The sequence below is a fragment of the Gouania willdenowi genome, chromosome 10, assembly GCF_900634775.1.
Source record: "Gouania willdenowi chromosome 10, fGouWil2.1, whole genome shotgun sequence".
Lineage (NCBI taxonomy): Eukaryota > Metazoa > Chordata > Actinopteri > Blenniiformes > Gobiesocidae > Gouania > Gouania willdenowi.
The window spans coordinates 17,784,382-17,928,560 of record NC_041053.1 but is presented as its reverse complement, the minus strand read 5'-3'; the positions used below and the strand labels follow the sequence as shown (position 1 = coordinate 17,928,560).

General features: G+C 38.8%; 8 protein-coding genes across 26 annotated transcripts in view; 5 read left to right on the top strand and 3 right to left on the bottom strand.

Annotated features, from left to right (window-relative positions):
- Positions 1-46,137, bottom strand: part of LOC114470848 (uncharacterized) — a 90,401-nt gene extending 44,264 nt beyond the window's left edge. For 4 of the 13 annotated variants that reach the window (XM_028459187.1, XM_028459188.1, XM_028459189.1 and 1 more), the window contains exons 1-5: positions 8,158-8,346; positions 7,819-8,073; positions 6,234-6,548; positions 5,895-6,149; positions 5,714-5,818 (exon numbers count right to left, since the gene is read on the bottom strand). In XM_028459187.1, the coding sequence (XP_028314988.1) occupies positions 5,714-5,818; positions 5,895-6,149; positions 6,234-6,548; positions 7,819-8,073; positions 8,158-8,311 (1,084 nt within the window). In that variant the 5' untranslated portion in view covers positions 8,312-8,346. The other 9 variants (XM_028459199.1, XM_028459200.1, XM_028459191.1 and 6 more) reach the window with 9 other exon arrangements.
- Positions 46,138-62,793: 16,656 nt separating this feature from the next.
- Positions 62,794-65,649, bottom strand: arsia (arylsulfatase family, member Ia). The gene is made up of 2 exons (XM_028460120.1): positions 65,336-65,649; positions 62,794-64,189 (listed from the first exon to the last, which is right to left on the bottom strand). The coding sequence occupies exons 1-2, from the start codon at positions 65,647-65,649 to the stop codon at positions 62,794-62,796; spliced, it is 1,710 nt and encodes a 569-aa protein (XP_028315921.1).
- A 7,784-nt stretch (positions 65,650-73,433) lies between these two features.
- LOC114471274 (uncharacterized protein DDB_G0284459-like) lies at positions 73,434-81,541 on the top strand. 2 transcript variants are annotated; one of them, XM_028459975.1, is made up of 8 exons: positions 73,434-73,677; positions 76,038-76,087; positions 76,169-76,215; positions 76,835-76,887; positions 76,970-77,138; positions 79,579-80,892; positions 80,981-81,078; positions 81,191-81,541. In XM_028459975.1, the coding sequence occupies exons 1-8, from the start codon at positions 73,570-73,572 to the stop codon at positions 81,221-81,223; spliced, it is 1,872 nt and encodes a 623-aa protein (XP_028315776.1). In that variant the 5' UTR covers positions 73,434-73,569; the 3' UTR covers positions 81,224-81,541. The 2 variants fall into 2 exon arrangements, with proteins under 2 accessions (XP_028315776.1, XP_028315775.1); XM_028459974.1 differs by having other exon boundaries at positions 76,035-76,087.
- Positions 81,542-84,423: 2,882 nt separating this feature from the next.
- Positions 84,424-95,435, top strand: tmco6 (transmembrane and coiled-coil domains 6). 2 transcript variants are annotated; one of them, XM_028459775.1, is made up of 12 exons: positions 84,424-84,667; positions 87,579-87,685; positions 87,757-87,869; positions 87,949-88,132; positions 89,838-89,942; positions 90,730-90,821; positions 92,336-92,452; positions 92,548-92,662; positions 94,030-94,210; positions 94,285-94,379; positions 94,461-94,628; positions 94,730-95,435. In XM_028459775.1, the coding sequence occupies exons 1-12, from the start codon at positions 84,577-84,579 to the stop codon at positions 94,856-94,858; spliced, it is 1,497 nt and encodes a 498-aa protein (XP_028315576.1). In that variant the 5' UTR covers positions 84,424-84,576; the 3' UTR covers positions 94,859-95,435. The 2 variants fall into 2 exon arrangements, with proteins under 2 accessions (XP_028315576.1, XP_028315577.1); XM_028459776.1 differs by lacking the exon at positions 87,579-87,685 and having other exon boundaries at positions 87,724-87,869.
- A 1,074-nt stretch (positions 95,436-96,509) lies between these two features.
- On the top strand, positions 96,510-100,752 carry LOC114471171 (membrane-spanning 4-domains subfamily A member 4D-like). Of its 2 annotated transcripts, none has more exons than XM_028459790.1 (7): positions 96,510-96,636; positions 96,716-96,846; positions 96,923-97,027; positions 98,536-98,592; positions 98,693-98,830; positions 98,927-99,040; positions 99,195-100,752. In XM_028459790.1, exons 2-7 carry the CDS (start codon positions 96,730-96,732, stop codon positions 99,240-99,242), a joined length of 579 nt encoding a protein of 192 aa, XP_028315591.1. In that variant the 5' UTR covers positions 96,510-96,636; positions 96,716-96,729; the 3' UTR covers positions 99,243-100,752. The 2 variants fall into 2 exon arrangements, with proteins under 2 accessions (XP_028315591.1, XP_028315592.1); XM_028459791.1 differs by having other exon boundaries at positions 96,572-96,590.
- Positions 100,753-100,912: 160 nt separating this feature from the next.
- On the bottom strand, positions 100,913-106,866 carry aldob (aldolase b, fructose-bisphosphate). The gene is made up of 9 exons (XM_028459865.1): positions 106,739-106,866; positions 105,489-105,601; positions 105,209-105,420; positions 102,992-103,046; positions 102,745-102,905; positions 102,575-102,658; positions 101,691-101,865; positions 101,406-101,605; positions 100,913-101,179 (listed from the first exon to the last, which is right to left on the bottom strand). The coding sequence occupies exons 2-9, from the start codon at positions 105,598-105,600 to the stop codon at positions 101,084-101,086; spliced, it is 1,095 nt and encodes a 364-aa protein (XP_028315666.1). The 5' UTR covers position 105,601; positions 106,739-106,866; the 3' UTR covers positions 100,913-101,083.
- A 6,049-nt stretch (positions 106,867-112,915) lies between these two features.
- Positions 112,916-135,053, top strand: rnf20 (ring finger protein 20, E3 ubiquitin protein ligase). The gene is made up of 22 exons (XM_028459413.1): positions 112,916-113,052; positions 113,366-113,540; positions 115,567-115,635; positions 115,715-115,813; positions 115,914-116,061; positions 116,148-116,333; positions 117,135-117,250; positions 117,417-117,563; positions 117,664-117,738; positions 117,842-117,961; positions 119,244-119,423; positions 119,520-119,655; positions 119,727-119,848; positions 119,933-120,089; positions 120,168-120,486; positions 122,866-122,983; positions 123,118-123,267; positions 123,352-123,564; positions 124,771-124,896; positions 124,998-125,138; positions 133,902-134,006; positions 134,393-135,053. Exons 2-22 carry the CDS (start codon positions 113,376-113,378, stop codon positions 134,567-134,569), a joined length of 3,069 nt encoding a protein of 1,022 aa, XP_028315214.1. The 5' UTR covers positions 112,916-113,052; positions 113,366-113,375; the 3' UTR covers positions 134,570-135,053.
- A 1,018-nt stretch (positions 135,054-136,071) lies between these two features.
- LOC114470504 (transmembrane protein 109) lies at positions 136,072-142,523 on the top strand. Of its 4 annotated transcripts, none has more exons than XM_028458704.1 (5): positions 136,072-136,226; positions 136,518-136,842; positions 137,072-137,131; positions 140,312-140,414; positions 142,080-142,523. In XM_028458704.1, the coding sequence occupies exons 2-5, from the start codon at positions 136,648-136,650 to the stop codon at positions 142,433-142,435; spliced, it is 714 nt and encodes a 237-aa protein (XP_028314505.1). In that variant the 5' UTR covers positions 136,072-136,226; positions 136,518-136,647; the 3' UTR covers positions 142,436-142,523. The 4 variants fall into 4 exon arrangements, with proteins under 4 accessions (XP_028314505.1, XP_028314503.1, XP_028314502.1 ...); XM_028458702.1 differs by having other exon boundaries at positions 136,102-136,334; XM_028458701.1 differs by having other exon boundaries at positions 136,102-136,842.
- The last annotated feature ends 1,656 nt before the right edge of the window (positions 142,524-144,179 follow it).

The following is a 144,179-nucleotide window of genomic DNA, read 5'->3' as shown; positions in this document are numbered from 1 at the left end:
AAAAAAAATATCTGCTTATGTGCGACTTCTCAAAAGACAAGACATTTCTCAGCAAATCACTCTGTGGGTCATTGAGTCACAAATAGAAATTTTCCGTGAACACAATGAAACTCTGAGTCAAAGTTTACTGAACACATCCAGCAAATATCTGGTAATAAATGCAGTTTAATGAGGGAAAGAAAAACTTTAATGCTTAAAATTCTAAATGGAAGAAACGTTATCGGTTGTACAGATTAAGTAGTGAAATTAAATAATAAATGGAAAACAATTATAAACTACATTCTTATATACATTAAATTATAAATAACTACTAAATATTTCAGCCTAATAGTTCAGGAAACCTTACAGGGATTTCCAGGAGAAGATACATTGATATATTTGGTATTTGGAGGGGCCAATGGCACACTATGGCAGCCTTGCTTCAGTCAGTCTGCCCCTGGGCAGCTGTGGCTACATTAGTAGCTTACCACCCGTTTGTGTGGAGTGAATGAATAATGCAATGTAAAGCCCTTTGAGTGTCTATGAAAGACACTATATACAGTTAATATACAAATCCAATACATTATTATCATTATATATTATAATTATTTTATCTTTAAAAAGGCTTCTTTCTAGCACTTAGGGTCACTATACATGGAATATTTACAATAAGATTATTCAACAACATTTAATTTTTAAAACATATCGAGATTAGACACAGCAGTTGTGATCACAGAGAGAAAGGCCGTCCTGAACAGATGAGTTTTGAGCTTGATTCTGAATAATATTAGTGAGCTGATGGTGTGGATCAGTCTGGACCTATATGGAGGGGTGACATTGTGGATGACCTTAAATGTCAGTCGGAGGATTTTGTAGTTGATGCAGATTTTTAAAGATGCTGTATAAATAGGAATGATGTAGGGGAATCAAGGTGTTTTGGTAACAATGCAGGTAACTCTAATTCTGGACATTTGAGTTTCAGGAGTTTCAGTGATCGAAGAGTATGTACAAGAATGGCAGTGGTAGAGGGGGTAAACAAATATATATTATTGATGTGGGTTTGGAGTCCTCTCAACGGTGACACCCAGATTTTTCATCATTAAACGGGGAAGCCCATCAAGCAACCTGAGATCATGTCGTGCCCCCTGTCTGTGATAAAAAAAGAGCCACACCATGTTTTCATTTACAGACTCTGGCATACACACAGTCATCTGGCTGTACTTGAATCTGTCGAGGTTGCTGTGAAAACTTGACTTGGCCGTACTCCACCTCCGCCTCTGACCTGTGCACCTCTTGCGTCCCCGGCCTCTGAACCACTTAAGACAACCTCGTAGGTTAATTCATGGTCATCCTGTTGTTCTGTTGGGGAGAGAGACAGTAAAAACAGTAATGATGATAAGATTAAAACTGAGCATAATCATGTGAAATGCTTGATAAGTGATTTCATGGTGTGTGTGTGTGTGTGTGTGTGTGTGTGCGTGTGCGTGTGCGTGTGCGTGTGCGTGTGCGTGTGCGTGTGTGTGTGTGTGCGTGTGTGTGTGTGTGTGTGTGTGTCTGTGAGAAGATGATCAAATATGTATATATAACATCCATTTGTGCTATGCTGCATTGTTGTGCAGTGTACCAGTTTTATTGTTAATATTATTTATTTATTGATAGTGATTATCAGCTTTTAGTCCACTGTTCTTTTGTAGAAGGGGCTAAAAAAAATGACTTTAAAAGGTGCCGACCCCTGCACTAAACCTACAGTACATCTTATTTATCAATTGCATGGCATATGAGGGAAGCGTGAAAAGACAACACAGGGGTTGTAGGGGTTAGCAGTGGTTCACTACAATAGACTCAAGCAGACCCTTGTGATACTATAAGTGTAATTAGCTAGCATTAGAAATAGCTAGCATTAGCTAGCACTAAAATTATCCTAGCATTAGCCTAGCAATAGCATTAGTCTAGCATTATCATTACCCTATCATTAGCACTAACCGAGCATTATCTTAGCATTAACCTAGCATTAGCATTAACCTAACAATAGCATTGTCAAAGCATTAGCTCTAACTTAGCATTAGCACTAACCAAGCATTAGCATTAGCCTAACAATAACATCAACATTGCATGCATTAACCTTGCATTAGCACTAACCTAACATTAGCATTAGCACTAACCTAGCATTAGCAAAAACATTAACTTAATATTAGCATTAACTTAGCATAGCATGTACCTAGCAATAGCATTAGCACTAACTTAGCATTAGCCAAGCAATAGCATTAACCTAACAATAGCATTAGCACTTAACCTAGCATTAGCACACATTTAGCTTTAACCAAGCAATAGCATTAACATAGCAATAGCTAAGCATTAACCTAGCATTAGCTAAGCATTAAGCTTGCAATAGCTTAACATTAGCAAAAAGGTTGAAAATGTTGAATTGGACTGAACGTATTTGCTGAACATGTTAAAGGTTGAATGGTTTGTAATTTGTTTGCAAAGATTTGAAGGTAAAAACTGGAGCAGCTCCACTCTAGCTTAACAAGCTGTTCACTCTGAAAATGGGATCTGACCCAAAAAGTCAACGCAGTTTCAAAAACATTTGAATAACTCAAAAAGTTCAAGAGTTACAAATTATAAACTGAATATCTGAACGTTTTGATAGCTGATTTGTCAAAATCAGGCAAACGTTTAGGAGGAGTTAACGACAAACTGTTTCATACATTTTTCAATGAGAATTCATGAGTTTTCTCTAAGCGTCCATCACCATGTGTACAGTCACAGTTTTTATCCTGAGTGTGTGTATGCCTGTGAGTGCTTAAGCATCACATTTTCATACCTTTTGGTTTGTTTGGCTTTTTCTTCTGAACACTGATCACGACTAAAGCCAAAAGGAAGATACAGACCAGAGCAGAGAGTGAAATCCTAACCAGAGGCACAGTTCCTGGTTAGAAAAAGACAGTCTCATAAAAACAGGTATAGGATGAGTCCTCAATGGTCAGCAGCAGCAGCAAGTGTAGACTTACTAAAATCCAGTGCCCATATTCACAAAGCTTTTCAGAGTTCCATCAGAGAACTCCTAACTTGGCCTAAAAAACCCTAGCAAGGATTCTTAGCTTAAACTTGATTCAGGAAGTTTCTGAGAGCAACTCTGAGCAAGAAGTTGACAGCAACTTTTATCTTAGTGAGGAGGTGTGGTTGACCCTGTTGCTGGTATGATGCAGTCTGCTAAAATCTGTGATTGGTTGTTAGAGAGAGAAAAAAAAGACAAGGAAAAAAGCTCTCTGTGCTCCTATTGGATGGAGAATAAAATCAACTGATCATACTTGACTGCATTAAGAAATGTGTAATCATGAAATGAATGTAATTAATTTGTACACAGGCTAAAATGTTTGAACCTCATTCACATGCCGATTATTACATTGATTTATTTATTGTAGGTAATTTTACCACTTTATGTATTTGATACTATGGTATTCAATGGTGGGGCAGACACAGCTGTCAGTGATTACTGTGATTGCTGGCCCTGCTAATCGATGCATCGTTCCCTCTCCTGTGTGGCACAAGATACGAGTGTGAATCACTGTTACCTGCTGCCATCAAAGCGAGGGCGAGATTACAGCACACAAAGAATGGAGCGAACCAGAGCCGTATAGAGAGAGAGTTACGACAACTGGTGGTTTTTTTTTTTTTTTTTTTTACAGCAATTGCGGCTCATGGAGCCTCAATCGTTCCACGGAAACGAGCAGATGACTATTGCAGCCAATGAAGCTAGAGCGGATTAGACAGTTTGTGATGCACTTTTGAACGGTAAGATGTTTAAATAATCATTTTGGATGTTATTATTATTAATCAGAGTATCTCAAGCCATTAACATGTGCATTATAGCATGTTAGTGGATGACCCCTGTATATTATAGATTAAGGGATCATTAGCAGATAACAGATGAGGCTAGGATATGCTAACGTTACTGGATAAAGTTAGCAACACACAGCCTTAACCACAAGGTTCAATTTATTTTATTAATGCAATGTGGAATTAGAGAAAATACTTTTAAACGTGATTTATTTTGCCGTAGTAAATGAAATGAATGAATGACTTAATAATAATAATTAATTAATGCCTGAAAATGTGCCTACAGAATAATTTGAGTTTACTTCACACACACAACTCAGTTTTATCTCCCCACCTAGGCTACATATCTTCATTTTTTTTAATTAAACAGTAAGCTTTTCAATTGTGTTATTTGTGAAAAAAAAGTGCAAAAGAAGTGTTTGAATATTTGATTACCTCACAGATTTTTATAGTTATATTCCTGCTGACTTTGGCTTCCCATTTCTTTCTCCTCTCTGGTTCGTTTGAGAAGCCATACATTTTCACTCCTTTTTCAGAGCAATTAGAGATTGGATATTTATTTAATGAATTCATCTTGGTACATAAGTGCATAGTAAAAATCTAACTTCTATTTTTATATAAGTATAAACATAATATGTTTTCAATGTGTCCTGTCTGGATGTGGTGTGTTTTTTAATGAACCCATTTTTCAGATTTCTGCACATGCAAGCTAAAGATATATTTCTGCCTTTTGCAAAACAAAAAAGTAGACATTTATTTTGAATTTGTAAATGTTATGTATTCATGTATATATAGTGTTTATATGTATATATATATAATGGTATTTGAAAATATAGATATCTGGAAAGACAAAAATTACATTAAATTATTAAGATTACATATGCCCTTAATTACCATGGGATTACTGAAATGGAAGAAAATAAACTAGTACGGCTAGTATTTCAATAAACATTGGGATGTGAATGCGCTTAATGCCATACATTAAAGAAAATTCAAAGCAATACATCCTGTATACAATACATATCAACACGATTTTTAACCAAATTAATGTTGGCCTTAACTATGTCAAAAAAGCAGGTAAGCTAGTTGTTTACACTAATCTTTAAAACTAATTTACGTTAGGAAAAAAAAAATATTCATGGAACTGTATAAATATTGTAAATCAGTGCAGTTCTTGATGACAAATGACCGAAAATCCCAGTTATGTCACTCGGAATCAGTGGATTTGAATGACCCGCCAATAACTTCCGGGGAACAAATTTGTCTACATGAATCACGTGACGGTCAAGCATTTTGGACTTCCGTTGTCACAACTCTCTCTATATACGGCTCTGCAGCAAACAAATCACGCAGCAATACAAGGCTGCTATTACGTTACGCTGTGTGAGAACTGCCAGAATCTGAATAATTTAATTGCCAGTTAAAGTATAAACAATACAACTTGGTGGATAGTGTGAAAAAACTAAAACAAACCAGAAACACAATAATAATAATAATAATAATAATAATAATAATAATAATAATAATAATAATAAATACAAGCTGGTAGCATGTTATTAAATCACTGTCATGAAACATACAGAGAATATCGCTCCGTCCACTCTCTGTTTCTGTCTGTTTAAGACACTTTTAGGCTTCCTAAAAGTCCTCCTAACTACTATTAACAGTTTTACTCCTTAGGAGCTCTCTTAGGGCCTCGGAAGCTTTGTGAATTACTTTTATCTTAACCAGGAAAAATCTTAAAATTTGAGGAATTCTAAGATTTTTCTAAGAGTGACATCACTAAGAGCTACTTTTAGCCTTAGGATGCTTTGTGAATATGAGCACAGGTCATGGCTGCTGCTTGTCACATTGGTAGAAGTGACAGTAACTGAATCAATGGGAGGCTCCTTACCCATAGGGGCTGTTGTTGGGTCAACACACAACGTGTTAGTGGCCTCAAGCACCCACTGCAATATGTCTGTCCCATTGGACAAAGTGCAGTTTATGAAGATGTAACCTGGGAACAAAGACGTGCACTTTATCAGGCATGCTTTGATTAATCCTGTTCTACGTTCATCTTTTTTTTAACTCACCACAAGTGGTTAACGTCACTTCACCAGAGCTTTTGCTGACTTTGTTTTGGACATGACAGACCAGTTTTCCTACAGTTTGTAGTTTCAGGTGGACTTTTTTGGTGTTGTTGCCCTTTGGGACGAGGTCAGAGTCTGTCAGAGGGCGTCCATCCAGAGTCCAGCTGTAGAGAAGACTGTCCCCTTTAGAGGAGCAGGACACTTTCTTCTCCCCCATAGAAAGACATGTAGGGACGAGCTGGACAGAAGATACTGGAGCTGTGTAAGAGATTGTTTACAGATTATAAATAATCTGAGTGTACACTTTACTCTATATGGACAAACCAAAAAGAAACAACTGACCTTGAACAGACAAATTTAGTTTCCGTTCTTCTTCTTTTACCCCATCTACAAAAACATCAAGTCGATACTGGCCACTGTCACTCGACTTTAGTTGATTTATTCTATAAATACCATTTTGTGTAGTAAAATCTGCTCTCTTCTCTAAAGTATTTATAACGTGTTTATCATTCACTCTCAATAATCTACTTGTATCTTTAGACCACATGTATGAATGATTTTCTACAGCGCTGTCCATCAGCCTGATGAATATAGATCCATCCAAAGCTGCATAACACTGAGCGTTATTCTGTCTGCCATCACAGTGATTTTCCACACCTGCAACACAAAAGAATTACAGTCTGATCTGTTACTTTGCATGTCTTTCTGAAACTCCACCTTACAAATATGTTTTTCTTAAAAAGGTTCTCATTGTGAATTGTTTCAAACAAGTGTTCTCTATGATTTGAAAGTTAGTTTTAGATTCATTTTCATTGAAATCATTTCAACATCAAACAAGCAAAACACTGAGGATCATTTCTATAATAATATTAACATGTTTGTATATTTAATTTATCTAGAATTTGAGCCCATCTGAGCAGATTCCTAAGATATAACTTTATCATATAAAATATATTTTCCATTTAAGTTGTTTACAAATGGTTCTCAACAAATTGTCAATATTAAACCTCCTGGCAGTACAGGCCAGGGTTGCCCATTGTGTTAGTATACATTTGTTTTTTTTAATTTCATTACAGCATTATATGATCTTTAATCTATTGTTTATAACCTTGAAATTGTGTTTAACATAGAATTTTTGCAACTAACCCATCATCTCTTGATCATAACTCACTTGGAAAATTAATTTTCAATTTGACAAAACAATGCAATTCACAGGTTTGGTGTTTTTTGTATAATGACTGATATAACAGTGCAACAATAAACAAAACTGACATCAAGTTATGTTTGCCTGTCCAATTTTAACGGTGGCCCAAGTATAAGTTAATCAACAATTTGATATAATCTTTTATTTTGTAGGTATTTTTCTTAATGAGTATGAGCTCCAGTCAGCTGACTGTTATTGTTCTTCTATTTATCATTGGGTTGGTAGCGGTGTTACAGTCCAATCAGTATCCAGATAATCTGGTGACTGACTATAGACTGTGAGGCTGGTGTGAGGAACAATAGATGTTTGAACTTCGACCATTTGACACTTTTGCAAAAGCACTTACAACTTTTTTTAGGCCAGTAAAGTGTTTATTTTGCATGTTATAAAATCCTTTTAATGAAACGTCATCAACAAACAAATTACGTCTCTGCTATTGGTGTGAGGTGGAAAACATGATACAAGATCATTTTTTTTTATCAAACGTAGCAGAATAAAAGTCTGTCTGTTGGTCATTTTATGTGGTGTTTTTCATATATATATATATATATATATATATATATATATACACAATGTGTTAGTGGCCTCAAGCACCCACTGCAATATGTCTGTCCCATTGGACAAAGTGCAGTGTATGAAGATGTAACCTGGGAACAAAGACGTGCACTTTATCAGGCATGCTTTGATTAATCCTGTTCTACGTTCATCTTTTTTTTAACTCACCACAAGTGGTTAACGTCACTTCACCAGAGCTTTTGCTGACTTTGTTTTGGACATGACAGACCAGTTTTCCTACAGTTTGTAGTTTCAGGTGAATAATGTTGGTGTTGCTGCCCTTTGGGACGAGGTCAGAGTCTGTCAGAGGGCGTCCATCCAGAGTCCAGCTGTAGAGAAGACTGTCCCCTTTAGAGGAGCAGGAAACTTTCTTCTCCCCCATAGAAAGACATGTAGGGACGAGCTGGACAGAAGATACTGGAGCTGTGTAAGAGATTGTTTACAGATTATTTATAATCTGAGTGTAAACTTTACTCTATATGGACAAACCAAAAAGAAAAAACTGACCTTGAACAGACAAATTTAGTTTCCGTTCTTCTTTTTTTCCCCCATCTACAAAATATTCAAGTCGATACTGGCCACTGTCACTCGACTTTAGTTGATTTATTCTATAAATACCATTTTGTGTAGTAAAATCTGCTCTCTTCTCTAAAGTATTCATTATAACACGTTTATTATTCACTACCAATAATTTACTTGTATATTTAAACCACATGTATATATGATTTTCTACAGCGCTGTCCATCAGCCTGATGAATATAGATCCATCCAAAGCTGCATAACACTGAGCGTTATTCTGTCTGCCATCACAGTGATTTTCCACACCTGCAACACAAAAGAATTACAGTCTGATCTGTTACTTTGCATGTCTTTCTGAAACTCCACCTTACAAATATGTTTTTCTTAAAAAGGTTCTCATTGTGAATTGTTTCAAACAAGTGTTCTCTATGATTTGAAAGTTAGTTTTAGATTCATTTTCATTGAAATCATTTCAACATCAAACAAGCAAAACACTGAGATTTTTCTTCACGGTATAATATAAATCAAATTTAGACTGTGGTTTTAAAAGAGTGTAAATTAACAGTCAATGTGTCATTTTACAATAATATTAACATGTGTGTATATTTAATTTATCTAGAGTTTGAGCAGATACAACTATAAGATATAACTTTATTACATCAAATATCTTTTCCATTTAAGTTGTTTACAAATGGTTCTCAACAAATTGTCAATATTAAACCTCCTGGCAGTACAGGCCAGGGTTGCCCATTGTGTTAGTTTACATTTGTTTTTTTTTAATTTCATTACAGCATTATATGATCTTTAATCTATTGTTTATAACCTTGAAATTGTGTTTAACATAGAATTTTTGCAACTAACCATCATCTCTTGATCATAACTCACTTGGTAAATTAATTTTCAATTTGACAAAACAATGTAATTCACAGGTTTGGTGTTTTTTGTATAATGACTGATATAACAGTGCAACAATAAACAAAACTGACCAAGTTTTGTTTGCCTGTCCAATTTTTATATGATTTTTGTTCAGAAACTCTGATGTTACATCAATACATGACCCACTCAATAATTAGAGTCAGGTGGACATCATATGGTCTATGGCCCCTTAGTTTTAATCCTCGAATTATTTAACATAAATGGTGGCCCAAGTATAAGTTAATCAACATTTTGATGCAATCTTTTATTTTGTAGGTATTGTTCTTCATAGAAATAATGTTGGATTCTGCTTAAAGACTATCATTTATTATAAATACATCACCTTCACCTACGTCTGTAACAATTTGAGTGTACAAGTATTGTGTAGGGTTTGCAGACCCAGGGTCATGAGTTGGAACTCCAGTCGGCTGTTATTGTTTTTCTGTTTATTATTGGGTCGGTAGTCAGTGTTGGTGTTGTCCCTCTGTGAGTTCTGGCCTCATGAACGTCCATTATAATATCTTACTCAATAATAACACTCCTGCAAAACTTGTCATGGATCACAAATTACATTTTTTTTAAAAACTCACCAAATGAAACTTGGAGCAACACAAGCAGAAGTCCTATCACAGCTTCCATATGTGTGAGTGGACACAGTCAGCACCTCTCAGGATTGTTTTTTGTTTTTAATCCAAGCGAACTTGTGCACGTTGCAGTGTGAGCTGTTATCATCCAACCTCTGAGAGGAGTGTGTCAAGCCTGTCAGCAGAACTAGTTTAAATGTGAACATATTTAGTGTGAGGAGGAGAAGAGGAAGGGATATCTGTCACACTTCCTCTTTCAACACTAGCTCTGTGTGTGTGTGTGTGTGTGTGTGTGTGTGTGTGTGTGTGTGTGTGTGTGTGTGTGTGTGTGTGTGTGTGTGTGTGTGTGTGTGTGTGTGTGTGTGTGTGTGTGTGTGTGTGTGTGTGTGACAATTAATAGAAACAGTCACAATTAGAAACTGATGTATACCACACAAAGGTGTGGCCAGTTTAAGGGTTGACGATGTTAACCCAGAGCCCAGAGCCTGCCACTAGGAGGGCTCAGAGCCATATAGAGAGAGAGTTGCAACAACGGAAGTTCAAAATGCCTTGGTCGTCACGTGCATAGACATCATATACGTAGACGCCGCATCAACTGTGGAGGGACACGTCAACAGCACCGCCATCATGGACCGGTGGTGGTGGAGGCAGCAGTACATGGACATAACGACAGAAAGAGCTGTTTCTCAATCTCTAAGTAGAATTATTCGTTGCATTTTGAACCGATTTCCAAACTGTTTAATTTTTTAAAAACATCACTCATGTAGCTGTGACACAAGGTGCTTGGATATATTTCAAATGCTGGTTTTACCACTCAACACTTAAAGCTCGGGTAGGCGGTTTCCTCCAGATACCCTTTTTAAGTTTTTGATTGAAATTGTCTTCATGTCCTGACAGAAATTAAGAACTTATGTGCTCTGAAAAAGGAATGAAGAAAATCCATCATCTGTAGCAGCTGTAAATCTGTAATAACTTCAACCAATGGAAAAAAACTTTTTAACCAATCACGTCTCCCTGTCTCCCTGCTCGTTCTCGATCCCTCACATGCACGAGCTCTCACTGAAAGCGCGTCACATCTGCTAGAGTTAAAACAGAGTTTTTTGGTCACGTTTTTTAACATATATGATGGTAAAGTTTATTGTTTACTCACTTCTGAATGAGACATGAGACAACAAAGTTTCTACACAATACAAGTGATGAGCTGAGGTCTGCTTCAGCAGCAGCTGTGTGCGTGCATGTGAGTGAGACAGAGCACAGAGGGGAGGGGCGAGGGGGGTAAAGGCGGAGCCATCAGGGAGGCTATATTCAAAATCATGCTAGCTTTTGAAAATCGCCTACCCTACCTTTAAACTTCACACCCACATCCTTGAATATTTCAGTTCTTTGGCTAAAATAAATAATGATCATGATATAATAGTAATAGGGATAGTAATAATAGTAATGGTTATAATAATAATAATAATAATAATAATAGCAATAGCAATAGCAATAGCAATAGCAATAACAATAACAATAATTCTATCTATCTATCTATCTATCTATCTCTCTATCTATCTACAGTATCTATCATGTCTGACGTTTGTCAGACAAACCTCGTGAAAATTGCTTGAGAATAGAGCGATTTATGACAACTTTAATAATGTAAGCACATCATTCCTCTATAGATGTAATACACTGTAGGAGTGATTGCCACCAGTCCAAGATGGCCGTCCTGTTGACGCACAGCTCTAGTGGGCGGCAGCAGTCGATGCGGCTACGTATTCTTCTATGTAATCTTAATGATTTAATGTAATCTTTGACTCTCCGATATCATTAAAAAACACTCCACATCAAGACAGGACACATTGAAAACATAGTTATTATGTTATACATATATAAAATAACACATTATATTTTGACTATGCTCTTATGTACCAAGATGACTTCATTAAATAAATGTCTAACAAAGTCAGAGACATTAATAACTTGTCTTTCAGTTTGTCTGTGCCTTTCATACGTGGTGTCCTTGCATGTAGTCGCCACCATGGTATGCTGTGCTGCATGGGGATGCTCCAATTGCTCAGAAAAATGAGTGAAAATGTATGGCTTCCCAACCGAACCAGAGAGGAGAAAGAAATGGTTAGCCAAAGGCAGCAGGAGTGATCTCAAAATAAATGTAGAACTATAAAAAAAATCTGTGAAGTAATCATATTCAAACACTTCATTTGCATTTTTCACAAATAACACAATTAAAAAGCTTACTGTTTGATAAAAATAAATTTTTAAAAAATGAAGACACTGTATGTAGCCTATGTGGGTAGATAAAACTGAGTTTTGTGTGTGAAGTAAACTCTGCAGGCACATTTTCAGGCATTAATTAATTAATTATTTTTATGATGATTAATTCATTCATTCATCCACTCATGTATTTAATTTACTACAGCAAAAATAAATCACGTTTAAAAGTATTTTCTCTAATTTTCATTGTTGGATGAAATGGCTGCAGCATTAATAAAATTGAACCTTGTAGTTAAGGCTGTGTGTTGCTAACTTTATCCAGTAACGTTAGCATATCCTAGCCTCATCTGTTATCTGCTAATGATCCCTTAATCTACTAGTTTAGGGGAGGAAAATCCACTAACATGCTTTAATGCACACGTTAATGGGTTTAGATACTCTGATAATGATAATAATAATATCCAATGGAATTATTTCAACGTCTCTTACCGTTCAAAACTCATCACAAATTGTGCTGTAATAGTCAACTTTTGTTGCAACTTTCTCTCTATACGGCTCTGTGTTAACCGTGAGCTGAAGATCATTAGGTTACAGCCCCATCTGTCTTCTCAATGACATTTTAGAGCAGGGGTGTCAAACTGCACTCCACATCAGGGGCCATTTACATCCCAGTTTGATATCAGGTGGGACGAACAAGAAAAATGGCCATGTGTACATGGGAGCTTCAATTCCCCTTTAATTTAGAATTCCTCTTAAACTGACCTCCTAAACTTAATTCCGAATACAAATTTAATTCAGAATTAAACTTAAATCTGAATCGGTGGCTGGTTTATTATTGCATACAATAATTCTCAGATCTTGTAAACACGTGATTCCACTTTAAGTTAATTATGGTTGTTCTGTCGCTGTCACTCCTTCAAAACAGGAGAACCTGGAGAAAACCTAAACAAAGCAATGAGAACCTGCAAACTCTACACATAAAGACCCCAAATAACCTGAAATCAAACCAAGGCACTTTTGCTTTGAGGCAGAAATTTTAACCACTACAGAATTGTCTCTATTAATTAGTAACTAAGCAAGTACAGAAGGAAACCTAAAATTTCAGATTTCTGACATAATTAGTTGCAGAAATATTATTGGTTGGTTTCATTGTTAAATATTCCATTGTGTAAGAGTTGATATTAGTGATGTCTCTGTTTAATAGTGTCATATTAATTAGTGATATTTAGTCTGTGATAAGAATGTGATCTTTAATGCAGTCCCAGCACGTTTTTACTGATTTTGTTTGGAATTTTTTATTTAAACTTTTAATTTTAATTTCATTTTTTAAATTTTTTGATACAGTTTAGCTATGTCGTAACTTCCCCGACAAAAGGCTTTCAGTGAACTTTGCATGTTCTCCAAGATCTTTTGTTGGTTTTTGCTCCAAACATTACTCACTTTTTAGTCATGAAAATAAATGTAGGGCCTCTCTGGGCCACCAGGGGGCGACAGCAAATCTACAAACTAAAACAAAGGTGTTCATCAAGTAAAACATTGAACACTGAAATTTAAACCATTGAAGAATGGTGTATTTTACAATTTAACAGCCAGTGATCACTGGTATTACAGCATACATGCAGACAACCAGAGGTGGCAAAAGTACTAGTTTTCAATACTCAAGTTGTCAGGATGGGGTTTTATTTTGTAGGGAAGGCAGGAACTCTTGGCCTCCCTCCCAGCAGTTTTCTCCTGCAAGGCACCAGCTGCTGGTGATTGTTCACCAGCTGCAATTAACTGCTCTGTGTTTAAATGGAGAGGCTTTGCCTCAGTTCAGTACTGGGTCATTTACTATGTTATCACTTGTGACCTGAGGGGTATTCCATAAAGGAGGGTTAACAAACTCTGAGTCTATCCATAAACTCTGGGTCAACATGCCCCGCGATGGGAAACTCTGGGTATTGGATTCCATTACAGCTGGTATGAAGTGGGTCAATCAACCCTGAGTATGTAAACCTTGGGTTACTTATGTGCACGCTCGTGATAAAAAGCCATCATCAATGGATCAGAGATTTACTCAAACTGCCATGACAACCAAACGGAAGAGAGTGATTTATTCACCCTTATGGGTGAAATAAGCCGGTGTTTGAGGAATATGAGCCTGTTCTAAAGGTGCGTTCAGTCTTCAGTGACTATAGTGGCTTAAAGGAGACAAATCATGCTTTTAAATCCTTCCTTTTTACATATAAATCATACAGTTGTGGTCTATATAAAGCGGAACTGCAATGCTTGGGTCTGAATTCTTCATTATTATAGCTCCACAGGCCCCTTTTCTACCCCTTTTCTGATGTGCTTCTGAGAGCAACTCGTTTTGATGCGGTCTCTTTAAATGCAAATGAGACACTCCATACCCCGCCCCCTCTCCAGGTTGTAGAGGTGACACTCGGTTCAACTCCACCCTGATCGGCCATTTTTGTAGTTTGATAGAAGTGATACGAATATGTAGTGGCGCAGAAACTTTTTATTCACGTTATTTACAAAATGTCAACAACGGAATACTTGTCCATCCAGCCTTACATGTTCGAGCCAGAGTCAGACCCGGCGGAGCGAGATGAAAATGAAGATGATGAACCTGCAGAACAACGTCTTCATATGGATGTTAACAAGTGAGCTAACACAAGCGCCGAGCTAACGCTAGCACTGAGCTAACGCTAGCGCCAAGCTAACGTCACAAAATGCATTTTAATACAGTCTTTTCGGAGACAAAAACGGCAAAATGAAATGACTAATGAAAACTTTAGACTTAAATTAAATCACGTAGGCCATATCATCAAGGATCTAAAACGAGCACACAGTGCTAACATATGAAGACCGTGCAACTGCTTATGCTAACAAAACATTGACAGGGACGTCTTATCATCACACTTTTTAGCGTTATTTACAGCTTACCGAAGTGCTCTGTTCGTCGTCTCCAAAAATAGAAGGAATTGAACCCTCAATCAGACAAAGTCTTTCGGCAAATCCTTCTTTATACTGGCGGAGGTTGATGAAGCAGTCATCCTTGAAGTGCTTCACGCACACAAAAATGACCTTACCCACAGATATGGGTACATTTCCTTGAAAAATAAAACTCAACCAGGCACTTCGAAAAGGTTCTGATTCTGATGGTGGGAGATGGTGTAATGAAGCGTGTGAGTTACTACATCCAACAACCGAACATTTTGATTTCTCCTCTCGTAACTTCGGCATCCTGGAGCTTGGACTACAAAATAAAAGCGAAAAATAAAAATGGCGGATTGCTCAAAGTGTTGGGCCTGGAGTCGATGTCCTAATTTGGCAGTTCCGCTGCAAATACTGTGACTGTTATTGTTCAAAAAACGTGATAGAGAATAGAAAAATCGAAACAGATTGAAAAATATGACCAAAACAGAATATAAAGATATCAACGGAGCACCTGAAGAGACTAATTTCAACTTTTGTGTACTTCTAAACACTCTAAATATACAACAAAATGCATTTAAGGGCTAAAAAAGTGGATTTAGCATGATATGTCCCCTTTAAATCACCCGTAATTAGTCACACTTTTTGGTCGCTTCATCACTTTATCTCTTCAGTGACGTGAAGAGCGGGGAACAATATGAATAAAATGTGTCTGAGACGTGGCAGCAGCATAGGATGTCTGCATAGAGAGCCCTCCTGTTACACTGGATATAAAGACAGTGACTGCCGCTTGATATTGCATCATTTATATTGATTTTTAATGTAATGTCATTAAAAAAATGTCACAAAAAACACTGAAGCGGGACGCGAACCCGTGACCCATCGCTTCCAAGCACAGCATCACAATTCACTGCGCCATCATAACTTCAAAGATGCATGATCTACAGATTTAACTGTATAACAATATAAAACAACAATCGAGCCTTAAAAGTGGATTCATTCAAATTATCTCCTCCTTTACATTATCCACAGGTATCCCAGGGAACTTTACTACAGACATCAGTAGATGTTTTAATGCAGATCAACCTCTCAGTGTGTTTCACTTAATGCTCTGTATCCACAATGTTAGAAAGAAAACTACCATTAGCACAAAAAAAAAAAAACATAAAGCAACACATTAGTAATGATGTGAACACGTCTGTGGTGTGTGATGTTACTAATGTGTTTCAGAGAAGAGTGTTAAGGTTCATTAAAGTGTTCAGAAACGGTGTTCAGGTGGGCGGAGCCAGGTAGAAACCCAGGGTTTCTTTGATAAAACCTGCCAGCGACCAGGTTTAGTTCACGGACAATGTTGCCAGGGTAACCTGCTCAAAGAAGAACATACCTCGCGTTTAGGAATGGGATACTCAGAGTTTCCCTCATTTGAGCCCGAACATACTCAGAGTTTGAACATAACCTGCTTTATGGTTCCATGCTAGGATCAACAACAAGTGTTTTTGCTTTTGAGCATTCTTCTTGTTTACCCTCGCTCCATTGTTCTTGGTTGTGCCCTTTTGTGTTTTTGGATACCTCTGCCTCCCTGGAATGACCACCTGTGTGCCGAATCCCTGCTAGCCTGACCATGCCTAAGCGAACAATAATTATTGGTTTAATGCACCTGAGCTCTGCCTCCATCCCTGCATTTGGGTCTGTACCTACACCTGCACGAGACAGAATGTCCCAGCCACCAGCAGACCCAGCGGGATTTTTCATCTTGCAGCAAGATGAAGGAGCTTCTTGCTGAGCTGGACCCCATGCTCTCCAAACTGATGGAGACCATCTATCCCTAGGAGAGAGTGGACACTGATGGGAGTTTGTGTGGTCATTCATCTCTGGCCTGCTCTAGAAAGAGTCCCTGCCGTAGCGGAGACATTGGAGAAAGCAAAGAAGCAGATCAGGAGGTTGCTAGGTTCTCCCTGTACTCCACTTCCGGAGACGTCTTCAGCCCCCAGGTCCTCCTCGTCACCAGAATCTAAGCACCATCAAAAGTTAAGTCCCTCCTCAGCACACAACACTCAGTTGGAGTCCAGTATCCAGCCTTTATCCAGTCCTTAGTTACAGTCCAGTTCCCAGTCAGTGTTTCCTAGCTTCCAGGCTAGATTTTCTGAGCCTCCTAACTGTCAGCCTAGAGTTCTTGTGTCTGCTAGTTTCCAGACTAGCGTCCCTGAGTCTACTAAGCCAAAGCAGCTTTAAGTATAAAATTGTTAAGAACTTGTAGAAAACTGATACATGGAAATAAATAAAATCTGTTACAGTTTATGAACACCTGGAGAATTTAGCACTCATTATAGATACACTTTGTAAATAAAATGTTTCAAGAAAAGAAAAATGCAAATGCTCAATTAAACCCAGAGCAGCTTTGAGTTTACCATTTTAAAAAATGTGAAAATGTTATAAAACTAACAGAAAAAACTCAAACTACCAACATTTTACATTTTAGCCTCAAGAGAATCATGTTCTCCAGGTTTCTGGAATGGAGACGTGCCCTTTTTGGTCTGAAAATTAGTCCCAGCTTCTTGGTTGTTTGTTTGCGTCTTTTTACGTCCTGATGTCATCTTCAAAGGTCTTAAAAGTAATGAGCTCATTTAAAATGTAAGGAGTAGAAAGTACAGTTGTATTTCACAATAATTAGTGAAATGTCTCACTATGGGATGCACACTCCCTGCAGCCCTCAGAAGCACTTTTTTCAATCCGCCAAGCCCTGATTTGGCTGGAAGAACTGTCTATCTTCCAGGGACACTACTACCCACTATAAGAGAGAGGGCAGAGGTGCAGTTCCTCATTCAAGCACGTCTACTCTCTCATGCACATCTCGTGTTTTTACCAGCTTAACTTTCTACAGGCGGATCTTTAGTTTCCAGTCGACGGACGCTGGTAATTATAGATGCATTGCGTGGACCACAACAGGTTGAGAAGCAGCCAGTGCTTACTTTGCTCTGCTCGGTTAAGGGCTGCTCCATTCACTTTAAGTGAATCTCAGAGCTCCGGCTGTCGGCTCTCCTTCAACGCTGTTGCTTCGGCGCACATTGGTCCTCGACCGGCTCTCTCACTCCGGTGACCACCCCGCTCTGAGTTCTGCATCGAGTCATGTCCAGAGCTCCAGACATCAGCACAACATGTCTCTGCATCAACTCATGTCCAGAGTTCCCAGACATCAGCGCAACAGCTGTAGTCAACAGCATTGGCCCAGCCTTGCCTTCGACGCCTCCGGGCTCCTGGGCACATTGGCCTTCCTCACGGTGCTTTCACTACGGTGACCGCCCCGCTTCGAACTCTGCACAGGTCCAGAACCCCAAGGCCTCAGCACACTACCTGTCGCCCCAGGCTGCTCTGCCTTTGACGCCTCCGGGCTCCTCGGCATGTTGGCCATCCTCCCGAGCACTCACGACAGTGAACGGCCTGGCCAAAAGCTCCATACCACCGGTATCTGAGCCTCCAGACACCAGCAAGCCAGCTGCTGTTTCGGACCAATGCGCTGTCCTCCAGCATGCGTAGGCCTCCATCCCTGCTAGCACCTGCTAGCCGCCATGTGGTAGCCAAGGCTAATTCCACCTGCCGTCCTGCCTGTGTCAAGCATGGCCATGGAGGCAGAGGCTCCTCCCAAGGAGGGAACGGGATGCTCTCAGGCTCGCTTTTGTCAGACACACGGTCTGCTCCAACTGTCTCGGTCTGGAACACGCCTGACTGGCAGTCGAATCCCCCAGCTCGTGTCAAAGACTTTGCCCATTTTTTAATATTAACCCCAAATAAAAAAGTCCAACACCGACACAATATTGATTGTTTCTCACCAAGAATTAAAGGTGTACTAAGGACAAATTATGGTCTAATCTGGAGCTTGATGGGTGTTCCTAGAAATTAGTGAATTTGAGTTGTTTCCTTTAACAAGGGTTGATATTTTTCTGACATTTATTTTAAATATTATTCACATTATTATAAATAGCAGATTTGGTCATTTTCATGTCTAGAGCTTTTTTGTCAGCCCATGTTTGTATCTTAAAATGGGCTGTTTTGAACATAACACCTTGATCCTGATAGAATGACTGCAAAACTCTGCTCAAGAGCACAACAGACAAACTAACCTCAACACATTTGACTGTCATGCTGTCATTAACTTTGAGGATGACTCAAAGCTTGAGGTGTTAAAGTTGCTGCTGTCAGGGAAAAAATTGTTAGTTATGTTTATTAACATATTTACTCATATATTTACTCATAGACCTTATTCTTTTTAAGGCTTTAAGTTGAGACTTTTCATTTCTGCTGTCTCATGTTTTCTGCTCTCTTCTCGAGGTCAGCTTCCCAAAACACATCTTATCCCTCAGACACAGAGGCATCACACACTCACACATACACACCCAATACACATCCATTCATACACACAAACACCATACACGCACACACCTCCAACACTCACGACAATCAGGAGATACCAGAGAACTGGTTGTTTTGACCTAAAGAAGAAACTGTCTCTTTTCACTCTCTTCCCTCACCTCCTCCTCTCTGTCCTCTTTATCTCCTGGGGGGAGGAGGGAGGGGGACTGAGGGGGAATATACGTGATGAGTTAGAACTGTGCCACTCATTCATCGGACGTCCGCCTGGGCGGTCACTAATTTTTGTCCATCTTTGTACTCTTTTTTATTTAGTTTTATAATAAACCTTTTTTATAAAATCATCAATGCCTCGCCTGGACTCCATCATTCAACCAGAGCAATTAATCATGTCTCCAAATGAGATCAACCGCAAATTTGCTGTGACACTGCTAAAGACTGATAACACATTTCTGTTTATTCTGGCCTATGTTAAAGAGGAACGACTCATTGATATCTGTCAATCGAGAGACGAAATGTGATGGTGTCAAAAGATAAAAACATCACATTTTGAGGAACAGAAAACTGAGAACATTGTTGGGTAAGTCAACATCCATCTTGGGCAGCATGTCTCTTAGCCCTGCATCACATTGTGGGAGCTCTAAGCAGCTGCTTCAGTGACTGACAGTCACATTTAGGATGAAGGAAAGAGTGATTTGGCTGGTCCTTCATACATACAGACATAGAGACTGTTCAACACCTAAACAGGACAATGATCAAGCACACACTAGCTGTGTTTCTATTAACCATTAGGAAATGTGCAAACACGTTCAAAGTGCAATAATATGAAATTTTAGCATCACTTTTATTTTGCAAAAAACTGTAGACACTAAAATGTGAGCTGGAGATATAAGGCACCAGCAGACCTGTGTAGCTCTGATTGCAGGCAGAAGCAGGGAAAGAAAAGATGTATTGATGATATGATGGAAGCCAGTGCAGTGATGTAGTGGTGATGTCCTTCATTGTCACGTTTGCTTTTTAATCGACTTACCTTTTGCACTCCAGTCTGCAGTCTACACAAACCTTTTTTAAACAGTGAATCTAAGATGGATGGCAGTTTAATGTTAAGAAAAAGAATAAAAAGAAAAGAAAAAAGTACTTCTACAAAAAGCATCTCCAGCTGGATCTTTACAGGAAAGCCACAGTAGTAGTGCCTATTGCTATATTTATTTGAAGTAGTTTTGTAAGAATAAAAAACTCCAGCAAGGAAAGCAGAAGTCCTTACATCACAGAAAAAAAAAAATATCTGCTTATGTGCGACTTCTCAAAAGACAAGACATTTCTCAGCAAATCACTCTGTGGGTCATTGAGTCACAAACAGAAATTTTCCGTGAACACAATGAAACTCTGAGTCAAAGTTTACTGAACACATCCAGCAAATATCTGGTAATAAATGCAGTTTAATGAGGGAAAGAAAAACTTTAATGCTTAAAATTCTAAATGGAAGAAACGTTATAGGTTGTACAGATTAAGTAGTGAAATTAAATAGTAAATGGATAACAATTATAAACTACATTCTTATATACATTAAATTATAAATAACTACTAAATATTTCAGCCTAATAGTTCAGGAAACCTTACAGTGAAATTTCAGCAGGGATTTTCAGGAGAAGATACATTGATGGTGGATGAAGGGGCCAATGGCACACTATGGCAGCCTTGCTTCAGTCAGTCTGCCCCTGGGCAGCTGTGGCTACAATAGTAGCTTACCCCCCATTTGTGTGGAGTGAATGAATAATGCAATGTAAAGCCCTTTGAGTGTCTATGAAAGACACTATATACAGTAAATATACAAATTCAATACATTATTATTGTCATTATTTTCATAAAAGGCTTTTTTCTAGCACTTAGGGTCACTATACATGGAATGTTTACAATAAAATTATTGTGAAAAGGCAGTGCAAGAACATTACATTCAACATATCAAGATTAGATACAGCAGTTGTGATCTGTGGCGGGGTTCGATTTTCGTTCAAAAAGAAGAACCACGACCATCCATATGGGAAGTCGACTTCCATTTATTTTTCCAAAAATGGTGCCGGTGCTCAATATTTACAGTGGAACACAAATATTTACATCAAGAGAAAAAAAAAAAAAAACACAACCTGGTCCCAGCTCTACTTCCAGCTGAGAGGCTTTCAGAAATGTTCAGGTACATTGCTCCCACATGCACCTCCAGAGAAAGACTGCCCTCTATGCAGTTTCCTACACTGCTTTAAACAGGTTAGCCCCGCCCATGGGTGTGGTTTAAATTAAACCAAAAACAATTATTAAGGAATACAAACAAAGACAATATTCACATCCTTTTCATTACATTATTATTGTCATTATTTTTCATAAAAGGCTTTTTTCTAGCACTTAGGGTCACTATACATGGAATGTTTACAATAAAAATTATTGTGAAAAGGCAGTGCAAGAACATTACATTCAACATATCAAGATTAGATACAGCAGTTGTGATCCCAGAGAGAAAGGCCGTCCTGAACAGATGGGTTTTTAGCTTAATTTTGAATAACATTAGTGAGCTGACTGTGTGGGTCAGTCTGGACTGATATAGAGGGGTGACATTGAAGATGACCTTTAATGTCAGAAGGAGGATTTTGTAGTTGATGCAAATTTTTAAAGAACATCAGTGGAGCAGGTAACTCTAATTCTGGACATTGGAGTTTCAGGAGTTTCAGTGATTGACAAGAGTATGTACAAGAATGGCAGTGGTAGAGGGGGTAAAAAAATATATATTACTGATGTGGGTTTGGAGTCTTCTCACGCCCTGTTTTCATTTACAGACTCTGGCATACACACAGTCATCTGGCGGTACTTGAATCTGTCGAGGTTGCTGTGAAAACTTGACTTCGCCGTACTCCACCTCCGCCTCTGACCTGTGCACCTCTAGCGTCCCCGGCCTCTGAACCACTTTGACAGCCGCGTAGGTTAATTCCTGGTCATCCTGTGGTTCTGTTGGGGAGAGAGACAGGTTTGCTTACAGTAAAAACAGCAATGATGATAAGATTAAAACTGAGAATAATCATAGAAAATGCTTGATAAGTGTTTTCATGAAATGTGTCACATTGGCGGGGAAGATTTGGCAAATATTTAATGGGCGCAACCCTCATACTCAGCTCTGCAACGACATGTGTGTGTAGAAAGCTGTAGGAAATTTCAGAGGCCAACATGTAAACAACATGTGAATAAAAAAAGAAAGGTTACTAAATTGGAGTGACGAAGGGGGTTCTCCTAATCTGAACAAATGGAACACTGTTTGTTCCGTACTTGCATAAATGACCAAAACACTAGACATGTCCGTCAGATTGTCACACACAAAATAAAATGCAGAAAATGCCAAGGCCAGCAACATCATTGTGGCGGGATCTACGTAGGACCCCTGCTCTCTGTGGTGGGTCCTGTGTACCTGGATGTGTGTGTGGTGCTTTCACAGACTGTTGGAGAGAGACGACACACACCGGCACTGCACAAACCCTAAACATGTCCAACTTAGAGAGTTTTCAGTGTCACATGGTTGACTGTCTGACATTAAACAGCCTCAGGAGAACAACACTTTAGATATGAACAATCTGAGAAGTTCTTCATACATCCATCATCTCCTGAGGCTGATACAGTGAGGCACATCATGGTTGGAATGTAAGCTTTTAAGATTAGATTGATTTAATAGACTACTAGGATTTGATTTAATGTTTAGTATGTGAAGGTTTTAAAATCAAATGAAAAATATTTTACTTATTATTACAGTAGTATTAGACAATATAAATATGCATTATATGTATGGCCTTTTAACAAACAAATCATACTTATAGGTTAACATTAAATCAATAAATACATTAATATTTTATTTTATATTGTATATGCTCCCTAGGTGTTTGTAGTGATTTCTGTATATTCTAGTGGTTCCCAAACTGGGGTACATGTACCCCAGGGGTACTTGAACACCTTTCAGGAGGTACATAGAAACATTCAAGCTTATTTTTTAACATTATAGATTTTTTTTAAATGTGCACAGGCTTTTTCTTTCATCCATCAAACATAATTTTTGGCACAACTTTTGAAAATACACCAAAAGGTGAAAATCAAATTCTAAAACGAGCAAAAGATTAGAAATAAATGAATAAAAAGGCCTAAATTCAAGGTAATGTTGGACGAGACACAGGAAAGAGTTTAGACGAGCCTGCAGACACAAATAAATAATGTATAACATGAGCTAAGGGGTACATGGGGCAATAATGTTTGGGAGAAATCTGCACTACATCACATTTTCATACCTTTTGGTTTGTTTGGCTTTTTCTTCTGAACACAGATCACGACTAAAGCCAAAAGGAGGATAAAGACCAGAGCAGAGAGTGAAATCCCAATCAGAGGCACAGTCCCTGGTTGGAAAAAAAACAGTCCCATAAAAACAGGCATAGAATGAGTCCTCAATGGTCAGCAGCAGCAGCAAGTGTAGACTTACAAAAGTCCAGTTCATGACTGCTGCTTGTCACATTGGAAGAAGTGACAGTAACTGAATCAATGGGAGGCTCCTTACCCATAGGGGCTGTTGTTGGGTCAACACACAACGTGTTAGTGGCCTCAAGCACCCACTGCAATATGTCTGTCCCATTGGACAAAGTGCAGTTTATGAAGATGTAACCTGGGAACAAAGACGTGCACTTTATCAGGCATGCTTTGATTATTCCTGTTCTACGTTCATCTTTTTTTTAACTCACCACAAGTGGTTAACGTCACTTCACCAGAGCTTTTGCTGACATTGTTTTGGACATGACAGACCAGTTTTCCTACAGTTTGTAGTTTCAGGTGAATAATGTTGGTGTTGCTGCCCTTTGGGACGAGGTCAGAGTCTGTCAGAGGACGTCCATCCAGAGTCCAGCTGTAGAGAAGACTGTCCCCTTTAGAGGAGCAGGAAACTTTCTTCTCCCCCATAGAAAGACATGTAGGGACGAGCTGGACAGAAGATACTGGAGCTGTGTAAGAGATTGTTTACAGATTATATATAATCTGAGTGTACACTTTACTCTATATGGACAAACCAAAAAGAAACAACTGACCTTGAACAGACAAATTTAGTATCCGTTCTTCTTCTTTTTTTCCCCCATCTACAAAAACTTCGAGTCGATACTGGCCACTGTCACTCGACTTTAGTTGATTTATTCTATAAATACCATTTTGTGTAGTAAAATCTGCTCTCTTCTCTAAAGTATTTGTTATAACACGTTTATTATTCACTACCAATAATCTACTTTTATCTTTATTCCAGTTGTATGTATGATTTTCTACAGCGCTGTCCATCAGCCTGATGAATATAGATCCATCCAAAGCTGCATAACACTGAGCGTTATTCTGTCTGCCATCACAGTGATTTTCCACACCTGCAACACAAAAGAATTACAGTCTGATCTGTTACTTTGCATGTCTTTCTGAAACTCCACCTTACAAATGTGTTTTTCTTAAAAAGGTTCTCATTGTGAATTGTTTCAAACAAGTGTTCTCTATGATTTCAAAGTTAGTTTTAGATTAATTTTCATTGAAATCATTTCAACATCAAACAAGCAAAACACTGAGGATACTTTTTCTTCACGGTATAATATAAATCAAATTTAGACTGTGGTTTTAAAAGAGTGTAAATTAACAGTCAATGTGTCATTTTACAATAATATTAACATGTTTGTATATTTAATTTATCTGGAGTTTGAGCCCATTTGAGCACATATAACTATAAGATATAACTTTATTACATCAAATATATTTGCCATTTAAGTTGTTTACAAATGGTTCACAACAAATTGTCAATATTAAACCTCCTGGCAGTACAGGCCAGGGTTGCCCATTGTGTTAGTATACATTTGTTTTTTTTAATTTCATTACAGCATTATATGATCTTTAATCTATTGTTTATAACCTTGAAATTGTGTTTAACATAGAATTTTTGCAACTAACCATCATCTCTTGATCATAACTCACTTGGTAAAATAATTTTCAATTTGACAAAACAATGCAATTCACAGGTTTGGTGTTTTTTGTATAATGACTGATATAACAGTGCAACAATAAACAAAACTGACCAAGTTTTGTTTGCCTGTCCAATTTTTATATGATTTTTGTTCAGAAACTCTGATGTTACATCAATACATGACCCACTCAGTAATTAGAGTCAGGTGGACATCATAGGGTCTATGGCCCCTTAGTTTTACTCCTCGAATTATTTAACATAAATGGTGGCCCAAGTATAAGTTAATCAACAATTTGATGCAATCTTTTATTTTGTAGGTATTGTTCGTCATAGAAATAATGTTGGATTCTGCTTAAAGACTATCATTTATTATAAATACATCACCTTCACCTACGTCTGTAACAATTTGAGTGTACAAGTATTGTGTAGGGTTTGCAGACCCAGGGTCATGAGGTGGAACTCCAGTCGGCTGTTATTGTTTTTCTGTTTATTATTGGGTCGGTAGTCAGTGTTGGTGTTGTCCCTCTGTGAGTTCTGGCCTCATGAACGTCCATTATAATATCTTACTCAATAATAACACTCCTGCAAAACTTGTCATGGATCACAAATTACATTTTTTTTAAAAACTCACCAAATGAAACTTGGAGCAACACAAGCAGAAGTCCTATCACAGCTTCCATATGTGTGAGTGGACACGGTCAGCACCTCTCAGGATTGTTTTTTGTTTTTAATCCAAGCAAAACTTGTGCACGTTGCAGTGTGAGCTGTTATCATCCAACCTCTGAGAGGAGTGTGTGAAGCCTGTCAGCAGAACGAGTTTAAATGTGAACATATTTAGTGTGAGGAGGAGAAGAGGAAGGGATATCTGTCACACTTCCTCTTTCAACACTAGCTCTGTGTGTGTGTGTGTGTGTGTGTGTGTGTGTGTGTGTGTGTGTGTGTGTGTGTGTGTGTGTGTGTGTGTGTGACAATTAATAGAACAGTCACAATTAGAAACTGATGTATACCACACAAAGGTGTGGCCAGTTTAAGGGTTGACGATGTTAACCCAGAGCCCAGAGCCTGCCACTAGGAGGGCTCAGAGCCGTATAGAGAGAGAGTTGCAACAACGGAAGTTCAAAATGCCTTGGTCGTCACGTGCATATAAACGACATCATATACGTAGACGCCGCATCAACTGTGGAGGGACATGTCAACAGCACCGCCATCATGGACCGGTGGTGGTGGAGGCAGCAGTACATGGACATAACGACAGAAAGAGCTGTTTCTCAATCTCTAAGTAGAATTATTCGTTGCATTTTGAACCGATTTCCAAACTGTTTATTTTTTAAAAACATCACACATGTAGCTGTGACACAAGGTGCTTGGATATATTTCAAATGCTGGTTTTACCACTCAACACTTAAAGCTCGGGTAGGCGGTTTCCTCCAGATACCCTTTTTAAGTTTTTGATTGAAATTGTCTTTATGTCCTGACAGAAATATGTGCTTATGTGCTCTGAAAAAGGAATGAAGAAAATCCATCATCTGTAGCAGCTGTAAATCTGTAATAACTTCAACCAATGGAAAAAAACTTTTTAACCAATCACGTCTCCCTGTCTCCCTGCTCGTTCTCGATCCCTCACATGCACGAGCTCTCACTGAAAGCGCGTCACATCTGCTAGAGTTAAAACAAAGTTTTTTGGTCACGTTTTTTAACATATATGATGGTAAAGTTTATTGTTTACTCACTTCTGAATGAGACATGAGACAACAAAGTTTCTACACAATACAAGTGATGAGCTGAGGTCTGCTTCAGCAGCAGCTGTGTGCGTGCATGTGAGTGAGACAGAGCACAGAGGGGAGGGGCGAGGGGGGTAAAGGCGGAGCCATCAGGGAGGCTATATTCAAAATCATGCTAGCTTTTGAAAATTGCCTCCCCTACCTCTAAAAACTTCACACCCACATCCTTCAATATTTCAGTTCTTTGGCTAAAATAAATAATGATCATGATATAATAGTAATAGTGATAGTAATAATAGTAATGGTTATAATAATAATAATAATAATAATAATAATAATAATAGCAATAGCAATAGCAATAGCAATAACAATAACAATAACAATAATTCTATCTATCTATCCATCTACAGTATCTATCATGTCTGACGTTTGTCAGACAAACCTCGTGAAAATTGCTTGAGAATAGAGTGATTTATGACAACTTTAATAGTGTAAGCACATCATTCCTCTATAGATGTAATACACTGTAGGAGTGATTGCCACCAGTCCAAGATGGCCGTCCTGTTGACGCACAGCTCTAGTGGGCGGCAGCAGTCGATGCGGCTACGTATTCTTCTATGTAATCTTAATGATTTAATGTAATCTTTGACTCTCAGATATCATTAAAAAACACTCCACATCAAGACAGGACACATTGAACACATAGTTATTATGTTATACATATATAAAATAAGACATTATATTTTGACTATGCTCTTATGTACCAAGATGACTTCATTAAATAAATGTCTAACAAAGTCAGAGACATTAATAACTTGTCTTTCAGTTTGTCTGTGCCTTTCATACGTGGTGTCCTTGCATGTAGTCGCCACCATGGTATGCTGTGCTGCATGTGGATGCTCCAATTGCTCAGAAAAAGTAGTGAAAATGTATGGCTTCCCAACCGAACCAGAGAGGAGAAAGAAATGGTTAGCCAAAGGCAGCAGGAGTGATCTCAAAATAAATGTAGAACTACAAAAAAATCTGTGAAGTAATCATATTCAAACACTTCATTTGCATTTTTCACAAATAACACAATTAAAAAGCTTACTGTTTGATAGAAATAAATTTTTTAAAAAATGAAGATACTGTATGTTGCCTATGTGGGTAGATAAAACTGAGTTTTGTGTGTGAAGTAAACTCTGCAGGCACATTTTCAGGCATTAATTAATTAATTATTTTTATGATGATTAATTCATTCATTCATCCACTCATGTATTTAATTTACTACAGCAAAAATAAATCACGTTTAAAAGTATTTTCTCTAATTTTCATTGTTGGATGAAATGGCTGCAGCATTAATAAAATTGAACTTTGTCGTTAAGGCTGTGTGTTGCTAACTTTATCCAGTAACGTTAGCATTTCCTAGCCTCATCTGTTATCTGCTAATGATCCCTTAATCTACTAGTTTAGGGGAGGAAAATCCACTAACATGCTTTAATGCACACGTTAATGGGTTTAGATACTCTGATAATGATAATAATAATATCCAATGGAATTATTTCAACGTCTCTTACCGTTCAAAACTCATCACAAATTGTGCTGTAATAGTCAACTTTTGTTGCAACTTTCTCTCTATACGGCTCTGTGTTAACCGTGAGCTGAAGATCATTAGGTTACAGCCCCATCTGTCTTCTCAATGATATTTTAGAGCAGGGGTGTCAAACTGCACTCCACATCAGGGGCCATTTACATCCCAGTTTGATATCAGGTGGGACGAGCAAGAAAAATGGCCATGTGTACATGGGAGCTTCAATTCCCCTTTAATTTAGAATTCCTCTTAAACTGACCTCCTAAACTTAATTCCGAATACAAATTTAATTCAGAATTAAACTTAAATCTGAATCGGTGGCTGGTTTATTCCAATTTTAATTTTGCATACAATAATTCTCAGATCTTGTAAACACTTGATTCCACTTTAAGTTAATTATGGTTGTTCTGTCGCTGTCACTCCTTCAAAACAGGAGAACCTGGAGAAAACCTAAACAAAGCAATGAGAACCTGCAAACTCTACACATAAAGACCCCAAATAACCTGAAATCAAACCAAGGCACTTTTGCTTTGAGGCAGAAATTTTAACCACTACAGAAATGTCTCTATTAATTAGTAACTAAGCAAGTACAGAAGGAAACCTAAAATTTCAGATTTCTGACATAATTAGTTGCAGAAATATCATTGGTTGGTTTCATTGTTAAATATTCCATTGTGAAAGAGTTGATATTAGTGATGTCTCTGTTTAATAGTGTCATATTAATTAGTGATATTTAGTCTGTGTTAAGAATGTGATCTTTAATGCAGTCGCAGCACGTTTTTACTGATTTTGTTTGGAATTTTTTATTTAAACTTTTAATTTTAATTTTATTTTAAAAAAAATTTGATACAGTTTAGCTATGTCGTAACTTCCCCGACAAAAGGCTTTCAGTGAACTTTGCATGTTCTCCAAGATCTTTTGTTGGTTTTTGCTCCAAACATTACTCACTTTTTAGTCATGAAAACAATTGTAGCGCCTCTCTGGGCCACCAGGGGGCGACAGCAAATCTACAAACTAAAACAAAGGTGTTCATCAAGTAAAACATTGAACACTGAAATTTAAACCATTGAAGAATGGTGTATTTTACAATTTAACAGCCAGTGATCACTGGTATTACAGCATACATGCAGACAACCAGAGGTGGCAAAAGTACTAGTTTTCAATACTCAAGTTGTCAGGATTTGGGTTTTATTTTGTAGGGAAGGCAGGAACTCTTGGCCTCCCTCCCAGCAGCTTTCTCCTGCAAGGCACCAGCTGCTGGTGATTGTTCACCAGCTGCAATTAACTGCTCTGTGTTTAAATGGAGAGGCTTTGCCTCAGTTCAGTGCTGGGTCATTTACTACGTTATCACTTGTGACCTGAGGGGTATTCCATAAAGGAGGGTTAACAAACTCTGAGTCTATCCATAAACTCTGGGTATCAGATTCCATTACAGCTGGTATGAAGTGGGTCAATCAACCCTGAGTATGTAAACCTTGGGTTACTTACGTGCACGCGCATGATAAAAAGCCATCATCAATGGATCAGAGATTTACTCAAACTGCCATGACAACCAAATGGAAGAGAGTGATTTATTCACGTGAAATAAGCCGGTGTTTGAGGAATATGAGTCTGTTCTAAAGGTGCGTTCAGTCTTCAGTGACTATAGTGACTTAAAGGAGACAAATCATGCTTTTAAATCCTTCCTTTTTACATATAAATCATACAGTTGTGGTCTATATAAAGTGGAATTGCAATGCTTGGGTCTGAATTCCTCATTATTATAGCTCCACAGGCCCCTTTTCTACCCTTTTCTGATGTGCTTCTGAGAGCAACTCGTTTTGGTGCGGTCTCTTTAAATGCAAATGAGACACTCCATACCCCGCCCCCTCTCCAGGTTGTAGAGGTGACACTCGGTTCAACTCCACCCTGTTCGGCCATTTTTGTAGTTTGATAGAAGAAATACGATTATGTAGTGGCGCAGAAACTTTTTATTCACGTTATTTACAAATTGTCAACAACGGAAAACTTGTCCATCCAGCCTTACATGTTCGAGCCAGAGTCAGACCCGGCGGAGCGAGATGAAAATGAAGATGATGAACCTGCAGAACAACGTCTTCATATGGATGTTAACAACTGAGCTAACACAAGCGCCGAGCTAACGCTAGCACTGAGCTAACGCTAGCGCCAAGCTAACGTCACAAAATGCATTTTAATACAGTCTTTTCGGAGACAAAAACGGCAAAATGAAATGACTAATGAAAACTTTAGACTTAAATTAAATCACGTACGCCATATCATCAAGGATCTAAAACGAGCACACAGTGCTAACATATGAAGACCGTGCAACTGCTTATGCTAACAAAACATTGACAGGGACGTCTTATCATCACACTTTTTAGCGTTATTTACAGCTTACCGAAGTGCTCTGTTCGTCGTCTCCAAAATTAGAAGGAATTGAACCCTCAATCAGACAAAGTCTTTCGGCAAATCCTTCTGTATACTGGTGGAGGTTGCTTAAGCAGTCATCCTTGAAGTGCTTCACGCACACAAAAATGACCTTACCCACAGATATGGGTACATTTCCTTGAAAAATAAAACTCAACCAGGCACTTCGAAAAGGTTCTGATTCTGATGGTGGGAGATGGTGAAATGAAGCGTGTGAGTTACTACATCCAACAACCGAACATTTTGATTTCTTCTCTCGTATCTTCGGCATCCTGGAGCTTGGACTACAAAATAAAAGCGAGAAATAAAAATGGCGGATTGCTCAAAGTGTTGGGCCTGGAGTTGATGTCCTAATTTGGCAGTTCCGCTGCAAATACTGTGACTGTTATTGTTCAAAAAACGTAATAGAGAATAGAAAAATCAAAACAGATTGAAAAATATGACCAAAACAGAATATAAAGATATCAACGGAGCACCTGAAGAGACTAATTTCAACTTTTGTGTACTTCTGAACACTCTAAATATACAACAAAATGCATTTAAGGGCTAAAAAAGTGGATTTAGCATAATATGTCCCCTTTAAATCACCCGTATTTAGTCACACTTTTTGGTCACTTCATCACTTTATCTCTTCAGTGACGTGACGAGCGGGGAACAATATGAATAAAATGTGTCTGAGACGTGGCAGCAGCATAGGATGTCTGCATAGAGAGCCCTCTTGTTACACTGGATATAAAGACAGTGACTGCCGCTTGATATTGCATCATTTATATTGATTTTTAATGTAATGTCGCCAGAGTCATCTCAACGTCCTAAAAAATGTCATAAAAAACACTGAAGCGGGACGCGAACCCACGACCCATCGCTTCCAAGCAGAGCATCACAATTCACTGCTCCATCATAACTTCAAAGATGCATGATCTACAGATTTAACTGTATAACAATATAAAACAACAATCGAGCCTTAAAAGTGGATTCATTCAAATTATCTCCTCCTTTACATTATCCACAGGTATCCCAGGGAACTTTACTACAGACATCAGTAGATGTTTTAATGCAGATCAACCTCTCAGTGTGTTTCACTTAATGCTCTGTATCCACAATGTTAGAAAGAAAACTACCGTTAGCACAAAAAAAAAAAAAAAACATAAAGCAACACATTAGTAATGATGTGAACACATCTGTGGTGTGTGATGTTACTAATGTGTTTCAGAGAAGAGTGTTAAGGTTCATTAAAGTGTTCAGAAACAGTGTTCAGGTGGGCGGAGCCAGGTAGAAACCCAGGGTTTCTTTGATAAAACCTGCCAGCGACCAGGTTTAGTTCACGGACAATGTTGCCAGGGTAACCTACTCAAAGAAGAACATACCTCGCATTTAGGAATGGGATACTCAGAGTTTCCCTCATTTGAGCCTGAACATACTCAGAGTTTGAACATAACCTGCTTTATGGAATACCCCTCTGGGCTTGGTTCCATGCTAGGATCAACAACAAGTGTTTTTGCTTTTGAGCATTCTTCTTGTTTACCCTCGCTCCGTTGTTCTTGGTTGTGCCCTTTTGTGTTTTTGGATACCTCTGCCTCCCTGGAATGACCACCTGTGTGCCGAATCCCTGCTAGCCTGACCATGCCTAAGCGAACAATAATTATTGGTTTAATGCACCTGAGCTCTGCCTCCATCCCTGCATTTGGGTCTGCACCTACACCTGCACGAGACAGAATGTACCAGCCACCAGCAGACCCAGCGGGATTTTTCATCTTGCAGCAAGATGAAGGAGCTTCTTGCTGAGCTGGACCCCATGCTCTCCAAAGTGATGGAGACCATCTATCCCTAGGAGAGAGTGGACACTGATGGGAGTTTGTGTGGTCATTCATCTCTGGCCTGCTCTAGAAAGAGTCCCTGCCGTAGCGGAGACATTGGAGAAAGCAAAGAAGCAGATCCGGAGGTTGCTAGGTTCTCCCTGTACTCCACTTCCAGATACGTCTTCAGCCCCCAGGTCCTCCTCCTCACCAGAATCTAAGCACCATCAAAAGTTAAGTCCCTCCTCAGCACACAACACTCAGTTGGAGTCCAGTATCCAGCCTTTATCCAGTCCTTAGTTACAGTCCAGTTCCCAGTCAGTGTTTCCTAGCTTCCAGGCTAGATTTTCTGAGCCTCCTAACTGTCAGCCTAGAGTTCTTGTGTCTGCTAGTTTCCAGACTAGCGTCCCTGAGTCTACTAGCTTCCAGGCTAGCGTCCCTGAGTCTACTAAGCCAAAGCAGCTTTAAGTATAAAATTGTTAAGAGCTTGTCGAAAACTGATACATGGAAATAAATAAAATCTGTTACAGTTTATGAACACCTGGAGAATTTAGCACTCATTATAGATACACTTTGTAAATAAAATGTTTCAAGAAAAGAAAAATGCAAATGCTCAATTAAACCCAGAGCAGCTTTGAGTTCACCATTTTAAAAAATGTGAAAATGTTATAAAACTAACAGAAAAAACTCAAACTACCAACATTTTACATTTTAGCCTCAAGAGAATCATGTTCTCCAGGTTTCTGGAATGGAGACGTGCCCTTTTTGGTCTGAAAATTAGTCCCAGCTTCTTGGTTGTTTGTTTGCGTCTTTTTACATCCTGATGTCATCTTCAAAGGTCTTAAAAGTAATGAGCTCATTTAAAATGTAAGGAGTAGAAAGTACAGTTGTATTTCACAATAATTAGTGAGATGTCTTACTATGGGACGCACACTCCCTGCAGCCCTCAGAAGCACTTTTTTCAATCCGCCAAGCCCTGATTTGGCTAGAAGAACTGTCTATCTTCCAGGGACACTACTACCCACTATAAGAGAGAGGGCAGAGGTGCAGTTCCTCATTCAAGCACGTCTACTCTCTCATGCACATCTCGTGTTTTTACCAGCTTAACTTTCTACAGGCGGATCTTTAGTTTCCAGTCGACGGACGCTGGTAATTATAGATGCATTGCATGGACCACAACAGATTGAGAAGCAGCCAGTGCTTACTTTGCTCTGCTCGGTTAAGTGCTGCTCCATTCACTTTAAGTGAATCTCAGAGCTCCGGCTGTCGGCTCTCCTTCAACGCTGTTGCTTCGACGCACATTGGTCCTCGAGCGGCTCTCTCACTCCGGTGACCACCCCGCTCTGAGTTCTGCATCGAGTCATGTCCAGAGCTCCTGACATCAGCACAACATGTCTCTGCATCGACCCATGTCCACAGTTCCCAGACATCAGCACAACAGCTGTAGTCAACAGCATTGGCCCAGCCTTGCCTTCGCCGCCTCCGGGCTCCTGGGCACATTGGCCTTCCTCAAGGTGCTTTCACTACGGTGACCGCCCCGCTTCGAACTCTGCACAGGTCCAGATCCCCAAGGCCTCAGCACACTAGCTGTCGCCCCAGGCTGCTCTGCCTTTGACGCCTCCGGGCTCCTCGGCATGTTGGCCATCCTCCCGAGCACTCACGACAGTGAACGGCCCGGCCAAAAGCTCCATACCACCGGTATCTGAGCCTCCAGACACCAGCAAGCCAGCTGCTGTTTCGGACCAATGCGCTGTCCTCCTGCATGCGTAGGCCTCCATCCCTGCTAGCACCTGCTAGCCGCCATGTGGTAGCCAAGGCTAATTCCACCTGCCGTCCTGCCTGTGTCAAGCGTGGCCATGGAGGCAGAGGCTCCTCCCAAGGAGGGAACGGGATGCTCGCTGTTGTCAGTGCAGAAACTAAATCTCAGCCAAAGACAAACACACGGTCTGCTCCAACTGTCTCGGTCTGGAACACGCCTGACTGGCGGTCGAATCCCCCAGCTCGTGTGAAAGACTTTGTCCATTTTTTAATATTAACCCCAAATAAAAAAGTCCAACACCGACACAATATTAATTGTTTCTCACCAAGAATTAAAGGTGTACTAAGGACAAATTATGGTCTAATCTGGAGCTTGATGGATGTTCCTAGAAATTAGTGAATTTGAGTTGTTTCCTTTAACAAGGGTTGATATTTTTCTGACATTTATTTTAAATATTATTCACATTATTATAAATAGCAGATTTGGTCATTTTCATGTCTAGAGCTTTTTTGTCAGCCCATGTTTGTATCTTAAAATGGGCTGTTTTGAACATAACACCTTGATCCTGATAGAATGACTGCAAAACTCTGCTCAAGAGCACAACAGACAAACTAACCTCAACACATTTGACTGTCATGCTGTCATTAACTTTGAGGATGACTCAAAGCTTGAGGTGTGAAAGTTGCTGCTGTCAGGGCAAAAATTGTTAGTTATGTTTATTAACATATTTACTTATAGACCTTATTCTCTTTAAGGCTTTAAGTTGAGACTTTTCATTTCTGCTGTCTTTTATAAAATCATCAATGCCTCGCATGGACTCCATCATTCAACCAGAGCAATTAATCATGTCTCCAAATGAGATCAACCGCAAATTTGCTGTGACACTGCTAAAGACTGATAACACATTTCTGTTTATTCTGGCCTATGTTAAAGAGGAACGACTCATTGATATCTGTCAATCGAGAGACGAAATGTGATGGTGTCAAAAGATAAAAACATCACATTTTGAGGAACAGAAAACTGAGAACATTGTTGGGTAAGTCAACATCCATCTTGGGCAGCATGTCTCTTAGCCCTGCATCACATTGTGGGAGCTCTAAGCAGCTGCTTCAGTGACTGACAGTCACATTTAGGATGAAGGAAAGAGTGATTTGGATGGTCCTTCATACATAGAGACTGACTCCTAAACAGGACAATGATCAAGCACACACTAGCTGTGTTTCTATTAACCATTAGGAAATGAGCAATAATATGAAATTTTAGTATCACTTTTATTTTGCAAAAAACTGTAGACACTAAAATGTAAGCTGGAGATATAAGGCACCAGCAGACCTGTGTAGCTCTGATTGCAGGCAGAAGCAGGGAAAGAAAAGATGTATTGATGATATGATGGAAGCCAGTGCAGTGATGTAGTGGTGATGTCCTTCATTGTCACTGTTACGTCCTCTTTTGTCTAGGAGCGAAGAAGTAACATAACACCGATGTAAAAGGGTAAACCAAGACAATTTATTATACAGTTTTAACAAAGGGAGCAAAGACAAACTTAAAGCGTCACCTACAAAGAGAGAGTTTAACAAAGGGAGCAAGGACAAATTTAAACAGCTAACAAACAAAACAGAACCTAATTGAATCCTACAATGCAACAACCTAGTACTTCTAAAACACAACAGAACTAAATCCAACACAGTCTTCTAATCTAATCTAATCTAATCTAATGGCTAGCGAAAAAGGCAAATCACAGTAAGCGTTGAAGTGGGGTAACCTGCTAGTCAAATTCCCCCTGAGCCAATGTTCCAGCGATCCTTTTAGCTGTGGAGACTGATGAGGAGTGATTGCTGATTAGCTCCCTGTGCAGGTGGAGGAAGAAGAAGACCAATCCTGTTGAAGGAGCAGCACAGGAGGATTTGCATACGAGAAGAGGAAGCCACCAATCGCAGACGAGTGCTGTCACAGTCTTTTTGCATTTTCCTCCCACACAGGAGCTGGGCCAACAGCAGGGTCGTAACAGTCACGTTTGCTTTTTAATGAACTTACCTTTTGCACTCCAGTCTGCAGTCTACACAAACCTTTTTTACACAGTGAAACTAAGATGGATGGCAGTTTACTGTTAAGAAAAAGAATAAAAAGAAAAGAAAAAAGTACTTCTACAAAAAGCATCTCCAGCTGGATCTTTACAGGAAAGCCACAGTAGTAGTGCCTATTGCTATATTTATTTGAAGTAGTTTTGTAAGAATAAAAACTCCAGCAAGGAAAGCAGAAGTCCTTACATCACAGAAGAAAAAAAAATATCTGCTTATGTGCGACTTCTCAAAAGACAAGACATTTCTCAGCAAATCACTCTGTGGGTCATTGAGTCACAAACAGAAATTTTCCGTGAACACAATGAAACTCTGAGTCAAAGTTTACTGAACACATCCAGCAAATATCTGGTAATAAATGCAGTTTAATGAGGGAAAGAAAAACTTTAATGCTTAAAATTCTAAATGGAAGAAACGTTATAGGTTGTACAGATTAAGTAGTGAAATTAAATAGTAAATGGAAAACAATTATAAACTACATTCTTATATACATTAAATTATAAATAACTACTAATTATTTCAGCCTAATAGTTCAGGAAACCTTATAGGGATTTCCAGGAGAAGATACATTGATGTATTTGGTATTTGGAGGGGCCAATGGCACACTATGGCAGCCTTGCTTCAGTCAGTCTGCCCCTGGGCAGCTGTGGCTACAATAGTAGCTTACCACCCGTTTGTGTGGAGTGAATGAATAATGCAATGTAAAGCCCTTTGACTGTCTATGAAAGACACTATATACAGTTAATAAACAAATACAATACATTATTATCATTATATATTATAATTATTTTATCTTTAAAAAGGCTTCTTTCTAGCACTTAGGGTCACTATACATGGAATATTTACAGTAAGATTATTCAACAACATTTAATTTTTAAAACATATCGAGATTAGACACAGCAGTTGTGATCACAGAGAGAAAGGCCGTCCTGAACAGATGAGTTTTGAGCTTGATTCTGAATAATATTAGTGAGCTGATGGTGTGGATCAGTCTGGACCTATATGGAGGGGTGACATTGTGGATGACCTTAAATGTCAGTCGGAGGATTTTGTAGTTGATGCAGATTTTTAAAGATGCTGTATAAATAGGAATGATGTAGGGGAATAAAGGTGTTTTGGTAACAATGCAGGTAACTCTAATTCTGGACATCGGAGTTTCAGGAGTTTCAGTGATCGAAGAGTATGTACAAGAATGGCAGTGGTAGAGGGGGTAAAAAAATATATATTATTGATGTGGGTTTGGAGTCCTCTCAACGGTGACACCCAGATTTTTCAATATTAAACGGGGAAGCCCATCAAGCAACCTGAGATCATGTCGTGCCCTCTGTCTGTGATAAAAAAAAGAGCCACGCCCTGTTTTCATTTACAGACTCTGGCATACACACAGTCATCTGGTGGTACTTGAATCTGTTGAGGTTGCTGTGAAAACTTGACTTGGCCGTACTCCACCTCCGCCTCTGACCTGTGCACCTCTTGCGTCCCCGGCCTCTGAACTACTTAAGACAACCTCGTAGGTTAATTCCTGGTCATCCTGTTGTTCTGTTGGGGAGAGAGACAGTAAAAACAGTAATGATGATAAGATTAAAACTGAGCATAATCATGTGAAATGCTTGATAAGTGATTTCATGAAGTGTGTGTGTGCGTGTGTGTGCGTGTGTGTGTCTATGAGAAGATGATCAAATATGTATATATAACATCCATTTGTGCTATGCTGCATTGTTGTGCAGTGTACCAGTTTTATTGTTAATATTATTTATTTATTGATAGTGATTATCAGCTTTTAGTCCACTGTTCTTTTGTAGAAGGGGCTAAAAAAAATGACTTTAAAAGGTGCCGACCCCTGCACTATACCTACAGTACATCTTATTTATCAGTTGCATGGCATATGAGGGAAGCGTGAAAAGACAACACAGGGGTTGTAGGGGTTAGCAGTGGTTCACTACAATAGACTCAAGCAGACCCTTGTGATACTATAAGTGTAATTAGCTAGCATTAGAAATACCTAGCATTAGCTAGCTTTAGCATTAGCCTAGCATTAACATTAGCCTAACATTAGCATTAACCTAGCATCAACATTAGCCTAGCAATAGCATTAGTCTAGCATTATCATTAGCCTATCATTAGCATTAACCTACCAATGGCATTACCCTATCATTAGCACTAACCGAGCATTATCTTAGCATTAACCTAGCATTAGCATTAACCTAACAATAGCATTGTCAAAGCATTAGCTCTAACTTAGCATTAGCACTAACCAAGCATTAGCATTAGCCTAACAATAACATCAACATTGCATGCATTAACCTTGCATTAGCACTAACCTAACATTAGCATTAGCACTAACCTAGCATTAGCAATAACATTAACTTAATATTAGCATTAACTTAGCATAGCATGTATCTAGCAATAGCATTAGCACTAACCTAGCATTAGCCAAGCAGTAGCATTAACCTAACAATAGCATTAGCACTTAACCTAGCATTAGCACACATTTAGCATTAACCAAGCAATAGCATTAACCTAGCAATAGCTAAGCATTAACCTAGCATTAGCTAAGCATTAAGCTTGCAATAGCTTAACATTAGCAAAAAGGTTGAAAATGTTGAATTGGACTGAACGTATTTGCTGAACATGTTAAAGGTTGAATGGTTTGTAATTTGTTTGCAAAGATTTGAAGGTAAAAACTGGAGCAGCTCCACTCTAGCTTAACAAGCTGTTCACTCTGAAAATGGGATCTGAGCCAAAAAGTCAACGCAGTTTCAAAAACATTTGAATAACTCAAAAAGTTCAAGAGTTACAAATTATGAACTGAATATCTGAACGTTTTGATAGCTGATTTGTCAAAATCAGGCAAACGTTTAGGAGGAGTTAACGACAGACTGTTTCATACATTTTTCAATGAGAATTCATGAGTTTTCTCTAAGCGTCCATCACCATGTGTACAGTCACAGTTTTTATCCTGAGTGTGTGTATGCCTGTGAGTGCTTAAGCATCACATGTTCATACCTTTTGGTTTGTTTGGCTTTTTCTTCTGAACACTGATCACGACTAAAGCCAAAAGGAAGATACAGACCAGAGCAGAGAGTGAAATCCTAACCAGAGGCACAGTTCCTGGTTAGAAAAAGACAGTCTCATAAAAACAGGTATAGGATGAGTCCTCAATGGTCAGCAGCAGCAGCAAGTGTAGACTTACTAAAATCCAGTGCCCATATTCACAAAGCTTTTCAGAGTTCCATCAGAGAACTCCTAACTTGGCCTAAAAAACCCTAGCAAGGATTCTTAGCTTCAACTTGATTCAGGAAGTTTCTGAGAGCAACTCTGAGCAAGAAGTTGACAGCAACTTTTATCTTAGTAAGGAGGTGTGGTCGACCCTGTTGCTGGTATGATGCAGTCTGCTAAAATCTGTGATTGGTTGTTAGAGAGAGAATAAAAAGACAAGGAAAAAAGCGCTCTGTGCTCCTAATGGATGGAGAATAAAATCAACTGATCATACTTGACTGCATTAAGAAATGTGTAATCATGAAATGAATGTAATTAATTTGTACACAGCCTAAAATGTTTGAACCTTATTCACATGCCGATTATTACATTGATTTATTTATTGTAGGTAATTTTACCACTTTATGTATTTGATACTATGGTATTCAATGGTGGGGCAGACACAGCTGTCAGTGATTACTGTGATTGCTGGCCCTGCTAATCGATGCATCGTTCCCTCTCCTGTGTGGCACAAGATACGAGTGTGAATCACTGTTACCTGCTGCCATCAAAGCGAGGGCGAGATTACAGCACACAAAGATTGGAGCGAACCAGAGCCGTATAGAGAGAGAGTTACAACAACTCCATTCACTCCAATGGTTTTTTTTTTTTTTTTTTTTTTTTTTTACAGCAATGGCGGCTCATGGAGCCTCAATCGTTCCACGGAAACGAGCAGATGACTATTGCAGCCAATGAAGCTAGAGCGGATTAGACAGTTTGTGATGCACTTTTGAACGGTAAGATGTTTAAATAATCATTTTGGATGTTATTATTATTAATCAGAGTATCTCAAGCCATTAACATGTGCATGATAGCATGTTAGTGGATTACCCCTGTATATTATAGATTAAGGGATCATTAGCAGATAACAGATGAGGCTAGGATATGCTAACGTTACTGGATAAAGTTAGCAACACACAGCCTTAACCACAAGGTTCAATTTATTTTATTAATGCAATGTGGAATTAGAGAAAATACTTTTAAACGTGATTTATTTTGCCGTAGTAAATGAAATGAATGAATGACTTAATAATAATAATTAATTAATGCCTGAAAATGTGCCTACAGAATAATTTGAGTTTACTTCACACACACAACTCAGTTTTATCTCCCCACCTAGGCTACATATCTTCATTTTTTTTAATTAAACAGTAAGCTTTTCATTTGTGTTATTTGTGAAAAAAAAGTGCAAAAGAAGTGTTTGAATATTTGATTACCTCACAGATTTTTATAGTTATATTCCTGCTGACTTTGGCTTCCCATTTCTTTCTCCTCTCTGGTTCGTTTGAGAAGCCATACATTTTCACTCCTTTTTCAGAGCAATTAGAGATTGGATATTTATTTAATGAATTCATCTTGGTACATAAGTGCATAGTAAAAATCTAACTTCTATTTTTATATATGTATAAACATAATATGTTTTCAATGTGTCCTGTCTGGATGTGGTGTGTTTTTTAATGAACCCGTTTTTCAGATTTCTGCACATGCAAGCTAAAGATATATTTCTGCCTTTTGCAAAACAAAAAAGTAGACATTTATTTTGAATTTGTAAATGTTATCTATTCATGTATATATAGTGTTTATATGTATATATATATATATATATATATATATAATGGTATTTGAAATATATAGATATCTGAAAAAAAAATTACATTAAATTATTAAGATTACATATGCCCTTAATTACCATGGGATTACTGAAATGGAAGAAAATAAACTAGTACGGCTAGTATTTCAATAAACATTGGGATGTGAATGCGCTTAATGCCATACATTAAAGAAAATTCAAAGCAATACATCCTGTATACAATACATATCAACACGATTTTTAACCAAATTAATGTTGGCCTTAACTATGTCAAAAAAGCAGGTAAGCTAGTTGTTTAGACTAATCTTTAAAACTAATTTACGTTAAGAAAAAAAAAATATTCATGGAACTGTATAAATATTGTAAATCAGTGCAGTTCTTGATGACAAATGACCGAAAATCCCAGTTATGTCACTCGGAATCAGTGGATTTGAATGACCCGCCAATAACTTCCGGGGAACAAATTTGTCTACATGAATCACGTGACGGTCAAGCATTTTGGACTTCCGTTGTCACAACTCTCTCTATATACGGCTCTGCAGCAAACAAATCACGCAGCAATACAAGGCTGCTATTACGTTACGCTGTGTGAGAACTGCCAGAATCTGAATAATTTTATTGCCAGTTAAAGTATAAACAATACATCTTGGTGGATGGTGTGAAAAAACTAAAACAAACCAGAAACACAATAATAATAATAATAATAATAATAATAATAATAATAATAATAAATACAAGCTGGTAGCATGTTATTAAATCACTGTCATGAAACATACAGAGAATATCGCTCCGTCCACTCTCTGTTTCTGTCTGTTTAAGACACTTTTAGGCTTCCTAAAAGTCCACCTAACTACTATTAACAGTTTTACTCCTTAGGAGCTCTCTTAGGGCCTCGGAAGCTTTGTGAATTACTTTAATCTTAACCAGGAAAAATCTTAAAATTCGAGGAATTCTAAGATTTTTCTAAGAGTGACATCACTAAGAGCTACTTTTAGCCTTAGGATGCTTTGTGAATATGAGCACAGGTCATGGCTGCTGCTTGTCACATTGGTAGAAGTGACAGTACCTGAATCAATGGGAGGCTCCTTACCCATAGGGGCTGTTGTTGGGTCAACACACAACGTGTTAGTGGCCTCAAGCACCCACTGCAATATGTCTGTCCCATTGGACAAAGTGCAGTTTATGAAGATGTAACCTGGGAACAAAGACGTGCACTTTATCAGGCATGCTTTGATTATTCCTGTTCTACATTCATCTTTTTTTTAACTCACCACAAGTGGTTAACGTCACTTCACCAGAGCTTTTGCTGACTTTGTTTTGGACATGACAGACCAGTTTTCCTACAGTTTGTAGTTTCAGGTGAATAATGTTGGTGTTGCTGCCCTTTGGGACGAGGTCAGAGTCTGTCAGAGGGCGTCCATCCAGAGTCCAGCTGTAGAGAAGACTGTCCCCTTTAGAGGAGCAGGAAACTTTCTTCTCCCCCATAGAAAGACATGTAGGGACGAGCTGGACAGAAGATACTGGAGCTGTGTAAGAGATTGTTTACAGATTATAAATAATCTGAGTGTACACTTTACTCTATATGGACAAACCAAAAAGAAACAACTGACCTTGAAAAGACAAATTTAGTTTCCGTTCTTCTTTTTGTCCCCCATCTACAAAAACATCAAGTCGATACTGGCCACTGTCACTCGACTTTAGTTGATTTATTCTATAAATACCATTTTGTGTAGTAAAATCTGCTCTCTTCTCTAAAGTATTCATTATAACATGTTTATTCTTCACTACCAATAATATACTTTTATATTTAGACCACATGTATGTATGATTTTCTACAGCGCTGTCCATCAGCCTGATGAATATAGATCCATCCAAAGCTGCATAACACTGAGCGTTATTCTGTCTGCCATCACAGTGATTTTCCACACCTGCAACACAAAAGAATTACAGTCTGATCTGTTACTTTGCATGTCTTTCTGAAACTCCACCTTACAAATGTGTTTTTCTTAAAAAGGTTCTCATTGTGAATTGTTTCAAACAAGTGTTCTCTATGATTTGAAAGTTAGTTTTAGATTCATTTTCATTGAAATCATTTCAACATCAAACAAGCAAAACACTGAGGATCATTTCTATAATAATATAAACATGTTTGTATATTTAATTTATCTAGAATTTGAGCCCATCTGAGCAGATTCCTAAGATATAACTTTATCATATCAAATGTCTTTTCCATTTAGGTTGTTTACAAATGGTTCTCAACAAATTGTCAATATTAAACCTCCTGGCAGTACAGGCCAGGGTTGCCCATTGTGTTAGTATACATTTGTTTTTTTAATTTCATTACAGCATTATATGATCTTTAATCTATTGTTTATAACCTTGAAATTGTGTTTAACATAGAATTTTTGATTTTTCTAAGAGTGACATCACTAAGAGCTACTTTTAGCCTGAGGATGCTTTGTGAATATGAGCACAGGTCATGACTGCTGCTTGTCACATTGGTAGAAGTGACAGTAACTGAATCAATGGGAGGCTCCTTACCCATAGGGGCTGTTGTTGGGTCAACACACAACGTGTTAGTGGCCTCAAGCACCCACTGCAATATGTCTGTCCCATTGGACAAAGTGCAGTTTATGAAGATGTAACCTGGGAACAAAGACGTGCACTTTATCAGGCATGCTTTGATTATTCCTGTTCTACGTTCATCTTTTTTTTAACTCACCACAAGTGGTTAACTTCACTTCACCAGAGCTTTCGCTGACTTTGTTTTGGACATGACAGACCAGTTTTCCTACAGTTTGTAGTTTCAGGTGGACATTGTTGGTGTTGCTGCCCTTTGGGACGAGGTCAGAGTCTGTCAGAGGGCGTCCATCCAGAGTCCAGCTGTAGAGAAGACTGTCCCCTTTAGAGGAGCAGGAAACTTTCTTCTCCCCCATAGAAAGACATGTAGGGACGAGCTGGACAGAAGATACTGGAGCTGTGTAAGAGATTGTTTACAGATTATATATAATCTGAGTGTAAACTTTACTCTATATGGACAAACCAAAAAGAAACAACTGACCTTGAAAAGACAATTTTAGTATCCGTTCTTCTTTTTGTCCCCCATCTACAAAAACTTCGAGTCGATACTGGCCACTGTCACTCGACTTTAGTTGATTTATTCTATAAATACCATTTTGTGTAGTAAAATCTGCTCTCTTCTCTAAAGTATTTATTATAACACGTTTATTTTTCACTACCAATAATTTACTTGTATCTTTAGACCACGTGTATGTATGATTTTCTACAGCGCTGTCCATCAGCCTGATGAATATAGATCCATCCAAAGCTGCATAACACTGAGTGTTATTCTGTCTGCCATCACAGTGATTTTCCACACCTGCAACACAAAAGAATTACAGTCTGATCTGTTACTTTGCATGTCTTTCTGAAACTCCACCTTACAAATATGTTTTTCTTAAAAAGATTCTCATTGTGAATTGTTTCAAACAAGTGTTCTCTATGATTTGAAAGTTAGTTTTAGATTCATTTTCATTGAAATCATTTCAACATCAAACAAGCAAAACACAGGATACTTTTTCTTCACGGTATAATATAAATCAAATTTAGACTGTGGTTTTAAAAGAGTGTAAATTAACAGTCAATGTGTCATTTTACAATAATATTAACATGTTTGTATATTTAATTTATCTAGAGTTTGAGCCCATTGGAGCAGATATAACTATAAGATATAACTTTATTACATCAAATATATTTGCCATTTAAGTTGTTTACAAATGGTTCGCAACAAATTGTCAATATTAAACCTCCTGGCAGTACAGGCCAGGGTTGCCCATTGTGTTAGTATACATTTGTTTTTTTAATTTCATTACAGCATTATATGATCTTTAATCTATTGTTTATAACCTTGAAATTGTGTTTAACATAGAATTTTTGCAACTAACCATCATCTCTTGATCATAACTCACTTGGTAAAATAATTTTCAATTTGACAAAACAATGCAATTCACAGGTTTGGTGTTTTTTGTATAATGACTGATATAACAGTGCAACAATAAACAAAACTGACCAAGTTTTGTTTGCCTGTCCAATTTTTATATGATTTTTGTTCAGAAACTCTGATGTTACATCAATACATGACCCACTCAATAATTAGAGTCAGGTGGACATCATATGGTCTATGGCTCCGTAGTTTTACTCCTCGAATTATTTAACATAAATGGTGGCCCAAGTATAAGTTAATCAACAATTTGATGCAATCTTTTATTTTGTAGGTATTGTTCTTCATAGAAATAATGTTGGATTCTGCTTAAAGACTATCATTTATTATAAATACATCACCTTCACCTACATCTGTAACAATTTGAGTGTACAAGTATTGTGTAGGGTTTGCAGACCCAGGGTCATGAGGTGGAACTCCAGTCGGCTGTTATTGTTTTTCTGTTTATTATTGGGTCGGTAGTCAGTGTTGGTGTTGTCCCTCTGTGAGTTCTGGCCTCATGAACGTCCATTATAATATCTTACTCAATAATAACATTCCTGCAAAACTTGTCATGGATCACAAATTACATTTTTTTTAAAAACTCACCAAATGAAACTTGGAGCAACACAAGCAGAAGTCCTATCACAGCTTCCATATGTGTGAGTGGACACAGTCAGCACCTCTCAGGATTGTTTTTTGTTTTTAATCCAAGCGAACTTGTGCACGTTGCAGTGTGAGCTGTTATCATCCAACCTCTGAGAGGAGTGTGTGAAGCCTGTCAGCAGAACTAGTTTAAATGTGAACATATTTAGTGTGAGGAGGAGAAGAGGAAGGGATATCTGTCACACTTCCTCTTTCAACACTAGCTGTGTGTGTGTGTGTGTGTGTGTGTGCGTGTGCGTGTGCGTGTGCGTGTGTGTGTGTGTGTGTGTGTGCGCGTGCAATGTTAACCACTGTGTTAACCCTGAGCTGAAGATCAATGACATTTTAGAGCAGGGGTGTCAAACTGCACTCCACATCAGGGGCCATTTACATCCCAGTTTGATATCAGGTGGGACGAACAAGAAAAATGGCCATGTGTACATGGGAGCTTCAATTCCCCTTTAATTTCGAATTCCTCTTAAACTGACCTCCTAAACTTAATTCCGAATACAAATTTAACTCAGAATTAAACTTAAATCTGAATCGGTGGCTGCTTTATTCCTATTTTAGTTTTGCATACAATAATTCTCAGATCTTGTAAACACTTGATTCCACTTTAAGTTAATTATGATTGTTATGTCGCTGTCACTCCTTCACCCAAGACTGCAGGTGGTGCTAGTTTTAATAACCCTTCTTCACATGCACAGTGCGCAGAGTCACTGCTGCGCACACAGACCTGACACACGGTGCAAACACAACGCACCTTCTTCATTACATAACATGAAGACACAACTTATATTTAACAGCCACTTCAGAACATGGCTAACAAAGTGCACAATTCCACTCTAAAGTGTTAAACAGAACACCACTGTGCACTCCCACAATCCTTTGCAGACGGCTTCCCCTCCATGGCTGCCACAATATTTAGTGTGAGGAGGAGAAGAGGAAGGGATATCTGTCACACTTCCTCTTTCAACACTAGCTCTGTGTGTGTGTGTGTGTGTGTGTGTGCGTGTGTGCGTGCGTGTGCGTGCGTGCGTGTGTGTGTGTGTGTGTGTGTGTGTGTGTGTGTGTGTGTGTGTGCGTGTGTGTGTGTGTGTGTGTGTGTGTGTGTGTGTGTGTGTGTGTGTGTGTGTGTGTGACAATTAGAAACTGATGTATACCACACAAAGGTGTGGCCAGTTTAAGGGTTGACGATGTTAACCCAGAGCCCAGAGCCTGCCACTAGGAGAGCTCAGGGTTGCCCATTGTGTTAGTATACATTTGTTTTTTTTTAATTTCATTACAGCATTATATGATCTTTAATCTATTGTTTATAACCTTGAAATTGTGTTTAACATAGAATTTTTGCAACTAACATCATCTCTTGATCATAACTCACTTGGTAAATTAATTTTCAATTTGACAAAACAATGCAATTCACAGGTTTGGTGGTTTAGTATAATGACTGATATAACAGTGCAACAATAAACAAAACTGACATCAAGTTTTGTTTGCCTGTCCAATTTTAACGGTGGCCCAAGTATAAGTTAATCAACAATTTGATATAATCTTTTATTTTGTAGGTATTTTTCTTAATGAGTATGAGCTGCAGTCGGCTGACTGTTATTGTTTTTCTATTTATCATTGGGTTGGTAGCGGTGTTACAGTCCAATCAGTATCCAGATAATCTGGTGACTGACTATAGACTGTGAGGCTGGTGTGAGGAACAATAGATGTTTGAACTTCGACCATTTGACACTTTTGCAAAAGCACTTACAACTTTTTTGAGGGCAGTAAAGTGTTTATTTTGCATGTTATAAAATCCTTTTAATGAAACGTCATCAACACACAAATTACGCCTCTGCTATCGGTGTGAGGTGGAAAACATGATACAAGATCATTTTTTTTATCAAACGTAGCAAAATAAAAGTCTGTCTGTTGGTCGTTTTATGTGGTGTTTTTCATATATATATATAAAAATACACCTTCATATACATATTCAAACTTTCATATATAAATATTTAATTTCCTGAACGGCTTGCCATAATATATATATACCAGTCTTTGTCTGTCCTACAATTTTATTTTCCTCATGAACTTCCATTATAATATCTTACTCAATAATAACACTCCTGCAAACCTTGTCATGGATCACAAATTACATTTTTTTTAAAACTTGTGCACGTTGCAGCGAGAGCTGTTACCTCTGAGAGGAGTGTGTGAAGCCTGTCAGCAGAACGAGTTTAAATAGGAACATATTTATTGTGAGGAGGAGAAGAGGAAGGGATATCTGTCACACTTCCTCTTTCAACACTAGCTCTGTGTGTGTGTGTGTGTGTGCGTGTGCGTGCAATGTTAACCACTGTGTTAACCCTGAGCTGAAGATCAATGACATTTTAGAGCAGGGGTGTCAAACTGCACTCCACATCAGGGGCCATTTACATCCCAGTTTGATATCAGGTGGGACAAACAAGAAAAATGGCCATGTGTACATGGGAGCTTTAATTCCCCTTTAATTTAGAATTCCTCTTAAACTGACCTCCTAAACTTAATTCCGAAAACAAATTTAATTCAGAATTAAACTTAAATCTGAATCGGTGGCTGGTTTATTCCTATTTTAATTTTGCATGCAATAATTCTCAGATCTTGTAAACACTTGATTCCACTTTAAGTTAATTATGATTGTTATGTCGCTGTCACTCCTTCACCCAAGACTGAAGGTGGTGCTATTTTTAATAACCCTTCTTCACATGCACAGTGCGCAGAGTCACTGCTGCGCACACAGACCTGACACATGGTGCAAACACAACGCACCTTCTTCATTACATAACATGAAGACACAACTTATATTTAACAGCCACTTCAGAACATGGCTAACAAAGTGCACAATTCCACTCTAAAGTGTTAAACAGAACACCACTGTGCACTCCCACAATCCTTTGCAGACGGCTTCCCCTCCATGGCTGCAACAATATTTAGTGTGAGGAGGAGAAGAGGAAGGGATATCTGTCACACTTCCTCTTTCAACACTAGCTCTGTGTGTGTGTGTGTGTGTGTGTGTGTGTGCGTGCGTGCGTGTGTGCGTGCGTGTGCGTGCGTGCGTGCGTGCGTGCGTGCGTGTGTGTGTGTGTGTGTGTGTGTGTGTGTGTGTGTGTGACAATTAGAAACTGATGTATACCACACAAAGGTGTGGCCAGTTTAAGGGTTGACGATGTTAACCCAGAGCCCAGAGCCTGCCACTAGGAGAGCTCAGGGTTGCCCATTGTGTTAGTATACATTTGTTTTTTTTTAATTTCATTACAGCATTATATGATCTTTAATCTATTGTTTATAACCTTGAAATTGTGTTTAACATAGAATTTTTGCAACTAACATCATCTCTTGATCATAACTCACTTGGTAAATTAATTTTCAATTTGACAAAACAATGCAATTCACAGGTTTGGTGGTTTAGTATAATGACTGATATAACAGTGCAACAATAAACAAAACTGACCAAGTTTTGTTTGCCTGTCCAATTTTAACGGTGGCCCAAGTATAAGTTAATCAACAATTTGATATAATCTTTTATTTTGTAGGTATTTTTCTTAATGAGTATGAGCTCCAGTCGGCTGACTGTTATTGTTTTTCTATTTATCATTGGGTTGGTAGCGGTGTTACAGTCCAATCAGTATCCAGATAATCTGGTGACTGACTATAGACTGTGAGGCTGGTGTGAGGAACAATAGATGTTTGAACTTCGACCATTTGACACTTTTGCAAAAGCACTTACAACTTTTTTGAGGGCAGTAAAGTGTTTATTTTGCATGTTATAAAATCCTTTTAATGAAACGTCATCAACACACAAATTACGCCTCTGCTATCGGTGTGAGGTGGAAAACATGATACAAGATCATTTTTTTTTATCAAACGTAGCAGAATAAAAGTCTGTCTGTTGGTCATTTTATGTGGTGTTTTTCATATATATATATATATATATATATATATATATATATATATATATATATATAAATACACGTTCATATACATATTCAAACTTTCATATATAAATATTTAATTTCCTGAACGGCTTGCCATAATATATATATACCAGTCTTCGTCTGTCCTACAATTTTATTTTCCTCATGAACTTCCATTATAATATCTTACTCAATAATAACATTCCTGCAAACCTTATGGATCACAAATTACATTTTTTTTAAAACTTGTGCACGTTGCAGCGAGAGCTGTTACCTCTGAGAGGAGTGTGTGAAGCCTGTCAGCAGAACGAGTTTAAATAGGAACATATTTATTGTGAGGAGGAGAAGAGGAAGGGATATCTGTCACACTTCCTCTTTCAACACTAGCTCTGTGTGTGTGTGTGTGTGTGTCTGTGTCTGTGTCTGTGTGCGTGTGTGTGCAATGTTAACCACTGTGTTAACCCTGAGCTGAAGATCAATGACATTTTAGAGCAGGGGTGTCAAACTGCACTCCACATCAGGGGCCATTTACTTCCCAGTTTGATATCAGGTGGGACAAACAAGAAAAATGGCCATGTGTACATGGGAGCTTTAATTCCCCTTTAATTTAGAATTCCTCTTAAACTGACCTCCTAAACTTAATTCCGAATACAAATTTAATTCAGAAAAAAACTTAAATCTGAATCGGTGGCTGGTTTATTCCTATTTTAATTTTGCATACAATAATTCTCAGATCTTGTAAACACTTGATTCCACTTTAAGTTAATTATGGTTGTTCTGTCGCTGTCACTCCTTCACCCAAGACTGAAGGTGGTGCTATTTTTAATAACCCTTCTTCACATGCACAGTGCGCAGAGTCACTGCTGCGCACACAGACCTGACACACGGTGCAAACACAACGCACCTTCTTCATTACATAACATGAAGACACAACTTATATTTAACAGCCACTTCAGAACATGGCTAACTTTTTTTTTTTTTTTTTTTTTTTTTTTATCTTGTCTGCACATGCTGTCAAAGGTCAACACCACAGGAAGTGCAATCATTATGAGACAGCAATGCATATTTTGTTATTGCAATAAAATACATTGATTTATTTTATTGCTTAATTGTGACCATCACCAGCCCTCCCTAAGGAAGGGTAAGAAATCTTTTATTATAGGGAGGATATAAAAAGGGAGAGTAGTGTTACACCTAAGTGGAGGGGGAGGGGAAGGGGAGGGGAAAGGGAGCAGGGAGGAGAGACTCAAGACAGGAAATAGAAAAGGTGGGGAAGAATAGAAGAATAGCATATGTGCAAAAAAAAAAAAAAAAAACTGCTACTGCAAGCCCAGGAACTGCCCTGGGCCCGCAGATGCAGCCAGGCCAGCAGAAAGAGCGGAGGCCAGGGAGCCCCAGGCAACCCCCCCGCGGCCGAGCAACCCCCCAGATGCCCCCAAGATCCCAGGCCGAGAGGCAGCCACCGCCCCCCACACACACACATCCGAGGAAGCCCCCCCACCCACCCACACCCAAGCACCCAACCCCCCGAGGGAAGGGCCCAGAGAGTCCCCCGCCCGAGACCCCAGCAGAGGAGCCAAGGCCCCCGCCCAGCAGACGGCCAGAGCCGCGCGGAACGGGCAGCCGGCGGGGGCCCGCCGGTGGGCCCAGAGCCAGCAGGATCGGACCCCAGGCCAGAAGGACCCGGAACAGAAGCGGCACCGAGAACAGCGCCCCCAGGGACGACAACCACGCCCATAGTCGCCGAGGGCACCAAGGGGATGCTGCAAGCCGCCCTGCTGGCCCCCAGGCGCACCGACCAAGCACCCCAGAGCACGCCAGATCGCCTTTTCTTGATGCCGCCCGCGCGACAAGTGTGTGAGCCAGACCAGCTGGGAGTGAGTCATGTGAAGTGTCCATGTAGGAGGCCTGTCTGGTAGGAGCCCAGCCCGTCCGCACGGCGGGCCACCGGAGAGGGCAGACGGGCACACGGCACCGCGGGCCCTAGAGACGCGCCGAGCAGCACAACCGGAGACCCCCCGCGGCACCCCCCGAACCGCGGCGGCCATACGGAGCACGGCGGGACCCCCCCCCCCCCCCAGGCGGAGCCAGGCACCAGCCACATCCCCCAGCAGTCCAGGAGGCGACCCCCGCCGCCAGCCGGCCCAGAGCGGCACGCCCCGCCAAAGCAGGCGGCGACCGCGCAGGAGAGAGACCAGCTCCCACACCAGGGCCAGCACAGGTCCGCACGACACAACGACATAGCACCCTCCACAGGTGGGCTGCCCCGCCCCCCCCCCGACGAGAGAGGACACCACCAACCACCCAAGCAGGGCCACCCCGCCAGCCACGGACCGATAGGTAGGCGAACCCATGCTCCCCCAGCCAGGCACCACAACCCCACATCAATGTCGCCAGCAGAGCCCCCCCCCACCCACGGAGACCACCCCCAATCACCCCCGCGCCGACATGATACACCCCCGACGCCATCACAGCCCGGAGGACAGCAGGCCCCAGCCAACAGCCCCACCCCACCCAAGGCGGCGCGGCACCTCGCTGAGCTGCAGCCCGTCCCCGGGCAGACGGTGGGAGGGCGCACCCCGAGACGCCGAACCCAGAGACCCACCCCCGGGGCGCCCCCACCCAGACACGGCACCCACGGGGCCCGGCGCCCCCAGCCAGCAGACCAACCACCCCGACGCGGATCCGCCAGGACAGGAGCCACCACACACACCCACCTAGCACGGCCCAGGGGAGGCCCCACAACTCACCCTACCCTCCCCCCGAAGCTACACAAGCCGGCCCCTGCGGTCCTCCAAGTGAGCCCCCGAGGAGGAGGGGGAGGGGGCGGCCCGGCCCACCGTGCCGGCGGCACGCTCAGCGAAGGCGCACCCCGGGGAACCAGGCCAAGGCACCCAGACCGGCCGGCGGAGCAACCCACCGCACCACCCCGCCACCCAACAACCCAGGACGCAAGTGCCGCCCCCAAGAGCAGCCGCCCCCAGCACCACCCCCATCCCGGACCCCCCCGTCCCGAAGCCACGAACCCCACCACCCCAGGCCCCCAGACGAGCCAACCCCCGAGCCACCCACCCAGCGCAGCAATGCCCGCCCCCCAAGCGAACATTTTGGGGGCGGGCATTGCTGCGCTGTGCAGTGTGAAGAGAAGTGTGTGAAGCCTGTCAGCAGAACGAGTTTAAATGTGAACATATTTAGTGTGAGGAGGAGAAGAGGAAGGGATATCTGTCACACTTCCTCTTTCAACACTAGCTCTGTGTGTGTGTGTGTGTGTGTGTGTGTGTGTGTGTGTGTGTGTGTGTGTGTGTGTGTGTGTGTGTGTGTGTGTGTGTGCGTGCGTGCAATGTTAACCACTGTGTTAACCCTGAGCTGAAGATCAATGACATTTTAGAGCAGGGGTGTCAAACTGCACTCCACATCAGGGGCCATTTACATCCCAGTTTGATATCAGGTGGGACAAACAAGAAAAATGGCCATGTGTACATGGGAGCTTTAATTCCCCTTTAATTTAGAATTCCTCTTAAACTGACCTCCTAAACTTAATTCCGAATACAAATTTAATTCAGAAATAAACTTAAATCTGAATCGGTGGCTGGTTTATTCCGATTTTAATTTTGCATCCAATAATTCTCAGATCTTGTAAACACTTGATTCCACTTTAAGTTAATTATGGTTGTTCTGTCGCTGTCACTCCTTCAAAACAGGAGAACCTGGAGAAAACCTAAACAAAGCAATGAGAACCTGCAAACTCTACACATAAAGACCCCAAATAACCTGAAATCAAACCAAGGCACTTTTGCTTTGAGGCAGATATTTTAACCACTACAGAATTGTCTCTATTAATTAGTAACTAAGCAAGTACAGAAGGAAACCTAAAATTTCAGATTTCTGACATAATTAGTTGCAGAAATATCATTGGTTGGTTAAATAATCCATTGTGTTTTTTACAAGTTTAAATCTAAGTGTAAGGGTTAATATTAGTGATGTCTCTGTTTAATAGTGTGATAATAGTTAGTGATATTTAGTCTGTGTTAGGAATGTGATCTTTAATGCAGTCGCAGCATGTTTTTACTGATTTCATTTGGAATTTTTTTTAATTTCATTTTTTTTAATTTTTTGATGCAGTTTAGCTATGTCGTAATTTCCCCGACAAAAGGCTTTCAGTGAACTTTGCATGTTCTCCAAGATCTTTTGTTGGTTTTTGCTCCAAACATTACTCACTTTTTAGTCATGAAAACAATTGTAGAGCCTCTCTGGGCCACCAGGGGGCGACAGCAAATCTACAAACTAAAACAAAGGTGTTCATCAAGTAAAACATTTAACACTGAAATTTAAACCATTGAAGAATGGTGTATTTTACAATTTAACAGCCAGTGATCACTGGTATTACAGCATACATGCAGACAACCAGAGGTGGCAAAAGTACTAGTTTTCAGTACTCAAGTAAAAGAATAGATACTTGAATAAAAAATGATTATGGTAAAAGGAAAAGTTTTGAAGTTGCTCCCTTACTTGATTAAAAGTAAAAAAGTACATACATCAAATGTCCCTTCAATAATAAAACAGGGTTTTTAAACCAGCAAATCCCATATATTTTATTTTTTTAAGAACTTTGTTGTTGGACTTCTGTGCTCGTCACAGATTGTCCATAACGAACACCATGTTCAAGCATAAGGGTGTCCATATGTACACTTGGCACCAGGACACCCTAGGTCGCAGTTCGATGATCGACTTCGTAGTCGTGTCATCGGACTTGCGGCCACATGTCTTGGACACTCGGGTAAAGAGAGGGCCGGAGCTGTCAACTGATCACCACCTGGTGGTGAGTTGGCTCCGATGGCGGGGGAGGATGCCGGTTAGACCCGGCAGACCCAAACGTATAGTGAGGGTCTGCTGGGAATGCCTGGCAGAGTCTCCCGTCAGAAGGAGCTTCAACTCCCACCTCCGGGAAAACGTCAACCATGTCTCGGAGGAGGCGGGGGACATTGAGTCCGAGTGGGCCATGTTCCGTGCCTCCGTTGCTGAGGCGGCTGATCGGTGCTGTGGCCGCAAGGTAGTCGGTGCCTGTCGTGGCGGCAATACCCGAACCCGTTGGTGGACACCGGGGGTGAGGGATGCCGTCAAGCTGAAGAAGGAGTCCTACCGGGCCTTTTTGGCCTGTGGGACTCCGGAGGCAGCAGACAGGTACCCACGGGCCAAGCGGAGTGCAGCCACGGCGGTCGCCGAGGCAAAAGCCCGGACATGGGAGGAGTTTGGTGAGGCGATGGAGAACGACTTCCTGACGGCTTCGAAGAGATTCTGGACCACCATCCGGCATCTCAGGAGGGGGAAGCACCGTCAACGCTATGTATGGTGCGGATGGTGCGCTGCTGACCTCGACTCGAGACGTTGTGGATTGGTGGGGGGAATACTCCTCAATCCCACCGACACGCCTTCCAATCAGGAAGCAGGGCCCAGGGACCCAAGAGTGGGCTCTCCTATCTCTGGGGCTGAGGTTGCCGAGGTGGTTAAAAAGCTCCTCGGTGGCAGGGCTCCGGGGTGGATGAGATCCGCCCGGAGTTCCTCAAGGCCCTGGATGTTGTGGGGCTGTCATGGCTGACACGACTCTGCAACATCGCGTGGACATCGGGGGCAGTGCCTCTGGATTGGCAGACCGGGGTGGTGGTCCCCCTTTTTAAGAAGGGGGACCGGAGGGTGTGTTCCAATTATAGAGGGATCACACTCCTCAGCCTCCCCGGTAAGGTCTATTCAGGGCTACTGGAGAGGAGGGTCCGCCGGATAGTTGAACCTCGGATTCAGGAGGAGCAATGTGGTTTTCGTCCTGGCCGTGGAACTGTGGACCAGCTCTACACCCTCAGCAGGGTCCTTGAGAGGTCATGGGAATTTGCCCAACCAGTCCACATGTGTTTTGTGGACCGGGAAAAGGCATTTGACCGTGTCCCTCGGGGAATCCTGTGGGGGGTCCTCCGGGAGTATGGGGTATCGAACCTCCTGATAGGAGCTGTTCGTTCTCTGTATGACCGGAGTCAGAGTCTGGTCCGCATTGCCGGCAGTAAGTCGAAATCGTTTCCGATGAGGGTTGGACTCCGCCAGGGCTGCCCTTTGTCACCGATTCTGTTCATAACTTTTATGGACAGAATTTCTAGGCGCAGTCGGGGCGTTGAGGGGGTCCGGTTCGGGGGCCTCAGTATTGCATCACTGCTTTTTGCAGATGATGTGGTCCTGTTGGCTCCAACATACCGTGACCTTCAACTCTCACTGGATCGGTTCGCAGCCGAGTGTGAAGCGGCCGGAATGAGAATCAGCACCTCCAAATTCGAGTCCATGGTTCTCGACCGGAAAAAGGTGGAGTGCCTTCTCCGGGTTGGAGATGAGGTTCTGCCCCAGGTGGAGGAGTTCAAGTACCTCGGGGTCTTGTTCACGAGTGAGGGAAGGATGGAGCAAGAGATCGACAGGCGGATTGGTGCGGCGTCTGCAGTGATGCGGAGTCTGCACCGGTCCGTCATTGTAAAAAGGGACCTGAGCCAAAAAGCGAAGCTCTCGATTTACAGGTCAGTCTACGTTCCAACCCTCACCTATGGTCACAAACTTTGGGTCATGACCGAAAGAACAAGATCACGGGTACAAGCTGCCGAAATGAGTTTCCTCCGTAGGGTGGCTGGGCTCTCCCTTAGAGATAGGGTGAGAAGCTCAGTCATTCGGGAGGGGCTCAAAGTAGAGTCGCTGCTCCTCCGCATCGAGAAGAGCCAGATGAGGTGGCTTGGGCACCTAATTAGGATGCCCCCTGAACGCCTCCCTAGTGAGGCGTTCAGGGGGCCTCCCTAGTGAGGCGTTCAGGGCACGTCCCTCCGGAAGGAGGCCCCGGGGAAGACCCAGGACACGCTGGAGAGACTATGTCACTCGGCTGGCCTGGGAACGTCTCGAGCAGCTTTGAGTTCACCGTTTTCAAAAACGTGAAAATGTTGCCATCAGCGTCATTTACTCCACGTCCGCAGAACTTCAGACTCTGAAAAGCAGTAAAAAATGAAACACAATTTTTTTAAGGCAATAGGTAGAAATATTTGTGTGGACTCATTCTCTTTCGTTTCGAGCTCTTCACCACTAATTAGCATTAAAAAAAAATTCATTGATTATTGATTGATTATACATTTTGAATCAATGAAATTCAGTTTCAGTTTGTTTCATGTTAATTTTCTCTCTAATCCTGCCCTATGCTCCTTTAACCATAAAACTAAGGAACCTGCCTAACAAAAAAAAGCTCAAACTACCAAAATGTTTCATTCTCGCCTCAAGAGAATCATGTTCTCCAGGTTTCTGGAATGGAGGCGTGTCCTGTTTGGTCTGAAATTGAGTCCCAGTTTGTTTTCGGTTGTATTTTTATTTATTTATTTATTTATTGGAGGATATGCCCCTTGAGATGGAACATCTCGTTTTCGAGGGGGTCCTCAACTTACATAAAATGACAGATACAGCAGAATAGACAATACAAGAATTCAATATTTCAAAAATAATAAATACAACAAAATATAGATAGACACACACACATACACACCCACACACACACAGTATACATTTAACAGTTGATCAAAACAGTAAATATTTTATACAAGAATAAATAAGTAATAATAGTGATATCATTAATAGTAGCTATCTAATGATAGTAAAAACTTTCATTAGATTAAATGAATAAAAAAGGTTTCGGTTACATAGCCTATAATCAAAAACACTGACAGATATTCTGGAGATGGAGGACAAGAGCATTTTTAAACAGAGACAGAGAGGTTAGAGAGCGGATCGATAATGGGAGAATGTTCCAGTCAAATGGAGCTTTTTATTTAAATGAAAATTTACCGACTACTTTTTTGACTCTAGGGACTACAAGATATGGTTGATCAGCATGAAGCAAACTGTATGACGATCTGAAAGGAATTATTTATTGTTTTAAATAATCAGGAGAACTTAAATTAATACATTTAAATATAAATAATAGCCAGTGAAGCTGCCGTCTAGATGCCAGAGAGAGCCATGACAAATGTTCATACATTTGGCAATGGTGAGGGACAGCGGAGGATAAATTTACACAGACTATTGTAAGTGACATTAAGTGGTTGTATACGTTGTGACTCATTTTCAAAATGTAAGGAGTAGAAAGTACAGATGTTTGTTTAAAAAAGTAAAGAGTAAAAGCAAAAAGTCGCCAACAAAATATACTCAAGTGAAGTTCAGATATCAGAAAAAAACGACTTAACTGGTAACAAAGTACTTGTACTTCGTTACTTGTCATTTCTGCAGTCAACATTACCGAGCCCTTACCTCAGCCTGAAAATCATAGATGTAAATTGACAGAGTGACACGTGATGTGTAAAAGTGGAGTGAACTGAAAGCCTGTGATAGTGATCAGACCTGATGCTTAGTAGTGAATCAGAAGAGCTGATTCCTCTATACTACATTCTTTTCTTTCACCCGTGCTCACTTGAGGATGAGGGTGATTTTATTTTGATGGGGACGCCACATGGCCAATCGCATATTGGTATTTATTTAGTATTAGAAATGTTAGATGTTAGCTTTTTGCCAATATCCGATGTGCCGATATTGTGTAATACTAAATTTCCGATTGCTGGTATTAACTGATACTGATATAGAACTGCACCTAATTTTAGGTCCGATTTGATTAAATTCCATTGAAATAACAGGTAAAGCCTACTTTTAATGTGATGCCTCACTGAATGTACAAAATATCTTTTATTCAACTTTAATAAAAAGCAAAAGTGCTATAATCATTTAAATATGTTGCTTCAAAACAGGGCACATATTTTTTTTTATTATCGGTGGAAAAACCATTACTGATGTCGACCACTATTAAATTGTATGCCTAACATCTGCCGATAATATCGCCCATCTCTAGTTAGAGTCATACATTAAGTGAAAGCATAAGTGTTTTGCATGTATTAATTAAAGTATTGTCTGCTACACTGACACTGAATTTTGCTCCGCCCTGTGGATACTTTTGCCTACCCGTGTATGACCATGGCCTAAATAAATCTCAGAACCTATAATTTTGTGTCTCCACCTGCATCTGGGCCCCAACTCAAAAGCTCTACCTCACACAAGCTGTCTGTGAACTGTCGGGGAGCCCCCGGGAAGATTACATTTTCATTTAGCAGGTGCTTTTATACAAAATGAGCAGTTGGGGTTAAGTGACTTGCTCAACTTCCCACAGGGGTGGCCCAGGTTGGTTGAAGTGGCTGGAGAGAGAATTCTGGGCTTCTCTGCTTAGGATGCTGCCACCGTGACCCGTCCATTGATATTGAAAAACTAAGAAAATTCTTGCAATAGTGCACATTTTTTAAAATAACTATTGGGATGTAATTTATTTACACCGTATAATACAGTGTAAATTAACATCACATTCAATAAATAACCTAAACAGAAAAAAAAAATGAAACTTACATACCAGTAAATTAAAAAAGTTCCTCTATTGACAATTTATAGCAGGGATAATACCGAACGTTACAGCAGGACAATTAAAAATAAAAAATAATTACACTATTCTAACAGTCATCACTAATTTTCCTGAATTTATGAATTTAGAGAAAAACAAAAAAAAACAATAAACAACAAACGATAAACTAAAAAAGTGTTTTATTCACAGATTTCTAAGCAATTAATCAAATAGAACAATTTAAAAACAATATACATATTGGTATGGTAAAAGCTGTATTTCTACTTTCTACTATGTGTAAATAGAGAAAAATGTTTTTATGTTTACCTACGACTCAAGAAAAATTGATCTGCGACCCAATTTTGGTCTCTGACCCATAAGTTACGAACCCTGTGGTGTTGTAATATTACATCATATTGGTTGTAAGTTACATCTTGGTTTCACAAAACAGATTAAAGGATAAATATGGAAGGAAATACATACCATAGTTTGGCAGTGACACATTAAGTGGGACATCCAACATTTTCATGGTTTTATTAAAAAAAAATTTTTTTTATCAAATACAGGACATTTAGATTTTTAAGGACGATTTTAAGTCAGAGGCTGAGTCATTGTTGGTTTGTTTGTCCTCAGCAGATTTAAAGTCCATATAAATGTTAAGGAGATTTCATCCATAGTGAGGTGCAGGTAGGTGAATCTACAAGAAAAACACAAATGATTTTTATTTTATGTTTATTTTTTAAACATTTAGGCAACACAACAATGATATTTTCTGGATGTTAACTGGTCTTACATTTTGTAAACAGCAAAAAAATAAAAAATAAAATACCTGCTTTTTTAAGACGCTTCACTCTTCTGCACACACAACAGCAGATCACCAGTATAACTAGAGCAACCAGCGCAGCAAGGACTGGGATCAGGATGGTCCAAAGGTTTTCTAGGAAGAGAAAGTGAAAACAGATGTAAGAGTTTCAATTTATTGCTTTTTTTTTTTTTTTTTTTTTTTTTTTTTAATCATTCACTGCAGTGTTTATGTATAGGTCACCAGTCCATCCCACAGAAGGACATGTAGACACCACACATAAAGACACAGATTTGGTTGACCACCAAAGTTTAAGAAACTAGTTGTGCCAAAATAGACCTGAAAAAAAATGTCCTCTTTAACTTTTTCCTTATATTTTATCTAAACATACTCTTTGTATCTGAGACTTCTGCAACAAGAAGCAGTTACACAAAATGCACAATCTCTCACTTTTAGTTACCATTCATGAAAACAAACAAATAAATAGAATGCTGCAAATAAAGTGACACCAAAGCTTTCAGTTTAAGCTTAACTCTAAGGTAAGCAGAGCAGCAGGAGGAAAAGATAAATGATTCATAGTGAAAGCAAAGAACTGTTAAACCACAAACATTTCCTGTCACTAAACCACACTATCAGCATTGGTACATTTTTCCATTGTTCCATAGGTTACAGTTCATTAGAAAAACATGTAATTAAGATGTGACTGAATCCTCTTTAAAGTTAAGCTCAACTGTAAAGTGTACAACTCGGCCATATTATTGATATCTCAAATTATTAAGTAAAAAACAGTTTGTTTGTTGTTGTTTTATTAGTTGAGTATAGGAATCCTCAGTAGTGACTCACTGCAACATTGTGAAATAACCCAAGTATCATTCCATACCTTTAACATCCAGTTCCAATGTAATCTCTTTGAAACGGATGCCGTTTGAATCAAAAACTTCTGCAATGTATTGGCCTGAATCATTCCACCACACATTGGTGATTTTCAGTGTCCCGTTGTTGATGAAGAACTCTGCTCTGTTTCCTAACGCCTCCTGAATCTTCACAATGTCTTTCTTCAGGTGGAACACATTTATGGACCCACTGGAGAGCTGCTTCCTGCAGCGGACCTGGTAGCTGCTGGCATTGTTCATCAACTGGATGTAAGCAGAGCCTTGGATAGTGACGGGGCACGTGGACGTCTGGGTGATGTTACATTTCGTATCCGCAACTGGAATGAAAGCTATCAAACCCAAGAACCATAAGAGAACCATAAGAGCATGTGATCGCCGCACAGATATGACTGGTTTTTTAGTATATTTATATAACTGTCTTACCATTTACTGCTCCAGCTGAGAGGAAAAGAAAGAAAAAATGCCACATCCTCCCAAATATACAGGATATTTCAAAAGAAAATCACTCTTTCATTAGATCCACATCTTAAATATTGAGCCACATAAAGGAAATGTTGTCTTGTGTCTTTGAAAGCAAAGAAGCAGGAAATAAAACAGTCTCACTTCTCGTCGTATGTGTTGAAATGTGGCACATTAGCAAAGCACTCACCCGGTTTGAAAAGACACAGAATCTCAACTACATGATGTGACCACAAGGAGAATTTCAGCATTTTTCAACCACGTGAGTGATGTACTTCTCCTTTTGTGAAACGGCCTCCAAAACAATTAAAAACAATTTTAAAATGTTTGATATTGAACATTCTAAGCAAGTTCTGGCTTTGCTCTTCACTCTATTTTTTTTTTAGTTTATGGAGCGTTAACAGCTGACCAAGCCACAAGTTATTTGGCATCGTGAGGAGCTTTCACCTGTAGACTTGACCATAATAACTTAACCAAACAGTTAGTGTGAAAATCAACAAAAGGCACCATTGAACAGAATGATGTCATTTAAAAGATTTGCAATGACCTAAAGCAGCAGATTGTAAAGGGAAGGAAATGTGATGTAAGTATGTAATCCTTTAGATTAAAGCCGTGATTTGCCACCGTTTACTTGTCAATTAAGGCTTTTCATTTGTTCAATATTTGGTGTCATGTGCCCAATAGATTGCAGGTTCTCATTCCAGCCTGCCTGTGCAGAGTTTGCATGTTCTCCCCGAGTGTATATGGGTTTACTCCTGATAGTGAAACCATAAGAAATGTAATAGGGGTTGAAGCGACAAAGTCAATTGTGAAAAAATAACATTGTCAATGAAAAGGTCTTTATTAAGCCCAGAAAATGTTTCAATTATAGAAGAAGCAAAATTCACTTACTTAATCAACATTTGAGTCATGGAAAACTTCAGAAAAACAAACGAACAAGAAAACATCCACTCCTCACATTGACACAGAGGTAAAATGCAACACAGTCACTCCAGAAAAAGTTTATGATGTATCTTATTGGAAGCCTAGGAGGAAGAATAAATGGTGTTTCAAAACCAGTTCAGTAATCAAAGTGCCCAGAGTGGGATTGGAATGTCTGTCAAGTGAACTTCCAATCCTCACAGTACAATGAAGTTCTCAGAAGTAGGACTTGCCAAAACCTAAGCATTTGTTTTCAAGGATAAAAAATCATATACAGTATGATGTCTGTGACATGTCAAAAAATATTGTTGGTGATGAGTTGGACATGATGAGTCATGGTTTTGCTTCTATATCCTGTTGGACATGATCCTGGTGTTGAGTCTCCTAAAAAAGGATCTGCCTTTAGACTGTTTGAGCTTGGTCTTCCAGTCTAAGTTCTTCTTCAGGTAAACACTGTCCCAGTTGACTTCATCGTCTCCCACCCACGGGACCCAGGCCCCTCCATTCAGGTGGGGGTCAGCCCGAGGGTCCTCTGATGGGTATCTTACTGGCACTGCTGTGCGGTTGTAGTGCACCAGCCTGGCTAGTAGTTCTTTTACAACATCTGGCCTCTGCTCAGAGACGTCAAAACGCTCATATGGATCCCCGGAGATGTTAAAGAGCCACACTGATTTTCGGGCAGCCGTATGGCGCTCCAGGTTCCACCATCCATTCGGAAAACCTGGAAGAATCTGAGGTGGGATCCAATCTCCGTATCCCGGGTCTCCGGTTAGGAGTTTCCAGTCTCCGACTCGTATGGAGGCCTGGATGGCTGTGTTCCATATCCCGTAACCTCTCTGCAGTGAGCCGCTGCGAGCTTGGTTATACAGAGGGTCAATGTTGTGCAGGATCTCTAGTCTGGGTGACTCTTTTCCTTCACTGATGGCCTCCCAAACATTAAATCCATCAACACCCTCCATCAGTGACTCGTTTCCTCCTGCTAATCCCACCAAAGTGGGGTACCAGTCAGTAATGTGTACCAGCGCTTTACTCACTCTCCTCTTCTTTCTTAGCAGAGGGCTGTGGACAAAACCCAGACCACGGATTCCACCCTCCCAGTAGGTGCCTTTACGTCCTCTCAGAGGCCAGTTACTCCCCCCAAACAAAGGCTGTCCTCCATTGTCTGTTGTGAAGATGATGACACTGTTCTGGTAGTATCCATATTTGCGGAGAGCATAAGTTATATTGCGAACTGCTTCATCTACAACTGAGACCATGGCGGCGTATTTCCTGCGCGCCACATTTCCCAGCCCGCGGTACGGGTAGATGTACTCACGAGGTGACTGCAGTGGAGTGTGAACGGCCTGGAAGGAGAGGAAGATGAACAACGGCTGAGACTGTGGATCATGGGTAGCGAGGATTTTACGAACTCTCTGTGTGTACAGATGAGTGGAATATTTGCCCCTTTGTCCCCATGCAACCGATTCCCCCTCATGGAGATCAAACCCACACATGTTTGGGCCATCACATGAATCATAGGTGTAGTAGTTCACACTCCCCGTCAAGGAGCCAAAGTAGGTGTCAAATCCGCGGCGAGTTGGCAGACATTCCTTCTTATAGAAGCCCAGGTGCCATTTACCCACCAAGTGGGTGGAGTAGCCCAGCTCCTGGAGCCTCTGTGGCAGAGTGACAAGGTCAAAGGGTAGACAGCTGGGCTGACGGGGCCGGATGATGGAGTGCTGGAGGCCGGTGTGTATCTGATACCTGTAGGGGACAGTAAGAATCAGATTTTTTCACATTTATCATCTTTTCAGGAAACTTGAGTATGCTTTTTTCTCAAATTCCTCAGACGACAATTACAGGCACACAATTTTTCCTATTGTCATTGAACTAAATATTCATATACGTTTTCAGACTGAAGAAACCAAAGAATCCAGTGAAAACCCTCTGGAAGTAAATGCAAACTATAAAAACAGAAAAACCTGTGATATCCTTGCACATATCAACAGTATCGCATCATTGAGTGACCCAAAATTGGAACGTATACTGTAGGTCTATGATCAAAGTACCCAAAATATTAGAGTGGCACGTTTAAATCTAGTGCATACACATGATTAATGTCACCGGTTGTGTATATTTCTTAAACATAAAACAGCAAATTCAATACCAAACCTTTAACTCTAGCAGGGTTGTCATACTCATTTTAATTCAGGGGATAAATACAGACCATTAGTTAGCTGCAGATTTTAGTCGGGTAAACAATTTTAACATTTATGTACCCTAGTTTGCAAGTTTGTAACCAATAAGTGACAGATGTCAGTTCTTTCAGGATCTTCACTTTAAATTTCCTTCATTTTGTCACCAACTTATTTAATTTTGGAAATGTATGTAAAATGATTTGGGAAAAAAAAAAAACGTTCAAAACTTTGCAATTAAAAATGACTGTCATCATTGATATACTGTAAGGGAAACTGTAAGCCCTGGAAATATTGAGCAGTTTCATTAAATTACTCCATTGAATGTATTTGGAGGAGATGAGATATCAACTGAATTAGTTGTTAATTTACACAATGATTCATCTTTTATCTGCTCTAAAAGGCCAGATTCAGTCCCTGGGCCTTGAGTTTGACTAATAATAACAATAATATAATTCAAAGTGTTTTTCTCACTTGTTATTACTTTACAAGTTACACATTTTAGGATATATCTGCATGAGCTTGTAATTCCAATAAATAAGAAATTGTTTTAAATTGACAGAAACTTGTTTTTGTTTTAGACCTTCTGTGACATGAACTTATGTTCTTTACATTGGTATAAGTTCTTTGAGGAGTGTTTGCATCATCAGGGAAATATGAATCTAATTTGCAGATGGGGAAAATCACACTCAAACGCGCAAAAGTGTTGTTTTACCTTCCGGTGATGAGCTGACTTCTGGATGGGGTGCATATGGGCTGAATGTAGTAATTCTCCAACTTAACTCCGTCAGCAGCCAGTTTATCCAAAGCTGGAGTCATGATGTCTGAGCTGTGGTAGCCAATGTCGTTGAATCCCTGGTCGTCTGTCATGATGAAAATGATGTGAGGAGGCCGGTGCCGAGGAAGCCTGTCACTTAATGTTTGGTCAGCCTCATTTTCCACCTGGTTCGGGCTTGTCAGATCCCAGGTCAGATATCCAAGACTCAACAGGCTCATCATAGAGAAACCAGTCAGAGCTGTAGTAGCCATGATTCCTACAGCTCTTCAATGAATCAGTTAAATATTTAAGAAACTGTCACCCAGTCATTGTGCAGTGAATCTCAGAGTAAACGCATACACACTCCTCTCATAAGATGTTGATATTGGTCCTGGATGGGCTTCAAAGGTAGTCAGCAGTTAAAAAGCTTCTCAAAAGATGTTATTCCTCCATCCTCGCCAACTATTTCAGGCTCATTTCAAAGTACTCCACTTTTCCTAGTGGTCCTATTAACTCCACCCATTTGCTTAACTGCTCCGCTAAAATAACACCAGCTGCCCTATAACACAAACACACATGTAGGTCTGTTACTTTGTTAAGGGTGAGTTTACATCCAATATCAGCATTGCGATTTATTTAATTTCTGCAGTTTCTTTTGTGATGTTTTGCTCAACTAATATAGAGATATGACAGCAACAAAATTGCCTTTTGAAATACTTTTTAGTGTCATCAAAACAATTTTCAAAATTTCTGTGAAAAGGGAGAAACACTCCCTCGTTTGGCTAACAGGAAACAGGTAGTGAACCCAAAAACATGTGTGTGAAAGAGATTTGACTCTTGGGGCCACCATGAGGCCCCACAGACACAAACACACACACTGTTCTCCACTCGACTCCATGGCACTCCTCACAGTCCTTCCTTATCCTCACTGTTTTATGAGTTCTGTGGAGTTCAGGAGGCAGACAGAACCGCTGCCAAGGCTCTGATAACATCTCCACACAGGTGTCAAAGAAGCACTTAACAAATCATCCAATGGGTCAACAGAAACCAATGACGCTGCATAACCTCCATCACAGAGCGGGAGCTTGTCAAACCCAGTCAAATGTAACACATCCGGCCCTTTGGAGCATTCGATTCGACCCACCGGAGAAAGTTAAAGTGACAAAGAAAACATGAATTATTGTGTAAATTACCAAATTATTCAGTTGTAGATATCTCAGGTCCTCCACATACCAATGAAACCCCACAATATTTGCAAGGTCCACAGTTTTACTGTGCTTATATCACATGACAGCAGTTATCTGAAATCGTGCAATTTTCCTCAAATTATTCCACATCATTTTACTAAATTAAATGCACATTTTTCACAAAATCAAGGAAATTGAAAGTGGTGATGAGGTTTGACACTTATTGCTTGGATAATGTGAGTTCCGTTTATACTTTTTATATCATTTATAGGTGGAAGTGCAAACAAGGGCACAAAAATGTTGAAATTACTGGTTTTCCTGCAAAAAATCTACAGCCCACTCAAAATAAAACTGCTCCCTGTTCAGCCCTAAAACTAAAATGAGTTTGGCACCCCTACAATAGAACCTGACTTTGAATAGGAATCAAAAGGAATGAAATGAAATCTGTATGTATAATGTATAATAAATGAGTGTATGAGTGTATGTCCCATACTTCTGCACAATAGTTCAAATTTAGTAAATATCACGAACATTGCATTGTGATTTTTATTTGATTTCATGTTTTTATTTTTTGGGGGGTCAATGTTGATATTATTATTCAACAGTTAATTTACAAATACGATTCAACCCATAACCCTTTTCCCGTGTCAGTTTTATATTTAATATTTGTAAATTGAATTATACATATACATTATTTAGATGGAATTTGAAGTGGAGGAAACAGTGAATGTCAGAGTTTATATGTTTTACTTTGGTTCCAATTTTTAAGACACTTCAAAGATTACTGAAGTAAAAGACTCCAGCTGGGGAGTTATAAATGGTCAAGACAAGCTAAACATGAGGTAAAACATCACAAGATACAACATCACACCTTAAAAATGTTGATATTGGTACTTTGGGTGTTTGGCGGTTGATGGGTAGCCAAAGGAAGTTTGTGCCTCCCCTAAAGGGAATGAAACCATGTTTGTCTAGCTGCAGTGAAGGCATCTTTAGTTCACAGCTTTTGAGTTTAATGGAGGTCAAATCAGGAAAGAGAGAGAGAAAAAACACTCAGGTGCACCAATTTATTTATGTACCTTTACTAGAGGTAGCGCCTGGGCATCTGAGGATTAATGTCAGTCAAAACTCAGTGTTGTTTAGCAGCTACTCAATTCTAGAGTGGAATATATACTGTATATCATGAAAAACTTTCAGAAACATCTGGAATTTTTCTAGGTGGCATTGATGCAGGAGGTGGAGCAGATTGTCTAAAATCTGGAGGGTTAGCCATTCTATTCCCACGCTATCATAATAATGGCCATTGAGCAAAACACTGTCTGAAAGGATGCTTATTAAATCTAATTATTATTATTATTATTATTATTATTATTATTATTATTATTATTATTAACACATCTTTGTCTCTCACAAAAACACACACCTCCAGTTGTACTTTTTCTTCAAGGTTATCTTTCCCAACGAGAATCTACCCATAGAACAAAAAAACTTTTTGACAGGGCTAACCCATGGAGTAAACATCATTGGTGGAATGCAGAAGTTTGTTTTGCAGACATTTATACACCCTTTTCTTTGGTGCAGGTAAAAACAGAAACTTTATTTTAGAAATTCAATCTGGTAATGTTTTTTTGTACAGGGTGGTTGTGACAGGTTTGTAATCAAAGCCAAGTACATGGTTCTTGCATTTCAGTGGAAAGTCAGATTTAGATGATGAACTGTTGGATTTCTTTTGTTGATGTCATTAATCATTCCATTTGTGGTTCTATGAGCAGGAGTAGAGCTGGGGTGACCAAAGGTGGCCAATACCATGGTAAAGTAGTCTGTGCTCCTTGAGTTATAGCCTTTTAGCGGTAAAAGATTGCTGTCAGTCTCAAAAAAATGTTGGCTTTGGCTAAAAGAAGACGTGCTGTCACTGAATATGGCTGCTCTCATTTACAGTGAACACTGCTCCCTTTCTAATCTACACAGTCCTGCCAGTAAACCTGCACATTGCTCCCCCTCTCACCCCAGTTTTCTAATCTGACTAAATCTGCATGGAAGTTTTCCTTTTCCTGTGCGCTCACCGTGAACCAAAACCTTAAGTTCAAATGCACTCAGCTCATGACCTCACTGTATATAATGGTAGCCTCGTTTTATAGTTTCTCTTTTATTTTTATTCAATCCAACATCAATGTGTAACATTGATGTTGGATTTTGGTATCGGTGTCGCAGCAATACAGAGCCGATGCCGGACCTCGTTCCCCACCCCATTTCAAAAAGGCCTCAGAGAGGCTCTTGACATCTGCTCATAGAATATCCATGACAAATTACAGCCCAATTCAATGAGCATTAACAGAGGAGTAGTCATTCATGTATTGGTATGTGTCATTGATTCGGTACCACCAACTGTTGCAATATTTGACTCACAAATAAATAAGGAAACGACTTTAATTGTGTGAGGCATAATCATGTTGAATTACCTTTGAAACTATATATCACATGACTGAAATTTAAAACCATGGGACTGTCCCTACTTTCAGATCCTGAACACGCATCGGCTTTTGACGAGCTGCTCGAGCAGCCAATAGTAATGCTTAAAATAGCTCGTGGGATCGCCCTGTTGGTAGAAAGATCTCTGATTGGCTGAAGTCCAGCGTCACGCTCCTGTATTTCTAAAGCTCATTTACAGAGCCAGGAGAAGGAGAAGAGATTCACTGTCCACTCAGAACACTTTGTATTACAATATGCATTACAATATGATAAGATGTTTATGGACTTTTGACCCAATAAAACAAAAAAAAAGTACAAACTGCAGCTTTAAGTACAGACTAAAAGAAGTACAGTAAATTGTTACACCCAACCATTACTGAGTAAATTATTATATTTTGTTTTAAAATGGTTAATGGACATTGTGAAACTACAAAAAATGATAGTATACAATCAAATGCATCACATCATAGCCGACCAATCAGATTAAATGTAATGCACAGCGCCAAAACAGCATTGGAAACTGGTTGTTTTCTCAGTTTTAGAGTTCATAAATGTAGCTATACTTAGAGCCTGAGAATGTATAATTTTTTGCATTTAATTCATTGGTGTCATTTCATTTCAAAATAATTTTATTTTATACAGAAGTTTATACATGTTTACTGTATGCAAGGGAACCGTTCCAAGATTTATTAACAAAAATAAATGTGAGGGGTGAAAGTAACTATGAACTTTTACTTTGAGTACTATTTAATTTAGCTACTTTTTACTTGACTTGAATATTTCATGTATGAATTACTTGTTCTTGAGTACAATTTCAATCAAGTTAGTACTTTTACTTGAGTAGAGTATATCAGTACGCTTTACACCTCTGACCTTGGGTACTGAAAGTGGAAACCGCTTACTGTATTTCCAGTGTTAAAATGAAACAACAGGTTATCAAACTTAATGCTACATGTGGTTTGTTTCCCTCTCTTTTTTTAGATGTCATTTAGCTCGAGTTTTTAAGTACAACAGGGTCATCATGTGAGGTCATCACTGAGTGCCGCAATGACTCAGCTCCTGACTGAAGCTGTGTTTAAACTGGCACAAGTAGAGCTACAGCAGCATCAGCTACATCAGGCCAGACTCAACACTTACAACACTTCAGCAAAGTCACCTGGCTTAAAAAATAGAGGTAACAAGTAGACCCGCAGAGGGAGGATAGATGTAAAAAGTGCAAAATGTACTATACTTTGTACTTTACACATTTTACTATTTCAAACACTGCAAAAGCTTTTAAAGATTCATACGTATGAGTCTGAACCATGCCGAACCATAACCAATGCCAAAATCTTAAAAACAGACAACACAAAACACTTTTCACAAACTCCAAACAATTCACTAAAAGCTCAGCATCTCAACAGTACAAAATATAATGTAATGCTTTTTGTTTTGCAAATAAGAAATGTACCTAACAAACAAATACAGCATGTTTTATACATACAAAAAAATTGAATGTCTTTTATTAATATATATATATATATATATATATATATATATATATATATATATATATATATATATATATATATATCATTCAATTACAAAACAAGACTATTGTGCCAAAAGTCACGTGACAGCTTGTCATTGTTGTAGGATTGTTTTTTACTGTAGTTGAAAAAATAAATGTGACTTAATTCATTCACTGCCATTGACGTAAAAACATGTCAATTGTGTTTTTTGATGGTGGTTGCTAAGAGACAGTGTGATGGAGTTCTCTCATGAATATCAGGCTTGGACTATGATGTAGAGCCCAACTGGTGCCCTGTAGGTGGCAGCAGCCCACCTTTGGATGAGAGATTAGCCATGATTATCACCATCGCTGGGGAGGCAGAAAATGGCGCTACGAGAGAAGATTGTAAAGCTCCTAGAAGCTCATTTACAGCTCACACTCAAGTAGATCATGTGTGGACCTAAGTGGACTATTGAGAGTGTCGCAATCGTGAGAGAAAATGATCAACAAATCGGGGCAAGCGGTGAGACTCAGCATGTCCGGGAGGACGAGGAAGTTGCGTGTGTGGAGACTGACGGGAGGAGAGACTTGGAGGACGGCTAAAATACAGTAAGAAATCCATTCAACTCTGACCCAGAGAGCAATTTAATAATAATTTTGCCATAAAAAGCCCTGTCTCAGTGTTGTTTTTGTTGTGTTATAGAAGGAAACCAATGGTGACGTGTCACTAATGCCTCAAAGTCACTGACAGGTTTTTTCAGAAAAAGCCTTTTTTCTCAGCTTTTTGTCAGAAACTGGCGATTTGTGTGAAACTTGCCTCTATTCAACTGCTGATGAAAGTAGAGAGTCTAATCTTTCAGAATCTGGTTTCAGATTGTCATAGTACAAAATATTCTGTGGGTCTTTAAAATCTGTCAAAATGCTTTAAAATGGCTGGCAGTGAGAGGGGTCACTGTACTGAAAATGACAGTGAATTAGTTAAAAACATGACTTTTTGCACTAATTTTCCACCTTGCAGATCCATAGACAAATGCTTTCAGATGTACATACAAATGTCCTGTTTTGGACTTGAAGGATATTTTTTGTCATTGAAGACATGAGTTTATTTGTCTGATAGGTATGTTTCTTATTTGCAAAGAAAATCAGATTGTGAATGGTGTTTTGTATTTGCACATCACACTGAGTTTGTTTGTGAAGCACTGAGTGTGAATAAAACGTGTTTACTGTGTTTGGGATGTTTTGGCATGATTTTAACTCCATACAGAAGTTATACTCATATCACATTTCCCAAATTAAAAATATTTATCCCTCCATCTAATTTTGGTGGGCTGGCTCATCAATACCGTGAGAATAGAAGCTGAGTCAGCATGCTAAGCAGACCCAAACCTATTAGAAGATGGCTAAGTAAAACCTATTGAGTCCCAATGTTGAGTTATGAAGTGCTCACTGTTGGTTTTCTCAATGAATGGCTTCTTTCAGCTGCTTTGCTTCAGCTGATCCTTGACTTATCCACCACCAGCCCTCTCACACACCATCAGAAATAGCTCTCTGTTTCATCCAAACACACCCGAGTGACCTTCAGACAGCTTTTATCACTTATCCAATCAATCAAACAGTTTGTTGATCCTCCCTAGATCAGTTTTCTTTTTCCAACGTGAACATATGTAATAAAAAGTGCTGAGTCCAAAAGAAAAGCAGCAGCCACAAGCAAAGTGGCTGAAATTGTGTTTGGGTGGAAAGAGAAGGATTCTGTTTATGTTCAGGATTATTAGAATAACATCAGTGTTCATTTAAAAAAAAAAATATGAGCCAGTGATTTACGTGTGTTCCCCTTTTCACTGTTCAGCACAAATTTATTGCACTTTACATGGATGTTTCGTTTTAAAAGAATGTAAGGTTATAGGATATTTCAACTTCCAAAATATATATCTTCTACATCAGACGTAGGCAACTGGTGGCCTGGGGGCCACATGTGGCACTTGGCCTAATTATGTGCGGCCCCCAAGACAAATCCACCAAAAATTGTAATTCAAGAAATTCAAGAAATTAGAAGTAATATGAAGCCCAAAATGCCTATGGCTATAATCTGACATATTTACTTTTTTTTTTTTTTTTTTTTAATGTTCATTGATATGTACTGTCCCTACTTAAATAAAATAAATAAATAAATAAACATAATACTCAAAATAACTCCAAAAATACACAAAACATCAACATGCAAATAATGTCAACACAATTACACAAAGCAACAACAACAAATACACAAGAAAGATTAAAAAATAAACAAAGACAAAACAACCACAAAAAATAAATAGCCAAAAAAAAAAAAAAATACTGTTAAAATGCAAGATTAAAAAAAGGTATGGATTGACAATAAACAAAATGCAAATATAACAGACAAGAATAAACAAAAACGCATATAATGACCAAAAAAAATGAAAAACTACACAAGACAAGACAACAAAAAAACCCTTTGTTAATTCCTGTATTATTGCTCAGATTTGTCGTTATCCTTAATACTGGTGTGAATGTTGATAATGTGGTTCTCGGATCACATTTTTGTGGCCCCGCTGTGATAACAGTTGCACAAACCTGTTCTACATAGATACTTCATTGAAATATGTCAATAAAAAATCCTATGAAATGAAATTACCTTCCTAAAAATGCACATGCGACATATATATTTAATATATATTAATTATTTGAACATATAACCCCTCCTTAATAAACCTTTATGAAAAACAAAACAAAATCCTTCAAGAAAATTAATTAGCTTTAAAAAGAAAAACAATAAAAAAAAAAAATAAATAAAATAGATAAATAATTTTAAAAAATTAAAAATTAAACTAAACGTGTGAATACTGGACTACAATTCCCGTGATGCATCGCGCAGTTCAAGGAACGACTTCCTGCGGTGAAAGTTCAACACATAAACATGCTGGACTCACGCGCAAAAACTACGTACAATGCGCTTTTAGTATTGTTATGAACTCAATTCGCTGTCGTCCATTTGTCTTAATTTAGTTTTATCTTTCCTTTTACCGGATATGTCCGTGAACGCACCAAAACCGGAGCTGAATCGGCTGATCTACCACCATTTAAAGCAGCATGGTTTCCACTCAGCTGCAGAGGAGCTGCAGAGACACAGCCCACAGGTATACAGTACACACTATATAAATACACTATTGCTATATAACATAATAAACGAAACAAAAGCTGAAATAGACGGTTAATCCTAGAGATATAATTAATTACCTAATATTTCTAAACTAAACTGCGTGTAAAAGCCTTAAAATCCTCCTGTGATGATTACATTAAAGATGTTTGCAAACTGAGTACAGGTTACATTTTGATCAAATGTAATGTTGTAAACTGGGAATCATTGGGATTCAGTGATATAAACAGAGGTGAAAGTAACGGATTAGTATTAAGTACTCACACGAGTAGCTTCTATGGGTGATAGTACTTTTTTTTTTTTTTACTTGTACTCAAGTATGTTTTAAAAGAAGTAAAAGTCCTTTGTTACAGTTACTGAGTATTTTTTATTTTTATTTTTTTAAATGATCAACGGACATTTTGAAACTACAGAAAATTAAATCACCAGACAACAATCAATCTTTCTGACATATTTGCATTAAACATAAGAAAGGCGACAGTGTTGTAATGCAATATATATATATATATATATATATATATATATATATATATATATATATATGGGGAAGAGGTCAGGACCAGTCCAAACTCATCAAAGCATGTCTTTATGCTCATGGTTTTGTGAACTGCAGTAGAGTTATGTTGGAATAAAAGAGAACATGCCCTAAACTGCTGGAAAACAGCATTGTCCAAAATGCCTTGGTGCGCTGAAAAACAAATGTGAAAAAGAATACTTTAGTCCATAAAGTGTGTCCTTCACAGGTGGGAAACCTTGGTACATCGCAGTAATGAGGGGCAGATGATGAGGGATGACAAACAGGACGCAGTGTGACATGAAGGATACAGAAAACCAACAAAGCTGTGAGAATCAGCATCTGATTGCTGAACAGCCTCATGTAACATCAGCACAGCAGTTAAAGCTGTTAGAGACACTAAAAATACTCAGATGTGTGTGTGTGGGGGGCGTTGGCTGCCTCTCGACCTGGGATCTTGGGGGCATCTGGGGGGTTGCTCGGCCGCGGGGGGGTTGCCTGGAGCTCCCTGGCCCCCGCTCTTTCTGCTGGCCTGGCTGCATCTGCGTTCCCAGGGCAGTTCCTGGGCTTGCAGTAGCGGTTTTTTTTTTTGCACATATACTGATATACGATGCACTGGCACGCCTTGGGATGTGGGATAAAACTCATACTGGGCTTAACCTTAGACACGTTAATCCCAAATACCTGCTTTAGGTACTACCATTCACTCATTCCCCCTGTCCACAGCCACCACCATTATAGCTAAGCTTCACACTTGTCACCATACTGGCTGGATTATACAACATAATAAGCACAATATATTCTACAACCTCACATCTCACCCTCACTGCAAAACAGTCTATTCTTCCCCACCTTTTCTATTTCCTGCCTTGAGTCTCTCCTCCCTGCTCCCTTTCCCCTCCCCTTCCCCCTCCCCCTCCACTTAGGTGTAACACTGCTCTCTCTTTTTATATCCTCCCTATAATAAAAGTTTTCTTACCCTTCCTTAGGGAGGGCTGGTGATGGTCACAATTAAGCAATGAAATAAATCAATGTATTTTATTGCAATAACAAAATATGCATTGCTGTCTCATAATGATTGCACTTCCTGTGGTGTTGACCTTTGACAGCATGTGCAGACAAGTAAAAAAAAAATACTCAGATAAAGACATCATTATCAGAAAAGTTTTGCGCATTGCATTGTGGGACGTGAAGTCCCGTAGAAGGATGTATTTCTGGTCTCATCACGAACTGGACATTGTGGAAAACAATCTCTTTTTTTTTATGTGAAAAGCGTCAAACACTGTCTAACCTGACAGAGCTGGGTTTATATTCAGATTTCTCATATAGATTAGAGTTTATTCAAAGGGGCCTGATTCAGTTTGCAATTCGAGTAGATTCCATTAGATTTGATTTTTTCTCAGTAAATTTTGTCACTCTGTAACATTTTTACTTGAATATGGAAGAGATTCTCACAGATCTAATGCTGTAAAGAGTGGAAACTAACTCTAACTGGGTGCAGCATTAAAAATATTGATGTTTTCATTAATAATTGAGCTCCATTACACATGGTAGAAAATACGTAATAAATGATAAATTGTAGGATTTTATTCATCGATATTAGGTCATATAATGGACAATCGATTTGAATTAATGAAAGTCTTTTTTTAAACCCAGTCCTAATACCTACAGACGATTATAAATCACTTCAGTGGAAACAACTGCTCCTGTGAACCTCCAAATTCATTCTTCCACTAAACCACTAGAGGTTGCTTACATCGTCATTACTACAGTCTCATGTAGGTGACAATGTGCAAATATGTTTTGCTTTTCTAATGTGTCAGCAGGAGCAGATTGCACCAGTGTCTTTACAGGACATCTATGGATCATGGCTGTGGTGAGTAGGACTCGGCTTTTCTTAGAAAACAAACCTTCTAATGTGTTTAGCTTTGTTCACTGGCAGTGTTTTGTTTTACAGTGAGTCGAAAAAGAAAAAGAAGTCTGCCAAAGTCAAGACAAAGAAAGGTTTGACTTCTATAAGCACCATCTCATTGTTTTTAGGTGCCTTAATGGCACACAGAGGCAACTGGTGGCCTGGGGGTCACATGCGGTATATTTTGTTTGGCCCCCAAAACCAAATTTTAATTCACGAAGTTGGAAGTAATATGAAGCCCAACATAACACAAAACGACAACAAAATGTCAACAAAAGTACACAAAATGATAACAAAGACACACTAAACTTCAAAGACAAAATACCAATGAAATTGCACAAAATGACAGAAAAAATATAGCAAAAACACACAAGGACTGGAAAAAAATGTCACAAAAATTTGCCATATTGGCAAGAAAATAGACAAAAGGAATTCAGAAACACAAAATGTCTAAAAACTAAAAAAAAAAAAAACCACCAAGAAAACCCACACAGATGGACTACAATGACAAAACCTTTAGTTTTTTCCCGTATTAATGCTGATATTGGACATTATTCTAAATGCTAACACAAATGTTGATAATGTGGCCCTCGGAAAAGACAATTAAGTTTTTGTGGGCCCCGCTCTTTCAGAAGTTACTCATCTCTGCTTTATGGTAGTATATAAAGTAGAGCGTGAATGTGTTTTCAATAACACTTTCTTCATCTTTAGCAAAGCCGACAACACCAACCAAAAAGAATAGCAAAGCTGCAAAAGCAAAAAAGGTGAGTTCTCCTCTTGCTTTTAACCAACATTTTTTTTTTTTTTCAAAACTCATCCAACTGAACGCTTTGTTTGATTATTCAGGATATTTTGGCCAAACCATCAAAAGATAAATCTGGAGGAAAAACCAACAAGACGAAGAAGTCGAAGGCTCAATCCTCAGACAAAGCTGCGGCCGTTGATGGAGAGGCTTCAGACTCTGACAGCAGTCTGGATGTGGAGAAATGGAAGAATTTGCTCCTGACCATGACGGGTAGGCTGGGAAAGTCTGTGCATGCACACACGTAGTAACAACTGGTGATACGCTGACTCAGCTTGAACTGAAGAGATGTTACCAATTAATCACAGTGATTTCATCCATTATATCAGTTTGTGCTCAGGTGTTAGTGACATGTAGAAGTGGAAAAATTGTGCAGACATGAAAATACATGCATAGTAGTTGCGAAAAGATTGCACTGCTTCTCGTGCCATCCGACAAATGCAGGCCCGACATGGACAACTGGTGGCCCGCCGTCTAATTTTGTGCTGCCCCCAAAGTATGTGCACAAAATGACTCCAAAAACACACAATGTGACAGAAAAACACATAAAATGCCAACAAACATACAAAAAAACACTTAATATGATAACAAAAACACCCAAAAAGAGAGAAAAATATTTACAAAATGATAAGAAACATTTACAAAACAACAAAAGCACACAAAATGACTCCAAAAACACACAAATGAGAGAAAAGTTTTTTTTAAAAAAAAAAACAAGAACACTCAGAGAAAACAAACCTCCACCAAGCATTAAATATCCTCTGTGAGATATTGGCAGTTATGACCATTATCATTCACACTTTAAAGGCTAGGAAGACATTTCTATCCCCATTAATAATGACAAAGTAAGTCCAAATGTATGGGCACCCCATTTCTTTAATTGCAATGAAATTTGCAATCCTGATTTGATCTGGATGAAACTTGATGGTATGATTGAAGACCCAACCCTACATAACTTAGTCAATTTTCATAAAGATCGGTCAATGACGAACCAAAATTTGATTTTTTTTTTTTAATTTTGCCAAATGAGAGATAAAGATTTTTTTCATTTTTCAACTGATCTAGAATCAGTATATTGATCCAGATCCTCTCCAAAATCGAATGGAATCTTCCACGGCATGAGGACTAACTTTGATTCAAATTTTGAAGTAGTTTTTATGTAATTCTGCTCAAAAACAGATAAACACTAGTGACAATTTTACCTCCTCTGCAGAGAATGACAACAACTAGCACACACAAAATGACTCCAAAAATACACAACCCCTTTGTTCTTTCCCATATTAATGCTGAGATTGCTTATTATTGTAATTGTGGACAAGAACGTTTATCGTGTGGCCCTCGGATCAGACAATCCCATGCTGTTTTAAGCATATCTATTGGCTGCTCGAGCTGCTCGTCAAAAGTCGATGCGCATTCTGGATCTGAGAGTAGGGACAGTCCCATGGTTTTATATTCTAGCTGAATCCTCTAATGCGGCTTTTGGCACAGCGGTCACATGGCAAAGCGAGAGGAAAAAGGAAGACTGAGGTGGGGAAGCAACAGAATAAAGGAATAAACGTGTGCAGGAGGAACAGACTCTGCAGAGTCGGTGTGTGCAGCGAACTGTGATCGATCTGCTCTCAGTCAGCGCAGTCCGCCCCGAGTCAGAGAGAGAACAGACGGAATAAATACCTTATTAAAAATGATCTAAGGTGGAAAGAACAGACCCAATTTATCTGCAGTGCGTCTACTCTGATCAGCTGGGCTCGGTTGCTTGTGTTGTGAGGAGCAGCTTTAACCCTCTACGGTCCTCACAGCAGTGAGTGATACATGCTTTCATGTCTCTAATACATAAGAAAGCTCTCCAAAAGCACACGATAAAGTTCCTACATTTGTTACTGGTCTCTATGGAGAAAACAGTTCCAAAGAGTTCCTCAGCGCCTCACGATTCTACATACCGCAGCTTTAAGTACATTTTAAAAGTAATTTGTTACATTTCTTAAGCCAACCGTTATAAGTCTATTATTATTTTTTGTGATTATTATTTTATTTCTGTTTCATGGTCTCTTCATATGAAGGCACAATGAACATAATCCATATGTCCTTAGTCGTGCTATTTCTGATCAACACCCAACCACTTTCTTGGGTTCAGGTTTGGGGTTAATACCTATTACTGTATGTTGTTACCCACATGGCAGAGTTAATAAATGTAGCTTTAGTTAGAGCCTGAGGATCATTTATTATTTAATTGAATTTATTGCTGTTATTTAATTGAAAAAAATAATTGTACATTTTGACAAACCTTATATTTTAATTCCGATGCCTTTGTGGAAAATAAATGAAGTTTCAGTTGTGCAAGAATTGGTTTCTTCCTTTTTAAGTTTATACATATACTGTATGCAAGGGAACTGTAGCAAGACTTATTACTAAAAATAAATGTCGGGGGTGAAAGTAACTAATAGTAACTTGTACTTTGAGTACTATTTAATTGAGATACTTTTACCTTGTAGTGTATTTTATGTATGACCTACTTGTACTTGAGTACAATTTTAATCAAGTAACAGTAGAATACATCAGTACTCTTTACATCTCTGCTGATGACTATCTTCTGTAGTATTACATGTGTTTCTCAGTTACATTTGTTTGACGCCATCACTCTGTGGTCTGTGTGTAGAGGCAGACGTGGTCAAGATGGAAAGCATCAATGCTTTAGACTCCTCTGCACCTCAGCCGGCCAAAAAAAGAGTGAGAAAGCCCCGAGCTAAACCACCTGCTAAATCTGACGCTTCAAGTCAGAAAGATCACCAAGCTGTCGAAAAACAGGATGAGGAGAACGACGTGACAGGAACGACATCGAAGAACAGCGCAGAGAAAAACACTACGCAGACAAACGCTCCAACTTCGTCTGGAATCGAGATCCAGGATAGTATATCCATGAGCTCCCCTTTACAGCAGGAAGAAAAGAAAGACGTTTTACAGAGTAGTGGAGAAACAGGTAATGAGATGCCAGATGCCAAGAAAAAGAAGAGGAAGAAAAAAGAGGAGAAGATGAGTGACACCAAAACAGAAGCAAATGTAAATGAAATCTGTGGCGATGGAGAAGGAAATAAGAAGAATGAAGTCACTGTCAAGACAAAGACCAAAGCAAATAAAAAAGAGAAATCTGAAGAAAGCACATCAGGGGAACAAAGTGGAAATCATTTAGAGCCTGTGGTGAAAGAAAGAAAATCAAAAAAGAAAAAGACGAAACCTGTAACAGAAGAAACTCCTGAAAAAGTTGAGGTAAAGAAAGCAAAAAAGAGCAAACGGAGTGTTAACGATGAGGGGGATCCACAGCCACTGGCCGACGATGTGACAGAAAAGGCTGAGGAAAGATCCAATGACAAAGTAGAAGTTCAAAAAGAAAAGAAGAAAAAACAGAGAGTTGATAATGACGGCATCGAGAATCTACTGGGTGAAAAAAGTAGTGATGAAAAATCGGAAGTGAAAAAAGTGAAGAAGAAGAAGAAAAAGGCTTTGGCCACTGAGGGGAACCCAGAGCAAGTGGCTGAGGAAGTGAAAGATAATGCAGCAGAAAAAGTGGAAGAGAATCAGGTTTCAGAGCAGAATTTTCAGGCTGTAAATACAAGCAAAGATGAAGTGAGTGAGAATAAGGAAGGTCTGGAGTGCGTGGTCACAGAAAGGAAAGCAAAGAAGAAAAAAAGGAAATCAGGACATGAAAGTTTTGCGGAATTGGGAGAAGGAACACCAAGGAAAAAAAAGGACGCAACACAACCGAATGATTTAATCTTAGAGGAAATAACAGAAGCTAATACTTCCATATTTAGTCCATCCAAAGGAAATCTGCAGGAAAACTGTGAGGAAGCGACGGAGCCAGTTCCTGAGGTCAAGAAAAAGAAAAAGAGGAAAACCATGTGTGATGATGAACCAGAACCATTGCCTCCTTCTGACCTGGAGACACCCAGTCCTCCAGCAGAGAAGAAGAAGAGTATGTAAACAAAACAAAACTGTGCAGTTCACACTTTGCTTTGTAAATGTTTATTAATTTTAATATCTGTCTTTTTTTGTTTCGACAGAGAAAAGCAAATTAAAATCTGTCGAGGTCCCACAGTCCCCTGCAGTTTCTGTTCAGGAGCTTCCAGCTGCACAAAGTGACTCAGGCAGCAGCAGAAAGGTGTCACGGACCACATGTTTGTTACAAACTTATAATACAGTCAGGTCGATGTAAAATCAGAAGAGTGCCATCAAGGTCGACTAAACCAATTTTTCTCTCTGATCCTCGACAGAAAAAGAAATCCTCTAAGAGCAAAGAGTCATGAAGTCCGACCCTCAGTCTCTGAAGAACCCCAGGATGGAAACATCTCTTCTGTCCTGTGACTCTCCTCATCATCTTGTTATGATCAGGGTCTTTAAATATGAAAAAAAAAGAAAAGTTCAATTTTGTACTTTAACATGTTTTTGGACTTTTTACATGCGCTTTGCTGCAGCAGTCTCGTTTACTGCTTGTGGTCAATAATGATGGCATTTTTATAGGTGTTTGTTGTTGTTGTTTTTTAATATTTAGAAAATATTTGTAGCTGTCCCTGATCAGGAAATCCAACAGTCATGTCAAGTTTCAGAAGAATAGTTTGTCCTAAAACTGATTTACATTTTTTTACTTTTAGTCCTATATATCTATTTTTTTTTTTTTTTTTTTTTTTAAACAATAATTTATCTTCTGCCATCTTTTTTTTTAAAAAAATAACTTTGACTTGGGGGGAAATGGTTTTGTACACAAAGTATAAAAAAATAGTTTTAAAAGATTAGACATTTTCTTATGAAAAATAAACAGTTTTTAAATTTTAATGTTTGTGTTTTTCTTGTAGTTTAGTTTCTTCTCTGCCTGTTATGTAAATAGATATAGAAGTGTATTTCTTGTTTCATTAAAAGTCAACATGTGCTTGTTATTTAATGATGCCAAACCTGAAGAAAAATGACTAAGTGACAAATACTTTAGTCAAGAAATTCTTAAGAATGCAATACAGATTTAGAACCGTTGAATATTAATTTAGATTTAAGGCCTAAAATGTCTTTTTAGGTCAGCCTTTTTCAAAGAGTAGTCCGTGGACCACTGGTTGTCCTTTAGGTTTTTGGGAAAATGTATTCTCAACTTCCTAAACTTTTTTGTAAACAAAGTGCAAGACATTAGGGTCAGTATCACTCCTCCCTTGGTTAGCTTGTGCACTGCATCAGCCCCTGTGAGCTCATGGTCCTCCTTCATTCCAATCAGCCGACAGGATGTTCAAGTTTTAGTAGGAACGATGAGACCCTCATCGAGCACTGTAGACACTGCTCCTACTTCACTGCTCTTAAATGTTAACGTTATAGGTCCTTGGGTGGTAAAATTGATAAACCTCTCACTTCTATCTGGCTCGGTCCCCAGGTTCTTTAAACATGCGATAGCGAATCCCATTCCTTAAAAACACAATCTTGATCCGGGGGAGCCTATAAACTACCGGCCCATATCTAAGCTTCCCTTCATGTCTAAAATCATAGAGAAAGTGGTTGCTAAGCAGCTAACCTCAGACATGGAACAGCATGATTTATATGATAAATATCAATCTGGTTTTAGATCAATCCACTCCACTGAAACTGCTCTTCTGAAAGTTTCTAGTGACGTGATGATGGCCGCTAACTCTGGTCGTTGCACAGTCTTGATTTTGCTTGATCTGACAGCTGCCTTTGATACTGTAGATCACAGTATACTAGTTGGTCGATTTAAATCCGAAATGGGGTTTTCTGATACTGTTCTCCAGTGGTTTACCTCTTATATAAATGTTGATATTATATATATATATATATATATATATGTATATATATATGTAATGTCCAATATGTTCAACCTTTAATGTGGAGTAGCCCAGGGCTCTGTTCTGGGGCCTGTTTTGTTTTTATTTTTTCTGATGCCTTTTGGTCGATTGATCCGTGGTTTTAAAAATGTGTCTTATCATTTTTATGCTGACGATATCCAGTTGTACTGCTCCTTTAATGATTCAGTTTCACTTTTTATCTGAGTTCTTAGATTGTATATCCTGTAACAAAAACTGGCTGTCATCAAATTATCTCCAGATAAATGCAAACAAAACAGAAACAAAATCTTAGTTCTCACTTTCTGAGCGTTATAGTCGGTCCCTTCAATATATCTCTGCCCCTACGCTTCAGGGCAAAGCCTTCGGTCTTCAGACCAGGGTCTCCTAAAGATCCCAAGAACTAAATTTAAAACCTGAGGAGACCTGGCGTTCCGGACTGTGGCTCCCAGACTCTGGAATAACCTGCACCAGTCTCAGGGAGCTCAACTGTGTGGACACTTTTAAGAAACTGTTGAAGACTTTGCTTTTCAGAAAAGCTTTTAGTTAACTGGATTTTAAAATATTTTTTTTTATCATTTTATGATGCTGCTCCTATGATGTAAATGCACCCATGTTTTATTATGCTATTATGATGTTGCACTTGTAATAATTTCCCCACAGCTCTGTACAGCACTTTGTGATTTTATCTGTGAAAAGCCCTTTATAAATAAATGACTTACTTACTCAAACTGTTCACTATCAACTAAAACTATGTAAATTCACATTGTGAGTAATGAGGGTGATCTGTGGCAATACCTCGTAGCTTTGCAGGTGTGCGTTCTACAGTTTTTACAATCTCATATCAAAATGATAAGCACGGTCAACTGAAGATGGATCAGTGTGTGGTCAATTAAAACCAACATTTTGAGAAATTGTCATAAATTATTTAAATAAAAGTATAAAGTATATAAATGATGATATATTGCTGCGATGGACTGGCAACCACACATTTAAGGTCACCTAAACTCCTGAGAGAGAACATGCAACCTCTTCAAAGAAATATTAAATTGGAGTCGAATACTTAATGTTTCAAAGACTGTTATGAAGAAGAAATGCATCACATTGTCTCTTCTAAACTCACAAATAACTTATTGAATTGTTGTTAATTATTATTTATTGATTATTCTACTATTAAGATACATATATCTGAAGATCTATGAGTTGGAATCCAGGGATGGACCTGGGAGCTTTCTTTGTGGAGTTTTTATGTTCTCCCCTGAGTTTGAATAGGTTTATTTCTTCCCATAGCCAAAAAAGAGCATTATGAAATAATTTATTTATATAATAACAATAATAAAATAAGGAATATAACAAAGAATAAAATTAACCAAAAGTCAAATGTTTTTTTTTTTTTTTTTAATCAGATACACTCATTAGAATTTATGAACATCTTTAGAATATGATTCAAGCACCACATTAACATTCGTGGAAGAAAAAAAAAAACATTTTTCACTCTACTTTCTGAATCTTTTTGGGAAATAACTATTAAAACTTTTGCCATTTGAATTACAGAAAGCGCAGCGAGTGACAGTGAATACTGGTCTTGTTGTTGTTTTAGTTACCGCTTGGTGTCGCTGCAGCAGCAGAAAAGACAGAGAAGAAGAAGAATCTCATTTACCAACCGCCAATAAACCGCAGCAGCAGAAGAAGAAGAGTTCTGTGTAGGACTCCATCCATGACACATAGATCAACCTAATCATCAAACGGCCTTTATTGTGTCTGCCATCAGCTACTAACACTATGAACTCAACTTAAAAAACTACAAATTAAATACTACAGTTATCATGTGGCGTGTTAAAGAAGTGGGTCACAAAGCAGGACGTCATGGAGGCACTTTGGAGCAGCTTAGACTGAAGAGACGACAGCAGGAGAAATGTGAGTGTGTTTAAAGTTAAAACATGTCAGTCTGTCAGGTTTGTGTCGGTCAGGTCAGCTTTTACTAACTGTTCAGGTGGGCAGATTATAATATAAGTTTTTTCCTCTGTAGAATTAGTTTTTGATCAAATATGTTATGTTATACTGTATTACAAATACAGCGTTACCAGTATGAGTAACAAGTTTTTCCAGCTCAGATATTTTTTTTATATTGCATTTATTGTCATTATTATTATTATTATTATTATTATTATTATTATTATTATTATTATTAATGATCATAATAACTAGATTTATATTTGACATAGTGAAAGTGTATAATACAGTACTTTTTTTTTTTTTTTTAAATCAATTACTAGACATTCCAGGCAACCCCACAAGGTTGCAAAAAAAAAAAAAAAACTGGATTAAAGAATTTGAATGTTTGCACATATCCCATAATTATTATTTAGATTTTCATCTGAAAAAAAAATCTACTGTATTTTAAGACATTATACACAATACCTAAATAATTTAGTGACAATGTAATGTCTATAATCTAATTTATTTCATTAGCACTTAGGGATGTAACGATTAATCGTAAGGCAGGTAAAAATCGATTCATAGGTATCACGGTTTATATCGATTTTTTTGAAAATTGAATCGCAGTGCTCTTTTTAAACAGCAGATGGCGCTATATATTTATCCTTCTCTTGTCCAGAAGTGTTGGCGGTGGGTGGAATCTGCTGCTACTTTCTTTCTTCTACTCTTAAACATGTTCATAAATGATTCCTTACCCCTTTAGCATCGAAAGAATATCTGTAATATTACGTGAATATCTGTAAAAGTCACGTTTTTCTATTAGCTCTGTCTGCTAGCATAGCATCTCTTCTTCACTGCACAGAATAGCTGCAGGCCAACCGACCACTGGGTTACCAGCTCCCTCTGCTGGTCCAAACAAATATCTGACGTAAATAAAGTGTAGACTGTTTTTTTTTTTAAGTCCAATTGTTAAGGCACAAATACATTTTCAGTTGCACTTTTAGAAAGAAAAATAACTATTATGCAGTTTTGCATTGTTTACTATAGAACCACAATTTAAATTAATAAGCTACTTCTTCATTTGTATTATTCCTTTATTTTTATTTCATTCAAGATTTATTTTTAGTTAAATTGCATTGTTTTGAGTTTATCAAGGGATTCTTTTGACAATGAAAAATAAAAGGAAAATAGTACAGTATTTTCTAGTTTTTTCCCCAAAAAAATAAAGGAATATTTTTCAATCTTCATTTGTATACAGTCCCGTTTTGTAAAATAAATCGTGAGAAAATCGTATCGCGAACCCAGTATCGTGAATTGAATCGTAGCGGGAGTTGAGTGAATCGTTACATCGCTATTAGCACTAGATTTTACAAGTTTATTCCATTTTAATTGTCAGGACATCCCACTCCTAATACATATGGTTTGATATTAAGTAGGCTTAACTATCAATGTGGAGTTTGCATGTTCTCCCTGTACCGTTCCTTGGTACACTGATCAAAGATGGACCACAGTGTTTGATGGCAGCAACTCAAAATCAACCGTTCACTTTGATGTTTAATGGCAACTTTGACATCAAAGGAACTCAATAGTTTGTAGTTTTCAGGTGGCAAAAGTACTAGTCTTCAGTACGCAAGTAAAATTATGGATATGGACAATGTAAATTCAATTTCAAGTTGTTACTTTCAAATTCAATACCAACTATTGAAATTCTTTTTCATTTCCGATATGATACTGATATTGCAACCTGGTGTTTTCAGCCGATACCGATATTGATCCGATATCAGCATGAATCATATATGTTTTGTTTTCTCTCTCTCTCTCTCTCTCTTTTTTTCTTTAATAAAAAAATAATAAGTGGAGTGGTGGCCTAGTGGTTAAGGACACTGGGCTTGTAATCGGAGGGTTGTCGGTTCAAGCCTCACCTGGGTCGTCACTGTGGGATGTTGAGCAAGTCCCTTAACCCCAAACTGCTCCCCAGGCGCCGCAAAAATGGCTGCCCACTGCTCCTCAGGGATGGGTTAAATGCAGAGGACAAATTCCATTAATGTACTAACATTACATGGTCAATTAAAGGCGAAAGCCCCAATTTAATCTTAATCTAAAAAAATAATAATTACGTTTTTTATAGTGTGGAATGTTAGAAAAGGTTTGATCAAGTGATGTTACTCAAACAGAGAACAATAATCAGCAACAGTAGGTAAGAGAAAAACTGAGCCATTTATTATTAACCAATTGGTTACAGACATTTTAACCTTCAACATAATATCTACAGTATTCTACAATTGAATAAAATAAATAAATAAATGACTTGGGAAGAAAAAAATTGGAAAATCTGGAAATTTGAATCCGATATTCGTGTTCAGGCTAATATGGAACCTATATTGATATCGGATTGACACACCCCTATTGTTGGTTTGGATCTTCGAAGGTCTTAAAAGTAACGAGCTCAATTTTAAAATGTAAGGAGTAGAAAGTACAGATATTTGTTTAAAGAAGTAGGGAGTAAAAGTAAAAAGTCACCCAAAAAAATAAATACTCAAGTAAAGTACAGATACCAGAAAAAAACTACTTAAGTACAGTAACAAAGTATTTGTACTTTTTTACTTGTCACCTCTGGTTTTCAATTGGAGTTGCTGATTAAAGTTAGGGTCTATCTGCATATTTGGTCATTAGCTCTAGTATTGACTGAAGCCGGAGCAAATAAAAGTGATCATGATAAATAAATGTAATAAACAATCAGAAATGATTGTGCAACTGTTGGTGTGCAGGAACAACAGATGATCATCTTCATAAGAGACCAGACTGTGTGATTCATGTCATGGTTTGAAATAGTTGTTGGATAAATCACAGGTTTCTCTGATTTGAATGAGAAATGTTTAATTTGTATTAGCACTGAGACAGGCCAGAAGAGACCGACAGCTTGTGAGCAAAAGACTTCTACACGTGGAAAATGAGGATGATTCAGAGGTTTCGATGGATGCTGCTTCAGAAGTAGAGGTAAGTGGAGGATTTATTCAAAGGCTTTTCTATTACAGATCTTATCTGACCCTCATGTGTCATCTCCTGAGGATGTGGTCGGCTTATTGCACAAACTGCACCAGAGTGGACCAGACAAGGAGGTTAACCTCAGGGCTATGAGTAAAGCTCTGCGTGACCCATCCACACAGCTGACCTTTATAAAGTATGTGAGGAGCAGCTTCTGCTTTTCCAGCCATTTCTTCCCTCTGCAACGTGTCTCCTCCTCTTCATCGTCTGCACAGGCAGGAGAACAGCATCCATCTGCTGGTCGGCCTCCTCACAGGTTCTGATGCTCGGTGTCGCCTGCTGGCTCTCCAGTGCCTGCATGAACTCTCTCACTCTCCTCACACCAGTGTGAGCCTCACCTGCCTGCCCGCCTCCTCCTATCTGCTCACCTACCTGTCCGGCCAGAGCACAAGGTTTACAGTGAGGACGCTTTTTACTTTTGAAAACGGTTTTCAAAAGTATGTCGATCAGTTTGTCTGTGTGTGTTTGTCTGTTTGTGTACACGATAACTTGAAAAGTTATAAACGGATTTTGATGAAATTTTCAGGAAATGTTGATAATGGGTCAAGGAACATCTGATAAAGTTTTGGTGATGTTCTGGATACCAAAAGAAAATATATAGATATATATCCCATTAATTTTCCCTATTCACACTGTGGAACTCCTCTTTTAAACATTGTTTTTAGAAAACTGATGATGTCATCAACAGTGATGTCATCAGTGTTCGATCGTGTACACAAACAGACACACACACACAAACACACTGACCAACATACTTCAGAAAACCGTTTTCGTTTTGGGATAGTGTCTCCGTGGAGACGTACGGATCCGATCGGTAGTCTGCTCTAAACAAGCGCAGGTTCATTTGTTTGTTTGTTTCATTTAAGACAATAAAAAAAATAATAAAAAAACATTGAAAATAGAAAATAAGATGAATGGGAAAGGAGCAGAAAGAACTAAATCTTAAAACATCTGCCCCCTCCATAAAAAATCAATTACTACAAAAGCAAACTGCACATCATGACACTTCTGTTTCACATCTGTTCTAGTGCTGGGCAAAAAATCGATTTAATTGAATTTGTAAAATGATATTTTTTTTTGCAAATTAAAGTTTTAAAAATAATAATAATGAGAAAAAAAATTCCCACCACAATTTTTTTTGGACTTTTTTGCGTTCCGTCCTTGTGGGTTTCCGTAGCGTGATGTGAGCCAGCCCCCTCTTTGTGTACATGTGTTTACCCTTTGAGTAGCTATGCGTGTGCCACAAGCATGTTTCATTTTTATTCACACTATGCTGAGATGCTACGGGAAGAGTTTATTATTTTTTTAATTGTAATGTTATATGTTATAAAATATATAGTTATCTGATATCTTAATCAGAAAATTGAAGCTACTGTGAAGTTGCTGTTGCACTTGTGTTTAAACCTGGATTAAAGCTTGAAATTGTTGAATGACAGAGAATCATTTACTTATTATTTTGGGATTGTTTTATGCATTTTAACTTTTGAGGACAATCACGGCAATGAAGTTGCACTTTTGACAATATAGCTGATGTCTGCAGTCATTTTTAAGTGCATTGAAAAAAAAAAAAAAATGAAATTGAAACTGGAATTTTTTTTTTTAGGCAAAATCACCCAACCATATCTCTTCCTCGTTATATAATCTTCTTGAACTTCTTGAATCTTCTTAGATTGTTCCATAGTCTGACCCCCTGAACTGAAATGCACCTTTTCTTCTGTTACTATTCTCAATTTGTGCGTAAGATTTTTAAATGAGCTTTTTACATGGTTTTTAAAATGTTATCTTCTACCAAATTATGAAATTTGAATAATGTTTGCTGTATAAATATTGGGTTTGTATGTTCCCTGTATTCACTTCCACTAATACGTCTCAGTGCTCATTTGTGTAAAAGAAAAATTGGATTTGTTTATGATTTACAGGCAGTGCCCCACACTTCACAATAAGTCAGATACGGAACAATCATTGAGTTAAACAAAATATATCAGACTTTAGATTCAGTGACTGCTGTACCTTGTAGAAAACAGCCATACGTATATGTTGATATTTTAACTTGGAGGTGGAGGTACCAGTGCGCTTATTAATGTGTGTGTTTCTGTTTGTACAGGAGCTGTGTCTCTACACACTAGGTAACTTGTGCCCAGACGGTGACGCTGTCACAGAGAAGCTCCTGGCTCAGGGAATCATACCTGCCCTGGCTAACTGTATGGAGGTAAATTAACAAGGTTAGCTTATATTTGTTTGGTGTAGCTGCCACAGTTGGGGTCAGTTATAATTCTAACTGCGTAACTGATCAATAATTACAATTATGGCGTAATTATAATTGTAATTTCCAAAATCTGTTGCTGTCGTAATCGTAATTAAATTGTAATTGAGTTTAGATGATTGACTTTGTAATTGTGATTGCCTTGAAAATTCTATAAAAGTTGTCAATTATAATTTAATGATAAAACTATGCACAGTTCTACACATACATGTATGTAGTTAACAATTATTAAAATATGTTTCATATCAAGCTTTCCCACATTTTATAATTAAATATATATAAATCGAGGGGTTTAGTGACACAAAAAAAGCCCAGATAACCACACCAAAAATATTAAAACCTATGTTTTCATTGATTAGGAAGACTAACGAGGTAACCAATAGATAGGAAATAAATAATATGATAGATATTTCTTTTTAGTGTATTTTACAGCTGATTAAGGACCTGTTATCTTAAAAGATGTTTGCAGAAAGCTAGCATAAGAGGATGTTTAACTTTAATTAGGTTATTTATTTCAGGGTCAGTGATTTTGATTAATTGTAATTGAACTTTAGTAATTGAGAACCTAATTGTAATTGACTTTCTGAGGATAAATAATTGTAATGTAATTGGAATTGGGAAAAATTGCTGATCACTGTAATTGAATTGTAATTGTAACTGAAAAATGTAATTGAGCCCAGCCCTGGTAGGTGGTCAATGCCATGCTCGCCCTGATGTGTGTCTGTGTTTTCAGAGTCAGAGACATAACCTTGCTGTTGTGGAAGCTGCAGCGTTCACTCTGTCCCAGCTGCTCCAGACCAGAACTGCAGCACAGAACATAATCCCGTAATTCCAATTTTTTTTTCTTAGGTTTCTGATTTGTACAATATTTTTTTTAGCCATGTGTGCCATAATTTAGACCAGTGGTTCCAAAACTTTCCACAGTTTCGTACCCTTCCAGACATTTAACCTAAAGCCATGTACTCCCTACTCCTGTACACTTAAAAAACATAATAATGTAATGTCATATACTATGTAGCCCTATAGTGAAAGGAATATTATATAATAACTAAGCAAGACCTGTATTCACAAGGCGAATACATATTTGGCAATTGAAAATCGGCAAATAGACTTGTTCATATTTATGTGTTTGTGTGTATTTTGTTGTTGAGTAATGTCCCTTTATGTTGTTCTTTTTACTGATTAAAGTGAAATTAATAATGCAGGAAAAACATAAAACTGACTTAAATATGACTTTGACACACATTAAAATGAAATGTTGTTCAATGGTACCAGTCTGAGCACTGTATCTCAATTTGCGGCCAAGTTATAAGAAAAAAATTTTCTTTTGTTTTTTGTGGCGTCATGAACTTTGACCCCTACCGATCTTTTTACTGGTTTGTCGTACAGCTTTGGTCCAATTAAATAGAATATTCGACTTGAAATAAGCTTTTCATAAATGTAAACATCAAGCTTGTATGATAAACATTCATAGAGATATGGAAATTTTGTAGTTTTTGACACTTGACGCGACCTTGATCCTGACCTTGACATTTTGGCTCCAAAAAAGGTCGACTGCACATCCTCAACATTGCCCCTATGAGATGTCATTAGTGCTGCGTTAATAGCCTAGGAGGAGTTCCAGGACAAAGGAGTTGCGGAAGAAAAATAATAAAAAGAAGTCCTGCGAGAACAATGTTTTTGGCAATTTTTATTTGCCATATACAATAAAGAACAATGATCTGTAAGGACACAATAAAACTCTTAGTCAGAATTATCACTTTTTTGCTTTAATTAATTAACATACTGCATTTTCAGTGAGAAACCAATCTTTTTTAATTTGTAAAAATAAATCTTCCAAACATTAGTTGATTGAACGTATTATATCAGTAATACAACATATTAATTACCCTGAAACTGCTTTACAACTTGCTTTAACTTTAATGAGAAGGGTGAGGTTGAGAAGATAAACAGATCCCTGCCGTGTTTCCCAGATTTTCAGAGAGTCTGACTTTTAAATCATTCTCCACGCAAAGTATTGTTCTGTATTTAGTTTTCATGTTTGTCAAAAGTGAAGATCCACTTTCACACAAGCACGTTTGGCTAGCGCAAAGCAACGTACGCAGCTCTGGCTATGTTTGTGCTTTTTTTGATAGGATTATTTCTCTATCACCACTAGAGGGCAGTCTTACATATGCCATTGTGTCATTTGTGGCAATGCATGGAGGCTCCTGACTGCTGCTCTATTTATATTCTACCAGTCGTTTCCAATGCTGTCGCGTATGAGAATTTGCGTACCCCACTTTGGGAACCTAGAACTTAGGCTAAATGAACTAGTCTTCTTCTATCTGTGTCTGCAGCACGGTGCTAGCCTCCAGATTACCTTCACTATTGTTATCCGTCCTGACCCCTGAGCCAGAGTTTGGCCCTGCCCCTGCCATCGAGTGTGCGTGGTGTCTACATTATCTGACATCCAGGTGAGAGCAGCTGCACACTTTCTGTCTGTCAACATTGTTATCATTTTAGTATTCACTCCTAATAGGAACTGTTCTCTTCTGTGTGTCTTCATTAGCACTAAGGATAACAGAGAGCTGCTTACTGGAGGGGCCCTTCAGCAGTGCAGCTCCCTTTTGGGGACACTGGGGGGCGCTGTGACTGCAGGAAAAAGAGATGAGGGCCTAGAGCTGGTAAAGGGAAACAGTTGTGTTTATTGTTTAGAATTGGTAGCTTCAATATAATTTCAATAAATAGAAATAAAATATGTTACATACATATTTAAAGTTTAAGTTTTTCCTTAAATTACTTGTCAAACATAAGGGCCGGGGGCCACATCCGTCATTTTAGAGCATCCACCTCGGCCCACAGGAGAAAATAGAGAATAACCATGAATAATTGTGTTAATTACTAAAGAATTCAGATATCGCAACCCATCCAAATACACTAAGGCAATACAACTTCACAACATTGGCAGGGTTAACAGTTTCCCCATGCTTATATCACATGATAGCAGTGCTTTTTAAACACAAGTTATTGAAAGAACTCTCAATTTTTCCAAAATCCAGCAACTTTTCTCAAATTTCTCAAAAATATGGTCATAAAATAAATTTAAAGTGAGGAACTTGCAGGGGCTGATATCTGTCACGTATTGTTTGGTTATTGTCGCTGCCTTACATACTTAACGTATCATTTATACATCGAAGGGCACATTAATGCTAAACTTCTTCTTTTAGAACCTAATATCAGCGTCCCACTTTAGATTTAACTCCTCTGTATTTGGCCCCTGAACTGAAATGAGTTCAACATCCCTGCTTTACATGATCAGAAACTAAAACCATTATGAGGACAGGTAAATAAAAAATCTTGGTCACATTTTATCTGCAGTCCAGCATGCATGTGTTGCAACAAGAACTAATTCATTGTAATCGCACAATACATATGTTTTTCAACCATGATAAGTCCGAATTGGGGCCGTTGGAGGTCACGTAAGGTTGGTGTTTTTCCCCTTGACCACATAGTATTTTATTTTGAAAAAATCCGGATATTTTATTCTGTCTATGTACTAGTTCCTGTCCCACGCAGTCTTATTTTTGTTAATTTGCTGCAGCACAGATTTACTGCCCACAGTTGGGCGTCCCCTGGTCGAGAAGTTGGGGGACCCGTCTATACCGGTCTGTGTGTCGAAGTGTCCTTGGGCAAGACGCTGAACCCCAAGTTACTTACAGCTCCAGGTTCGGCAAAAATAGAAGTGCTGTGCGGTGCTGTCCTGGTGCAGATTTGCATGCGGTGTAAATTGACACGTTGACTTTAATGGAAACCTATCAGCTGTGTTGCTGTTTCACAGCAGTTATGATGCAGTTACGGTGCAGCTACGCATCCAGTGGAAATCCAGGGTTAGAGTTGGTGTAACGAATGACAGCCTTCATGACACCTCATTCATGCTAATGACAGGTGTCATGTTATAATAATAACATGTCAGCCTTTATGTATAAAACTTCAAGTAAATTGTTACCAAAATATGTTGCTGCCTTTAAACAGATGCATGTTTCCTGTCCAGTTGCTGTGTCCACTGCTGAGGTGTGTGGGAAACCTGCTGTGCTGCTGCCCAGTGGAAGAGCTCAGCTCTCAGGTGGGCGGAGCTTCTTTCATGGTCACACTGTGCGCCATCATTCACACCTACTTGCACACCCGTCCCTCTCTAGCCAGAGAGGCAGCCTGGGTGCTGAACAATGCCACAGGTTAGACGCTTTTTATTTCACTATTAAACATTATGCTTTGAATACGAGTTATTTTTATTCTCTTTGTGTTACAGCTCACTGTAGTCAGATCTGCTCTGCTTTGCTGAGTCTCAACTTAGTCCCTGCACTGATTAATCTTCTGCTTTTTTCTGAGGGAATTAACGTGATGGTCAGTCCAAACTAAAGCCAAACAATAAATGTGGTATTTTGTATTTCAACCTACATGATTAGTGCTTTTTGTTACACACAGATCCTCAGGACTTTAGCAAATGTGGCCCACAAGAATAAGGAGTCCAGTGTGCAGCTGGTTGAGCACGGCCTGTTGGCTGCACTGTGCACCACACTGAAGATGGCCGACCAAGAGATGGTGACACTCAGTTTGGAGGTTTTATTCCTGTTGGTAGACGGTAGTTCAAAGGTGAACAACGACTCAGACTCTTCACTTTTGCATAGCAGCGGTATTCAGTACCACTTCTTTTTAGTGTGTAAACATGACCTTGTCCTTGACCTGTTTTTCAGATAGCGAAGGAATTTGTGAGGCAAGGAGGTCTCGCACTGTTGGAGGTGATTCAGTTCAACAGTGAACGTGAAATGAGGGAAAGAGCATCGTATCTCCTGCACCAACACTTTGTGTCCTACGATCAGTAATGGAGACCTTTGCAGACGGTTGGGGATTAAAACGGATTTAGACTCAGTCTATGAATGATTTTTTTTTTTATACATCAGAACATTTTTAATCATTTTTTTTTTCTTCAGAAAAAAAAAAAAAAAAAAAAAAAGAACATTTTTAATCATGAAATTTGCAGCAGTGCTTCACAAAGTGATCACATCCAACAGAAGTGAATCTTTAGCCCAGATCTGTGCTATAGGCAGGTGATAAGTGAATGTACAAGGTGAAAAAGCACCGATCTGTGTCGATTTTAATGAATTTATTTAAAAATAAATACAGATTTTATTGAATTTAAACATTGTGACATTTAGTAATAGTAGAGTGATCAATTGTGTATTTGTAGTTTTTTGTTCGTTGTAAATCTTGCAAAGACATTTAACACTGTTTTTCTTTACTTGTGGGATATTTTTACTATTTATGATTAACTTGTCTCCATTCATGGTGGTCCATATCCATACGATAATGAATATTTTTTTAATGCTGTGTTCGAGTATGTGACTTGTTGTTTTTACAAATACATTTTCAAATTAAAGATGTATTTATTTCCTTGTAAAATTTGTCTGTAGCTTGTGATTTCTTCTTTGGGGTTTTTCTGTGACACACAGCTGTAAAATTCAGGGTCGTCTTTCACTATAGTGCACAGGAGTGTGTGCACTATGCCATTTGGATTTAAATTTGACGTTTAACATTGAGATAAAAAAAAAATTCACATTTAGTTTTACACAAACATATTGTTGACAATTGCATAACATGTTGTTTAACAGGAATTTCTGACATCTGTGAGGAAAATCATCCAATCTTTACATTCGACACCCTATATATTCCAACCAAAATATATATACGTACATCCTTATATGTCCTTAAACATGTAAATATCCTTATTTTGACTACATTTTTTATGGAAGCATGTTTACAAAATTCAGGACTAAAGCCCAATTTATTGTAGTGATAATCACTTGAATTTCCAAAAATAAAAGAGGACATACTGTATGTGTCGAGCCTAAAGCGAGGAGTTAATAACTTAGTTTCATTCAGAAGTACTAAATGTCTCTAAGGTCGTTTGATTGTCAAAGTAGGACGATATATTGTGCTACAATATTAAAGTGTCACAAGATCTATCTTTGGCGTTAGGAGAGACAGTCCAGAGAATATAGACGTGCTATTATTCTTGAAAAAGAACGTATTTATATCCTAAATCTGGGCAGTGTAGACTGTTCTTGTTTGATGTTTTTTTTTAAAAAACTTGTGAAAAAATATTCCTTATGTGCATGAATATTTTTTTGAAGAATTTCATGATGACAACATAATTTGGCATAAATTGTCTGTATCTGTTTTTTGCCTTACTTTTGCAGCGTGGCACTTTTTTTTTTTTCATTTTTTATTCATATTTATGTCATCTATTTTTTTTTTTATTATCATTACTTTATTTTTAATTTAGTGAAAAAGGTTATGCCCACAGTTAAAGTCAAATAAAAGCTTGTTAGTAATCCACCAGTACACAGCTACTCATTGGGAAGTACAATATCCACACTGAACTCAGGAAAACCCAATGAGTAAATGTGTTTGCCTTATTATGTCTTAGTCTGAGACTAGTAAACAAACTTTAGCTCCTCCTCTCAGTAAGAACAGGAACATGGGTCTCAGATTTCCACACTTCCTCTTTCCCCCTAAACACTCCCACCACCCACCATACTGAAGAACTGGGAAGGGGTGGGTTTCTGATGGATTTTCCCCTACATCAGTGCCTGGATTGAAGGTTTTGCAGCTGTTGTGGTGACATGTTGCTAAACCTGTAGTAAAGCCTGAATTCTTACTCTTCTTCTCTCCACCCACAGCCTGATAGTTTCCAATGGAGGACACAGAGTCACCAGTCAGAGAGGGAACCACAGCACAGGAAAAGGACAGAGTGCTGATGTCCAACAAGCCTCTGCACCGCTTTCTCCAAAAGGAGCCCAGAAGTCTTGGGGTAACACCTCCATCACTCAGAGCAGATGGGCTGCATTAGTTCCAGTGTTATTGTGTCCATCTCTGCTCCCTCTCAGATTGTCCTCTTCATCTTTGGCTGTGCTGAGCTGCTGATGGGCTTCCAGCTAGTAGGTGAAGAAGCCTCCAATAAAATCTACGTCCCCTTCTGGCTCGGAACTCTGGTAGGTTATTAATAACAAGCAGCATTCACTCTTCTCATAAAGGTTTATTAATGTAAGAAGGTCCTGTCTGGGTTCAAGCCCTGGGGTGAACAGTTGGGTCCTTTCTGTGTGGAGTTTGCATGTTCTCCTCATGCTTGCATGGGTTTCCTCCTGGTACTCCAGCTTCCTCCCACAATCCAAAAACAGGACTTGATTGGAGTCTCAGTTGCCCGTATGAGAGAATGGGAGTGTGATTGATTGTCTGTCTCTGTGTGTGTTGTCCTGTGATGGACTGGTGCCTTGTCTCGGTTCCCAAAGTGAGGTACGGGTGTCCCCAGGGGTACGCAAATTGTCAGGGGGTACGTGAATAAAAATTAAAAACAGCGTGACAACATTGGAAACTGGAACGCAAATGGACCAATTCAGAGACAAATTTCCCTCTAGGGTTACATTGTATATGACATTACAATACTGTGTTTTTTAAGTCAAAGTGACTGAAGACATGGGAAAAATAAAATGTCAGAATTTCAAACTAAAATATTAATATGAAGAATAAATCAGCTTTTTCTGATCTGTATTTTTACTTGTAACTTAACTATTGTAAACATTGCTGAACTCAAATTAGTTGATGAGGAAACTTCTAAGTGGGCAGTGGTAGCCTAATGGTTAAGGAAGTGTGTTTGTTGGAGAGTTACTGGTTCTAATCTACTGTGGGACCATGAGCAAGTCTCCCCCCCGTATTATCACAATACAGCGATTCTGCGATGAACGATATATCGCGAGAAATTTCATCCACGATACATTACGATATCTGTGTCACTGAAGAAAATCAGAATTTATCTACTGCACTGAATCCATTTCACAGGAATTACAAAACATTGTCAATTAATTTCACATGAATGACAGCCAAGTAAAACACAGTGTATGCTGCGCAGTGGCTCTTCTTAAAGCTGCTATCCGGAGTTTCTAAGAAACGTCTCGATGTCCCGCCCTAAACAGCTCCACTTCCTCCTACTGCCTCTGCCAATCTACCAGAAGCCACGCCTCTACTTTTCTGCACGCGCATCGCGGAATATAACAACATTGCATAGGGTTGCATTAATATAGGTCCATGGGTCAGGTAAGAAATCATATTTACCTGTTTGCTGTTGTGATGCGCGGCCTTGCTTTCATGCACAGTTCCACATTCACTTTGATTGACAGTCTCAAAAACAGGAAGTCGAAGCCTATTGGCTGGGGCGCACTCACCGATTGTTTCCATTTGTACAGGGGTCTCTAGGACGAAGAAGGGACTTATATACATTAATGTATATGAATGACCACCAGCGGTAGACCATAGTAAAAGACTAATTAGAATCAAAAGAATCATACATAAACATAGATTTATCACGATATATTGTTGTATAGATATCTTGCACACCCATACTCTGCCATGTATCTTCTTTTCTGGTGAAGTATAAACCCTTTCCTCATTGAACACATTTCTATGAGAGACTGTCTGAGATAAAAGCTTCTGTTTTTCCTCTTAGTTTGTTGTGTCTGGAATCTGCTCCATCTACGCTGACCTCCATCCAACCAAGAAGACAGTATGTGTTAGATGCTTTTTGTTCACAATGATTAACTGTTTGAAGAACCAATAGTCATTTATAGGACCTTATGATGATCTCCTACACTGTTTTCCTGCAGGTGACCATCTGCTTATCCTCGTATATGCTTTGCATTCTGGGAATCACAGTCGCTATCGGCTACAGAGTTTACGGCTTCACCCATTTAACCTATCTGCACTTCAGATACAGATATCGCAAGTGGGACACCAGTAGATTAGTGAGCATTTGTTCTTGTGTTTTTGATCATTGAGCGCACACACATGCATGTTCAGGTCATATTAACCAGGCTATTTTTCTCTATCCTTTATTCCAGGCACAAGTGATCTGCATCGAAAGCATCTTGTTCATCTCCTCTCTGTGTGCGATCCCCATCTTCATATTTTTGTGTGTCGTGGCATGTTTTGCACTGAAGTCATCGCGCACTCAGGTAATGCTTTTCAAACGTTACCAGAACTGGGTTTTTTAATCAAGTCTCAGCAGCCAGAACAGGTCAGCTGTGACTATTTAATGACATGTTTGTCTTGTTTTGTCTCTCAATCATTGTCCTTTTTTTCCACATTTCCCCTCCACGCTTCCTTCAGGTTATCGTCCAGTGCATCCCAGCGCCACCGACTACAACTTCCGACTGAGGTCAAACACTTTCATTGTATTCTGTTTTATACTTCTAAACCTATTGGTGTTTAATGTATTACTAGCAAATCTAACAATCAAATGCCTTCATGTCAAACCCCCAATGAGAGCTGGAGAAAGGCACCAGCAGACCCCTGTGACCCTGAAAAATGCAGCAAGAGGGTCAGAAAATGGATGAATGGATGGATGCCATCATGTCTCTTCCTGCCTGTACCCCCTCTGCACCCTTACCCCCAACTTCTCCTGTGTGCACACTCAATTGACAATGTATTGCTCTCGGAATTATTAACACAAATGATGTATCTGAAGAGCCTGAAAAGTGATGCAGCGTTTGCTGTATTTCTGTTGGACACGCAGTTATTTGTTTTGCTTTGAGTAATGTGTTGTTTTTATGTCAGATGTGCCCCAACAGGAGCGTATGGAGCTTAGTGAAGATATTGCTAGCTCAAATATTGCTAGTTTTCCAACATTGTGGACTGCACCTTTATGTGGACACTATACAGTCAATATATTTTGGCTTCATATTGATACTTATTAAGGGAAGAAAACTGTCTCTAATCTCACTGTCCTGATTTACTCATTTCTGCTTCACCATATTTGGTTCATGGATTAATTGATGCCCATCCACATAAATAGTTAGACTAAATGCTGTTGTCGAACAATGGTTTTCAACCTTTTTGTAACACTTTGTCAAATCCCACTTATACCATTATATTTATTAAATAGTACTATATGTGTCAGACCTCAACTGTATCCAGATCAACAATTACAAGGAATTTAAGTCATTAATGTTTCCCTGAAATGTGCACCATTTAAAGATCAATTTGAATTTCTGGAATAATAACTATTCATATTATTAGTTAACTGTGATACAAACAGATAGATGAGAGGAATTAACTCCTGAATGAAATGTAACAACTTGTAATGTCTGTCACATGGATAATGATTGAAACAGGAACCAGATAATACTGTTTACAGCATTGTTCAAAGAACATGTCGCCCTAAAATACTGTTTACTCATATTCTGAAAGTACCTAAAGAATGCGTGCACTTTACTTGTCCTTCATGAATCATTTTTGTTCTGAACCTTATATTTCTGTTTCCATAGTACAAAACTTGAGCCACCTTCGAGCACCACACGCATTAAAAGATGTCCCGTGACACACCAGACTTAACATTTCTAGCCTTGCTGAACTATCTCCTACATTCTAACAGGAAGGGTGTTTCAGTTACTCTGAATTGTTGCAGATGTTTCTAGAGTTGAACTCTGTGCACATTGTGAAATCTGCACCTATCACTAATAGATCATCATGGTGTGCTTTAATCCCATTTTAACAACTTCTCATCCTTTCCTACATTTCAGTCAGGTTTACTAAACTATGATTGCGAAATAATATTAGGTCAGCCCCCTCGGCTGTGTGTGATTATGCAATTTATACAATAATGCACCTTGTGACTGTATTGCACAATAAAAGTATTTTGTTAAATAAAGTGGTCAGATTAACGTGACTTGTCTTGTTAATGTATTTCTGTCCATATATGTAAAAGTTAGTTCTGTTATGATCTTAGGAACATTAATAAACAGTAAGAGTAATTTTATACTTTTATGAATTCATTAAATTGTCAGTGTGACAAATCCAAAATGTGCTTTAAAAAATTGAAGCTTTCATCAGAAAGATTTAGCTTTTTTTAATTCCTCATTTTCTTCAGTAGACAAACAGTTTTAAAAAAAATGACGGACAATATCCTTTAGTAGTGATGGCACGTGAAGGAAGGATTCCCAGTAGATAAGTTGGTCCGCGTCACATTTGGTCCATGTTGTAGTTTTGATGCTCAGTGTTTAATAGACGTAGCTGGCCGTGTACAGGGACTGCTGGGAGGCCTGGTCGGCAGAGCCGGTGGGTTTGTACTCTCCTTTGGAGGCAAGGCCATTGATCTGAGGAGAAACAACAAGTCACGTCTGCGCGTTAATCATCAGCCAAGTTATCTGTGCCACATTAGTGCAACGCTAGTCAGACAAATGGCTTCTCAGAGTCAATCATTCACCACAGTACAAAGTTTGGTAACAAGTATTGAGCATTATTTAATAATGCTCTGTGCACACTCTACTGCTAAGTGCTGAGAAGTGTGAATGGTTCATGTTTGTTTGACCTCTGGCTCACCTTGGCCCGGTTGCAGAAAGCATCTTGCGCAGCTTTTTTATTGGCATCTTTGCCCTGCCAGGCTGCAAGGGCAGAGGCCTGGAGGGCACGGCCGTAGGAGAAGGTCAGCTTCCAGGGGCGATGCAGGGGTACCTGGTTGATGGCGTTCAGGTTGACTGAGGCCTCTTCCTCACTCTGGCCTCCAGACAGGAAGCAGATTCCTAGGAAATGCAGAAAATATCATTTTCTGTTGCTTTGACTTTCCCGTAGAGGTGGTTCACGTTTGCAAGATGCTTTAACTTATACCTGGCACTGAAGCAGGCACCGTGCGCCTCAGGGCGGTCACTGTTGCCATAGCGATCTCCTGCGGGGTGTACTTCTTAGTGCAGGAGTGTCCGGGTGTGACCATGTTGGGCTTGAGCAGGGTGCCCTCCAGGTACACGTGGTGATCGGACAAAGCTTTATACACGGCAGCCAGGACCTGCAGAGAAGGGGAGGAGCTTACTTCAACCACTCATGAGTTTAAATTCAGAAAAGAATTTTATTTGCAAACTTTAATTTTATGTTGGACTCAGGGTTCCTACAGTTTCAGTCAAACTGAATTCAAGACTTTGTATTGACATTTGAAATTTAAATTAAGACCAACTTCACAGTAAACACAATTGGGGGGAAAAAACGCCACATCAATTACATAAGATTAGGGTACAAAAGGAAACACAAAAATATGCAAAATGACAGTAAAATACACACAAAAAAAAAATCACTCCAAAATCAAGATGACTACAAAAATAGCCAGAATTCTAAAAAAACTACAGAAGTAAAGACCATTAGGAAAATTATTCTTTGGATAGCCCATTTTCGTTAAATGTACATTTCCCCATATTGTTGAAAGAGTCCCACTGCAACCACGTCACTGTTTTGCTGTCGCGATTGTTACAGTAAAATTGAAGTTTTTTGCCCTTTATTTTGAAATGTGAGAGAATTACAATTACAATCATGAAATTATACTTGTGTTAAAATTTAAGACTTTTCAAACATTGATTTAAGACATTCTAATGACAATTAAGGCCTTATTTTTAGATTAATGAATTTAATTTTTAGACTTGGTGGGAACCTTGTGTACTACTGATTAAAATAAATAACAACGTATAATTATACAATAGAATATTGGTTCATTGAGTCAAATTCACCTTTTCCGTCACGTACTGACACCGCTGGAGGTCGTGGGTTCCATCAGGCAGGATCTCTGGCTCCACAATGGGGACCAGGCCATTCTGTTGGCCACAGAATCAATCAGCTGTTGTCCCCACATCTACCAGCTAATGTTGTAGAAAGTAACTCACGACAGAAACACACACACCTGTTGGCAGGTGCTGGCGTATCTGGCGAGAACATTGGCGTTCTCTGCGATGCTGAGGGCTGATGGGCAGCTATCAGAGATCTTGAGCACACACCTCCACTTGGCAAAGTCACATCCATCCTTCTTATACTGGGCACAGCGCTCAGAAAGGCCGTCAAGACCTGTAGAGCACCAAGAACATCAGTCACAATATCTGTGTTAGACCACACGGCTCATGTTGGATCACAGGGCTGGAGATCATAGATACCTTGTGTGGTGGTTTCTCCATCTGTTCCCATCAGAACAGCTGTGCCTTTGTCCACCTGAGAACAAGTGAAGCAAAACAGTGAAATCTGGCCAAAACAGAAAACTAAAGATGCTTTGCTTGCAGCCGTGTGTGTGTGGAGTGCTGAGTTCTCCTATTTTCCATACATGTTGATGTATATATATATATATATATATATTTTTTTTTTATTTGTTTTGATTTATCACCAACCCCCCCCCTCCCCCTGCATTTATTTTTAGGAATTACTGCATTTTTCCTGTATTTATTTGGGGTGGATTTATCCATCAAGGTATAGGGCAGAGGGAAGCAACTTTCATCATGACAAGGCCACAATAAAGTGATTTTCTGATCCGAGGGCCACATTATCAACATTCATGTCAGTTTGTGTTGTCATTTCATGTGTTTTAAAGTATAATTTATTGTTTAGTTTTTTGCGGTTGTTTTGTGTAATTTATTTCTCATTTAGCACTTTCTGTTGTTGTCCTGTGTGTTTTTACTATCATTTAGCGTATTTTCCTCTCATTTTGTTTATTATGTGCCAAATTGTGTATTTATGTTGCCATTTTGGAAGCTTTTTTGTGTATCTGTTTTCTGTGTTTTTGTGGTCAGAATTTTTCTCTCATTTAGTGTATTTATGGTGTCTAGTTTCTGTCATTTTGTATGTGTTTTTAGCTCATTTTGTGCATTTTCTTCAAGGGCTGCTCAAAATTAGAAAGAGGGCCGCATATGGCCCCCAGTTGCCCATGTGTGGTATAGGGCGTGATGTGTGTACCTTGTACTGGTATGGATGTTTGACTGGTGAAGCTGAGCTGGTGAGTTACGATGTAGATGTTAAAGCTGTGTTAAGTACATTGAATGTTCATGTTTGCAGTTCATACAGTCGATATTATGTTTATGTTATGATTAAATGTCAAATGACACAGTTACTGTTCTAGTTTTAGTTAGCGTAGCATGTGCGCCGCATATGTGAATAAAACTGATAAAAGACAGCAGTCCCATTTCCGAGCATGAGTAGCTGGGTTTTTTCGCAAAATAAAAGCGATATTTCTAAATGATGACAAAATATAACTGCACTTTGAACGTGTTTTCATTGAAGGTTGTTTTGGGGAGGAGCCTCGTAACTCCTGTGAAATCTCATTCCGTGAGACTTCGCTGCAGGAAGATGGACGCTCAGAACCTCCTTAGAACACTCTGTATTCTTCTGTTGTCTCACGTCTAATGTGGCACTAATAATTTTAAAGTCTAATGCTAAGAAATGTCCCAGTTTCCTCTTCTGTTTACATGTACCATGTCATGTTTTCTCAGAGAGAAGTGGTCATGTGACCAGGTAGGTCACGTTCTGTGATGCGTATTTGTGGAAAAAGTGTTTCAATGGCGCTTTTGTGACACATTTCAATATCAAAAGGTCTGAAATTCCTCCCATGAAAGCGTAAAAATGTTTTAGCGAAACTGGAGTGTTTTTTCAAAATTCAGGCGTTTCCATTACCAGTTTTTATTGTGCTATTTAGATTTTGTGCATTTCCAAGGGTAATGGAAACACAGCTACTGACACAATTTCACCAGTTAAGCACACCCCTTATGGTGGGAGTTCTTGGGTGTATAGTAGGGCTGGGCAAAAAATTTTTTTTTTTTTTTTTTGCAAATTCAAGTTTTTTTTTTTATTTTTTAAATTTTCCCCACCACAGTTTTTTTCCAACTTTTTCGCGTTCCGTCCTTGTCGGTTACCGTAGCGCAATGTGTTTACCCTTTGAGTAGCTATATGTGTTCCACAGGTATGTTTAATTTTTTATTCACACTATGCTAAGGGAAGAGTTTTTAATTGTAATGTTATACGTTATAAAATATGTAGTTATCTGATTTCTTAATCAGAAAATTTAAGCTACTGTGAAGTTGCTGTTGCACTTTTGCTTAAACCTGGGTTAAAGCTTGAAATAGTTGAATGACAGAATCATTTACTTTTTATTTTGGGATTGTTCTATGCATTTTAACTCTTGAGGACAATTACAGCAATAAAGTTGTGCTTTTGACAATATATCTGATGTCTGCAGACATTTTTAAGCGCATTGGGGAAAAAATAAATAAAAATCGAAGCTCAAAATTTTCTTTAAAAAAAAAAAAAAAAAAAACGGAGATTTTTTTTTAGGTAAAATCGCCCACCCCTAGTGTATAGCAGATAGTTCAATCAAAGCGTACACTCACCTTGATGCCAACAACAATGCCCTTATCCTTGACGACTTTGGGGAAGAGTTTTCCACAGTCCGCCTTCTGGTAAAGCGTCTCATGGAAAAAGATGACCCCGCCCACACAGTTGGAGATGGAGGGATCGGAGGAGAAGAGGATGTCACGGAAGCAGCGACGGTTCTCCTCGCTGTTCTCCACTTTGATATTCTGGAGACGCTTTCCCATGGTGCCTTAAGATGAAGATGGTAGAAACCATTGAATCATGTCCACTGACCACGCACTGTGCTGCGAGTCTCACCTGTTGATTCATCTGCAGCCAGAATTCCTTTTCCAGGAGCAACGATTCTCTGAGCGATGTCAGAGAGCTCCTTCTTCTGCTCTGGAGACAGGGCTGGGAACTGATGAGTCATCCTAGAAAAGCAAAAATAAAGAAGTTATTCACAGCCATGTGAAAACTGCTGAACAGAACAATGCACAAATTATGAGGAGGTGCTTTCCATCACTAATCCGTGACTACATCCTGGCACTATTGCAGTTCCTGTGAAGGTAAATATTTGGCGTTTGTGTTTGATCTTGGTTCTATGAACAGATCTTTGTTGCAGAGTGTGACGTCACATGATCATAGTCCACTTATCAAACAGAACAACGCCAGATCAACTGATAAACAACCAACTACGGGCAATATTACATAAACACATGTATTAGGAGAGTCAATATGCATTCTATTATAATTGGTCACATTTAATAGAATTCTTTGAAAATTCCCACAAGAAAACACTAAAATTAGTTTAATGTTGATTTAATACAAATATTTAACTCAATTACATTCTTGTTAGAATGTTGAATAAAGTCATTTTGGAAAATTTGAGGTTATTTTCAATTTATTAAGTTGTAAGCTTTGTTTAATAAAGTATTTTTTATGGCTTTAGGCCCTTTAAATTTACATATTTGTATGTGCATTTGCACCTTATTCATATTTAATCCTCATTTAATATTTAATCATCATTTTTGTGTTAATATAATCATCACCTTGGTCTCCGTTTACTTTTTAATCATGTATGTATCTTTTGTTAGTGTTTCTTTTCCCCTTTATATAATTTCCACTTAGAGCCACTGTAACTAACGTGCAAGTTCCCTCAGGATTATTAAAGCAATTCTACTCGTGATTCTGATTTTATCAAAGATGAATATTGTTTGGCCTTTAAAGTTTGTGACTGACATGCTTTGTTATCTGTACATGTAGCAATTCAACATTTAGTCTCAAATATAACTGTAGTGATTGAAACCTGTGGCGGCCACATTAAGAGCTGCCAACCACAGCTTTAGAATCCATAGCACAATTTATACTGCACACTATAGTAAACAAAACGGCCTTATTTCAGTTATCAAACTTAAACCCCGTGACTTTGAAAGAAGTTCAATGAAAACATAAAATGATGTCAGTAATTCATTGCCACGAGACAGAAGTGCGGCTACTTCCGTTCTCTTACTCTGAAAAGTAGCAGAAACTTGTTCCTACGTGTATTTATGAGGTAAAAGAGGAATTACCTGAAGGCTTTTGGCAAACAGAGTTGGTGAATGATGTGGCAGAGGAGCTGTGGAGCCTCCCGGAAGTGACAGAACTAGAAGAGAAGGACGAACCGAGGCTCGGGGCCCTATTTAAGGTCTGAGGAGGCGTGGCGGGGCGTGAGAGGCCTCTGCGACGCCATTGGTCAGTCTGACATTAAGGGGCGGGGCTCTGTGGACTTTGGCTCATTGATGTCAGGGAGTGGAGTCTGAATGACGAACGTGGTCGGGAACACGATGTGAGCCAGACAGACGGACCACCCCCCCTCACTGTGGGAGATTATTGTTATTTATGATGAAAAACAACTACCATAAGAAAATATACAACAAAAACTGCAACATTGACAATCAAAAACCCAGAAAATAGAAATAAAACAAAAATAAATTAAAAGTATTTTTTTTAATTTACAAAAAAAAAAAGAAGTGACAAACATGGTTCCATTGTTGAATATCTACAATTATGAATTTAAAAAAATTGTGAAAAATGTAAATTAAGTTGTACAAAAAAATCTTAAGTTTTATCCATTATTATTATTATTATTATTATTATTATTATTATTATTATTTATCCTTAATTTTTAAGCCAATATTTAATGTGACCAAACCAGAATCCTTACCAGAAATTCAGTCCTATAATGAAATCCAAAGTCTTTGCATGTAAACATGTAAAATTTGAAATTCTGAAAGTCTCACAATGGATATCACAAAACAACATTACATAGAATCAATATTACATTTTTAACACAAAAAAAAAAAAAAAAATAGTTACACTTAGATGTTATTTAACATGCATCCATTTTTCTGAACCGCTTGCTCCTTTTTACAGGGTCGCTGGGATTATTTAACATTTTGAAATAACTTTATATCTTGCCCAAATTGTTTCAACAAATTCAGGTGAAATATCTTCTAAAATATGATTTATTTTCAAAGGGAGAATAAAGGTTTTGTTAACTGTCTGTCTAATGCATTTATTCTTACATTTGGTATGTGCTGTACAATATCTGTCCTTGCACTGCTCTTGCATAATTTGCCCAAAGTGCATTATCACCATGACATCTGTGACTGATGATGAAATAGAATGTGGATAGGCAGGTTTTTCTTTTCTCTCTGTGTGAGTGTCAAAACCACACAAAGAGTACAAAACAACAGGAACTTAATCTTTTAAGGATTTGAGATTATTTTGTTTTCAGACTATTGCCCTACCTTATCTATCTACTGGGAATAATCATCCAATACAATGTATTGTTTTAGGATTTCACAATCACTATTTTATTGCATCACAAAACATTTAGAAATACCTGAAAACTATTTCCCAGTTGTGTGAAATGTAAGTCAATGTGAGTTGGTGATTATTGATTTCCTGAATACAATATCATTTTAAAATTGATATTTTTCTGAATAGTTTGTTAAAGATAACTTTATTTACTGTATTTTACAACAACGGTTCTCCAACTTTTTTGGCTCAAGTATCCCCTTTCTCTAATTTCTGAATCCATGTACCCCCTTCGTCCAACTGCATCATTTTGCTTAGAACTGCGGAGCATAGTGAAGGAATGAACGAGTGATAACACACACACACACACACACATATATTATATTATATTATTATTTACTTTTTTATACAGCATTTTACAAAACAAAAGTATAGAAATACCGATTGTGTGTCATTTTAATTAAATTTTTTTTTTAAAATAATAAAACATTTACAAAATCTATTTTAATTTTTCAGAAATTTCAGGCAACCCCACATGGGGTCCCAACCTCAAGGTTGAAAAACAAAGATTTATTGGCTCCTGAAAAGATTTATTTCTACAGTTTTTTTTTTTATAATTTCCGGTCATCTCACACCTCGGATGGGGGTTAGACACTATTTGTTAATTTTCCAGTCTCTTTCTCAAGTGCCCACTGTAGTGCTATCACGTACCCCCATTTCAGAAACACTGTTTTACAGTGTATCTGGAAAGTATTCACAGTGCTTCACTTACTAAGTTAATCTATTTCCTCAAAATTCTGCACAAAATACCCCATAATGACAGTGTGAAAAACATTTTTATTTAGATTTAAGCAAATTTGTGTAAAACAGAAAACTAAGAAATCACATTTCCATAATTAGCTGATCCACCTTTTGGCAGCAAAAACAGCCTCAAGTCTTTCTGAATATGACGCCACAAGCTTAGAACCTTGGTCTCTGGGCAGTTTGGCTCATTCTCCTTTGCAGTACTTCTCAAGCTCCATCATGGGAGACGTCTGTGCACAGCCATTTTCAGATCTCTACATAGATGTTCAATGGGATTCAGATCTGGACTCTGACTGGGCCACTCCAGGACACACAGAGTGGTTCTGAAGCCACTCCTGTGAGATTTTGTCTGTGTGCTTCAGGTCATTGTCCTGCTGAAAAATGAACCGTCGCCCCAGTCTGAGGTCAACAGCGCTGTGGAGCAGGTTTTCATCCAGGATGTCTCTTTACTTTGGTGCAATCATCTTTCCCTCTATCCTGACTTGTCTGCCAGTTCCTGCTGGTGAAGAACATCCGCATAACATGATGCTGTCACCGCCATGCTTCGCTATAGGGATGGCATTGTCCTGCTGATCCAAACATGACGCCTGGGATTCACACCACAGTTCAATCTTTGTCTCATCAGACCATGGTCTGATAGTCCTTTATGTGTCTTTTGGCCACTAAGGAGTGGGTTTTTCTGGCCTGCTTGGTTGGATAGTTGTCCATCTGGAAGGTTCTCCTCTCTCCACAGAGGAACGCTGAAGCTCTGACAGAGAGAACATCTGGTTTTTGATCACCTCCCTGACAAAGACCCTTCTCCCCCGATCGCTCAGTTTAGACAGCTGACCAGCTCTAGGAAGAGTCTTGGTGGTTCCAAACTTTCCCCATTTTTGAATGATGAAGGCTACTGTGCTCATTGGGACCTTCTAAGCTGCAGATGTTTTGCAGTATCCATCTCCAGATTTGTGCCTCAAAACAATTCTGTCTCACAGGTCTACAGACAAATCCTTTGACTTCATGCTTGGTGTTTGCACTCTGACATGCACTGTTAACAGTGGGACTTATATATAGACAGGTGTGTGCCTTTCCAAATAATGTCCAATTCAACTGAATTTACCACAGGTGGACTCCAGTTAGACTGTAGAAACCTTTTAAGGATGATCAGTGGAATCAAGAAGCACCTGAGCTCAATTTTGAGCTTCATGGCTGTGAATACTTGCGTAAATGTGATTTCTTAGTTTTCTGTTTTTGATCAATTTGCAAAATAGAAAAAAAAATAGATAAATAAAAATTACATTGTCAGTATGGGGTATTTTTGAGGAAAGAGATTAATTTAATACAAGTTGGAATAAGGCTGTAACATAACAAAATGTAGAAAAATGTGAATACTTTCCGGTTACACTGTATATTGTTTTTCTATGCACTCTACGTTATATACTGCTTGTAATGCTAATGTATGCAGCTTTCTTTATATTCATTCATCAAATGTTTTTATTTTAACCCTTTATCGTCCATATATTTGTGTTATCTTGGTTTTATGCTTCTTGTATGTTTGGATTCACTGGGTACTACGAATGGAAAATAGCTAAAATCCTGAATCCGTTGTATTAATGAACTTGTAAATCCATCAAAATGCATAGTTCTTTCCAAATATACATATACATTTACTTAAAGATTAACAAAAATGATATAATAAAGATGTATGACTTGTAATAAATGATTAAATGACATATATTTTCTCACTTTAAGCTAAAAACTGAGTGAAAGCGTCTTCAGGCAGTTTTTTGTTGGATGCTGTGTTACTGCTTCCTGTGTCACCCTATGTTATGTTTGTCATGTGATTAACCTTTTCCTATTGATCAGCCCAGAGTTCCCACCTCCTCAGATGATCAGCAGACAAAGTCATTTAATTCCACCTTCTGGGCTGGATTTCTAACTCACAAATAACTGCAAACCAGCGTTTACACAACCTGGACTCTGCACCCAGTGCAATGTACACTTCACTACTACAGACCAGAGTCCCATTCTATCCTTTTTATGCACTTTTTTTTTTTTTTTATGTAAGAACTGTGAACAACAGTTTGAAAGTGCTAATTACATGGTTGCTGAACTTTGTATGGTTGATCAGGATGTTTTAGCTGCCAAATAATGTGTAGCAACATTATGTGTTGAATGTGTTTACCATGCAATGCAACAAAACTATCACTTTCTTTACACCATTAATGCACATATTTAACATGAATAGATGCATTAATTGACTGTAGATAATTTTTTTGTGAGCTTTTACACATTCAGATTGCACATGAACTGCTATGGGGTGCTGATTGTAAAGTTGCTCATGTTAAAATAAACAGCAACTTTTAGCAACAAACCATGTTTGAAAACATATGTGATTTTTTTATGTTTCTAGTTTTTTACCAAATTTACAGTGACATTTGTGAAATTTGTGATATTTTTTTTCTTGTAAAATGTAATGTCAAAAATAGATCTAAAAGTGAAATCCAAATGTTAAATGTAACGTTTAGATATAAATGTTAAATTTAAATTCTAAATGTTAAATCTAAATTCTGAATGTTAAATGTTGAATGTTAGATGTTGAATGTTAAATCTAAATGTTAAATGTTGAATGTTAAATCTAAATGCTAAATGATGAATGTTAAATCTAAATGCTAAATGATGAATGTTAAATCTAAATGTCACTGGTCAAACCAAATATTTAGCTAATATGCAAATTCAACTGAAGTACCAAAATAAAAGCTCATTAAGATTTTACATTTAGCATTTAGATTTAACATTTAGATTCAACATTTAGATTTAAATGTAACATTTATATTTAGATGTAAGATTTAGATTTAGTTCATATTTAACATTTAGATTTAAATTTAACATTGATATATTTTTACAAAAAAGTAAATATCACAAATTTCACAATTATTGCTGTAAATCTGGTCCAAACTAACATAAAACATGGTTTGTTCCTAAATGTTGCAAAAAGTTGCCGTTTATTTTAGCATACGCATTTTTTATAATCAGCGCCTCATAAACTGCAGCTTAGTTTTCAACTGGTCTCATGGAAAAAAAGGTAAAGACGACTGAGCAAGACCCCCTGAACCTCTGACAGTCCTAAAGCCTATGTGCAGTTGAGCAATTTGTAGATCTGAAGGTCAAACTATGTTGAACATTATCATGTGATGGCCAACCCCACAGGGTCAAACTCTAGATCTGACACCTTTCTTACTCTTTGAAAGAGCCTGTCCTCTAAAACAATCTGTCTGCCTGCTCACCTCTTTCAGCAGAAATGAATGTGCACTGTCGAAACCAGAAGATTGGGTTTTATGTTTATGGAAAAAAAATTTCTGCATGGACATTTATAATCTTAGGGCCCATAAATGTATGTTTCCATGATGAAAATAGACTCAGCTTTAAATGCTTGTTACAGATGTTTGGAAATCAGGTTTTAGCAGTATACAATTTACAAAGGTTTCTTCCCTTATAATAAATGTTTGAATGAGTGCCTTCATTTTATTGATTAATTGCATTTTTTTTTTTTTTTTTTTTTTTTTTAATACTTCAATCTATGACATCTGTTTACTTTATTCTCTCTTCAACCAGTGCTAATGTCTGTGGAGTCTGATTTGAGGAGCCACCCCAATGTTTATTTTCATCTTCTTTAAAAACACACAATCCCACACAAAATAACTTTTAATATTAGAAACTTCCAAGAACAGAATATTTTGATGTTTTTTAACTTAATGTTTTTAACAGAAACGTCAAACTAAATGGCAAACGTCAATCAAGATGTCATTCATTTAGAGCGAAAAGAAGAGACAAAAAATTAAAAAATGTATAAAATGAAATGAAATGGAAAAATAACAACAGTAATAAACAATAAAGTTCAAGGCAACCTGACGCAAGGGGGAAATTCAAGTCACTTCTGGATATCTGAGATCATACCAAAGATTATGTCATCTCTAGATGATGCTAGAAATAATGGAATTCTATTTTTGATCCGATTTCAAATACAGTGCCAAAAAAAAAATCTAAATTACATCAAATGATAAAAAAATTATTAATAAAAAAAAACTAAAAATTGAAAAAAACACTTGTCCATCTTAACTCCATTGTGTGAGTTGTTCTTCCTCCTCAGCAGCAGGGGGCGCAGTGACAGCAGCAGACTGCATTGACCCTGGCTGAATCTGGGACCGTCTCTGTGGAGGTTTCCGGTTCCTAAGGCCATCAGCCGTCACATCAACATCCACAGACATATTGTGGTTTAAAACGTTCTACGGTCACAGCGGTAGGTGTAGCATTAAATGTGGTCTATGTTGACACTGTAATGAAATGTTTAAACCCGTCCGTTGGAATAAAAGGCATTCCTGTCGCCATTTAAAGTCGGGGTTAGCACACGGCTAGTGTTAGCGACAGTTAAACTGTGGGTGAATGGACTAATTCTAAGATGAGTTAACTAATATTGTGCGATTTTTAAAATAATACCAGTGCAAGTTTGCTTCTCAATAATCAATAGACTTATATCTGTTGGTTTTTGCCTAGTGCATGATTGAACACTATGCTTGTTGTACATTCATCACTTTTCGTCTTCTCTGCTCCAGGACGCCACTGATGTCGGGGATGAAACGTGCAGCGGATCCCAGCGGCTCCTCCTCCTCCGGGGCTCCACCTGAGAAGCGCAGGGAGCGGGAGGCAGAGGACGGGGGTCCCGGTGTGACGGCCGGGGGCAGCACCGCGGTGGAGACTGTCATCAAACTAGGAGGGGTCTCCAACTCAGTGAGTCCCTTTATCAAGTACTGGAAAGGTGGCAAACAACAGGGGAAGCACACGTTATTAAAAAAATAATTAAATAAACAGCAAACCATATCATATTTAATTTTTACCCCCATCCTATTCAACCCGTTATTCTGTTTTGAGCTGGAAGGCAAGACTAGGCCAATTTGATTGTATAGCACATTTCATACACAAGTCAATTCAATGTGTTTTACATGATCCAAAAGTGCCACAGAAGACATTCAACAGCTTAAAAAAGCAATAAGAACATGAAAATAAGCAGTGAAAACATTGAAAATCAGCAGTAAAAACATTAAATCAACATTAAAGTGATTATAAATCTCCCTCTCAGTCAAACATGGTAGAGATATAGAGTGCCTTTAACTTGGATTTCAAAATGTTCACATTGGATGCTGACTTCATCTCTGCTGGCAGTTTGTTCCACTTCTTTGCAGCATAACTAAAAGCAGTGCCACCATGTTTGCTGTGAACTCTGGGCTCCACTGTCTGACCTGTGTCCATAGATCTGAGAGACATATGGGATCCTGCCAAGTGGTCTGGGAAAGCTAAATTGAGTACACCTGGTCAGGTGATCAGATCACCAGTTTACTATGATCTATCCAGGCCCACGTACATTCCCTTAACCTCCAATTTCCACCGGATCCGTAAATGCTTTGTATCAGCTGCAGAACCACAACGGAGCTGATAGGTTTCCATGAAAGTCAAAGTCCCAATTTGCTCTAGCATGCTCGAGCACTCTGCAGCAGATACACTGCCCTTCTATTTTTTGCCGTATGCCGGAGCTGTGCTGCATAACTTCACCAAAGATAAGCCCGGCACAGCAAGTACTGCATAGATACATAATAAAATATCTGTTTTTTTTTTTTTTTTTTCAAAATAAAATACTCCGTGTTCAAGGTGGATCGTAATAACATCCATTTACTGACCCACTTTCTCCATCTCAGGGTGGTGGGGGTCTGCTGGTGCTTTTCTCCAGCTTCCCTCATGCGCTGGCTGGGGGTACACCCTGAACAGGGCTGTAGCGGATTGTATTTCACATTTAAATATGGACCTTACCCATGGCTGAGTTACAATGATCTCCACAATGGCGGAACATTTACAAGACAGAACTGAGTGGATTTCTTCCTCCTAAACAATGAACTGTTTGTATAGCTGTGTGGTTCTCTTTGTATTGACTACAACTTGCTATATCACGCCATTATGCATGAATTATTGGGATCTCCTGAGTTTCTGCTGCAACAGATATGCAGCACAGATGGATGCGGTGGGGACTGCAGACTACGCTGTAGTTAACGCAGCAGAGCAGTTACAGAGTAATTACGCATCCAGTGGAAATCCGGTGTAAGGCTTCAGTCAAACTGCTTGCTAAAGCAGATGTGCCCATATCTGAATCCGATCTGTCAAAGACAGTTGAAATAGCACATTTTTTTTTCAAATCCATCCCAGCCACTTTCATATGTAGTCGTAAATCCAATAGTTATCTGAACGAGCAGGTCATATTTAACCAACCTTTACACATCATTGAAATGCGATAAACCTCTCAATTCTGTGTACCAGGAGAGGATGAGGTCCCAGTGTACAAATGCTTCTTCTTAAAATTAGTTGACTTTTGTGGTGCTGACTTCAGTTGTACAGCAACTCTATCAGTGCTGCACACATGCCGACACGAGATGCCTTCATGTTGACTTCAGTAACCTTTTCTGAACATTCAGTTCAGATGCATTTAATGTAAAATATGAACAAGCACACAAATAAATCAGATTTTTCCCCAAAAAAATACCCAAATTGTGCATTAAGATCTGCTTTCTGAATGTGGCCTTATTTACAGATCCTATGAAACCTTTCTCTACCACTCTTTTTCTCATTCTTAAGTCCAGCTGTTTGCCAGCTCAGGAATGGACATGGGTATTAAAAAGTTGGAACAGAACAATCACTGGATTTTACTGTTTGCTTTAAAAAAAAAAAATCTATTTAATCATTTTTAATTTGTTTTTAATTTATTTTCCAGGAGGATCAAGACATCAAAACCCTTCAGGCCAAAAACCGGAAACTTGGAGAATCTCTTGATCAGAGACAGGTAAATCCATTCTTTATTTGTCACAATTTCTCCCAAATGTTATTCCTTAAAGCTGGTTTGTGTTCTTGTTGTTTTGCAGGTGATTGAGGATGAACTGCGAGAGCGCATTGAGAGACTGGAGACACGTCAGGCTACAGATGATGCCAGTCTGCTGATCCTTAACAGATACTGGAATCAGGTAACCAACAGAGCAAATGCAAAATGTTCCCATTCAAAATGTTGTTTCCTGTTCTTTTAGGATGTACAGGTCATAACAGGATGCCTCTCTTTTTTTTCAGTTTGATGAGAATGTTCAACTCACTATCAGGCGTTACGACCAAGCAAGCATCGAACCTGAAAAATCTCCACCAGGTGAGGGACGGAGTCTGAAGCCAGAAACACCTGAACCTGATGGAGACTCAAATCAGGAGAGAGCCAAGGACAGAGGTTAATAAAATGAAATCAAGTTTTCATTAGAAAAGGATGAACCTCGAAGAAAAATTTTATGATTTCTCATGATGGTTATCATCCAGGCCATCAAGGAGAGACCTCCAACTCTTTCTTGGCTACTTTGGCTAGCAGCAGCAGTGAGGAGATGGAAGCTGAGCTGCAGGAGAGGGTTGAGTCTAGCCAGAAGCAGGCCAACCGTGTGGTGGAGATCTACGAGTCCCTGAGGAGTACCGTAGGCCAGCTGCAGAAGGAGCTCAACTCTGGAGCTGGTGAGAGGAATAAATGAGTGCTGTCAGGAGATAAAAAAGATTGAGCGATTAATTAATTATGCTCTGTAATTTATTGAACTAATTAATCTCACCTAAAAATTGCTGAGAAAAGCCATCAACTTGAGGTTTTTTCATTTAAATGAAATACATTATTGTGGCAGATCAACAGATTGATATATAACAAAGTGGCTTTATAAAGTCATTTATTGTTTTTAACAATACTTGTCTGAGCAATACAATTACAATTTTTCTCACCTTCAGATAATCATATTTATCCAGTGAGTTTGTTCATATGTCACTCATGGACTTATTAATTTTGGCTCTGAACCCTGTCATCTTGTCCAGTGTGGATTGGCAATACGGCGTGCTTGCAGCATGTTGCACTTAGCACTGTCTGAGTGTCCATGCTAGCCGCTACACTGTTAGCATTGAGATGGTAGCGGGGGCCGCAAAGTTCCAGTGATAGGCAAACTCTTTCTTGTACGCAACTGTTATTTTTATAAGCCAAAATTAACGCCAACGAAAGCACAGCAGTCTCTCGTAGTCTGTGCATCAGTATTATGGGTATACCGGGAACTCTTGAATAGAGAGAGGTTTTCGCTGTTTGGAGTGCAAAAAAAAAAGCATCTAACTGCACAATTTTTTTTTTGTGTGTTATTTTTCTGTAATTAATTAGTCACAAATAACGCATTAAATTCCCAGCCCTAGAAAAAAAAGACAACTAAGACTTTGTTTAGATACATTACTACTGAGGCGGAAACGCATTCATGTTTTTGTGGATTTGGTCTCATTTCTTCCCAGAGGGCACTTTGTGGCAGGCAGCTTCCAAACTCAACCCCCTCCTGTCCAGTGAAAATGAGCGTCTGCAGCGGCTGACGGAAGACCTGAAGAGGAAACACAGTCAGATGACCAGCGAGGTAGGAATTTACTTTCCTTTGTTATCAACGATTTATATAAACTTTAGGGTTTATCATGTCTGAACTGTCAGGGCATCTGCATCATTGGCGGTTACACAGTTTATAGGAAATAGAATTGTAACTTTTGTTATTAATGTATCTGTTTGTCTAATGTTGTCTTATTTAGTCTCGTACTTTGGGCCGCGCCGCCAACAAAGCAGAGCAGCGAGCCAGTGAGCTCCAAGTCCTGATCGAGGAGCTGCAGTGGGACATGGAGAAGATCCGACGCAGAGAGAACAGGCTGAATGCACACCTGAGTGAGATTCTGGAGAGGGTGAGACCTTTAGGGATCGCGTTAAGATTTGAAGTCGATTGCACTATAATGTATGTATAGTTTTAGTAACTTTAGTTATGAATCCCACTGTGTGCATTAGGTCAACAGCAAAGGCTATAAAGTGTGTGGAGAGGCCAGCAGTGTGTGTGGGACCATCACCATTAACAAGAGAAAGGTACATAGTTTCTCTTCTTTTTGTGTGAAATCAAATGTAACAGATGTAAGAAAGGTGCATGTGTTTGTTTTTTTTCTTCTTTTGTTACATTTCCTGGAAACAGTTTGAGGAAATGAATAGTGAGTTGGAGGAGAACCAGGAACTGGCGGACAATCGTCTTATTGAGCTGCAAAAACTGCAACAGGACCTCCAGAACGTTCATCAGGAAAACAACAACATGAAGGTACCTTCCAATGTGGTGATTGGTTCATGAAGTCTTTCACTGTGAGAAAAAAAAAGTCCCATCTTGTAAATGTATTCCTAAATTAAACTTATTCATTGTTTTTATTCTCCATATAACAAAGATGCAGATGATTTGGAACTTTCTGTAGTCACAGGAGAGCTGTGTAATACCTTGATTCTTTATGACAACTTAAATGGAACTAGATCCTACTTTCTGTTGCTTATATTGTACACACCACCCGTCGCTAGTACACACTGGATGGTTTAGTGAGGTACTCAGCAGCAGCGTTGAGACAAAAGACAAAACTTGACTATTTAGACTGAAACTGTGGCAAGATCATTAACGCGTGTCCAGTCCTTTCCTGCCTCGCACGCAGCGATGGCCTGAGGCTGGGTGGGTTGTGAGGTCTCCACTCTCCTGCCTTGGGTACCCCGAGTCTGTTACAGGTGTGTTGTTATGACAGAGAGGTAACGGCTTCACCTTGTGGTTAAATCCTGTAATGACGGGCAGTGAAAGGAGGACTCAGCTGGTTTGTATACAGTTTAAAAAATGTAAATAATCAATCTTAGGAAATTTAAGAATTGATTCATCATCGTAAAATAACATAATCACGATTAATGATTTTCCATTTTATTCACCACCTTTATTTAACAGATATTTGTGTTTACATTCATTCAAAAAAAATAGCAGGCGATCAATGAAGAGGACTTGTAACCAAAGCTGAAAACTTAACTAAATCTCTGTTATTTTCAACCTAAGTGCATTAAAATCAGTGGTGCACATAAGTGGTGCGCATGCGCACCAACAACGCACAGCAGATTAATCATTGTGCGATTGCTTACTTAAGATTTGGGGAGAGAGCAGTAAAGGATGGGTGTTGTCTCCTGATTGGAAGCTAATTTGCTTCAGTTTTTCATCCACACAAAATTGAATATGTTTGATTTCGTTTTTGTGTGCACAGCAGCATGGTGCACAACAGAAGGGAGCAACGAGAGAGTGAGATCAGTGAGATATTCAGACAGAAACTACAAATGCACTACATCATTAAAGATGGGTGTTAAGAGCGTTTTAACCACTCTAGGAGTCTTTGGTGTGAACGCATCCTTAGACAATATTTGTTGGACGTGCCAATTTTTGCACCAAGCAGGAGAGCACCAGACTAAAAAATTATGTGCCTCCCTTTCTATCATCATACCACACCTTTACTTTTTAAAATCGTGACCCTCTAGCCTTTTGCTTACATTAGTTTTGTTTGTTTTCTGTACTTGTCTTCATTATTAAGGCGGAGCTGATGAGTAGAGCTGAGGGTTTGGTGAAGGAGACCGCTGACTATCGCTGTCTGCAGTCGCAGTTTTCCGTGCTCTACAACGAGTCTCTGATCCTCAAGGCTCAGTTAGATGAGACGCGCACTCGCCTCAACACAACCAGGACGGCACGCCTCCGACAGCTGGATCACATGGAGGTAAATGCAAATGCAAATGAGCTGGTCGCTGGTTTTTGTTTGTTTGTTTATTTGTTTGTTTTACATCTTCTCAAATTCTCTGATCCTCTGGTGCAGAATGACGAAGTGGCTCTGCAGAGAAAGGTCCGCACTGAAGTGTTTCAACTCGAGGACACGTTGGCACAAGTCAGGAAGGAGTATGAGATGCTGCGCATTGAATTTGAACAGACTCTTGCTGCCAATGAGCAAGCAGGTAAAGTAAAGTGTGGTGCGTGAAGATGTGGTTGGAATCCCAACAAATGAATGCATTCCTTTCATTCTCAGGACCGATCAACAGGGAGATGCGTCACCTGATCAGCACTCTTCAAACCCACAACCAACAGATGAAAGGAGAGGTGGTCAAATACAAACTGAGACTCAGAGAGACGCAAACTGAGCTCAACCAGGTGTGAGAGAAATATGCTGCTGTGATCAAAATGTTCACAACTGTTTACAACTGTCCCACTAAGTGACTTATGTTGTATCTGAAGGTTCGCCTTTCAAAGGGAAATGCCATCATCCAGTCCCAGTCGAGCACTGAGGTGGATGTGAAAGAGGAAACAACATCCCCAACAACACCGTCTGTTTCTGGAGAACCTGTGGTCAAATCAGAGGCAGACAATGGTTCTTCCACTCCCAGCAGCACAGGTAATGAGCTCCCAGTTTGAAATGCATGCAACAGTTTGAATTAAATGTCTCCTTCCATGTGGTAATGTCTTTGTACAGTTGTTTTGGTGAAAACAGAGCCAAATGCAGACCCAGATGCAGCTATTAAAGAAGAAGAGAAGGAGGAGAGAAAAGAGAAGGAGGAAAAGAAGGAAAAAGACATAAAGAAGGAAGAAAAAGAGAGGGAAAGGGAGAAGGAGAGGGAGCGGGAGAGGCCGACCCGGAGCTCTGGGAGCAGCAGCAGCATGATGAAGGAAGAGAAGGAGAAATCAGGGAGCAGCAGCCTACCTGAGGAGACGACGGGAGAGCGCCTCTCTGCGGTGGGGGGGTCCAAACGCAAGGAGATGGAGCAGCTGAAGATAGTGCGGGCAGAGCTCAAGTAAGTCCAGTAGTGACGTTTATCATTGTGTTTTATTAAGCACAAAGCATGTGGGTGGTGATGGTCATACATTAAGATGCTTTTTTAATGCTGATTCTTAAATGGCTTTTGTTAAGATAGCTCTGTTGGTCCCACTTCATCTTGTGAACATTCTCTCTTTCTGCATGGAACAGCATGGAGCATCCTGCACTACTAGCATTGTTTGTAACTTGTGCTCAGCTTCATGTCCCACGTTCTGTTTTCTCTAGAATAACCCTATTTGGTTATCGCACAGCTGCATATTACAAATAGATCAAACCACTGAACGTTCAAATAAGTCTGCCTCAAAAGAGAGTCAAACAACTAAAGCTGGTCCCACTATTCTACGCTACTTGCTTACAATAAGCTGACCAGTCGTGACAAGGTCAGGTCCAACGTCACTCTTTAGGTTGCCAGTTTGTAATAACAAACAAATGCATTACTGGATAGATTACTGGAAATGCGCCCTGCAGTTTTGATGCGAGCAATGCACAGCAGTATCAGTAACATGCAAGTGGGGTTGCCAGGTTGGGGGCCCTCTAGTGGCAGCCACATAGTTTGCCTGTAGGCTGGCGCTCACGTCTCGTGTGAGTGACGTTGTTCAAACAAGAGAAGGATAATGTTTACTGTTTAAAAAAACGTACTGCGATTTAGGGATGTAACGATTCACTCAACTCCCGATACGATTCAATTCACGATACTGAGTTCACGATACGATTCTCTCACGATTTATTTTACAAAATGGGACTGTAGACAAAAAATTTTTTGGGGGAAAAAATTAGAAAATACTGTACTATTTTCCTTTTATTTTTCATTGTCAAAAGAATTCCTTGATAAACAATTCAAAACAATGCAATTTAACTAAAAATAAATCTTGAATGAAATAAATAAAGGAATAATACAAATGAAGAAGAAGCTTATTATTTAAATTCTGGTTCTATAGTAAACAATATAAAACTACATAATAGTTCTTTTTATTTTTAAAAGTGCAACTGAAAATGTATTTTGTGCCTTAACAATTGGACTTAAAAAAAAAAACAGTAATTTTACTGTATTTAGGTCAGATATTTGTTTGAACCAGCAGAGGGCGCTGGTAACCCAGTGGTCGGTTGGCATGCAGATATCCTGCAGTGAAGAAGAGATGCTATGCTAGTAGACAGAGCTAATAGAAAAATGTGACTTTTACAGATAATCAAGTAATATTACAGATATTCTTTCGGTGCTAAAGGGGTAATGAATCATTTATTAACATATTTAAGAGTAGAAGGCGGCCAGAAAGAAAGTATTAGCAGACTCCGCCCGCCGCCTACACTTGTGGATAAAAAAAGTACTGCGATTCAATTTTCAGAAAATCGATATCAACCGTGATACCTATGAATCGATTTTTAACTGCCTTACGATTAATCGTTACATCCCTACTGCGATTCAATTTTCAGAGTATCGCTATGAACCGTGATGCCTAATGACTCGATTTTATTTATGAATCAAATTTCCTGCATGGATTTAATTCCATTTTGAAGATTTCATTAAGTAAAAAAGGCTTGATTGTTGTGTTTTTGACTTCTTAGTCATTTTGTCATCCAACCTCTCTCCCCTTGTATACTGTAATTTCTTTAACTTGACTATATATTTGAGGGAGTGAAAGTATAGAATACAGTTGTTAGGGATCGCATGTGGTGTTATACTTAGAAAAAAAATACAAAAATCTAAATTTAATCAGCATATAAAAAAAAAATGTAATCAATTACTAGACATTTCAGGCAACACCAATTGAATTCCAGGCGAGCCCATATGGGGTCACAACCCCAAGGTTTCATCTAAATGTTTCTGATAGACTTGCTGCTGTGCTACTATTAGGCAGATGCTGGCCCTCATTTGGCCTGTGGGCCATTATTTGAATGTTGCTGCCTTAAAGCATTATATTAACATGTTAATGTTTTTATTCATTTGTTAATAACACTGTGCAGGCCAGGGTAACATCACACAAATATTAGATAATGGATGAGAGCAAATCAACTTGTTTCTATAGATTTGTTAAATTCAGTTTTAGGCTCTTATTTGTTTTTATTTATTGAGATTTTTTATTGTAATTTTCCTCGTTTGGAATTTGTTGTTCAAGCCAGTATTTTATAAGAATGTTGATCAATCTCCAGTGTCTTTTTAGTGAATTAGAAATGTTTCCTATTATTTGTTTTTAAAGTGCATCTAGAGATATAAATACAGTTCTATTATACAGCACATCATCGTCACGCTTTGCAATGAAAGATAAAATGATTTAGATATAGATCTTCCTAACTTTGATGAGCTTCTATTAGTGAGGTTTGTTGTTGCTTTGTTTGAACACATGATGTGGCTGTGCAGGAAAGCCCAAGAGTCTCAGAGGGAGATGAAGCTGTTGCTGGACATGTACCGCTCTGCACCCAAAGAGCAGAGAGACAAAGTCCAGCTCATGGCTGCAGAGAAGAAGGCCAAGTCTGAGGTGATCACAGACATCTTCTCATTTTGTTCTGTTTTTTCGTGAAAATCACAATCTGCTTCCAAATAAAAATGTGATGGCCAGTTGTGTGGCTGAGATTTCTTTCTTTTTAGGATTGTTTTTGCTTTTGTCGTTAGGGCGAGGAACTGCGACAGAGACTGAGAGAGCTGGAGGAGAGGGAGAGGAGGGAGGGCAAGAAGATGGCTGATGAAGAGGCGCTGAGGAAGATCCGCTCTGTAGAGGAGCAGATCGACATCCTCAACAAGAAGTTATCTATAGCCAAACAGGTGTGTGTGTGTGTGTGTGTGTGCACGGAAACATGAAAGTGAATACGTTTCTGTATTTACTGACACTCTGTGACTCTGCCATAGGAGGAAGACGCGCTGCTGAGTGAAATGGATGTGACAGGTCAGGCATTCGAGGACATGCAGGAGCAAAACATCCGCCTGATGCAGCAGCTCCGAGAGAAAGACGACGCCAACTTCAAGTTGATGAGCGAGCGGATCAAGTCCAACCAGATCCACAAGCTGCTGAAGGAGGAGAAGGAGGAGCTTGCCGACCAACTCCTCACTTTGAAAACTCAGGTGAAAACCAGAGCACTAGAGTTTAGATTGGGCCCAAAAAATCCATCCCAAACCGACCCGGGCTCGTGGGCATAAAGCCAGACCCAACCTGAGCCCGACCCATTAACTTAAATTGTAGGCCCGAGCCCAAAGCAAACCCAGCGTAAATTATTATTTTATTGAAAGTATCGCTGCCGGTAGATTAGTAGCACGGTGCCTTGCGCGACGAGTAACACGCCAAAAATAAACAATCAAACACACAAAGAACCGTCTTACACCGTCATACACTCACTACCATAGGAACAGAATTGTTCACTCTTTTCCCCAGTCTCCCAGCCAATCAACACTCAGAACACATGTAAACAAAGGCACACATTGGCAGAGAAAGCTGCACGTAACCATGATGCCTTTTCGGCCATGGGAAATCTCAGCATCAGTTAACCACTGAATACACAAGTGGAACATAACCAGAACATAGAACCCAGTACGTTACAGTATGCAGACCAGACCGGGCGGCCCGTGCGTGGAGCGCAGACCTGACTGAATGAAAAAACACCAACTTTGGTTCAGAGTTTGGTTTTTAACTATTTTATGTAATATTTGTAATAATGTGTGTGTTAGAGCTGGGCAATATATCAATATTCAAGACATATTGAGTTTTCTATTTTGGTGATATGGAAAATTACAATATTGCCTACATCAATATGCATAGTTTTTATAGCTTAATTTGTATCAAAATACTTGTTTTAGGAGTCGCTGCTTTCACTACTTCTCAGAACTGCATAAAAAGCTCAATTTGATGGATTTATGAGTGCGTCCTAACCCAGACTTCCCCCTAAACAAGCCACACTACAGAACTCACTCACGCAACAGTGCAGCTGTTTGTTAATAAATGTGCCTGTGTAGCATTTTGCATCAGCAAATTAAACCCAGAAATTGTGTTTCTGGTAAGACTGAATTTGAATTTAAATTATCAAGATTTATATTGTATATCGCTATTTTGAGAAAAAATATCGAGATCTGAGTTTTGGTCCCTATTGCTCAGCCTTGGTGTGTATTCTAACTAAATATAATATTTGTGCATCATTTTTTTTTTATGCACTATGATTATATAGTGAAACTATATACTATCACAATTAAAAAAACAAATAAAACAATGTTATAACCGTAGTGTCACCCTTTTTATTCATGTTTATCTAATATTGTTATTATTTTTGTCTCTTGCAGGTAGACGCACAGCTGCAGGTGGTGAGGAAGCTGGAGGAAAAAGAGCGCCTCCTGCAGGGCACCATCAGCACTGCAGAGAGAGAGTTAGCGCTGCGGACTCAAGCTCTAGACATGAACAAGCGCAAGGTATCAACAATTCTAACGCTGATTGTGTGTTTTTGGTGGTGTGTGAAAACATCTGCATTTGGCAGAAGCACTACACTAAGTCAACGTTTGTGTTGGTTCAGGCCCAGGACTCTGCACTGCTGTCAGAGGAGGTGAAGACTCAGTTGGAGCAGGTTCAGCAGAGGCTCAAACTGGTCAGAGCGGAGGTGGTTGAGAACAGCCTCTCTAGAGAAAAGGAGTCTTTTAATGCCCGACGAGCACAAGTAAGTTCCTCTGAAACAATCTTAAAGGTACAGTCCACAATGTGGGAAAGCTGGCATGATTTGAGCTCGCTAAACCGCCTCTAAGCTCCACCCTCTCCCCCCTCTCATATGCTCCCTTCAGTGCTTTGTCCAAAGCCACGCCCCCACAAGCTTGAATGTGCATCTGATGTAAAATCTAACAAATCCCCTCAAATCTAAAACTAATAATGAGCTTTCCAACATAAAGACAGCGCTTTTCAGGCCCTTCAGGTGACTCATTTCTCCTCAATATTTATGGGAACGTTGTCACGGTCAGGTGATGATTGTGCATTCAGGAGAAAAGAGATTTAAGATTTTAATGATGAAAATTTCATAGGCACGCACATCGCAGAGGATAACTAGGTGCTGGACTGGGAAAAACTATGACAAAAGCAGCAACAGTGAGTCCGCACACCAGGTATACTGTAGCTCCAAAAGACAGGTTTAATGAAAAGTTTAACGTTTCAGGCTCACGTCCTTCATCAGACAGAGCACAAACAATGGGTATGCGTCCTCATAAAGGTAAACATGATATATAATTCATATTGTTAAATTCACGTAATTTATATAAAACCACAAGATTACAAAAAATAAGAAATAAAATAAATATTAATTTTAAATCCAAAAGCAACAATACTGATGTTTATTTGGTCAGACACACGACCATGATAAATAAACAAAAGAAAGGAAATCCATGTTGAACAAAGCCAGAAAATTTCAGAAGAAAAAAGATAAATAAATATATATATATAGTGTATCCTAACATAAATACCTCTCTCACAGACGTTTGAAAATGTATTGGAAAAAGTTTTTTAAACATATATACTATTAAACCACAAAATAAGAGACAGAATCCACACATAGAAAAACATCAAACAATCAGAAAAAAAGGCCTGAGATCAAAGTCCTCATTAAGTCCTTTAGGGGATAATGTGTCAAAAGTATAAATCCAATAAATCCAAAACTTTAATTACCAAACATGGAACTAACATCTCCTCCACGTGTTGCTTGTTTAACCAGTTAAATTCTGCAATATCTCTCAAAGAAGAGACATTGTGCAAATAGTTTGTGAAGTGTTGAGCAACAGGACTTTTGGCATCATGGTTTTCATAGATTTAAAAAATCTCTGAGTGACATTTAGTGAAACACTTAAATAGCACTTGGTAGAAGGGCGCTGTGGAGCCACGGACCAAGATGGCAGCCTAGTGTGAGTGCTCCCTGCAACTCTGCTAAAAGTTTACAAAGTCCTAGTTATTAACGCTTCTAACTAGTTCTACAAGATGTCTAAACAAACAACGCTTAAAGACTGTGAGAGCAGCTCCAGATCTCGTGGTTCTCAGAGACCCAAAACTACAACTATGACTACTGCGGCAGCCGACGATGCTAACGATGAGAGCAGCTCACGGATCGACTTAGCTACGGTGCTAAGTGAGCTGCAGTCACTCCGTACGACTATCACCGCGATCAACACCAAGATAAGTACTCTTGATGGTTTTGGGACAAAACTTGACAATGTGGAGAGACGCATAACTGAGATGAATGGCTCGGTCGACGCCGTGCAAAAAAGTTTTATGGATCTTCAACAAGATATTACCGCTAACGCTAGGCGGCTAACGGAAGCCGAAGGCCGCATAGGGGTCACTGAAGATGGCCTGGAGAGTGTGAAAACGGAGCAGTCTGCCGCCGCTAAACGCATCGCTTATTTGGAGTCTAAAATGGAGGACCTAGAAAATCGTGCTCGGAGAAAGAACTTAAGACTGGTAGGGCTCCCCGAAAACGCTGAAAAAAACCAGCCCATGACTGATTACATCCAACACATGCTGCCGATCTGGTTGGGGCTTGACGCCGGCAGGTCGTTCACATTGGAAAGAGCACACCGCACCCTGGCAAGACCAAGACCGGACCAGAACAGAGCTGTAATCATTCGTTTCCTACGATTTCAAGACCGTGAGTTTGTCTTCAACTCATCCAAACAACGCTCGCTCACTCATGATGGTCACAGGCTCTTCTTTGCTCAAGATTTATCAGCGGAAACCATGAAGGCGCGGAGCCCATTCAACGCAGTACGGAAAAAGTTCATCGAAGCTGGATCTTTTCGGGGATTCACCCTACGCCCTTGCAGGATGAGAGCTCTACACAATGGGAAAATAATTCTTTTCTCCACACCAGAAGAAGCTGAGGACTTCCTCATAAACTCTTTAACCTTTAAATGGCCAGGAGTGCAGGTAATCACAGCAGGACTGATATGGACAATAACACAGGTGCACTAGCTTGATATAGACTTTCTTATGATACATTTATATACCTTTGCACTTTATAATTTATTTTGATTATATGCAGAGATGCTACTACCATATTTGGTGGACACCTTATTTTATGAACCTGGTGTGGACCTGTATACTTGTTCTATTTGTTACCGAAGCTGTTAAATCAAGAAGCGTTAATATTATTATGCTTTATATCTATTAGTCTAGGACTTTAAGTGTTTGAAGTCTCAGTTTGGGATGCGGAGTTGGGGATGCGGGGCACTTGGGCTGTCTGAGAGATGTGCCTACAGTAAAACCACTCCTCATTAGTGTGGATTGGTATTTGCCCTTATACCGTTTTGTTTAAATAAGGGAAGGGGGGCGGGTTTTTTCAATGGTTAAGTGTTTTTATGTCTGGTTCAGTTCTTATCATTTTAACTTGTTTTACTCGTTTATTTTTTGTCACACTCAACATGGTCATCGATCTCAAAATGATATACATAAAGCAACATGGAAGGTTCAAAACTGTCTGATTTAAGATTTACAAGCTGGAATGTCAGGGGACTTAATAAGTTAACTAAATTGAAGCAGGTAATGAATAGACTTAAAAACCTGCACTCCAAAATAATTTTCCTTCAGGAAATTTATCTTATGGCCAATGAAGTTAAAAAAGTACAGCGTAGGTGGCCTGGTCAAGTCATACACGCTACATATAACAATTACGCTCGGGGGGTATTAATTCTCATCCACAAAACAATTCCTTTCCAACTTACTAATACTATTAGGGACCCCCAAGGAAGGTTTGTAATCGCCCAGGGTAGGATCCTGTCCCTCGCACTGAATTTGATCAGCATATATGGTCCTAATGAGGACAATTCAAAATTTTTTGAAGATTTCTTTCTGACCCTGTCCTCATTGAATGGCCTAAATGTTATCGGTGGGGATTTCAACTGCACTTTAAACCCGCTGGTAGACCGCTCTACAAAATCTGACCCCCATAAAAAACAATCCAGAAAAATTATTTTACAATATATCACAGATTTAAATTTAGCAGAAATCTGGAGAAAACTTAACCCAGATAAATTAGAATATTCATGCTACTCAGGGATACATAAATCCAGATCTCGCATTGATTATTTTTTAGTGTCACAAGAACTGGTATCTAAAATTCAGAATTGTTGGTATGACTGTATAGTCATCAGTGATCATTCCCCCATTTCCATGTCTGTACATATGGAGAAGCTTCAGCAGTCTCCCCCTTATTGGCGTATGCAAGTGAGATGGCTCCAAAACCTGGAATTTGTTAAGTATGTAGAAGAAAAGATTGATATTTACTTTCAGATTAATACTAACCAAACTAACGCATGTATTAGATGGGAAGCCTTCAAGGCATATATTAGAGGGGAGATTATTAGTTTCACAAGCACTCAAAACAAGAAACGAAAAGCAGAAATTAATAAATTAGAGAAACAAATAAAATATTTGGAAATAGATATAAATAACAAAGATGACCCTGAAAAACAAAAACGGTTACTAACCTTAAGAACGGAATACAATAAATTAACATCTGATAAAGCAGCAAAAAGTTTACTGTGGTTGAACCAGGCCTTTTACGATCAGGGAGAAAAGGCTGGCAAATTGTTAGCTTGGAGAATAAAAAAAATAAAATCTGAAAGGGCAATTAATGGCATAACTACGCAACCAGGAGAGATGCTGAACGATCCTCAAGATATTAATAATGCATTTAAGGAATTTTATCAATCATTGTACAGGTCGGAATGCTCCCCTACTCCCGCTTATAGAGATACCTTTCTTAATCATCTTCGGTTCAATACAGTCACAGAGGAGGTTAAAGAGGACCTGGATAAAGACATAACAACGGAAGAGCTACTGCAGGCCATTAAAAGTATCAACTCAGGTAAAGCTCCGGGGCCTGATGGCCTGCCAGTAGAGTTTTACAAAACCTTCCAAAAGCAGTTACTGATCCCACTTTTGAGTATGTTTAATGAGTCATTTAACAGTGGCACATTACCACCAACCTTAAGACTTGCTACAATAATCCTTATTTTAAAACCCGGGAAAATACCAACTAATTGCTCTTCATACAGGCCTATTAGTCTCCTGGGAGTTGACACAAAAATACTGTGTAAAGTTCTTGCTAAAAGGCTAGACCCACACATCCCTTCTTTGGTACATAGCGATCAGAACGGGTTTGTACAGAGTCGTCATGGCTTTCATAACATCAGAAGGGTCCTCAACATAATTAATTCCCAAAATAATACCAGGGATACAGCGTTGTTATCTCTAGATGCTAGACAAGCGTTTGATAGAATCGAGTGGCCTTACTTGTTCAATTTGTTACCAAGATATGGACTTGGGGGAAAATTTCTGAAATGGATAGAATTACTGTATACCAACCCTACAGCACGTGTAATGACAAATAATAATTTATCAAGCCCGATAGTGTTGGAGAGGTCAACCCGTCAGGGTTGCCCCCTTTCCCCATTATTGTTCATTTTGGCCATTGAGCCTCTAGCCATGTCCATTAGAGCTGAGACCAATTTGTCAGGTATAACTATTGGAGACCATGAACATAAGATATCATTATATGCAGATGACGTAATCCTTTTTTTGTCAAACCTATCTAACAGTGTCCAGACACTATTACATCTAATTAATAAATTTGGTCAGTTTTCTGGATACTGTATTAATAATGCAAAATCTTCTATACTCTTTTTGAACAAAGACGAAAGAATGAATCCAGTTATAAGTACACCCTTTTCTAGTGCGACTGAGGGCTTTACCTATCTTGGAATTAGGATTACTCCCCAAATTAACACAATTGTTGAAGCAAATTATGACCCGTTGATGAGAGAGGTACGAGAATCGCTTGAAAAATGGACAACAATGCCAATATCAATGATTGGCCGGATCAACTTAATTAAAATGACTATCTTGCCAAAATTTTTATACCTGTTTCAATCGCTCCCCCTACCACTGCCAAAATCTTTTTTTAAAGAAATTAATCGTGTATTTTGTAGATTCATCTGGAACAACAGAAAATCTAGACTCAGACTTAGCTTATTGTATATGCCATATGATAGGGGCGGTTTACAAATGCCCAGTTTAAAGTGGTATTACTGGGCCGCTCAGCTACGCAGTACTATGTTTTATTTTGTTAAACAATCCCCTCCAGCATGGGTTTATATTGAACAGGCATCAATATCTAAGCTGCCATTAAACCTATATCTATATTCAGCAGATTTTAAAATCTTAAAAAAAACAACAACAAATCCTTTCCTTAAAAACTCTATTGATATATGGTTTAAAGCCCATAGACATATTGGTGATACACCCCCCATCTCTCAATTTTCACCCATTTGGGGTAATGCGCGGTTTACTCCTGGCAGGGCAGATGGTGGCTTTCAGATTTGGGCCGACAGGGGGGTGCAAAAAATTGGAGACTTGTATGTTCAGGGCACTTTACTAACATTTATTGAACTTTGTTTTAAACACTCACTGCCCAAAAAACACCTCTTTAAATACTTACAATTGAAGCACTTCATCTCGTCAAAGCACCACCAGGCTATATGCGAGCCACCGCTGTCCCACCTCGAGGATATTGTGTTAAAACACATGCATGGGAAACGGCAAATATCTATAATATATGCAGCACTTGTCTCATACGACAAGGAGTCTAGTCATGATAAAAGGAGGGCATGGAGCCTAGATATTAAGGAAGATATTGAAGAAACTGAGTGGGCGACAGCTTGTCTAAAAGCTCAATCACAAACCATTAATACCCGAATGAAACTACTGCAACTCAAGTGGCTAATGAGGACATACATGACTCCTGAGAAACTTAGTAAATGGTCCCCTGGCATTCCAGATACATGTGTAAAATGTTTGACTGAGAAAGGTACTTTAGTTCATTGTGTATGGGAATGTCCCAAGTTGGTAGCTTTTTGGAAAATGGTTGTCCACACTTTAAGTAAAATCACAGGTATTCAGGTACCCTGCTTAGCAAAACTTTGTATCTTAGGGATATATCCAAATAACTTTCCTTCTAACTCCAAGTGTAAAACTCTGATCAACTTTGGCCTCCTGCAGGCCAGGAGGATGGTGGCTCTGTCTTGGAGAGAGACTGAAGTATCTTCTGCACAATCCTGGATTAGAGAGATGGCAATGTGTGTTACATTAGAAAAGCTAACCTATGTAATTAGGGGCAAAGCACAAGAATTTGAAGAGGTGTGGACACCCTTAATGGACTTTCTAAGGCAACAATAGAATATATTTTGCTGCATGGTTGTTGAGTGTGATGACTTATTATTATTATTATTATTATTATTGTATTACTTATTTATTTTACTTATTTATTTTTCTGTTATTATTTACTTTTTTGTATGTGTATACGCTGAAAGACCAGCTTGCACTTGATTGAACAATTAGTATGGTGCGTGTTGATGTGTTTTATATGCTGCTACTGAAAATCAATAAAAACATTGTTCAAAAAAAAAAAAAATAGCACTTGGTATGCCACAGAAATAATGGACTACTTCCCTTTGTACCAAAGAACTGACACCTGAGTGTAGGGCTGTAGTCAACCAAGGAAATGGTTGGTCGACCAGGACTATGGCACACGAAGCGATTCGTCGACCCAAAAAAAAAAAACGGAGAATGAATGATCAGGTGCAGAGGAGAAAGAAAAAGAGAGACAAATATTTTGTTTTTGCTTTTTGTTGGTTTCGATTTGCTTTTAAACACTGATCATTTATGATGTGAACCTTATTCAAGCTTTGACCAGAACCCGACAAAGCAAAAGTGAAACCTACAGGTCCGACAGACATTATAACTATATATATTTATATCCGTGCCCGACCTGAAACCGACAATTAAAAGCTATTATTTCCTCTTGCAAAGTTCATATTTATGTTTGATTTAGTGGTAAGCCTGCTTTTATTAGCAGACATCTGTTAATATCAACATCAGATCAGGACTGGGGAAACAAACGCACGTCAACACAGGTGCGCAATGCGCCCGTAGCGCCAGAGACAGTAGTGGATCTATTTACATAATCCACGTATCAAATATCAGGATAATCCATGTTCTTGTGCAGAAAAATGATTGATTTAACAGTGGATGTCTTAATTTGTTCCATCTTTACTCTGATCTGCTCTGAGGACAGTCCACTGCGCTGTCAGCTGAAGCGCAACACTTTTTTTGCAGCGCAGCACGCACCTACTCAGCTGTTGCTAGACATAGAATCATGTTTAGGCATTAAATAGATGATATTGATATTTAATCCTTATCACCTATATAAGTACGTTGTTTTTTTTTTTTAATAGTATTGAAAATGATACCATTGCTGGTCGACCAATGAAACTCTTGGTCAACCACGACGGCATCGACCATTTAGTCGACTAAACCAGTGGCTCCCAAACAGGGGTTAGTGTACCCCTAGCGGTACAGGAGCACATTGCAGGGGGTACTCAGAAATATTTAACAGTTTATTCAAAAATAATTGGGAAATGTTGTTCGTTCCTTTTAAGGCTATTTTTGGACAAAATAATCACAAATTAAAAGTACTATTGCTCAATAAAATGCTATATTTTCTTGTAATTTATTGAAACAGGATTATTTTATGCTGTAGAGGCCATTTTATCACACTTCTGACAAACGGACACAATAATTAGCTACATTTTACATCAGAGACCACATTTACTTACTATTGAAGTACCTACATAAAAGTTGCATTGGTAATTTAAAGAAATAAATAAATTATACTCATTGTTTTTAATTTGTAGATTAAGCTTTAGGGAGCCAATGTTCATAACACATTTCGAGGTTTAGGAGAGTCCGTTCTTCAACAAATGAAAAAGCATATTAAATTATGGAGAGGGTACATATGAAGAGGGGGTACACATAAGTTGACAAAAACTGAATGGGGATACATGGGACAAAAAAGTTTGGGAACCACTAAACTAAATGACCAAAGTTGTCAGCCCTACCTGAGTGATGCTATGACCCACATCTGTATGTGAGGAATCTTGGATGTTCATATAACTAAAGCTATCTGATTTGGCATTGGGCCTACTGCCATGTAAACAGGAAGGATAGTGTGCTGGGCTGCTGTCTGTTTGCTATGTATGATCACATTGTGCCAAAACCACAACAGCTGGTTGCCGTGGGAGATGCCCTTTTACACATTATGAGCAGTGTGCAAACATTTTAGGACTGAGTGTTAATCAGCTGCTCTTACTAACATTGTCCAACCTCTACCAACTCAGTAAGGTCTTCATGACATTGGCCCTGACAGTGAAACAACTTCATTAGATAAACTCACTGGAAAACCTTGTGCTTTTTTTTATAATTTTTATTTTCTTTGAATTCTTACAAAAGTGCAATTATTTTGCATTCATGAAAGAGTTCTTAATCATGATGAGTCATGCAGGAAATGTTCCTTCATTCCTCTTTATTGCATCTTTGATTCTTTTTTCAGGAGGATATCTCCAAACTCAGGAGGAAGATTGAGAAGGCGAAGAAACCCGCAGAGAAAATCAGCAATGGAGATGATATCTTGAATGAAGAAATCAGTGAGTACAAGGTAAGGTTGAGTGGTACAGTATTATGATGGTTCATTCTGAAATTTCAAAACTGAAGCTGCTGGTTAGGTTTAAGTAAAACTGCTTAAATAAATGCTGGAGTAGCGGTGGAAAATGAAATTGGTTCCACAGGAGACAATGGTGACTGCAGAATTTAGTGGTTGTTGGGATTTTTGCCTTTTAAAGTAGAAGATCATCAGCCTTTATGTTGCACCTACAGTATTCTTCTTCTGTGGATGTTAAATCCACTCTCTGATCACGTGGCCTTGTTGCTGCCCTACAAATCTGTGTTCAGGGGCGATATGTCCATTAGGTCAGGGACAGGAAGTGCTCCTCAGTCCATTATTCAGACCTCCTTCTTCCCTTTTCTCCCCTCTCCCTCCCTCAGGCACGTCTAACTTGTCCCTGTTGCAACTCTCGGGTGAAGGACGCCATGCTGACCAAGTGTTACCACGTCTTCTGCTTCGAATGCGTCAAGACACGCTACGACACTCGCCAGAGGAAGTGTCCAAAGTGCAACGCCGCTTTCGGGGCCAACGACTTCCATCGCATCTACATTGGCTGAAGTGGCGAGTCCCGCCCTCCACCCTGTGCTGCGCCTACTCACGAGGAAGGGAAAAGAAGGTCAAGTAAAGAGTACAAATAGTGCCTGGAGCCAAACACTCTCATGTCGGGACACTGGTGCAGGCTTCATCCACGCTCTGAAAGGCTTTAATGTTTATTTTTACATGGACTGAAAACTCTGTCATCCTCTGTCTACTATTATATTGTTGTTTTTTTAAATGGTGCTAAAAAAAAACAAACTTTGCCTAGAGGATTAAGCTGTTTTTGTGTGCTTGTTCAATAAGCAATGAAAACGGTATGCAAAAAGAAAGTCAGAAAAAAACATTCCTAACTTTTTGTAAATGTGCGCACAATGCTATGTATCATTGCTGACTGAGTTCATTTTTATTTTTTGAAATTTGTCTCTCTTTTTTTTGCTCTTAGATGATCACGAGTGGCTGATTTTCGTTGCTTTCCTGCTGGTTAATAAACTCTTGTTCAAAGTATATCTGTGTTTCTGTTTTTCTTAATTTAATCCTCAAACATGGGTCAAAATGCCTCCATTCATGTCTTATTTACCAGAATCAGAGGAAGGATATATAGCTTACATATACTGTATATAGGGAGTATATTACACTGTGTATGGCACTAATAAAGGCTGAGATCTGTTTGAAAGACAGCAAGGATACAAAAGAAGTAATTTGCTGCATTCAAATGTACAGAAGGATTACTTCACAGAGTTTGGTTTCTGAATTGTAAATGATAGTTTTTGGTAATATGAAAACAGGATATTTGGTTAACGTATCACAGAAACCTCACGTAGCCAAACTGAATATCCACAGTCATTTTACTGTTCAGTTCAACTATTATACCCCTTCAACGCATGTTTAAAAAACACAAACGACCACAAAAAGGAAGAGATGACAAAAGCTTTTTTTTCTGAATACATTTTTTGGGATCTTGTTTGATTTTTAGTCTATTTTTTTCTGTTTTTCAGACTATTTTTTCAGTTTTTTGTCCAATTTTTTTCCTGAATTATCGAGATACTTAGAAATCCCGTGAGAACATCCATCCTATGGTGACTCCTTGCTACAGCTTCTACAGTACTTTCTACCCATCTACCGACTGGATCCAGTATTTTCAGTAGTCTTACACAAAAATTGCATGAGAAACAGAAAAAAAATTGTCCCAAAAACAAGTTTGAAAAACAAACCAGAAAAAATTCAGAAAAACTCTTTTGATGTGTTTTTTCAAGTGAATGCAATTACGCTTTTGTAGTTATCGAATCGAGACTTCAATAATCGGAATCGAATCGGGAAATGGTGCTGATCAACCACCTCTAATGTTGCATTGATTAATAACAGTAACTGTGCAAAAAAAGACATTTGTTTGCAAATGCTATTATTGGACTCCGTGGAGTGTTGTTGTCTTTAAGAGGCGACCAGCATTATTAAACTACAAATCCCGTCGTGCAAATCTGTGCGTGGCCTTCAGTAGCAGCAGAGCACCATCCTCCTCCTCCTCCTCCTCCTCCTCTCTGTAAATCTGTGTCGTTAAAATCGCTAGAAGGAAGGGTGTGCCACATGGGAACTGTGAGAGGGAGTCTTTTATTTTAAGTGCTTGTGCAACATAATCCACCAACAGTGAGCAGGCTGCACACAAAGAGAACCAAAGTTAGAGTAAGAGGCTTTGAAGGAGAGGCTGTGGATGTGTTTTTGTTTTTCTCCTGCTGTTGCTGTGTTTTATTCCTCCTTCTGTCTAAGCCTTTCTGCCAAATATAGCTGCTGGTAATGCTGGAGCGTCCTTGAGATCTGTTTTTTTTAATCACTATTATTATTATTATTATTGTTATTATTATTATCGCCGTGGACAAAAGGCTTTTCATTCATTTTATGTGAATATTCACTGGGAGGAAGTGTTTGGACTTGAAGTTTTTTTTTTTTGTTTTTTTCCTTTCCTGTTTCCACCAGAAGCCATTTTTAAGTCTTTGATTCTCCAGCCCTGCCTCCAACCCGTCCTCACGCACACGCACACGCACACGCACACACACCGTCTCCCAGCCTGCTGTTCGTCACCGTGTCCATCAGTCACTGCTTCCCCATGGATCGCCTGCTGCTCTCGGTGCTGCTGCTGCTGCTCGGTGCAGCCACCGGACGCTTCTCGGCTGAAGCCGTAAACGGTGCTCCTCCTCCGGCTGTGGTGACGGTGAGGAGCGTGCTGACTGGAACCTGGTCGGAGATCCACCGCTACATGGAGCCAGTGGTGGGATCCAGGGTGATCCGCTCCACTGTGGAGGTACAGAGCACTGGAGCCATGCTCTGCTTTATATTTAATCTCTAACTTCACTGTTTGCTCTGTCTCTCTTCTTGATCGGTGCTTCTTACCTGGACCTGCTTTACTTACTGTCCGACCCCCTTTTTTTGTCACCTCTCCATCCTGGTTCCTCTCACCCTTCACCTCCTCACCCTGTTAATCTCCCTCCTGATCACTTCATTCCCTGCTCACACCTCACCTCCTCCATCAGAGTGCTGTGTTGTTTCTTGAGTCTGTGCTTGGTCAGGAGAACGTCTATGCGATGGCAATGGTAAGAAATCTTCAACCCAGAGTCCATGTCTAATGTGCTTTAGTGCAGTGTTTCTCAAATTTGGGTATGTGTTCCCCTAGGGCAGTGGTTCCCAAACAGGGGTACGTGTTACAGCTGGGTGACATGTACCAGACCTCATCTCGATATTTATTTATTTATTTATTTATTTTATCAAATTAGTGATATATGATATAAATCTCAATTTTAAATGAAGTCTGACCTGAAAAATAATTCTGAGTGAAATTTGCTGATGCAACATGCCACACACGCACATGTATTAACAAACAGCTGATCAATGTGTTCCACTTTAGTAATTTTCTCCTCTAAGGGACAGCATGTGTGAGTGAGTTCTGTAGTGTGGCTTGTTAAAGGCAGCGATTTTTTTTTTTTTTTTTTTTTTTTAGTCGTCGTACTCACAACAAGAATTTTAAAACAAAATAAGTTATAAAAAACATATATATCGATATAGGTGATATTGTAATTTTTTTTTTTTTTTTTTTTTACAAATTATCACAAGCTAACAATGAAACTGCTGCCTAATAGAATACTATATTTTCTTGTCATTTTTTTTGAAACAGTTTTATTTTATGATGTAGAGGCCATTTTGTCACACTTCTGACAATAGGAGACAATCATTAGCTATTTGCTTACTATTGAAGTAATCACATTTTGCATGGTGTTTAATTAATGAATAAATTTCACTCATTGTTTTTAATTTGTAGATTAAAGCCTTGGGGAACTACTGTCAGAGACACATTTAGGGGTTTAGAAGAGCCTGCTGTTGATATAATGTAAAGGGTACTAATGATATGAAGGGGGTACACATGAGTTGATCAAAATGCACACGGGACAAAAAAAGATAATAATATTGATAATGAAAATAATGTTGATTAGAATATGAACTGAAAATACAAGAGTCAGTCAGTCAATTATTAAAATATATATATATATACAGTATATATAGAAAAAAATCGATTCATGATTTACTAAATATGGTTTCATTCTAGTTATTTACAAAGTGAGATTCTTTAAAATGTGTGTTTTCACTCACTCTTTCCATCATTACGCTCCGTAGTTGTTTTTTTTTTTTTTTTTTACAGTATTGTGAGCAAAATATTGTAGTTGGGCAAAAAGGGAGTGCTTGGAAACCGAAATAACAGGAGTTACTTGGGCCAAAAAAGTTTGAGAACCACTGCTTTAGTGTGTAGTTGTCGTGTAGAGTCGGTATGTGCATTGTGCATGCTTGTTGAAGAATTGTTGCCCTTTGTGCAGCAGCATTTGTCTCTGTTTGCTGACATTTGCATGGAAAGTCACATTCTGCTTGTGTAAAGAAGCCTTTGGCAGCAGTTGGCATGTCTGAAATTCTTTTAAAAAAAAACATTTTTGTTTCTCAGTGTGGAACTGAGGTGGCAGACCTCCGTTCTGGACAGAACCATAGTAACCATAGGCGGAGTTTGGGATTCGGACAAAAGAAAAAATAGAATTAAATATATAGACCGTCTCGAGATTCGCACCAACCACAATGTGTGTAACATATACAACAGGGATAGACATAGATATGGATTTTTTAGGGACGATGACGATTTTTTTCCCCCATCAGCCTTAGCCGATGACCGATACGGACTGCCGATTTTCTTGAGCCGATATTTGGAGCCAATACTACTTTTGCTCCCTCAATTTACATCATAAAAATTACACAATGATGACAACAAAGGGTACAAGTCTCAATTTCAAAAAAGGAAAGTTTATTAAAATTAACAAAGGTGAGGTAGAAACACAACAAGTAAAAAATATTTAACAAACGTTAAAAACAGGTGATGTAGAACAAGATCAAGTAAAAAATATTTCTGCTCTGTGTAAAAAATGCGGCTCGGCGAACGCAGCGGCCCGCATCGGTTGATGCCGATACGCGTAAAAAAATCGGCCGATAATATCGGTCTATCACTAATATACAACAATGTAAAAATGATAAGTAATATACATGATAATGTTGACTACAAAAATTTGCGTCAATGCCTCGTTTAATGTTGTAAATTCATGATAAAATCAGCGAGAACCCAAATCATATTTACCTGTTTGCTGTTGTGACGCACAGCCTTGTTTCCGTGCACAGTTCCACATTCACTTTGATTGACAGTCTCAAAAACAGGAAGTTGAAGCCTATTGGCTGGGCGCACTCGACGATGGTTTCCATTTGTATAGGGGTCTATAGGATAATGTATATGAATGACCACCGGCAGTAGACCATAGTAAAAGTGTTTTTTTGCATTTCAAAAGAATCATACATGAACATAGATTTCTCAGAAACTCTGGATATCAGCTTTAAACTCTCTAAACTAAAAAGGTGTAATGTTACATGGAGACCAAAGCAAACCTGAATGTGAAAGTACATTTGGTCCCTGGAGTTAGAAAGGAGAATCTTTACTAGACGATCAATGTCTTTGTCTTTGCTGAGTGGTCCTCATGTATCAGTTCTTCAAGGTTTTGCTAAATAGTTACTACACATCAAAACAGTTCTATGTTGCTATATTACAAGTTGTTTTTATGAACAGTATGTGCTGAAATCTTCCTGGAGGAATGACTTTTGGACTACATCACACCTTCATCATCAGTGTATGTGCATCCCTCCTCTGTGAGGTGTGAAACGACTGTTTGCATTATGAAGCAGTCCTAAATGATGAGGTGGTGTTGTGTTACATGCACACATTGAGTGGCAGATGCCTAATGTTTGCTAAGACCTGCTGTGCACAGACTGTACACAGGGTGTCTGTGTGGCGTGCAACAGGTGCAGATAAGATCCTCGCCACAGTCACCGGGCTAACCTTGACCTTGCTGGACAAGGCCTCAGTATGTGCACGGTGTCTGTGTGATTTGGTGGGCGCGGAGGTGAGGTGAAGCTGTACAGGAATAGAGCAGCAGCCACAGCTGTTTGTGTAAGTCAGCGATACAGAAGACACGTGTGTCTTTAAGTTGCAGATCTGGAGCTGCTCGTTGGATGTGATTGTCTTGTTTTTGGCACCAAGTGGAGCTTCTTTATAAAACTATTTCATATCCGTCTGTGTTTGTTTTTTCTCTGCCCTCTGCATGAATCTCCATCTGATCTGAATGTCATCTTTCCTCATTCTGATGTTTGATGCAATACACCACATAAGGCTCCACCCTTTCCTCACATTTCTGCAGTTTTTGGAGATGGTAATTCGATTCTTGGCTGAAGGAGCTGCCAGCGGCCTCAACGTCATCGCTGTTTATGTGGCAGAGATCCTAAGGGTCACAGGATGTGATGGTGGGTACCTTGGAATCAAATACCAAAGCTTTGTTTTCACCAAGTAGAACCAAGTCTTTGGGTTTGGATAGATGAATGGCTGCAAAACGAGAAAGTTGTTTTTTTTTCTGTTTAGGTCAAAGCACTGGTTTGATTCTAGGTGTGATTATTACATGATCCAAACTGCAATTTCAATCTGCTCAAAAATCCCATTATGTGGTGTTTTTATGACCTGAGCAGTCTTTGTAAATGCCACATCGGAGGCCTGGTAAGTAAAGTCAGGTGCCATGTCACATTTAACACACAGGGGCAGACTATGGTGTTGCAATATGTCAGAGTTCAAAGCATTATGGGATTGACTCCCTAATACACTGACCTTATAGGATCCTATTGTTGGTGCATATAAACCCACACAAACGGAACAACCTATAGGAAATAATAAAGTGCAGTTTATGTTAAAAAATGTTTTAAAGTGCATATGTTACTGCATCCAATTTATTATTTGGCCACTAATAATATTAATAATAATGTATTGGATTTTATATAGCGCTTTATCATAAACACTCAATGCGCTTTACATTGATGTGCATTATTATATCACTACTATTGTAGCCACAGCTGCCCTGGGGCAGACTGACAAGAAGCAAGGCTGCCATCGTGAACCATCGGTCCGTCCGACCACCACCAACACTCACTCACACACTACATTCATACTAGACAATGTGTGTAAAGTGTTTTCCTGTTTGGACTAAAACTATTTTAATTATCACTATCGTTACATGATGTGAACGAAATACGTCTCTCGTGTTTAGGGAAAAGAACAAAAGAGTAACGAGCACTCAGAGGAGAGAAAACAAACCTCCACCAAGTGCCACATCTTCTCTCATGGGCCAGATATTGTCAGTTATCTGGATCAGTGATCCTGATTATAATATAAAGATCATTCACAATTTAAAGGCTTGGAGGAAATGTATATCCCCATTAATAACCATACTGTAGGTCCAAATGAATGGACTCCCCCCTTTTGTAAAAAAAAAAAAAAATTGCATTAAAATGGGCAATCCAGATCAGATCTGAATGAAACTCTGGGATAATTGAAAAACAAACCCGACATAACTGAATGAAGATTGGTCAAACAAGAACCGAGATATGACTTTTTGAAATTTCGCTTATGATGAGAGATGAAGATTTTGCCAACTGATTCACAATCACTATATTGATCCAAGATCACCTCCAAAATATAATGGAATCTTTCATGGCGTAAGGGTCTATCTTTGGTTAAAATGTAGTCAGTAATTTTAACAATCCTGCAAACAAATGTTAGTAAATCTGAAAATGGTACCTTCTTGGCGGAGGTAAAAACCTTGCATTTGTTCAAACATTAGCTGTAGCTAAGCTATTTTTACAGAGGTGTTGATTCCCTACTTGCTAACTGAAGTTGCACTGGCTCCTATTGACATTAGTGCCTTTAAAAATAAAGAGTTATTTGATGGAAGCTGTAGAGGCTTTACTGTGGCACGGTTCACTGTCAAATGTAATCTGGTGTAACAAAGAGTGTTTGAAAGTATGCAGGAGTGCCTCGCCCTCCAGGCTTTCATGTACCACTCCTTTTTAACTATGACTGTTTATTCCAGTTGTGCCTTTACCAAAGACAGGTTTTATAGAGTGCGTGTCCTCTCTCCACAGTCGCTCATGTTTTGCCCCGCTTCACCCCGGAGGGCGTGGCCGCCGTGGCTCAGTGGGGCCTGCTGGCTCTCATTGGTTACTGGGTGCTGACCATTGTCCTCAGACTGCTGATTGGTGTGGTGAGGCAGATGTTCTGGGTGATAAAAACCGTCCTGGCTCTTTGGATGTTTGGACTGATCGTGACCGATAAGAACGCCACGGCGGATGCCACGGCGGTCCGGGTGGCTGGTCTGGTCCTGGTGTGCGTCCTGTTGACTCTGATCTCCTCTGGGTCTGAGAAGTCCGGTGCAGTGGATCACCGACTCAGCAGCCTGGAGGGTCGGCTGAAGGCGGTGGAGAAGAGGAAAGGGGAATAGTGATGGACAACAGTGATGAATACAGTACGTTAAAGAAATATCAACAATGATTTCTATGTGGGGAAATTAAATAATTTTGGATTTTTAATTCAGATGTGTTTGTTTATTTGTTGTCGTCGTCGTCGTCAGGGACCAAACAGCAAAGGCTTGAACACAAGTGTAGTTTTCTAAAATATGAATTTCATTTATTTACAAAATTCTTCAGTTAATATAAACACACCAGTAAAGGAACTCAACTTCACCATAACTGACCTAACAAATGACAGCATTTCTCAATTCTAAGTATGTATGTACGTATCATTGAGTAGATGTTATAAACATTAATTATTTTATAAACCAATAAAACATTTGGTCATAAATTGAAAAATTCTGAACAGATTTTATGAAAATTTTATGTATAACAATAATAAAATACTTTATATCAAAATAAGGTATTTCAATTCTTACTTATTAATTATATTTTTTAGGTATTAAATTCACAATAATTGTAAAAATAAATAAATAATAAGAATAAGCTAAAAAGCTAATAAATAAATTATTCCGAATGGTTTTTGGAAATACTTTAGGCCCACTAAGACCAAGAATAATATTATTAATAATAATATTAAATATGAAAGTAATTCTCCTTTTTGAATGTGGTATTTTAATTCTCAATAATTACATGCTTTAAATATTACATTAAAAAAAAAACAATTCTGTCCTGAAAATATTTTCTTTTGGACAAAACAGAATCTGCACCACTTTAGTTATGAAATTAAACTCCTAATCTAATGCAATACTATTATTATTTTATTATGTTCAATATGCTGGTCAATGTATATTTTTTTTTAACTTACACATGTGCGGCTTATCTTTGAAATCATGCACGTGTTCAAAGTGCATGCTGGGAAATATAGCTGGCGGAGTACGCACAAGTCTGCTCTGATGCATCCTTGGTAAAACGGGCGGCGCAAGTTCTCATCCAGGGATTTAGAGCGGACTCTGAATTGGATCAGGACTTGGGCCGCGCAACCCTAATATTCCTCGCTAAACACCACATACACCAAGCCAAATGGAGCCAAAACAAACATCAACGTCACTTTCAATAAGGCCATAAACATTTACAAAAACATTCAAGAAATATACCAACACGGGCACCTGAGCCATCCCTTATGATTATTTAGTTTATTATTATTATGTTGTCTGTTCCTTTTATTGTCTTCCTATTCCTTTGTAGTTGTATGTTCATTTCTCTATTACATTGTGTTGTATTTAACGAGTCCGCAAGCACGCAAGTCCGCAAAAGTACAGTACACAGATTGAGAAACGGCCCTGGTGGGGTTTATATACACTGTGGCTCGCCAACAAAAATAATTGGGGGGGGGTACAAATGTACCAAATGGTGGAACCCATAATTAAACTAATGGGAGCAATTTATCTGAATAAAACTATAAGCATAATCAAACATTCAAATATAAACGTACACAAAAATGTCTCATTCCCTATTAAAGTGACTGGAACAAATTAAAACGGGCAACTTCCTCCCCCAAGATGGTAGCTTCTGCTTTAAGCTCGCCCTCCTTCAGAAGCTATCTTTAATGATGTCACTTCCTCTCTATTCTGGGGAGAGCTGCAAACCAATCAAAACATGGTGAGTTTCCACTGAATGAAGTATGACTGACAGGAAGCTAATTAAAATGTGTGCACGTAAATGAATCAATAACTAGTGTGGCCTCCACAGGCGTGACACGGTGTGGAACAATAT

What these genes read in the sequence shown, in the direction of transcription:
- arsia (XM_028460120.1), bottom strand. Translation starts at nt 65,649, where the DNA reads ATGGCTACTACAGCTCTGACTGGTTTCTCTATGATGAGCCTGTTGAGT. An exon ending in AGTCAGCTCATCACCGGAAG is followed by an intron (nt 64,190 to 65,335) that starts GTAAAACAACAC and finishes TGTCCCCTACAG; the next exon opens with GTATCAGATACACACCGGCC.
- rnf20 (XM_028459413.1), top strand. Translation starts at nt 113,376, where the DNA reads ATGTCGGGGATGAAACGTGCAGCGGATCCCAGCGGCTCCTCCTCCTCC. An exon ending in AATCTCTTGATCAGAGACAG is followed by an intron (nt 115,636 to 115,714) that starts GTAAATCCATTC and finishes GTTGTTTTGCAG; the next exon opens with GTGATTGAGGATGAACTGCG. An exon ending in GGAGAGAGCCAAGGACAGAG is followed by an intron (nt 116,062 to 116,147) that starts GTTAATAAAATG and finishes GTTATCATCCAG; the next exon opens with GCCATCAAGGAGAGACCTCC.
- LOC114471171 (XM_028459790.1), top strand. Translation starts at nt 96,730, where the DNA reads ATGGAGGACACAGAGTCACCAGTCAGAGAGGGAACCACAGCACAGGAA. An exon ending in TCCATCCAACCAAGAAGACA is followed by an intron (nt 98,593 to 98,692) that starts GTATGTGTTAGA and finishes GTTTTCCTGCAG; the next exon opens with GTGACCATCTGCTTATCCTC. An exon ending in AGTGGGACACCAGTAGATTA is followed by an intron (nt 98,831 to 98,926) that starts GTGAGCATTTGT and finishes CCTTTATTCCAG; the next exon opens with GCACAAGTGATCTGCATCGA.
- aldob (XM_028459865.1), bottom strand. Translation starts at nt 105,600, where the DNA reads ATGACTCATCAGTTCCCAGCCCTGTCTCCAGAGCAGAAGAAGGAGCTC. An exon ending in TGGAGAAACCACCACACAAG is followed by an intron (nt 102,906 to 102,991) that starts GTATCTATGATC and finishes GGTGCTCTACAG; the next exon opens with GTCTTGACGGCCTTTCTGAG. An exon ending in ACGCCAGCACCTGCCAACAG is followed by an intron (nt 102,659 to 102,744) that starts GTGTGTGTGTTT and finishes TGTGGCCAACAG; the next exon opens with AATGGCCTGGTCCCCATTGT.
- LOC114471274 (XM_028459974.1), top strand. Translation starts at nt 73,570, where the DNA reads ATGTCCGTGAACGCACCAAAACCGGAGCTGAATCGGCTGATCTACCAC. An exon ending in ATCTATGGATCATGGCTGTG is followed by an intron (nt 76,088 to 76,168) that starts GTGAGTAGGACT and finishes TTTGTTTTACAG; the next exon opens with TGAGTCGAAAAAGAAAAAGA. An exon ending in TTTGCTCCTGACCATGACGG is followed by an intron (nt 77,139 to 79,578) that starts GTAGGCTGGGAA and finishes GTCTGTGTGTAG; the next exon opens with AGGCAGACGTGGTCAAGATG.
- tmco6 (XM_028459775.1), top strand. Translation starts at nt 84,577, where the DNA reads ATGTGGCGTGTTAAAGAAGTGGGTCACAAAGCAGGACGTCATGGAGGC. An exon ending in GAGACGACAGCAGGAGAAAT is followed by an intron (nt 84,668 to 87,578) that starts GTGAGTGTGTTT and finishes AATTTGTATTAG; the next exon opens with CACTGAGACAGGCCAGAAGA. An exon ending in CTGAGGGAATTAACGTGATG is followed by an intron (nt 94,380 to 94,460) that starts GTCAGTCCAAAC and finishes TGTTACACACAG; the next exon opens with ATCCTCAGGACTTTAGCAAA.
- LOC114470504 (XM_028458704.1), top strand. Translation starts at nt 136,648, where the DNA reads ATGGATCGCCTGCTGCTCTCGGTGCTGCTGCTGCTGCTCGGTGCAGCC. An exon ending in TGATCCGCTCCACTGTGGAG is followed by an intron (nt 136,843 to 137,071) that starts GTACAGAGCACT and finishes CTCCTCCATCAG; the next exon opens with AGTGCTGTGTTGTTTCTTGA. An exon ending in AAGGGTCACAGGATGTGATG is followed by an intron (nt 140,415 to 142,079) that starts GTGGGTACCTTG and finishes CTCTCTCCACAG; the next exon opens with TCGCTCATGTTTTGCCCCGC.